A 118,747-nucleotide genomic window follows, 5' to 3' on the forward strand; every position below is an offset into this window, starting at 1 on the left:
CCCAGGAAGGCAAAGCAAAATGCTCACCATGGATGCACAAGAGGATGACTGGATTATAGAAGAAAAGGACAATGAGATTGCTGATTCACTGCTTTTATAGAAAGCAGAAACAAGATGCTCTTGTCTGGAGAAAGATGTAGACTCATCCCTTGAAGTCACCCCTTGCAAACACATGGACCATGTAAAGCATAGTCAAGTATTCTTGGCATACCCAGCAAGAGCTTATATGTGTAGGTGTGGGGGAGGTGGGCACTGCCATGGATCGTCTTTCCTAACAATATAAAAACTAGGCAAGAAGCATGAAGACTGAATAGAAGAATGAAACAAAAATACAAATACTTTTGTTCATGTGGTAAAATTTTCTTAACCCTTTGTCTTTGTCTCTGTTTTCTGTTGCTATAACAAAATAGTGATGGCTGGGTACTTTATAAAGATAAGAGACTTATTTAACTCACAGTTTTGGAGGCTAAAGGTCCAAGATCAGATGGCCCTATCTGTTTGGCCTCCAGTGAAGGCCTCAGTGAAGGCAGGACTGTAACACAATGATAAGAGCACAGGTGGAAGAGATCACATGGAAAGACAGAAAGCTAGAGAGATTTAGGTGCCAGGCTTATTCTTTTTTATAATAATCCACTTTTGAGGGAACTGGGATCCCAAGAGAACTACATTAATTACTTCCAAGGGCAGCACCTCCCATTACCTAGTTTCCTTGCCCCAGGTCCCACTTCTTAAAAGTTCTACCACACCCATACGGCCACACCAAAGAAGCTTCCAGCACATGAACTTCTGGGGGACACACTCAAACCATATCCAAACCATAACAGTCTTGTTCTTTGCTCTTGTCAGCTACACAGGTAAATATGTATGTATGTGTATACATACTCAAGCACTGGGCAGAGAACACTGTCCAATATCAATTTTCAGAAAACTAAGCAAGGAAATTCTCTCTTCCTAGTATTGCCATGTCAGCTTCTTAATATTGCCTAACATATTTCTAATATAGCTAATATATTCTTTTTTTTAAAGAGAGAGTGAGAGAGAGAGAGAAAGAATTTCTTTAATATTTATTTTTTAGTTCTCGGCGGACACAACATCTTTGTTTGTATGCGGTGCTGAGGATTGAACCCGGGCCACACGCTTGCCAGGCGAGCACGCTATCCCCAGCCCCGCTAATATATTCTTAATGTATTCCTAATATAACTTCTTCTTTTGGGGGGAGGAGGTGGTTACCAGAGATTGAACTTAGGGGCCCTTGCCCACTGAGCCACATCTCCAGTCCTATTTTGTATTTTGTTTAGAAACAGGGTCTCACTGAGTTGCTTAGTACCTTGTTTTTCTGTGGCTGGTTCTGAACTCGCAATCCTCCTGTCTCAGCCTCCTGAGCCACTAGGATTACAGGCATGTGTCACTGTGCCTGGCCTCTAATATAGCTTCTTAATATTGCCTAATATATTCCTTAACATTGCCTAATATATTCCCAATATTACCTAATATTGCCATGTCAGCTTAATATTTGCTAATATATCCTAATATAGCTAACATATTCCTAATATAGTTTCTTAGTTTTCTTTTTGATTTTATTTTTTATTTGCTCTAATTAGTTATACATGACAGCAGAATGCATTTCAATTCATTGTACACAAATGGAGCACAACTTTCATTTCTCTGGTTGTAAATGATGTAGAGTCACACTATTCATGCAATCATACATATACCTAGGGTAATGATGTCCATCTCATTCCACCATCTTTCCTACTCCCATGCTCCTAACCCTCCCCTTTGCCCTATCCCAATTTCCTCCATTCTTTCCTTGGTCCCCCCACAATTATGGATCAGCATCCACTTATCAGAGAAAATATTTGGCCTTTGGTTTTGGGGGATTGTCTTACTTTGCTTAGCATGATATTCTCCAACTCCATCCATTCAGTGCAAATGCCATAATTATATTCTCTTTTAATGCTGAATAATATTCCATTGTGTATATACACCACAGTTTCTTTAATCATTGATCTATTGAAGGGCATCTAGGTTGGTTCCACAATTTATTGTGAATTGAGCTGTTATAAACATTGATGTAGTTGCATCACTATAGTATTTTGATTTTAAGTCCTTTGGCCATAAACCAAGGAGTGGGACAGCTGGGTCAAATTGTGGTTCTATCCCAAGTTTTCTAAGGAATCTCTATACTGCTTTCCAGAGTGTTTGCACTCATTTGCAGCCCCACCAGCAATGGAGTGTACCTTTTCTTCCACATCCTTGCCAACACTTATTATTCTTATATTTTGATAACTGCCATTTCTGACTGGAGTGAGATGAAATATTACTTTTGATTTGTATTTTTCTAAATACTGGAGATGTTGAAAATTTTTTTCATATATTTGTTGGTTGATTGTATATCTTATTCTGAGAAGTGTTCAGTATCTAAGCCCATTTATTGATTGGGTTATTTTATTTTTAGTGTTAAGTTTTTTGAGTTCTTTATAGATCCTGGAAATTAGTACTCTATCTGATGTGTGTGTGGTAAAGATTTTCTCCCTCTGTAGGCTCTCTCTTCACATTATTGATTATTTCCTTTACTGAGAAAAAGCTTTTTAGAGGTATTACAGTTTCTACCCTATAATCTTGTAGTATCCCTGCAAGTCACCAATACCTCACCTTTTTAAGGGGGACATCAATTTTACTGCACCCAATGCAAACAATATGCAGCCTTAAACCAAATAGCTCCTATTTAGGTGATTACAGTTTTGTCACAATAAATAGAATGATGTGTTCAATTATTATCTACAATATAAACAGTAGGTTTGCATAAGGGCCTACAGTTTCTAATGGTGTACAAATTGATGTTTATGAGGTAGGATGTGAGAATATAGAGGCACTGGTTCACAAGAGGAATAAAAAAGGAATCAAAAGAAGTTGGTGTTAGCAGAAGAAAAAAAGAGAAAGAGGTGACCCCAAGCAAGGCTCTCCTCTGCCTCTGCAACCAGATGGTGTCTATTAGCACAACTAGTAGGGACACCTCTGGAGCAATCAGGCCTGCAGGAACTTTGGTGGTAGTGTTTTACATCCTGGCTGTTGTCCCTAGATAGAAGCACCCACGTCCCTAGTTGGTGGCAGCAGTAGTGTCAAACCTGTAGTACCTTGATGTTGGGCTTCCAGGCCCCAGCCAATGTCCCAAGACGGAAACTGCCCCAATGATGGCAGTGGCAGTATCACATGTATCCCAAGATGGTGGCGGAGGTGTCCCATGATGGAGGTGACCACTTTCAGAGATGGGGCTGGAAGGGTGGGCTGTACAATGGCATTGGGCAGCCCTTCAGGGATGCAGTGCTGTGACCAGCAGTGCTGCAGTGGGCAGCTGCCTCCAGGCCCTGTCCATTGCTCTAAGGTGAAGGCTACCATGTGGGGAAGGCTATAGCAGTGGCTCCAGTGTTCCAAGATGGAGGTGTCACAGGAAAACAGGGAGCTGAAACTCCAAACCTCAGTTCTTGTGTTCCAACGAAAGAAGATTTAAAGTCAGACACCAAAAGTCATGCAGAAGAACTTTATTAGAAGCAAAAGTGAGGTGAAAATAAAGGAAAGTGAGGCTTAAGCCAAAAGCACTCTCAAGAGAGAGAGTGGACCGTCTCCAAGCAGAAAACAACAAAGAAGACAATACTGTCCCCAATTTCATTATTGTTTTATGGTTAATTTGAAAACCGGGGTCCTCCTCCAGCAACTTTCACCAATCTGGTGTTTAACTCCTCCTTCACGTGGGATGATGGAGTTTTTGACCTTAGTTGGTCCTCTCCGAAACTGTCATGGTGGCCATTCTGTTTAGGGGGGGGCTTCATCTACAAGTCAATCCCATGTTAATGTGGGCATTGGGGTCAATCACTGATCAGAAGTTACTTTAGTGTGCCTGTGCTACTAAAGGAGTCTTCCTCCCCAGATAAGTGGAGATACTTTTATTCCTAGCATCATGTCAACATCAATGGACCCTATTAAGAGTTAGTCCCATTAACCCTTTTTTCTTGACATCTCCTTTTGCTTCTGTTTCTTTTTCTACAAATTGCCACATTTTGCTTTCTTGTTTACTTTGGCAGAAGTAATTTAAAGAACACCTGTGACCTTGCCTGCATTTTAATGCTCATTGCTAGCTACTACCTAACAGAGGTGGTCTGGGGGGAGCCATGCTTTGGTAGATGGGGAGCCAGTATGGGCACAGTTGTCCTCTCTGTACCTCTCTGCGCTGACCAGGCCTAGGCTCCCTTACCCTCCATACACCATGTCTCCTTCTCCTCATATAGCTTCTTAATAATGCCTAATATATTCCTTAATATTGCCTAATATATTCTTAATATAGCTACTATATTCCTAACATATACCTCATATAGCATCTTAATATTGTCTAGTATATTCTTAATATTGCCATGTCAACTTCTTAACATTGCCTACTGTATTCCTAATATAGCTGATATATTCCTAATATAGCTTCTTAATATTGCCTAATATATTCCTAATATTGCCATGTCAGCTTCTTTCCTTTGTCAGAAAAGCCTCTCAGAAACTCCATCTTTCTTACAGATCACAAGGAGCCGATTTCAGCTCAGAATGTTTCATGGGGCAGCTGCAGATATGTATCTCTCCATTAAGATCCCAAGACTTCCTAACCCTGGGAGATATGATATATCTGCTAGGCATTATTTATTCATGAATGATATTTTCATTTCTTCTTTTCATACTCTTGTATTGGTTTTGTGCCATTTTATTTTTAGAAGACCCTCCTGTACAATGGAGATGGGCACACACATCTTATTACCTCATCTTCTTAAGGCATTTACAGATCTACCATTAGTGTGATGGATAGTTACTGAACTTTATCAAATATTTTAAAGCATGTATCTAGATAGTCATGTTTTTAACTCTAATATGGAGTTATACTAAATTTTATCAACTGCTTTACTAATTTAAACAACCTTGTGTTCTTGGGAAACTTACTTTGGTTATTTCACTTTATCTTTTTTATATCCTGATGAATTTTGCTTATTAACAATTGGGTTTAAAGTTTTATATTGATGTTGATGAGTTATTTTAGTCTGCAATTTTCTTCACCTGTTCTTGTCAAATTTTAGTACAAAGCTTAATCTCAAAAACTGAGGTGAAGGTGCAGCTTCTTTCTCTATACTCTGGACTGAGTAGAGAATTAAATCATTTGGTCTACAGCCGGCCACTGAACACGCCCCATCTCCTCTGATCTCTGAAGCTAAGCAGGGTCCAGCCTGGTTAGTACTTGGATGGGAGAATTGGATCATTTGCATTCCTTGAATGCAAATTGAGCATTCCTTAAATGTTTGCAAAGCACTCACCAGTAAAAGTAAGTAGCTAAAAAGTTTTACAGGTCTGCCTACCTTGCGGGCGCCTGCGGTGGCTCTGCTCTGCTCCTACTCCAATTGGGGTGACGTGTCCACCACGCCGGCGGGCCGCTGCGGTGGCTCTGCTAAGACCTAAAAAGAGCATACTACAGGGACACTGCTACATCGATGTTCATAGCAGCACAATTCACAATAGCAAGACTGTGGAACCAACCTAGATGCCCTTCAATAGATGAATGGATAAAAAAAAAAATGTGGCATTTATACACAATGGAGTATTACTCTGCATTAAAAAATGACAAAATCATAGAATTTGCAGGGAAATGGATGGCATTAGAGCAAATTATGCTAAGTGAAACTAGCCAATCCCTAAAAAACAAATGCCAAATGTCTTCTTTGATATAAGGAGAGTAACTAAGAACAGAGTAGGGACGAAGAGCATGAGATGAAGATTAACATTAAACAGGGATGAGAGGTGGGAGGGAAAGGGAGAGAGAAGGGAAATTACATGGAAATGGAAGGAGACCCTCAGGGTTTTACAAAATTACATACAAGAGGAAGTGAGGGGAAAGGGAAAAAAAAAACAAGGGGGAGAAATGAATTACAGTAGATGGGGTAGAGAGAGAAGAGGGGAGTGGAGGGGAGGGGAGGGGGGATAGTAGAGTATAGGAAAGGCAGCAGAATACAACAGACACTAGTATGGCAATAGGTAAATCAATGGATGTGTAACCTATGTGATTCTGCAATCTTTATACAGGGTAAAAATGGGAGTTCATAACCCACCTGAATCAAAGTGTGAAATATGATATATCAAGAACTATGTAATGTTTTGAACAACCAACAATAAAAATTTAAAAAAAGTTTTACAGTAAAAAAAAAAGTTCTAATTCTGATTGTAGTTTGGTTGGTAAATGAGTCATAGAGTTCTCTCTCATTGAAAGCAACTATAAAATCTGGACTGAACGCTTAACAACGCTACTTAGAGAATCTAAAAATAAACATTAGCAAGAAGACCAGAATTCAAGGTACAACCAACCTGGCCATAAGTTTTTATTATTTTTCCCTCTAGTATCCCTCATCCTGAACAAAAATAGCAAAATTCTTCATAGAATTTAAATAAAACCTAGCATTTCATAACACAATACCCAAAAATACCCATAATATAATCCAGAATTACTTGGCATTCAAACTACCAGTAAAATCACAACTTGCACGGGAAAAAAGAGTATCAAGGATGTTAACACAAATGTTAATTAGGCATTATTCATCTCAAAATAGTGATAGTTTTGTTTCTTCTTTTCCAACTCTGTATATAAGAGCTGATAGATGACATACATTTTGGAATGATCTGACAAAAACTTTACAGTAGCTTCACAGTTGCTATTACAAAAGTGTTCCAACAGAATCTTCTTGTCCTTAGGAGATAGAAGCTGAAGTAGGCAATAGTTTAGCAATAAACTATTGCTATAGTTTACTGTAAGAGAAAGAAAACACAAACATGGCAAAATGTCCATACTTGTGAGTCTAAGAGGGTATTCATTGTACTATGCTTATGTCTTTTTTCTTTTTTTAAGTTTGAAAATCTTCAAACCTACTGATTCCCCTGATACATACAACATGGAGGAATGTCAGAAGCATTATGCTGTCAAAGAAGCCAGATACAAAGGATGGAAAAATAAAATTATAGTAACAGAAAGACAATCAGATACTCGGGGTGGGAAGAGATTGACTGCAAAGGTCATGGGGAACTTTTTGGGATGCTGAAGGTATTTTGTGTCCTGAGTGAGGCAGTAGTTATCCTACTGCATGTGTGTGTCAAAACTAATCAAACAAAATACTTAAAATTAATAAATTCTGTTACAAATAAATTATTCTTGTGGTGGACTGAATTTATCCATCAAAAAAGGATACATCTAAGTTCTAACCCCCCAGTGTCTGAGGATGTAAACTTCTTTGGAAATAGGGTGTTTGCAGGTATAAGTAAATCAAAGATTTTGATGAGATCATCCTGGATTTAGGGTAGTCTCATTATAAGAGGACACAGAGGGAGATTTAAGACATAAAGAAGATCTATTAGAAAAGGCCATGTGAGGACAGAGGCAAAGAATGGAGGGATATAGCTGCAAGCCAAGGAAGACCAAGGATTATCTACAATCACCATAAGCTGGGAGACAGGCATGAAACAGATATGCCCTCAGAGCCTCCAAAAGGAACCCACCTGCTGACACCTGAATTTCAGACTCTTGGTCACAAGGACTATGAGACAATATGCTTCTGTTGTTCCAAGTTTGGGGGAAAAAAAGAAAAAACAGGGCTGAGATTGTGGCTCAGTGGTAGAGTGCTTGTCTTGAATATGTGAGGCACTGGGTACGATTCTCAGCACCAATAAAATAAAGGTCCATCAACAACTAAAAAAATATTAAAAATACAGAACCCCAAAACAACAAAAACTGCTCCAATGATGAATCACAAATACACTGAAAACCAATGATAAATCACAAATACACTAGAAACTACAGCTTCTGCAATAGCCATCACTGAACTGCTTGCAGAACTTGCCTGGACTATGAATCACTTGTATGCATTGTGAACTATCTGTTGGTGCAGTGACTTATGGTAGTGTTGGGGTATTTTCACTGATGGTGTCATCGGTGGTACAATTTTTCCAAAAGGAGCTGTCAATTGGCTTGGTGTATCCTCCTCCCTTCTGTTTGTGATGGTCATTCAGCTAAAATTTGGGGGCCAACAGAGGTAAGGCAAAGAACCTTCACCCCCCCATGGTACAAAGGCCTATTCACAGGTGTGGCTGTATGCTGGACCAGTAGTCAATGACGGGTGAGATCCAATTGCAATGGTACCAACCTAAGACAGGAGGCTGACGCCTTGAGGTCAGCTCATCTGATGATGGGTAAGAACCATATGTAGTATTGGACAACCTAAGGCAGGTTTAGCCCCTAAGCCACATGCTTGTTGTTTAAACAGAAAGGGGGAAATGTTGAGAGCCACAGCCGAAGGGGCCCCAGCAAACTTCCAGCTGCCAGCTGATTGGCTCCTCTTCGGTGATGCTCATTGGGCTGTTTTCCCGCCCTTTCAGACCACGGAGCTGCTCATTGGGGGACTCTTTTGGCTCTGCCCACGTGACCCAGCCAATTGGCCTCAAGAGCAGGAAGGAGGGGGGGTGTTGAGAGGCTTGTGGGAAGCCGGTGGTGGCAGCTGGGCTCTGAGGGAGTTCCTGAAGAGCTCTGTGTGGTGCGGTGTGTGTGTTCTAAAAATAAAGTTTGTTTCTGCTTGATAAGTGGCTTGTGAATTATGCCCAGCTAGACTGTGGCAAGAAAGTCTTGGTAAAGTAATGGAAGATATAAAAAAGAAACAAATGAGTATTTTAGAACTGAAAAACACAATGACCAAAATACAACCTCAAATTCCAAACAGCATAAACTGAGAAATCCACACTCACATGTATCGTAACAAAGTTATTAAAAACTAAGACAAGGAAAAATGCTTGAGAGCAAGCCCCCCACCCAATATATATTCCCAAAGGGGAACAGCAATACAGTAACTGCAGGTTTCTCATTAAAAACCATTCATTCTGGTAACAGGCAGAACTAGAGACAGAAAATCAGCAAGCAGATGAAATAACTGAAAAACATCATCAACCAACTGTATCTAATGAATTTCCACTGAACACTCCAGAAAATCAAAGAATACACATGATTTTCAAGTATACATGGAACACTCATTGGGAGAGACTATTTATCCTAAAGCAAGAAACATTAAAAGAATTAGAATTATACAATGTATGTTCTAGTTAATATAGAATTAAATTAGAAATCACAGATTTATAAATTATCAGTGAGTAAAAGAAGTCTTAAGAGAAATTTAAAACCATGTTTAACTGAGTGAATATAAAAATACAATATAGGAAAACTTTTATGATGCAGTCAAATCAATGCTTAGTGGGAAACTGATGGCATTACAATGCTTAAAACAGAACCTCAAAACAACAAAACCACTCCAACGATGATCACGAATACACTAGAAACCACTGTAAAAGTAGAAAGTCTTAGTAAATAAATGGAAGACATAAAAAAGAAATAAATGAGTATTTTAGAGCTGAAAAACACAATGACCAAAACATAATACAAAATACAAATATTAGAAAAGAAGGTCTTGAATTAAAAACTAAGCTTCTATGCTAAGAAATAAGAAAAAGAATAAAACATACCCAACAAAAGCAGAAGGAAGGAAATAATAGACAGTGGAAATCAATGAAACTGAAAACAGAAAACTGCAGAAAAAAATCCAAGAAATCCCAATGTGGTTCTTTGAAAAGATCAATGAACTTGATAAATCTTTAGAAAGACTAAAAAAAGCAAAAAAAGGAGAAAATGCAAATTATCAATGCAGTAATCCCTCCTCATCCATGGAGAATACATTCCGAGACTCCCAGTAGATGCTGAAACCAGGGATAGTGTGTGTATGGATGTAGACACACACACACTGTTTTCCTATATAGTACATAAATACCTATGATAATGTTTAACTTATATTTTATAAATTAGGCAAAATAAGAGATTAATAATGATTAATAAAATACAACAATTATAACAACATGCTGTAATCAAAGTTACACCATCAACTTCCCTACTTCTGAGGCCTCTAGACTGAGACAGAATCATGCTACTAGCATCTTAGGGTTTCCAGCTTGTAGCCTGTGCAGGACTTCTGAGCCTGCATTGCCGCGGTCTGGCTGGGCACAAAATCACGAGCCACTCAAGCAGGAACAAACTTTATTTTTTTGAAACTGCCGCCAATGCCCGGGAAGATTTCTGATCGACCCACGCCGCGTCCCCCGAATTCCCTCCTGCGGCACTTCCTCCCGAATTCCTCCGGAATTCCTCCTGAATTCCTCCCGAATTCGGGAGGAGGTTCTTCCTCCCGAATTCCCTCCTGTGGCACTTCCCCAACAAATAGGAACTCTCTAGGAGTCCCTAGCAGGCAGAGGTGGACAGCAGGAGTCCAATATCCATATGAATGCAAATCTTAACATAATCATATCATCTCAATGGCTTGCTGGTGTCACCTTTCAACCAAAAATGCCATGCATCATATTACTTGGCTGTGGCTCTTAGCACTGCATAATCACATGAATTAATTCCTGTAATAAGTCTTTCTATCCTCTATTCCCTCCTCTCCTTCCTCAACATTCCTCTCTCTCTCTCTCTCTCTCTCTCTCTCTCTGTATATATAGATACCCCTTCCTGGTCTGATTCATGTGAAAGATTGGCTTCTTTCACAGAAATATGCATTTGATTTCTCCATGTTTTTTTTTTCCATCTCTTTTTAGTGCTGAATAATATTCCATTGAATGAATGTACCACGGCTTTTCCAATCACTCACTATTGAAGGACATCTTGGTTGCTTTCATTTTTTTGTCAATTATGAATTAAACTGCAAAAATTCAAATACCAAGTGTGCAATTGATGAATCATGCAGTGAAGACTATTGAGTTTTGTAAGAAACTGCCAAACTATTTTCTGGAGTAGTTGTAACATTTTGCACACTTGCAGGGGATGAATTGTTGCTTGGGTTTTAGCCATTCCAAGAAGTGTTCTGGGCCCAGTGGTAGAGCACTTGCTTAGCACATGTGAGGCCCCGGACTCAATTCTTAGCACCACATGTAAATAAACAAAATAAAGGTCTATTGACATACATACATATATGCACACACATTTTTTTTAAGTGTTCTGTCTCCATCCCCCTGCTGGAGCCAGAGTGAATGGCTCATTTTTTAGCTTGCATTTCCCTAATGACTTATGATGTTGAACATCTTTTTATGTGCTTATCTGCATGGCCAGGCATCTGTTCAGATCTTTTGCTTATTTTAAATCAGATTGTGCATTTTATTGTTGCTTCTGACAGGTTTTTTTTTTTTTTTTTTTTTGCTGGGGATAGGAGATAAGAGACCTTTATCAGGTATGTCTTTTGTTAATATTTTCTTCATGTCGGGAGCTTATTTTCTCATTCTCTTGACATAAATCTTTTTTACAATATGTAAACATTGTCTATATACTTGTGTAACTTTTTTTAAACTATTTTTTTTTTAGTTGTCAATGGACCTTTATCTATTTAGTTTTATGTGGTGCTGAGGATTGAATCCAGTGCCTCACACATGCTAGGCAGGCCCTCTGCCACTGAGCCATAACACCAGCTCAATTCTGTAACTTTTTAAAAAATGTACCTTTAGGTGTTGGGTTATCAAACCCAAGGCCTCCCACATGCTAAGCAAGTGCTCTACCACTGAGCGCCCTAAAACTTCCTATAATTAATAGCAAGCATTCCTATTTTGCTTGAGTCTTCACAATTACCATTTTCAAGAGCTGAAAGTAATCATCCCAGTTCTTCCTCGACAGCCCCACTTTACAGATGAATGGTAATTTGCCTATGGTTTTAGCATACCTAACCCACAAGCTGGGAACCCCCCTGGTTTGGTTCCTCCACTGGAACCCACCTAGGGCTTTCCTCTAGGCCAAGCTCTCTCCTCTGCAGCCGAGATTTCCTCTTTTCTCTTCGAAACTAGCTTGAAAACAAGGCTGAGGCGCGATCCTTTAAAATGGAGTTTGGAGTGTCTCACTATTTTTTGTGACTCTGTATTCAGGAATTTGTATTCAAGAAATATCAGCCACCTGGCGGAAAAAACGGAGAATGAGCTTTTCACTCGGGCTGCACAAGAAGGGTGGAGACAGAACCGTTTCCGCCCTCGAGTACGTCACGGCTCCACAACTCCCGGGTTCAACTCCGGGTTTATATAAGGCGTGGTCGGCGCGGCCACTCGCCTAGCGTCCGTTGCGCGGCTCTCCAGCCGGCCCGCATCTCCGGGATCGGTGCTGGACCGGAGCACTAAGTGAAGCTGGACTCTGCTGGACGACGGAGGCGCGGGCCAGGACGCGGTGAGGTGGAAGGCGCGGGCTGTCACTCAGCTGGGCTGTCGCTGCGACCGGCCGAGCTCGGTCCCCTGTGGTACTCGCGTCGGGGCTCGAGTGCGCTCCCCAGCCCTCTCCGGCGAGGCTGCTGCGGTGTGGGAGTGACTCCCGACTTTCCTACCGCGGCTCAGTCCCTCACCTGGGCCTCGGGAAGTTTGCAGCGGAAACGAAAGTAAGTAGCTTTAGAGGAGCTTTTGCACCCAGGCTGGGCGGTCACTGCGCTTCTCCGCGGCGGGCTTCCCGGAAGGGGCGTGGCCGCGCAGTCGCGGGGGGGTGGGCGGGGTTTCTGGAGCCCGAGGGTTTCGGGAAGTCGTGCCTCGCGGCTAGCGGGCTCCTGCAGGCAAAGCGGCCTGGGCGCGCCTTTCTTGTAGGGGTTTAAGTTCAAGTCGTGACAAGGCCAGGTGTCTGACCCACGTTGTGGTGACACAATGGAGCCGACGCTTTATGGTTATCGTTTTGGTGGGGGTGATGAGGTATTATTGCAGTTATCTTTAAGAGAAAGGGCCATGCTCTTGCTATACTATAAATGTCCCTAGTTGCGACTTCTTACCAACCCTTTGAAAGGGCCTTTAACTAATTGCACTTGGGCTTACAGAAGGTTGCAAACACAACCTAAAGCATGTGGGTATAATCTTAGCTGTGAGATGGCAAATGCGGAAGGAGCGGTCCACAGCCACAGCGACAAAAAAGGGATGAATTGTCCCAACTGTGGGTGACTTCTTTGGTGGCATTTGCTTTTATGAAGTGCTGCAGATCCTCTTCAGGGTTTGGAAAAGAAGAAACGGCATCATGTTCACACAAGCTTTGATCAGCCTCGCCAAGAATGAGTGGGTGGAGGTACGGGTTCATTCTGGTTGCCTTTGTTTATTTGACTCCTCCTTGCTTAGGACTCCTGGGCAAAGCATGAAGCTGTTTGAATCAAGGAACTTTGCATAAATCCTTTAGTTTTGAGACCACTTATTAATTCTTACCTGATTTACACTTGAAGAAACCAAGACAGGGAATGAACTGGGAAATGTAGAGTGACTTTTTACTCATCTATATTTTGTGAAGAATAAGGAGGCAGTGGTGACCACTTAGAAAAGTGGAATACTGTAGCTCTTCTATACACAAAAAGAGACTAGCCTATTTTAAAGTGGAATTTAGAGAAAATAGCAGTAATAAATTTAATTATAGTTTCCTATCTGCACTATATTGAGTCCTAGAGATATGTTATACTTCCAGGATTGTGATTATTAATGAGCGTTAAGAAGTGTCAACTTCCAAACTGGGCAAGGTACTGTTTGTACATAATGTGTTAATACCACCTATATGATCTGGAACTTGAAAATATAGCTTCCTGTGCTTTGGTTGGATATTATATTCTGGCAGAAATAGCTGATTATATTAATGTATAGAATATCAATTTTGGACCATATTTTTCATGTTTTTAAAAATTAGTCTGTACACTCCCCATATTTCAAAATGCATATTAATATAGACAGGAAAGACTGTAAGATTGGATCTTTGTATCTGGACTTTTCCAAAGACAAATTATTGGTCATGAGAAGTAGCATGTCATAGGAGAACTGATTTGGAATTTTGAGAGAAGGGACAAGGTTTGAGTCTAGGATCTGCCACTTCGTGTGAATTATTTAACCCTGAATCTTAAGTTCCTTCACTTGTAAATTGAAAAGGTGATGATGATGATGATAATAAAATTGACTTCACAGGGTCATAATGTGCCAATAATATGATCATGTTTACTTAAATACTTTTTTGATTTTGTCTTTTGCTGGTGGACATTTGGCTCTTCCTTGCTCAACTCTTTCTAGGCAAAGCATTAGGCTGTTATAATCAGAGAACCTTGGAGAAGCCCTCTGGTCTTGTTGGATACCTGAGTAAAATCAGAGTTCCATTAGCAGAGAAGTGAGACACTGGCAGACAATCAACATTTTCTGTCACACTTCCTTATGTATGGAAAATGGGGGGAAATTAATTAGATTAACCATTTAAAGGTAAATATGCATATTTTGATAATTAAACTTATCCTGACTTAGAGGGTAAATGAGAAATTTCTTGGGAATTTTCATTAATTTTAGTGGAAAAAAATGCTTCCCTGCATCCTTCGATTAATATGAGTTTATCTCAAAATAATAACAAATCCCATTAAAAGGATGCAATTAGTTGAAATTAGTTATGGCACTAATAATGGCTAGTTTGCCTTCATTAATACTCTGTAACATGCCATTATGATATGGCTTTCTAACCTAAATTCATTGTGGGTTTTTTTGGCCCTTGGGTATTCCTCACTCCTCACAAGACGTGGCTAAATAAATTTGAATTGGAGTTGGAGGCAGTGCATACCACATTGGAATTGAAGGCACTTTCCTAGTGTATGTGAAATCATGAGTTCAATCCCAATCATCAGTAATATAAGGCTGAATCATTTGTGGGGAAATAAAGGAGGAAAAACACTAAGAAGAAATCATTGAAATCAGCCAAATACAAATAAGATTAAGATCAGACTAAAGTAGCAAACCGCAAGACCATATGGAGAACTGATTGGGTCAAGAGCCAAGCTCATGAAGTCTAGTGAACCTGCCCAGAGGCCTTCTTCCCCAAGATGCATCATGCATCCGGGAAGCTTGGAGGGCCTAGTATTGGCAAGTTTGAGGAAATGTGGTCTGAGGTGAAGGAGAGATTCCAAATAAAAATCATAAAAGTTGAAATTGTATACCCAAATGGGCGTATTTCAGGACCTGATTGGTAATTTCTTGACTGTTTAAGTATTTTTCATGTTATTTAACATTCTTATACAGTCTTATTTTTAAAAACTGATACACTTAACACTAGGGATGGGGCATAACTTATTCTTTACTCTGTACCTATATACATTGTTTTACATGCTTTTTCTGTTCTATGTAGTGTAACTGGGAACATCACTATATATCAACATCTCAGATTTAATTCCTCAGAGTCAAGAACTACTGAATCAAGGAATTATCCCTTCTTTAAAACACAATTTTATTATAAACATAATTTGTGTTTATTGTATACAGTAAAAGTGTAAAGTAAAAAACTATTTATTTCCCTATAGTTCAGGTAATAATCCTGGCTAATATTTGGATGTCTTTCTCTATGTCTTTTTTCCTATATATGTGCATACACACACACACACACACACACACACACACACACACACACACATCTGTTTACACACAAAAAATGTTTACAGATTTATTCTTTGAAAACAATTGATATGTAATATTCTATCTTATGATTATGCTATAACCCATTTAATTATTTTCTTTGTTCTTGGACAGTTAAATAATTCTTTTTTTAATAATAGCTATCCATTTAATGATCAGTTGGCACATATTAAGATTCTGTTAGACAGTGGAAACAGTGCCACAACAGGTTTTTGATTTTTTGTTTGTTTGTTTGCCTTCTGTGAGCTTCATTAGAAATAATTCTCAAATAACAGTTGTCTTAACTTTCAGGGGAGAGGTACAGGGTGCTGTGAAAATCTCTAAACAGAAAGATGTAGCATGACTCTTTTCAGGAAATGCAGTTTCACTGAGACCTGACAGATGAGCAATCTCTAGTCAGGCAAGAGGTTGGCAGGAAAAGGTTGGGACAAATTACCATCATGAGATAGGAAAGACCACATGCCCCAGTGAATCTATGGTAAATGAAAAAGGAAGGCCTAGAATGAATGTTATATCTTTTATGCTTTCTATCTCTCCCTCACCCCCAATTTTATTCTCACATGGATTGCCCAGTGGGGATCTGCTGGCATTCTCAAAGCCAGAAAAAAGGAATCAATTTAGATAAATAAATGTGGCCACGTAACCACACGATGAGGCTAATCATAGCCACAACCAATAAATGTGTTTTCCCATATTTTTCCTCATGTTATCCTTACCAGTCCTCTGATGAAGTCATCATTATTTACTTTTGCAAATGAGGAAGTTGAAACCTAAGTAAGTTCCCCAAGATCATAGAGCTAATGAATTACAGAGCCAAAGTTCATGTAAGAAGAAGGCCCATGCCCTTTGCACTGCCATGATGGCTCCTTGCTATGTCATCTCCAGCACTGGCCTCACCCTTTCTCTTCCTCAGCCTTCATCCCTTTTTCTTGTCAGCCTCCCCATCCTCCCCTCCCTGTGCCTGTCCCATTGATCCATTTTTTTCTCTTGTGCTTCCTTTCTCTTGGCAATGCCTTGCATAACAGGGAAGATGCCCGTAGGGTTAGTCTAAGGTGTTGAGGTGAGGGCATCATCTGCTTAACCTTTCTATAAGATGTAGAAGGTTGCTTATCTGAGCTGTCTGCACCAGGCCATTGGACAAGACGGTAAGTAGCCCAGGCATTTTTAGAATGTCTGCTCCCCAAGGTACTTTTTAAACTTCCTGCCTTCTAACACTTGATTAGGAAAACATCAAATAAGGTGCAAAGTTAAAAAGATTTTACAGTGTTTGCTCATATATCTGCTATCAGTACAGTTTTACTCTGCTTTATCACATCGCTATCTCCTCTATTAATCTGTGAGTCTAATTTTGGGGGGGGGCAGAAATGGTCATTCTTTGTTTCCCAGGCTGGCCTTGAACTCATGATTCTCTTCTGCCTCAGCCGATTACAGATGTGGGTCACTGCACCCAGCTATGTGATTTTTTTTGCATGCATTTTAAATTAAATTGTAGATATCAGTACCCATCCCTCCAAATACTGCAGCATGCATGCTGCAACTAAAATTCAGTATATTTATAGTTTGTTCTTTTGGTGTAATATTTATCTGCAGTTTTAAAAGTGCAGTTATTCCTTGGTATCGTTAGGAGACTGGTTTCAGGACCCGCTTTATACCAAAATCCACAATGCTCAAGTCCCCTATATGAAATGGCATAGTATTTACATAGAATCTACACACATCTTCCCATGTACTTTATTTTTAATTTTTTTTTGTAGTTATAGATGGACAGCATGCCTTTATTTTGTTTGTTTATTTTTATGCTGTGCTAAGGCTTGAATCCACTGCCTCACATGTGCTAAGTAAGCACTCTGCCACTGAGCTACAGCTCCAGTCCCCCTTTTAAATCATTCCTAGCTTACTTATAATACCTAATACAATGTAAATGCTACTAAATAGTTATTATATTGTATTGCTCAGGGAATAATGACAAAGAAAAATGTCTGTACATGTTCAGAACAGATGCAGTGTTTTTTAAGAGTGTTTTTTGTTAGCAGTTGGTTAAATCCACCAATGCAGAACCCATGGATATGGGGGACCTACTGTACATATTCTGAGTGTTGGCAAAGGCATATGTGTGTGCATACCTAACCCTCATTGATATAATAGATTACCGTCACCCCAGAAAGCTCCCACAGGCTCCATCCCACTCATTCCTCCCCTCTCTCGGGCAACCAGAATACTTTTTCTACAATAGATTAGTTTTGTCTATTCTAGAACTTTATTAAAAAGAATTATAAAGTACATATACTTTTATAATCATCCTTCATTCGGCATTGTTTTTTTTTTCCATTTCTATGCTGTTTTTTGTATCAGTAGTTCAACTCCTTTTTATTGGTGAGTAATCATATTTTGTGTGAATATAGCATGGCTTGTTTACCATAGTCCTCTTGGAAAGCGTTTTCCACTTTGAGGCTATCATGAATAATGCTACTCTGAACGTTGCCTTTTGGACAAATATTTTATTTTCTCTTGTGCATGGAATTGCTGGGTCATATATACATGTATGTTTAATTTTATAAGAAGCTATCAGACCTTTTTCTAAAGTGTACCAATTTATACTCCTATCAGTTTATGAAAATTCCAATTGTGTTATATCTTTATCAGTATTTGTCACTGTTGGTATTTTTAATTTTGGATGTTCTGGTAGTCATATATTGGTGTTTATGGTGACTCACTGTGGGATTTTATTCTTCATTTCACTTTGGAGAAAATCAGTGAATATGAAGGGGTAGAAGAAAAAGGAAGAAGATTGAAGCAAATAGTTCCACTTTGAGATCTGATGCAGACAGCCACATTCTCTAAATCCTTTCTTTTTCACATCTTCCTATCCCAAGTGCATTATTCTTTGTATAGTCTTCTAATTCCTACTTCAGCTCATAATTGCTTTAAACCTGTTTGTTTTTTAATTCTCTTCAATAGTTTAGTTGTCTGAAATTCTTAAGCTTATTTGGTGCCTGGTACTGCTATTTATTTGTTGGACCTGGCTCATAGTGAACTTTTTCTTTTGTGGTTTATAATTTTGGATTGGGAGCTCCTATTAAATTAAGTGCCTTTTTTTTTTGTTTTGTGAGGGTTCTATCTGGCCTGATTATGAGGGTGTTTGTTGGCTTCAGCTATCTGGCCACTTTCTACATAAAAGTTCTTAGTTTGGGAGATACCAGCCTGAAGAAGATGGTCAGGATCCTCTAAATTTGAAGCCCAAATTTGGAGACAGGCTCAAGTTATGAATTTTTTTAATACCCCATGCCTAGTCCTGGACTCTGTATTCGTTGGCTAATGGGCTGCCTTTTTTCTAGCCTGTCATTCCATTGAGGAGTAGCACACTTTGGAGAATCATATTAAGGTGGGGTCTTCATTCCAGTCCTCTTTTCTTGCATGCCCCCATCTCACCTCCTGTCCCTAGTGGGGTTTAAACCCAACATCTAGTTGACAAGGTTGGCAGTGCCCTTCAGGGTCTCCATGTGGGCAGTGCCCCTCATCCTATGCCCAGTTTGTTTTCTGTTCCTGAAATTCTTTTTCCTTTCCACTGAGCTCAGCTATCACTGGAGTAGATATTTGACACCTGTTATCCAATATATCAAGGTCCTTTGTAGCAGGAACGTTTAAAATTTTTTTTCTAGTGCTCCATATTGCTGGAAAATGACAAGTCTGAGGGAATAAAAGTTACAGTCTTCTTTGATTCTTTGAAAAACAACTCATTTTAAAGATTATGTCTATCCTCAAAAAAAAAAAAAAAAAAATCAAAGGTCCACCAAGCATGTGACTTTTTGAATCATGATCTTTTTGCCCTGAGATATTCTTTCTCTTTTATTTATAGGGTCCAGCACTGAGAAATAAACAAAGTAGTTTTTTGGGGCACATTCTGAGTATTCAGAAGGCAACCAGACATGTCCTTGGATGACATTAAGATGAACTCCAGTGACCTCCTGAAGAAAGAAGATCTAGACAGCGGAGGCTTTGGGAAGGTGTCCTTGTGCTTTCACAGAACCCATGGATTAGTGATCCTGAAAAAGGTGTACACGGGGCCCAAGTGCACTGAGTGAGTTGGGAGCAGAGGTGGGTGGGCCACACTCCCTGCTGACCACAGAAAGTGGCTATCAAGGACAGTACAGGTTTCAGGATGAGTCAGAACCTGATGTGAGTCTTGATACACCAGCTCTATGTCAGGGGTAATGGTTACTCTTACTATTATCATTATCTCTAGTGATGTTTCTGAGGCTAGTTAGTGAAAACTAGGACATAATAGAAGAGAAGTGCAGGGGAAAAAATTAAAAAGAGAGAAGGAGATGAGGGAGGCAATGGATATGTGAGGTGTTTAGTCAGCTTGGCTAACCCCAACTTAAAAAGAAAAGGAAACTTAAAGGAGGAAAAGGAGGAGTTTCCTCCCAACTTAAAGGAGGAAAGATTTATTTTGGTTTTAGAGGGCTCAGTCCAAGGTCAGCTGACCATGGCAGTGGGAGCATGTGGTGGAGGATGCTACTGGCCTCATGGCAGCTGAGGAAGCAGGGTGGGTGGGAAGGGCCCCAGGGATACAGTACACCTTTCAGAGGCAAGCCCCCAATAAATTACCTTTTCTAACTAGGCTACTTTCAATAGCACCACCAGCTGGGCAAGGTTTCAATACAGGAGCCTTTGAGGCTCATTCTAGATCCAGAGGAATCAGTGAAAGTAGGCTTACTTGTTTGCTTCATGTTTGGGGTAAGGACCAGCCCTAAATATTTAAAAAAAAAAAAAAAAAAAAAAAGACCATATATAAAAAGGGCCAAGAAGCCTGTTTTTAAAGCAATCAGTGGAGTGTTTTTTTTTTTTTTAACCTGTCTCTTCTTTTTAAAGTAATTATATAAGAGAGGCCTTCTTTTATTGGTCTGTCCAGAATAGTCTTCATCTGGCCATGTTGCTGCTATTGGTGCACTTTTTGTTCATTGATTTACGTGTCTTGAATATCCACTGCCAGTTACTGGGAAGGAAGGGTGCAAAGACGAAAGAGAAGCCTCTCTGCTTTGTAAGGCTCATGGTCTGTATCTGAAAGAGATCAGTATGGTTCCCAGTGTGACTGAAGCATGTGAGATGTGACATATTACAGGTGCAGAAATGCATACATTCCCAGGTGCTGAGGGAGAAGGGGCCAGATGTGCCCCGCTCAGCATAGCATCTTTCCCGCCCACAGGTACAATGAGTCGCTCCTTGAGGAGGGGAAGATAATGCACAGACTGAAGCACAGTCGGGTGGTGAAGCTCCTGGGCATCATCATAGAAGAAGGGGACTATTCCCTGGTGATGGAGTACATGGAGAAGGGAAACCTGATGCAGGTGCTCAAGGCCCAGGTAGAGGACATTTTGTAGTGCACTGGGTGCTGGCTCTATGGCTAGAAGTGGGGAGTTCATTTATGGCTCTCCGGTCTAAAATAGTATCTTGGTGAATTGCCTCGTAGTTTGGATTATCTTAAGTTAGTCCCTCAGTAGCACCTCCTTGCCATTCCCCACACAGAAGGTTGTCTTTCCTTTTCTCAAGCCACCTATAGACCTCTGTGTCACCACTTGAAAGGTCCCCTATGTGTCTTGCTGCTGCAGTTGACTTTTTACCAGACCTGCCAGCCTTTCCATGGCTCACACTGCAGAGAGAGGCCTGTCTTCAGAAGCACATGGTCTGATATGGGGCATTTGTGTGAGAGATAACAAGTATGGGTTGATCAATGAAAGCATATACACTCTTGTGACATATAAGATGGAATATTAGCAATTGCACTTCGATACTATTTAAGAAGCCTTTATTATAGGTTAAATACAGAACATAAGCCACAACAACATTGGATAAGATTTAAAACAGGAAAATAAAACTTGTTTATTACTAAACCCAAATAATTCTAAAATGTTTTTGAAAGTTTATGTAACTACTAAGATCAAGCTCTTGGGCTAGCTCCTGAGTAATGCAGAGCAAATATGATTCCAGCAAGTAAAAGAAGGCAGGTAAATAAGTGGTAGTGTTTTAATAAACACCGATAGTCTGTTGTAAAGCAGAGGAGAAGCCCCTACCCCAACTGGGATAGATAAGAGAGGCTTCCATTCTGAAGGACAAATAGAAGGTTTGAAGCAGACAATTAGGGAATAAGTGTTCCAGGCAGAGAGAAGGCAGGTGCAAAGGAAAAGGGTGCCTGATCTGCAGAACTGCAACATCCGGTGTGGCCAGTATACATCACATGTGAGGAATAGTAGGATGTGGCTGCCTTTATAGCAGATATTCCCCCTTTTCTACCTTCTACCTCCACTCTATAACTGCTACTCAATAGGCTTCTCTCAAAAATACAAAGAGGATAAAAGATGTCACTTATACACATTGTATTGTCCTTTGACCAGATTGCTGTCCTTCTCCAAACGAGGTAAGGTGGACTGCTTGAAAGAAGTAGGCACTTTGATTGGGAGATAAGTCATTTGTCACAGGAGGCATTCTTTAGGATCATGCAATGATAAAGTGCACCAGTCAGAGCTCAGGAAGAAAGTTAGGAGGATCCAAGAGAGGAGCAGGAGAGGGGTGGGTAGGAAAGCAACTTTACTTGCTTGACTTTTTTTTTTTTCTAAACCCAAAATTGTACCAAAGAAGAAGGGAATGGATCTCATCTGCTTTTATGTGATGGTGACCCAACTAATGATGCTGTAGTTCAGCTACATTATGTGATAAATATGGTGTGAGGGGTAGACATGGAAATCTAATTCTGTCATTTAAATGTTTTTCCTGTTAACCAACAACCAGTGTACCTAGATTTTCAATGTTTAGCAAAATTAAAATTCAGCTACTAAAATGAAGCTAGAATTGTTTATACAAACATGATGTTGATATAACTAGAATATAACTTTAAGTAAGAGTGACCTGAGATTCTACAAACACCTAAAGGGTCTGATACCAATTCAATAAATAGATATTAATTCACTTCAGCATAGTTTTAGAAACAATACATATTGCACAGATTTTTACATGGTTGTAATCAGTGTGAACATATTTCCTTATATTCTTTTCTTTTTGTCTTTAACATTATTTTACATGACCGTTTCCTTGACATTTTTCATGTAGTCAGTACAGATAACAGTATCACATTATAGGTGTATGCCATAGAAAATGTTTGTACATATGTTATTCATTCAAATGGTCTAGGTGCCATTCTATGTACTGAAAATACAATCATAAATAATAACAATAATGTGACTTTGTTCACAAGGAATATAATCTTATAATATTTTTGTATGCTACAAGATTGACATTGAATTTTTGCTTTTACACTGATAAAATATGACATCAATACCTTTTCTCCCTTGGAATGGAATCTTTCTTGAAGGGAAACTTGTGTCACCATAACAGTAGTACTGCAGAGCATCTGGAGAGAGGAAACCTGGTGACTCAGTTCTCAGATTTAGTGCCACCACTCTTCAGTGGAATAGTGGCTCTGGTCAGTTTGATTACCTTGCCATTTCATAGACTTACTATCGCTTGTTTTAGATCAGTATCCCACTCTCTGTCAAAGGAAGGATAATTGTGGAGACCATTGAAGGAATGTGTTACTTACATGGAGAAGGTGTCATACACAAGGACCTGAAGCCCGAAAATATCCTTGTTGATGATAATTTTCACATTAAGGTAAACTATAAGCTATAGTGTTCTAGAAGGTTGGGTAATTTTGGTTGAGTAATTTCAGTTATAATTTTCCACTGAAAATCCATTTTTACAGATGGAAAAAGAAAATTGATTTTACAAAAATTAAGGTGAGGGGCTGGGGATATAGCTCAGTTGGTAAAGTGCTTGTCTTGCATGCACAAGGTCCTGCGTTCAATCAGTTCAAGCACTGCCAAAAAAAGAAAAGAAAAGAAAGAAAAAAAAATTAAGGTGAAAGTAAAAAATAAAATAAAATAAGCTAAATTTCAAAGCAGAAAATTTTGATGCCCAAATGGCCATTTTGCTGCTGATAAAGGAAGACCTGGCTCAACATATAATTGGCGATGGTGCTGTCATATGGCTTTACCAGGGATTGAAAGGACAGATGCAGATTTGATGGGGTTGGGAGATAAGTGTAAGGATGTGACTAATGTCATTTTGGGAGTAGTGCAATTGATTGGAGTAGGCTAGAAAAACACTTTCCTAGGTTTTGGTTTTTTTCCTCTGTTAGGTTTTGAGATACAACATTCAAGAGTTGCCCCCTTCACTCTAGAATGGGCCATCTGCCTCATCATTTTTCCAGGGAATCTATGTTGAGATTCCTTTCTGGAAATGCAGGGGAATCCAGAGGGGTGCGTGTGGAAAATCCTTAGAACTTTGATATGACTAAGAGTCAGATCTGCAGCAAATCAACCATTTGGGCAGCAAAAACTTCTCTTTTGAAAAATAGCTGATTTAAAAAGTATCTATTTCCTTTTGAAAATATTCTTTTCATTGTAGTAAAGGGAACAGAGAAAGGGAACCTTCTTTTATTCACTCACGAGCAAGATTTAACTACAGGAGCAACAGATCGAATTGGTTTTGGCAGCTGGAATCCAGGTACAAGTACCTGGAAGAAGGGCTGAGGTTGTAGCTCAATGGTAGAGAGTTTCCTAGCATGTGCAAGGCCCTGGGTTTAATTCCCAGAACCACAACAAAACAAAACAAAGAACCTGAAAGGGGAAGCAGCGTTAGGGGAAGAACTCAGGACTTGCCTACAAGAATCTGTTCTAATCCTTTGTTCAAGTCTTGGACAGATTTTTATTCTCATATCTTTAAATTCTTTCTTTAAATTAATAGCCTTTCTCTTATATTCTGGGTTAAAATCTGCCACTTTTAGATAATCACTTGTTGTCATTCATCCCCAAATGCTTGCTTGAATTCCTAGAGAAAAAAATGGAACTGTCACTTTTGCTAGTTTATTCTGACGTTTTAGCTTGCCACTTCCTTCTTTGCTCTGTGTCTGACCTTGGTATTTTTCTCTGCTTTTCTTCTTGTTTTTTTTTTTTCCTCCTCCTCCTTCCCATATCATTTTTTCTTAGGTTCAGATACCCAACAAGATCACAGTCTTTATGCTCAGTGTGTCTTGATCCATGGAAACATGCATCCAATGGGCCTCTGGACACCATTTGGGGAAATAGAAGGTGTAGTACCCATTCTCCCGTCAGCTACGTAAATCTGCTGAGAAGAAAGTAATGTTTTTCCACCCAGCCCTAGAAATAACTGAAAAAAACATGCAGAATGAACCCAATTTGTTACTGTCATGTCAGGAATGCTTCTGCTTTCCCCTGCCCTTTTATTGCATAAGAATCAAGATACAGAATTTCATGTGAACATTTCTTGGGGAAGATTTTGCATGTCAGTGAGGAAACACATTTCTTTGAATGTGTTCAGAAGCTATTTTAAACCTGCCCAATGTAACCATTTCTGTTCCTCACATCTGTTAGATAAATCCCAAATTGAAAGCCAAATCTGAGTTGCTTATAGACTTCACACAGTGATTGTGTTGGTTTGATCTTTTGCAGATAGCTGACCTCGGTGTTGCTTCCTTTAAGACGTGGAGCAAACTGACTAAAGAGAAACACAATGAGCAAAGGAAAGTGAACAGCAACTCTGTGAAAAATGGCGGCACCCTCTACTACATGGCCCCGGAGCACTTGAATGACATCAATACCAAACCCACAGAGAAGTCAGATGTATACAGCTTTGGCATAGTTCTTTGGGCAATATTTGCAAATAAGGAGCCATATGAGAGTAAGACATTTGTAGAGGAGTGGGATTTTCTTATTAATCTAAATAATTATGTGAAATAATAGCCTTCAAGGAAATCAGTTAAGATTTATAATTTTTTGTTCATTTAATGGCAATTTGTCCTACCGGACTTTGAGTTCCATGAGGGTTAGTGCCACATCTGATTTAGTCACTGTCATTTCCTCAGCGTCAACACACATACTGCCTAGAACACAGTAGGTACTTAGAAAATTTGTGTTCAGTGAATGAGTAATTCCATTTTAGGAATCCAAGATCTCAGATGAATAGGCACCTTGATAATGTATCTAACCTTTGGAAGTGCTATAAAATTTCTGGACTCTTCCTGGACAGAAAATTTGCTTATTTCTCCTTGTGAGGATTTAGCATACTATTGGCATACATTTCATACTGACACTCATTCACTTTGCCCTTCATTCAGAATTAATTTTTTTTTCCAGTACTTACTGTGGGTACTTTATTGAAAAAAATAAAGATGATTAAGTTGTGGTTCATGCAAAAGAACAGATACGTAAGTGGTCATTCTTCCAGTTGAAGTATATAAACTAATGGACATTTTCCTATATATTCTTTCTGGATGATTATCAGCTTCTGTGGTTTAATATTGTTTCTTTGCTGATGCCTCTGAAATGTCTGTCTCTGGCCCTTGCCTGGATATCCACCTGCCTGTTAGATCCATTACACACACCAGAGGGATCTCCAAAGCACATTCTCATAAATAGATCCACAGTTTGTAAGTTCTTATAGGTCACTCTAGCTTCAGAAAATATCTTCACTATTACCTTAGAGTCATCTCAGACTCAACCTTGCCCCTTATCTCCCACATCCAGGAAGATCTCAAAAGCTATAAATTTAAGGTGTATGTGTATGGTTTATACACACACACACACACACACACACACACACACACACACAAGTCAAGATACATCTTTAATCCATTCTTTCTGTCACCACTAGCTTCTGTCTAGTTCAGACCCTTTGTATTTCTGCCAAAGGCTCCTGTGCTGTCCACCATTCACATGGCAGCCAAAATAGTCATCTTAAAAGGCAAACACAACCATTTTATTCCCCTATTTAAAATCCTTCCAAAATTTTTCATGGCCTTTAGGATTAAGCTCAGATTCCTCAGTATGGAATATGAGGCCCTTTATAATCTGACCTTTGCCTCTCCCTCCTTTGTCAGTATGCCCAGTTTTACCAAACTAGTAATTTCTGGGCTGCATCATGATTTTTGTTAACTACCTCCCCTACCTCCAGTCTCTTCATTCTCCTTCTCTGGCCTGGAATCATCCTCCATAAATGGGCCCTCCTTCCCCATTTACCTGGATAACTCCTGCTTATTTTTCTGGACTTAGCAAAACACCAGACCTTCTGTTCTAGTCATGATTGTGTTACCAGAGCCCCTTGTACTTAAACTGTCATTAAATGAGCTTCCTAAAGGTGAGGGCTGTCCTGTGTTTGCGTTTGTATTAAAATCTGGGAACTGCCATTGTCTTTACACATAAAATCCATTTTTTTTAACAGAAAGCAGCCATTGTTTTGAATTTTGTCCTTTAATCTTCAGAAACTAAATTGTTGTTTGATCATCTCTATGATGGAATATGTCAGCTTGTCACAAGGTCATTCTACCTCTACAGAACAAGGCTGCTATGCTAAAAGTTTACTAGATAGAGACAAATTTGTGTTATTATTCAAGTTCTGTCATCTTCTTGCCTGAAAGCAGGACCCAAAAGTCTTAACCAAAGATCCTCTTTGTCTTAAAGATGCTATCTGTGCAGAGCAACTTTTAATATGCATAAAATCTGGGAACAGGCCAAATGTGGAAGACATCATTGAGCACTGCCCAAAGGAGATCATCAGCCTCATGGAGCTCTGCTGGGAGACGAACCCAGAAGTTCGACCAACATTTCCTAGTAAGAGCATCTTTTGTGACTATGCAGGATACATTCCCCACATTGATTTTCCTAAGATAATATAAGGAATATGGTTTGAGTCCTCAGAAAACCAAGTAACACTTGTAGTTTTAAGCTGACTTCCTAGAATGTATATTCTTGAAAAGTTTGGTAGAATTCTCCCATAAAACTTTCTGGACCTGGAGATTTTTGTTTGTGTTTGGAGTGGGGGCTTAGTTTTTAAACTATGAAGTCAGTTTTCTTTAAGGACTACTCAAAAGATCTGTCTCATATTAGGGCAGTTGTGGTAGTTTATATTTTTTGAGCAAGTGGTTCACTTCATCTAAGTTATCAAGTTTATGTATAAAGTTGATTGTAGTATCTTTTATATTTTTGATGCTTGCAGAATCTAGTGATAACTCCTATTTCATTCCAGATATTAGTAATTCATGTCTTCTTTTTTTCGTTTCTGCTAGATTTTTATCAGTTCTACTAATCTTTATAAAGAATTAGTTTTGGCTTCATTAATTTATTGTTTTTCTGTTTTCTAATTCATTGGTTTCTATTCTTTATTATTTCCTTCCTTATGCTCAGTTTGTATTTATTTTGCAAGTTCTTGAGATTATTGATTTGAGACCATTTTCTTTTTTCTAATGTGTATATTATTGCTATAAATTTCCCTCTCAGCCCGGTTTTAGTTGTGCCCCCGAATTTTTGACATGTATTTTCATTTTCATTCAACTTCGTATATCTCTTTTTTTCATTGATCTTGAGACTTTCTCTTTGACCCATGTGTTATTTAGATGTGAGTTGTTTAGTCTCTTGAGTTTGGAGATTTTCTTGTCATCTCCCTGTTACTGATTTCTGGCTTGACTCCATTGTGGTCAGAGAACACATTCTGTGTGTTTTAGTACTCTCAAATTTGTTCAGATTTCTTCTATGAGTCAGGCTGTGGTCTGTCTTAGTACATGTTCTCTGAGCACTTGAGGAGACTACTTGAGTAGAATGGTCTTTAAATTAAATTAAATTCTGTTGGTCAATGGTGTTGTGTTCTTGGTCTTTGATGATTTTCTCTCTACTTGTTCTTTGAATATTAATAGGGGTATTTAAATTTCCAACTATAATTGTGAACTTGTCTATTTCTATGTTTAGTTCTGTCCTTCTTTGCTTTCCATATTTTGCATTACAATTGCTGTCTTCTTAGAGGGTTGATATTTTTATCATTTTATAAATGTCCCTCTTTATGTCTTTGTTAATTTTGTTTGCTCTGAAGTCTACTTTATTAGAGATTAATAGAGCCATTCTGCTTTCCCTTTGATAAATATATCTTTTCCATCCTTTCACTTTAAGATGCCTTTGTCATTATATGTCAAGTGAGTTTCTTCTGAAAAATTATAGTTGGGTCATGTTTTTTAAGTGTCTTCTTTTAATTGATGTACTTAGACCATTCACATTTGATGTAATGAGTGGTATGTTAGGGCTTATTCTGACATTTCATTTTGTCATCCATTTGTTCTTAATGTTTTTCATTCCCGTTTTTCATGTTAGTCAACTTTCCATTACCATAACAAAATATCTGAGACAATCATAAAAGGGAAAGGTTTATCTTGGCTCACAGTTTTACAGGTTTCAGTTTGCAGTTGGTTGTCCCCTTTGTTTTTGGGCCTGTGACAAGGCAGCACAGTCTTGGCAGGTAACACAGGTAACAAAACTATTCACCTCATAGCTGGGATTCGTAAGAGAGTGGAGAAGGAAGAGCCAGGTTCTGACATTCCCTTGAAGGATATGCCCTCAGTGACCTAACTTGCTTTCAGTAGACTTCACTTTCTGAAGGCTTCACATCTCCCCCAATAGCACCACAGGTAAAGGACTGTGCCTATAAAAAATGGACCTTTCAGGGACATGAAGATCTAAACTACAACATTTTTCCTGCCTTCTTGGGGGTGTTTGAACACATGTTAAAATTCCACTTTGATTCATCTACAGTGTTTTTGTTGTATTTCTATGTGTGGTTTTTTAAATGGATATGCCAGTTATTACATTACCTATATATATCAGGCTACTAATGGTGTCACTTCACCAGTTTGAATGTAGTGTAGGAACCTTAATGTCCCTTACTTCCCTTTACTTTCTCCTGTATATAATCTTGAATATTTCCCTTACATAGGTTTAGAACCCAATAGTAGATGGTGCTATCATTTTGCTTTAGTTGTCATAATTTAGAAAATTCAAGAGGAGAAGGAAAGTTCATTGTATTTACCCATTGTTTTGATTATTGTGTTGTGGTGTTCTTATTTTGATACCAAATGTGTCACCAACTGAGTGTCCTAAAATTGACTACGCATAGCTGTCATCAGACTCCACAGGTTTAAAGGCTTAGTTCCATATGACTCGTCACTTCAAATAGGGTACCCAGGCTATCCACACTTTTGCTCAGATAACTACAAATTCAGGTGTTCCCATGACTTCTACCTAGGTATGATAATTCATTAGAAAGTCTTACAGAACCTATGAAAATTCTTATTTTTATTATGTATTAAACTCAAAAACACCCAAATGGAAGAGGTATATAAACCAAGATATGGCAGAGAGTGTGTGTGCGTGCGCGCACACACACACACATGGGGCTTCATTACTGTCCTCAGGCACATACACCCTTCCAGCTCTTCTATATGTTTATCAATCCAGAAACTCTTTGGACCCCATCATTTATGGTTCTCACAGAACTTCTATTATGTAGGCATGATAGATTAAATCATTGGTCTTTAGGAATTGAACTTAATCTCATCCCTCTCCTCTTCTTGCAGTTCAAAAGGTGGTGCCAAAAGTTTCACCTCTAATCATGGCTTAATCTTTCTGCTTACCAGGCCCTGTTTTGAGGTTATCTACCCAACTCCATTGCTCACCCATCCTCCTTATTACTTTAGGAGATTCCAAGTATTTTAGGAACTACCTGTCAGGAACCAAATCAGAGACAAAAGCCAAATCTTTATTTTTTAGTATACTATGTGTGTATTTCCTGGTTTTTCAAGGTGTCATCTTTTATCAGTCGCTGTCTGTTTGGAGAACTTCCTCAAGCTATTCTCATAGGGTAATAAATTCTCTTCCTCTTCCTCTGAGAAGGTCTGAATCTTCCTATGATTTCTGATGGATATTTTTGCTGGGTGTAGGATTCTGGGTTGACAGTTCTTTTCTTTTCACACTTGAAAAATATTGTAGCCTCCATGGTTTCAATTGAAAATCATGTCATTCTAATTGTGTGAAGTGTTTTTCCTTATAGGTATTATTTTCCGTTGTACTTCTCTCTGACTGCTTTCAAGATTTTGTCTTTGTCTTTTTTTTCCACATTTTTTTTCTACATTTTTCTTGGTGTGGATTAACTTGGGTTTTTTCAGCTTCAGTTTTGCTTCGCTTCTTGAAATTATGTTTATGCCTAGACATAAGTGGGAATCTTTCAGCCATTATTTCTTTGAGTGCTTTTTTCAACTGTATTTTCAAGAAACTGTGTTTCTTGAACTCTGATAACATAGAAACTAAATCTTTTGTTATGGCGCTGCAGGTCCCTGAGGCTCTACATTTTTTTTCCTCTCAATTAATTTCTTCTCCCTTGTTCAGATTGGGAAGTTCTGTCATTTCATCTTCCAGTTAACTGCTTTTCTCTGTCATCTCCATTTTGCTTTTAAGTCCATCTAGGAGCTTTTTATTTTGCTGTGTGTATGTGTGTACGCGCATGCGCTTTCGCACGGGAATACATGTTGGGAACTGAACCCAGTCTTCAGTACACTAAGTATGTGTGTACCCTCAACCCCATTCTGTATTTCTTTGCTGAGACTTTGTATTCCATTTGTTTCAAGCAGGTTCTAAATTCCTATTGAAGAACTATTTTTATCATGGCTGTTTTAAAAGTCTTTGCCAGTTGTACCAACATCTCTGTGTTGGAATCTGTTGCCTTTTCTTACTCTAGTTTGGAATTTTTCTGGTTCGTAGTATAATGTATGATTTCTCTGAAACGTATATATCTTACTATATTATAAGAGTCTGCATATTCTTTAAGCCTTCTGTTTTAGCTGATTTTTTCCTGACTCTGCTTTGGCAGGGGAACCACTAGTGGTTGCCACTTTACTAATACCAGGCAGAGGTAGAAGTCCAAGTTCTCTGCTCAGACCCCACTGACACCCAAAGCAGGGTCTTCTTTACACTGTTGGTCATTGCCTCACGTTGTGGCAGAGTCTACATGGTCTCCACAACCACTGCAATCAAAGTGCATCATCACCACTGGACAACAGTGGAAGTCCCAAGTCATTGACAGGCTTTCTCTGATACTTACCCAACAAGGTGGAGAAGAGGCATTCTGTTAGGCTCTGTGTGGTACAAGTCCAGGTTACCCTTGTGGTGTCAGGCATCTGTTAGGCTCTGTGTGGTACAAGTCCAGGTTACCCTTGTGGTGTCTGGACACCAAGAGAATGGAAGGGCTCATTGTCAGCTAACAGGCAGCACAGTCCTATCTTCCTATTTGAGTTTCTCTAACCTCACCCTGGTGGGAATACTGGGGTGCCTTGTCACTAACCCACAAGGTTGCAAGTCTAGGCTTTCTACTTGGCCTTTGCTTATGTGGGTGGCGGTGGAATTATAGTTTTTTTTTTGGGGGGGTCGTTAGCTTCAACAAAGTGATTATTGATCAAATTGATCAAACATTTTCTACTGGTCGGCTACCCCTTGCTTAATGCTATGTTGAGAAAGATTAGGCTGTTGTTGCTGCTGCTGCTGCTGTTATTGTCTGTGTGCTTGTTGATGTTTCTTGGTTGCTAGTCTTTCAGATCCAACTGTTGTTTATGAGCAAAGAGAAAATCCAGTGAACTCATTACCATGTATGTGTTTTCTTAGCCATGATGCCCTAGTCAAACTGCCTTCCTTTCTCCTCCTTCCAAAGGATCCATACATTTATTTGATACATAATATCTTCCAAATGATTCATATATTTATTTGATACATAATATCTAATATCTAATCCTTTATTCCCAATCCTTATTCTGAGTATCTCATCCTATCATAAATCTGATGCTAGAGGGATGGAAACAGAGTTCACTCATCCTTGACCACTTGGTGATTAACTCACACCATTAGGGCTTTTGCTGCAGCCAGAGCAAGTGTACTCTGTGAGACAGAAGCTCTTGGTTTCCGGTGTTTTCTAACCCTTCTCCTGTCTGCTGGTATGTTGTCTTGTTAGTCTCTTCATCAGAGTCAGTGATTTGGAGTTTAAATTTTTATCTTACTGCTTTGTCCACAGATTGAGGTAAGAAATCAAAGACAATAGATTGCTAATATTTTAATTTTATTTTAGAAAATTAAGAAATTTAAAGGACTATTTTTTTCATATAGGCATTGAAGAAAAATTTAGGCCTTTTTATGTAAGTCACTTTGAAGAAAATGTAGAAGAGGATGTGGAGAGTTTAAAGGTAGGTAATATAGCAGATGCTCAAAATATTCACATGTCAATGTCTATATTCTCAGTCATGAAAACCAAAGCAGTGTAATTTGGTACTGAGATTTGAGGTAAACTAGCTTGGTGAATACAAAACAAATTAGCACTTGTAATGTAAATGTCATTATGTTGGCAAAGTGGACTCATTCCTCCATTATACTCATTAAACAAGAAAAAATACTTACAGCAATATGAAAACAAAAACACAGTGTCACTGGAAAATACATGGATCAGCCATTTTGAGGAATTCTTATAAAACAAAGACAGCAGGATTTTATATGCTAAGATTTGGAAGAGGGGAAGAATAATAACCTAAAACAATGCTGAGGAAGAAGTACTAGAGGTGCAAAAATGTTCACTGATAAGGAGTCATTTGGGGACCACATTTACGCTATCTAGAAGAGTTGGCTCCTCCCTGTGCTTCCTTGTACTTAGTAACAGAGGACAGTGGCATCTAAGGTTGAAGCCATCGTTATGGTGTCCAGGGTCAGAGAGGTACACCAAAGCCCAGTTATCAGCTAACCAACTAAGAGGAATAGAGACCTTCTTCACTTTTACATTCAGAAATCAAACTACTGCCATACACCCAAAGTCATGAAAAGGAGACTTCAAAAAGTAAACCAGGCAAGGAAATAGAGATTTCAGAATTAAAAAAAAAATCAGACAATAATTGCCCACCTTTTGAGGGATTCCCTACAGTGTAAAACAGATGTATCCAGTGCAAAGCAAGAAGCATCAAAGGGACATCAGTAAAGATAAACATTAAGGCAAAAAAACATTACCTCAACCATCAGGAAGATTTCAGAATGCTCCCAAGAAGAGGCTCCAGAGAGGGGACTCCAAGTAGAGACTGGAGAGAGAAGCCCTGGAGAAGAAAGAAGATGAGGACAGTGAAGATATTGTGAACCCCTCACTTATGGAAAGTGAGACTCCCCGGTCCTGCCACCCCTAACCTGTCAGTTCTGATACTGAGGATGTAACCAAGAGGAAGAACCATAATTTCTTGGAGTGCAAAAGACAGAATGACCTCTGCTCATGGTTCTTGACCCTGAGGGCCCAGGTACCCACCTTGGCCAGTTGCTCTGAGGCCCCCAGAGTAGTGATTCTGAGCAAAGCCTTGGAATACTTGCAAGCCCTGGTGGGGAGTGGGCAGTAAAAAGAGGATGGATACAGAAAAAATGCAGCTCCAGTGCTGCCAGCAGCAATTGCAGAAAAGAATCACGTTCCTCAGTGGGCTACTAACTGACCAAAAAGCCTGACTCTTCTGTCTTAGAAAGACAGTTTATTTTTTTCCTCACTTTCCCCTTTAGTAATTTGCCCATTTTGGTTATAGTGGTGCTGTCTGAACAGTAGATCCCAAAATGCATTGCAGCCAGTGCACACACAGATAAGGGCTTACATTCTTGGAAACTTTGAAACCCACCTCTCCCTCTTTCCTGACTCTTGGGAGTGCTGTGTCCTCTCTGGCGCCTTTGGCATCTTAGCAGACAGCTGACTGAGGAGGCTTGGGGTCTGCTTAGCTCACTAGCTCTGAAGAAAAGGCTGACAGGTCCTATGTAACAGGTGGTGGACGAGGGTGTTGGGGCTCCAGCCTGCATGAAATCTCACACTCTGCAGGAAATTTAGGCTAAGAAAGGATGCTCCCACTGGTGTCTCTGGGGGTGATGTAAAGATAGCTGGGCCTGGATGCTCTCCCTCAAGCTCCTTTTTCTGGGAGTCACCCAAGATATCTTAGGTGACGGCAAGCTCACAGACTTGAACACAGACCATTACCTCACTGTCAGACCCGTGACCTGAGGAGTGCAAACCTTTAGAGTACATTATGATGTTAGGTGACACCCCACCCCACTGTGAATGCCCAGATCTTGAGAGCACTTAAAGAGCTTGGCCTGTTAGATTATTTGTCTTAGAGTCCTTTTGGCCCTCTCCTCCAAGGGAGGAACAGTTATGTCCCTACAAGTTCCTTTTTTTTTTTTTTTTTTTGGCTCATTCTGCCTTTGTTATGCAGTGGGCTCTACAGTGCTCTTTCCCAAGATCAGAAATATTTCCCCAAGAAACAGAAAAATGGATCCTGGTTTGGGGCTTAGGGAAAGCTTGGAGTCTTGGCTCATGAACTTGTTCTGTGTCCAGGTGTTTTCCAAGGGGCATTTGAGGCCTGTCTTTGGATTTTTTCTCAAGGCAAGGTATAAGACACCTCAGAAGGAAGCACTGTGTAACTCTTCCTCTTCCTATCTGCCTCTCATCTCAATCTTTGACTCTGTTTGAAGTTCTATTGGAACCCTGCAAACCTGTCCTCCTCATGTAACCTCCAAGGAACTTGCTGGCTCTATAACCACTAGCCTCATTCTCTGCCAGTCTAACATGAGTCAAGACCCCTTTCCCAGATCTTGGCCTTACTGAGGTTCTGGGGAGAGCCACTGAGACTCATCCAGTGCTCCAGGGTCTTAAAAGCACCACAGAAGCTCTGTTTAGCCACCCATGATGGATTTTGCCCCAGTTGAATTCTGAATGTAGCTCCTAGTAGAATCCAGGTGCAGCCTCCAATCTGGGAAAGTCACCCAAACCAGCAGGTGTTATGTGGGCAAGCACAGGAACCCCTAATCCCATCCTGGAAGAAGGGTCGGCTCCTCTGTTGCCTTCTGGCTCCGGGTTTGGAAGTGGGAGAGCAGGGAAGGAAAGCACCATCTGTAGCTCTGTAAAACCAGCTGTTACTTCCAAATCTGTTGCCCACAGTAGTTTCTTTTTAAATGTGCTTCCAGGCCTCACAACCCCAGGGGAAGTTTTGGAATTAGCACTCTACTTTCTGGAGCCAGATTTTCCATAGCCAAAAGACTTCTGGAATTGTCTTGGGAGGACAGATGCGGAATAGGTTATTGATGTCTCAGAGGAATAGCTTGTGTTTTATAAGCTACAGCTGGGTATTATTCTGGGGTGATTTTTTATACATATTTTTGTGTGCATTTTATAAAGTAGTATTAACTGTTTCTTTACAAGGAAAACCTCCTGGGCAATTCAGTGGCAAAGATCTGATTTTATTTTGAAAGGCAAGTTGACCTGAAATTTTATTTTTAGTTGTGATTGCCTGATTTTAAACTGTTGACTTTGGGACATATTTTAATAAAAGACTTCTCAAATAAAAAAATATATGTGTACACATATTTCTCTCTACGTGTGTGTGTGTGTGTGTGTGTGTGTGTGTGTGTATATATCTATATATATATTGTGAGGAAGTTTTTGCTAATTGTCTTAAAATTTAGGTAAAATATACAAATTTCTAGGGGAAAATATTTTAAAACTGACTTAGATAATTCATATGGAGATAAAAACCTAAATTATTCCTATAACCATTAAAGGATATTGAATCAGTAATGAAAAATTTTTCTATAGAGAATATCCCACAAATTGCTTTGTCAGTGTGTTCTATCAAATATATCAGTCATATACAGGTTTTTCCAGATAATAGAGATGAAAATACTCTTCCAAGAGAGTTATATGCTAGCATAACTTATTTTGTTTTATTATAACTTTGATTCCCAAACCTGGAAAAGAAGGTATAAGAAAGGAAAATTATGGGGCTGAGATTGTGGCTCAGTGGTATAGTGCTTGCCTCCCATGTGTGAGGCACTGGGTATAATTCTCAGCACCCCATATAAATAAATGAATAAAGGTCCATCAACAACTAAAAAAAAAAATAAAAAGAAAGGAAAATTAAGGCCAATTTAATTTAACAGTATAAATGCAGAAATCCTGCTGGGCATAGTGGCACACGCTTATAATTCCAGTGGCTTGGGAAGCTGAGGCAGGAGAATCTCAAGTTCAAAGCCAGCCTCAGTAATTTAGTGAGGTGGTAAGCAACTCAGTGAGACTCTGTCTCTAAATAAAATACCAAAAGGGTTGGGGATGTTTAAGAGCCCCCTGGGTTCAGTCCCTGATATAAAAAAAAAAAAGTAAAAATCCAAAATAAAATACCAACAACCTGAATCTATCAATAGACAAAAAACAAATTGGATTTATTCCAAGATATAAAGTTAGTTTTAGGGAAGTCTGTCATAAGTCATTACATTATCATTTTCAGGGAGAAAAAAAAATAACTTTTCAATAGATGCAGAAAAAAATCAGTTGATAAAATATAATATTTATTCATGATTAAAAATACAAGCAACCTAGAAAAGAAGTCCTTATTCCTACATTTTTTATATTTTCTATGAGTATTATTTCAAAAGAAAAATATTTTTATTAGGGTAAAATATACAACATAAAATACACTGTTTTAGCCTTTTTTTAAGTGTACAATTTAGTGACATTAGGTACATTCACAATGTTGTGCAACCATCATCACTGTCCATTTCTAGAACTATCAATCATCCCAAACACAAACTCTGTTTACTAAATAATAGCTTCCCTTTCTTTGTCTGTCTCCTAGCCCCTGGTAATCTCTATTTTCTGCCTCTGAATTTGCCTATTCTAGGTAGATGTAGAAATAAAGTTATACAATATTTTCCATTTGAGTCTGGCTTATTTCACATAGTATAGAACATTTTTAAGGTACATTCATTTTGTAGCATGTATCAGAATTTTATTCCTTTTTTGGCTGAATAGTATTCCATCATATGGAAACATAACACATATTATTTATCCCTACATCTGTTGTTGGATGTTTGGGTTATGTCCAGCTTTTAACTATTATAAATAATGCTGCTGTGAACATTGGTGTACGGTGTCTGAGTTCCAATCTCCATTCTTTGCCATATATCCCTAAGCATGGCATTGATAGACAATATGGAAATTTTGTGTTTAACTCTGTAAGAACCTTCAATTTTCCACAGTAGCTGCACCATATTAGATTTCATACCAGCAATGCACAAGGGTTCCACACTTGTTACTTTTCGTTTCATTTCAGCAATTCTAATAAATATAAAGTGGTATCTCATTGTGGTTTTGATTTACATTTCTCTAAGGATTACTAATGTTGAGCATTATTCATATACTTATTAGTCATATGTATATCTTCTCTGGGGAAATATTTCTTCCAATCTTTTGTCAAATTGTGTGTTTGTTGTTGAGCTGTAAAAATTGTTTATATATTCTCGCTATTCATCTCTTATGAAATATATGATTTGCAAATATTTTTCCCATTCTATGAGTTGTTCTTTCACTGTCTGGATAAAATGATGCACAGGTTTTAATTCTGACATAGTCAGATTTATCTGTATTTATTTTTGTTGCTTGTACTTTTAGTGTCATGTTCAAGAAATTATTGTCAAGGTTTGGAGTTGTAGCTCAGTGGTAGGGCGCTCACCTAGCACATGGGAGGCCCTGGGTTTGATCCTCAGCACCACATAAAAATAAATAAATAAAGGTATTGTGTCCAACTACAACAAATAAATAAATAAAAAGAAATGATTGTCAAGAACAATGTCATGAAGCTTTCTAGAAAGGTAGTGGTTGTTGTTTTTTTTTTTTGTTGTTTGTTTGTCTTTTCTTTTTTGGAGCTAGGAATTGAACCCAAGGCTTCATACATGTGAGGCAAGCACTTTACCACTGAGTACATCCCAGCCTGTTCTTGTTGTTATTTTTCATACTTGAGATTGAATACAGGGCACTCTACCACTGCTACATCCCCAGCATTTTTTATATTTTTATTTTGAGACAAGCTATCACTAAGTTGCTAAGGTTGGCTTCAAACTTGCAGTCCTCCTGCCTCAGCCTTCTGAGTCCCTGAGATTACAGGCTTTTGCCACCATACCCAGCAATGTCATGAAATTATCTGTTTTTTTTCTAAGAGTTTAGCACTTAAGTTTAGTCTCTAATCCATTTTAAAAACACTTATCAAAAATCAGTTGTGCATATATGGGAGGGTTTATTTCTAGACTCTCTATTCTCTTCCATTAGTCTATGGGTTTATGCCATTGTCACACTGTTTTTTGATTATTATAGCTTTGTAATAAAATTTGAAATCAGGAAATGGAAGACCTCCATCTTTGTTCTTTTGTAGGATCATTTTGGGTATTTGGAAAAAAAATATTTTCTTTTTAAACATTTACTACTTTAAGATTTGTATGACATTTCTATGAATTTATATGAATATCTTCTTCTCATAGTATTTTTCTGGTACTTAGTCTCGTCTGCTGTTTACTTATTTATCCTCTTAATTATAGAAAGAATATCCAATGAAAAATGCAGTTTTGCAGAGATTGCAGTCTCTCCAACTTGATTGTGTGGCAGAACCCCCAAGCAGGTCAAATTCAGGTAACTTACCCTCTGGTGGGAATCTATTTATTCAATTATTTGTTTCCTTATTTGTTCCTTCTTCTCTCTAAAATATTACTTAGAACACCATGGGACACAGAAAAAGCTATAAACTTGGACACCTGCCTTGAAGGCATTTATAATATATTTGGGAGTTCCAGTTACAGATCTTTGAAATATTAAGTAACAGTATGCTCACCAAAATGTGGGACTCCTAGAAGAGGTTGATCGGGAGCACAGGTGGATGCTTTTTCATTATGCCCAAAGGGATGCCACTTCCATCTGCTCTGGGACAAATGACTTAGTTATAAACCTCATCCGTAAAAGTCATAATAATTGTTCCTGATTCCATAGGGCTTTTAAATGAAAGAATTCATGGGAAGATTGTAGGACAAGGCTGTAGCTATTCTTATTTCCACCCTGAATTGCTCCAAGGTGACCACCACCTTCTCTGCTCCAGCCAAAGTTTCTTAGAAAGACAGTCATCCTTCATTCCAAGGAAGACAGTCATCTCTGTAACACTCACTTTTCTGTTGTTTGTTTTAATTTCCTAATTTCCCTCATGTTCTCTGGGCTGCTAGTGAGAAGCTCCTACTGATTATCTGTAAACTTGTAGAAAAAAGACCATCTACTAAATGCTTTTAACTTTTCCTTGTTTTCATTATGTTACTCTGAGGGACAGATTCATGATGGTACTCAGGTTTTATTTCACTTTTTGGTGTTTCATGAAACCCACATTGATCATTTCTTCTCCTCTATAGAACAGCCTGGTTCGCTGCACAGTTCCCAGGGACTCCAGATTGGCCCTGTGGAGGAGTCCTGGTTTTCTGCCTCCCTGGAGAACCCACAAGAAGAGAGTGAGCCCATCTTGCAGCTTAAACTCCAGGAGGAAGCAAGCTATCATGCTTTTGGCAACCGCATGGACAAGCCGACAAAACAGCAGCCCAGACAGAATGTGGCTTACAACAGAGAGGAGGAGAGGAAACGAAGGGTCTCTCATGACCCCTTTGCACATCAGAACCCTTATGAGAATGTTCAGAACACCAGTGGAAAAGGTCTTGCTTATCCCAATGCAGCCAGTCATAGCAGTGCAGTAAACCAACCGACAGGGCTAACCAGCCAACCTCAGGGACCATATTGGAACACTGACTTATACAATGTACCTGGGTTTGGGATAAGACCACTGGATCCAGTGACAGCAAGTACAGGATTTTGGTATGGGTTGAATTCCAGCCACATGCCTAATCTGTATAAAACTCCAGTGCCTGAAACCAACCTACCAGCAAACACACCCACCATTCCACTCTACTCCTTTCCATCAACAGGTAAACTGACCTTTAAGAATCATAATCTTATCTTTTTTTCTAAAATGTTTTTGAAAATGAAGCAGCCATTACCTGTGCCATAGATTCTAAGTTATTGATGGGGACAGAGAGAAGTTGTACTTGCCACTGTGGAATGGTCTCCATCAGACTCCTTGTTCTGGGAATATTTCAGTTTTGTTCTAGGATTCATCCCAGCTGCCCACAGATATTGGTTACAGGTCCTTGTAATTGGTAGGCATCTTCTGCTCTAACTTGAATCACCTAGTAGTCTCCAGTGTTCCATGCGGTGGGAATATTCTTGCTTGCTGTTTTTTGAAGGTAAGAAATAAGTCTTAGAAATTTTTATTTCTTTTCTTACACCTTTTGTGATGAGAAATTTTCTTTGAATTTCCATATCTCAGGTAAAGTCAAAGCTAGTTGATAATAGTTACAGATTCTCTAGAGAAGTGGTTTAATTTAATATCCAGTATCATTACCAAACAATACTTATTTCTACCACCTTTGCTACTTGAATTTCATCTATTGATGCTACCTATACTGTGCTCTAGGAATCCTGAAATAAGCTTCGGTAGTGGAAGCTTTAAAAACCACAGAACTTTCTGCCCTGGGCATGCAGTTCAGTGGTAGAGTACTTGTCTAGCACACTTGAGTCCTAGATTGCATTATCTTTCAAAAGGGTAAATTCTCTAGAAACCTCCTATGGAAACATTCTGGTTTTTTTTTCCTATGGGTTTTATTATACTATCTATGGAACGTAAAATGTTGTATTAGACATGAACTGGGATCTGTGTCATACCTAATTTACGTGAGTGAAATGTCCTTTTGTTTCCCTTTGTGACTGAAACTGAAACATCTCCATATCATCTGATCACTTAAGATTTCATCCCATAATAATTTCCAAAGCACTCCCCGGTTTGTGCCAGGCATTTTCTAGGGAATGAAGAGATGTAACAGTGAAAAAATAAACAAGTCTGAGTCACTTCCCACATGGAGCTTAAATTCTTGTGGTTAAAAGGCAGCGCGTAAACCATTATAATGTGTCAGTGTTATTCATTGTACATGAATAACCAAAGCTCACTAGTTTAGTACCCCAAACTTTTTTCCATTCTCACTCTTCCTCTGTTACTGGTTCTGCCAACCATGAATATACAGCACTCTTACCCCTTCATGATTCTGAGATGCTCTCTGTTGGGAAAGCAAAACTTCACTAGAAGCATTAGTGGAATTTTCTGTTTCTGACCCTAAGGATGATCCTGTAAAGTACTAAGTTTGTAAATGAACAAGGCGAGTTTTTCATTGCAAATTTAACCAATTCTTCTACTTGCTTTTGCTATCATCAAATAGACTTGACTCTGCACCAAATGTGAGTTTTCTAATTCACCCTGCTATACAAGGAGGGTGTGTCTATACCTGTAAATACAGAAGGGAAATAGTTCTTCATGTTGATGAAATCTCCCAGGATCCTTCCTTTTGTTTTATGCACTGCCTTAAGTGATGTTAGAAAGGGACAGCTCACGTGACTCAGTTAGGAGTCCTGAGATCTAGTCCCTTGGTGGCATTCATTATCTCTGCATGACTGGGCAAATCATTTGCCTCTCCAGTATTCGTTATCCTCATTTACAAATGAAAATGTGACATTAGAAGATTTACACGTTACAAGTTCTCACAGATCCCAGTTCATGATTAGACATGAACTGGGATCTGTGTCATACCTAATTTACGTGAGTGAATTTGTGTTTCTAATATTGCATTAGTTTCTCCATTTCGCAACTTTTCTGGGATTTCCAGTGGCCAGATGTGGGCTAGAAGCCTGCAGAAAGCACGGATTCAAAAACAGGCATCTGAGTAGAGAGGTGCAGCATAAAATCCTGGCACTGGGTCAGGTATTGTCTAACTTAACGTCTGTTTAACAGCCTGTGGTTCACTGTTAGTTAACAGAGTGTCACCATAAACTAGAACAGTAGGCTATCAGAATTAAATGAGATAAGGCAATTTACTGCTATGCCTGATAGTGTCCTGAGTGGCCAGTAAATGCTAGCTGCTGTTATCGTCACTATTATTCTCCTTAATAAATGTCACTTACAAAAGGCAGGGTCTTTAAAGTTGGAAGGCACTTTAGAGACTGGATTAGACTGTAGTCAAGGATTCTTTACGAGGATTCCAGTTTCAGCAGTTTCACTGACCACCCAAAATTACAGATATCACATATTTCTTACATCTGTCATTAGAGATGGTGCCTAGTTCCTTTGCCTTCATCAGAGAAATTTAACCAAGTGAGTATGGTGTCCACTCCATCTGGGCTGCCTCGTTGAGGACCAGATGTGCTGTCTGAGGTTCCTAGAGCTAAATTTAATATACCTTCTTCTTAGAACTGTCTTCTTTCCTCCTCCTCTCTCCTGCAAAGATCTGCTAAATGTTCTGAATTACAGTACTAGTATTTGATAGGTCCAACCCAGCATGAATTGGCGTTTGGGTTTGTTGTATATGGGATAAGGACCCTTAATAGATATTTGGGTAGTGGGATCCTGCTGGGAAATGTGGTTGATCCTTGTGTCCTCCTTCATCCACCCCATTTTCTGTCTTGGTAGCACCCACACTGGTAGAACACTTATAATATAAAATTGACAATCTTAATTATTTTTAGGTGTACAGTTCAAAGGTATTGAGAACATTCACACTGTTGTACAGCCGTTGCCACCACCCATCTCCAGAATGTCTTCATCCTTCCAAACTGAAACGTCCCATTAAATACTAACTCTCCATTCCCTCTCCCTCTCTTTCCTGGCAACCACCTACTACTTTCTGTCTATGACTTTGTTTACTCTGGGTACCTCTTATAAGTGGAGTCATATAGATTTGTCCCTTTGTAACTGGTTTACTTAATTTAGCAAATGTCCTCAAAGATCATGCATGTTACAGCATATATCAGAATTTTCTTATTATGCCAGTTTCAGTGATATGTTGCCTGTAATCCCAGCATTCAGGAATTTGAGACTAGCCTGGGCAAGAAAGAGATGCCCATCTCAAAAAAATTGCTTCTGATTAAGGCTGAATATGATTCATTGGATATATATACTACATTTTGTTTATAGGCACTGGGTTTGCTTTACCTTTTAGCTATTGTGAATAATGTTGCTATGAACATGGGGATAAAAATATTTCTGCATTCAGTTCTTTTAGGCTATAGGAATTACTGCATCATATGGTATTTCTATTTTATATTTTTTTGAGGGAACTCCATACTGGTTTTCACCATGACTGTACCATTTTATATTCCTACCAACAATGTACAAGAGTTCCATTTTCTCCACATTTATACCAACACTGTTTGTTTGTGTGGTGGTTTTAGAGTTCCTAATGGGTGTGAGGTGGAGTAACCACATTTTAAAGACAAAAGATGTTAAGAATGGTATAAGATAATTACACATTTGGAGTAAACCCCAGTTCCTTTACCATGCCATATTTTTTTCTCTTGCTTGATGGATTTACTTGTATGTTTCCGTCTCTTCAGATGAGTCCCCAAAATGTTGCATATACAATAGTACTGGCATACAGATTGGAGCCTATAATTATATGGAGGTTGGTACAGTGAATTCACAACTACCAGAAAACACATGTGCAAATGTGAAAGAAGAGCCACTTTCCAAGTTCCGAGATATCTTCGGTAAGATGCTCTTTAAAGACTTAGTGCTGGGCTGGGGATATAGCTCAGTTGGTAGAGTGCTTGCCTAGCATGCACAAGACCCTGGGTTCAATCCCCAGCACCACAAAAAAAAAAAAAAAAAAAAAAAAGACTTAGTGCTGGGCTGGGGATGTAGCTCAGTGATAGAGGACTTGCCTAGCATATGCAAAGCCCTGGGTTTTGATACCTAGCACCACAAAACAAAAAAACCAACAAATAATGTCTAGTAACCTTGATTTTTCTTACTTGTTGAGAGGGATATAATGGAATCTTAAAATTTCTCTGATGATTCTTCCTGAAAGTTATTCAATATCTCCTCCTGATAAGTTATAAAGAAATCATATGTAATCTCCATATAAGTTCTTTGTTTTTCATGCAGGGATAATCACAGTATCTAATTCATAACTCTATTATGAAAATTAAGGGAGTCAATATGTGTAAAGAGCTTGGATACTGCCTGGTACATAGGAAGATCTATAAAGCATTAAACTTTGATCATCATCAGTATTACTGTTTAGACCTGAGAGAAATTGCTCTATTAGGTCCCCATCAAAGGGGATTCTGTAAAAAGTGGAACACTGTACCCTCACCAGCACCTCTGTAATGAAAATAAGAGGGCTGTCTCTCAGAGGGTTTCACTCTGCAGGCCTATAACATTAATCTTAAGACACAGGCTAGGAAAAGGGGTCAAGAGGTCAAATTTAAAAAATTGATTTAAAAAAAAGAGGTCAAATGATGTGATTAAGAATCCAGCTTTCTTGGGGTTGTCGAAGTTTTTCTATAAATGACTAGATAGTAAATACATTAGTCTATGTTGGACCTGAGGTCTCTCTTGGAACTACCCAAATACTACTAGTTCATGGTAGTATAAAAGCAACCTCAGAAGATATGTACATGGATGATCATGGCTGGATTCCAATAAAACTTTATTTACAAATCAAGTAGGGGGCCAGAACTTCTACCTATAGATGTTCTTAACTTTTGAGGAACCGAAGGTATCTTTAAGAATCTGATGAAATTCAGGGCTCCTCTCCTAAAGATTCTGACAAAATTTGGCAGATATTTTGGGAGGTTCTTGGACTGCTAATATCCAGTAATAGCAACAGAAACTACGTTGTCATGGGCTGAGGAAAGAATGGGAGATGAGTAGGAAAAATCAGATGTCTTTTTCTTTGTATTCAGCATACTGAGATAGGGTAAGGATCGAGTAATATGGTTTGTTTGTGATGGTGGTTTTATATTTTTTTTCCTTTATTAATTATTTTTCTGAAGAGCTGAAGGGATAGAATCAGTAGAAGGAGAGATGGCATGGCTATAGGAAAAAAGGGGACAGCAGTTTGGGGAAGAGGAGAAAATAAAGGTAGGAAGGGGTCTAAAAATGAACCTTGAAGAATATTGATGCCTCCTACCTCATCCCTTGAGAAATAGGGAGGGCATAGTAACTGAACGATGGTCTTAGTGTCTCTGGTTAACTAAGAGGAAAGTGAATTGCATAAGCAGGGTCAGGAGTGGGGGTAGTGTAACTATGGCCAGATGTAAGTGGAAAATCTTCAAAAGGAACAAAAATGTGGTTTTTCCTGTCACATCCAGGAAGGTCTGACATAAACAGGGCCACTGAGTATGGTTGATTGGAATCCCCACACTAATAGCCAGGGAGGGGTTTTATTCACAACACTATGGGCTGTGGTCCAGGTGTATTTGCCAGGAGGAAGGGTCACACACAGACTCAAGGCAATTGCGCATGCTGAGTTCATCCAGTGAGTCAGTAACTAGATTAAGAAGCCATCTTTTTCTGCCTACGCTGGTATTCTTCATTTTGCTGGGGCTCTTCAGCAATCCAGGAAGCTAGATTGTTCAAATGGATTACAGCCTGACACCTTCTTTCTTTTCCATTTGGTAGATAATACCTCTAGTCTGACTGCCAAACATTTGAACCCTGTCAGGGAAAACCTGGGAAAGCACTGGAAAAACTGTGCCCGTAAGCTGGGCTTCACTGAGTCTCAGATTGATGAAATCGACCATGATTATGAGCGCGATGGACTGAAAGAAAAAGTTTACCAGATGCTCCAGAAGTGGCTGATGAGGGAAGGCAATAAGGGGGCCACCGTGGGAAAGCTGGCCCAGGCGCTCCACCAGTGTTCCAGAATAGACCTCCTGAACGCCTTGATCCATGTCAGCCACAACTAAACCTGGAGGGGCTTGGGCAACATGAAGCAAACTCCTCACTTAGTGAATAAGCCACTGGTGGATGTGCTGCCCAAAAACATTCAAGATTCTATCCTCACGGATATGTCATTGCCTGCATTTCAGAGCTGAAGAATGGCAAGAGAATCTTCAGCCAGCATGCCACTCTCAGGAAAGTATGCATACAGGAGGCTTCTTAATACCCATGGACCAATTAACAACAAAAAAAGAGAAAGAGAAAGCCTAGTTGGGTGTAAAAGGAAAAGAAGAGGTGTTTGAAGAATATCATTTTCTTTCAGCCCATGTCATAACCTTAAATTATGCTAGTCATTTAATTTCCTGGGGTTTTGGTGAAAAAACAAATTCAGCTTTCTTATTTTGGGCTTTCTTCTGCACATAGGCTCCTCTTATAACCAAAGTGCAATAAATTTCTAATTTCTGTGCAAATAGATTTTTTTGTATGACAACCAACAGTTTGTCCCAAAATTATAGGACCTAATAACTTCAGTATCAAATACTGTCACCACAGACTCTTAAGAAATTATGTGCAATCCCCCTTCATTGTTCTAAAGTATAAATTCACTGAAGGGAAAGAGTACTAAAGAGGAGAAAAAAAAATACAGGGGTGGGGGGAAATCATTGGATTTTCCTGGCAGTTATTTCAAGAAAATGTTATGAATTGTGACTACCACAGAAATTCTTATTTTATATGTGCTTTCCTAACACTCCAGTACTTTATGCAGTTTCCCATCCTGTGTACCCCAGACAGGGAAAGGTATGTGGGAAATATTGATCTCTTCACCCCTGGGTGTGATCAGAGCCTCAGGACTGATCACTGTTGAGCTCTTACTTCAGTTTACCCCAGCATACTAAAGAGATGTGTTTATTTTTTTCTTTGTGCTGTGAAGCTAAAAAAAAAAAAAAAAAAAAAAAACTTGAGAGCCTGGTCATTATGCATCTAGCACTCAGCCTTTCAAAGCCCTTATGAAACCCAGGAGCAAATGAAAGAACTTCTAGAACAGAACTTGAAGCCACCCAGGTCATTGGGCATTGTTGCTGGCACTTTGCTAAACAGAGATATGCCATTGTGCTCAGCTCTCCCAACACAGAGGGAGAGAAGGGTGCAGTGATGGTCGCTCTGTCTGGAGAGATTCTGATGTCTTGGGTCGATAACAGTATTGTTGGTTCTGATTCTGAATCCCCTCCAGCCTCTGCAGACACACACCCCTGAAATGAGGATGCAGAACAGGGTTTCTCCACTTAGCTCTATTGGCATTGAGCCACGTAGGTTTTTTTTTTTTTTTTGGTTGGGGGGGAGGCTATCCTGTGCCTTCCCTCATCTTGCCCCCAGTGACAATGTCTCTAGGAATTTCCAAGTATTCCCTGGAAGGTAAAAATTGCCCTGCTTGAGAAGAGTATTGCTGTAAGCCTCAGTATGTCCACACATGTCAGGTCTCACTACTTAACTGCCACCAGCATTAAGTCATGCTGACCCCAAATAAAATTGGAGTGGGGAAGGGCCCAGGCTTTGCTGAAGGAGCATGTGTGATTTCTAAATAGGTTCCTTGGCCCTCCATTCCAATGGTGTTCTGGTTCTCTTAAATTGAAAAGAGGTTAGATGGTCAGTGTTAAGAGACAAAAATGGAAGGTATTTTAATGGACTTTTTAAAATAAAACGTTATACATGAAATACAGGCCATTGAAATGATGTGTGTTTGTATAAATGAAACTATTTGGGATTGTCTGCTGTACCTCTGCTGCTCAGGTTGGCATTTCCTGTGTGTTGTCCCCCTTTACCCTCCTGCTGCTGGCAGAGAGAGCGAGCTGATGGTAGAAAGAGGAGCTCCCAGGAAGCAGGCCTGGCCATCCTCTGGGTGACAGGCCTACAGCACTGCTGTCCTTTCTCTGGGATTCAGAAGCCTTTCCTCCACCTCCCTCTCCACTCTCTAAACACCACCCTGAAGGAAGTCAAGTTTGCCCCTGAAGAGTTTCTATACAAAGCCCAAGCCTCACTGTTATTCTTGGGCAGAAACTAAATAAGCAGAATGACCCCCAGACCAAAAAAAAAAAAAAAAAAAAAAAGAGGAAGAAAGCTGTCCATACTTGTTTCCTGAGCACAGATTTTTTCCATTAGTTGCCCTGGTGGTAATCTTTGCCTTTAGTCTATCATGTGAAGTTAGGGTTTCAGGAATAAGAAGTGGAGTTCTTGCTCATAAAATGTTTTAAACAATATTTTGGTACACACGTTAAGGTATTATTTATTTTTTCTAATTATAATACTAGTGTAAATAAAAGTAGTTGAAAGGTTAAAGGTTTTTTAGAAGCATTAGATTACAAAGAAATTGAAGGACTAACACTATGATAGTAGGACATAGTAATTCCATCTATAAATGGGGGTGGGGCAATAATACATAGGCTGGTTGAAGATTAAAATAAAGTGGTGCCTCATAAGGGGCCTGGCACCAAAATGGCTGTTATTTAATAGTACACATAAAGTACCAGTTCTCAAGAATGTACTTTAAAAATTCTGACATTAGTAAACTAAGAACTTCACACTACCTTTCTGGCTTAGCAGTCGAGTCACTATTGTTGAAATTCTATAGACATTTTTAATCCTCATCATCTCTGACAAGAAATCCCAATGAATGTTTCAGGAAAAAAAAATAGGAAATTACCCCACCAAAGATTCCTGAATGTCAAGTGATATTAAAGTCAACTCAAACATACATTTCTCTTTCCTTCTATGCAGGAGTTGACAGATGTATGTTCAAAGTAGAATGTAAGCATGTTTGCATATTCTTTATTTAAGTCAAACCTGTTCTTACTACTACAGAAACTGCAACGGGACAGTGAGGAACCATGCGGGTTAACTGACCTCTCCTGTAACTTAAAATCACTGTGTATGCAGTTACACAAGAAGGATCTCTTGGAGGAAAAATAACACAATATGTAAGGAAGCTATTATCTCAGATTGTTCTTGCCAAGACTAAAACAGTAGCCACAAATTTTGCCAAGTGTTCCCAGTTAAGGGAGACTACAGTGGTAGCCAGACTTAAAAGTATAACTGTTTTTTTCTCTTCTGAGATTTCAGTTGTAGATGTTTGGAACCTTTATAAAGCTATATGCCTTAAAAAATAATGACAAAATACACAGAACTTTTACCATCTTAACTATTTTAAGTGCTCAGTTCAGGAGCATTAAATACATTCACATTGCTGTGTACTCACCACCACCATCCAGCTACAGAACTCTTTATTTTGCAGCACTGAAACTGTGTATTAGAAACTAACTCCACATTCCCCTCACCCTGGCAGCTCTTGGAAATTCCTATTCTAGTCTGAACTGAACAACTCTAGGAACTTCATGTACAAGGTCCTCATGGTTCACCCATATTTAGCATGTGTCAAGATTTCCTTTTAAGGGCTGGGGATGTGGCTCAAGTGGTAGCGCGCTCGCCTGGCGTGCGTGAAGCCCGGGTTCGATTCTCAGCACCACGTACAAACAAAGATGTTGTGTCCGCCGATAACTAAAAAATAAATATTAAAAAATTCTCTTTCTCTCTCTCTCTCTCTCTCTCTCCTCTCTCACTCTCTCTTTAAAAAAAAAAAAAAAAAAAAAAAAGATTTCCTTTTAAGACCTAGGTATTAGACCAGAGACCCTACACACACACTCCAACATACAGGCTCAGGAACTGACTTCCTTAATAAGACCCCTAAAGTGCAAGAAATAAAATCAATAATCAATAAATGGGATGGCATCAAACTAAAAAGCTTCTTCACAACAAAGGAAACTATCAAGTGCATGAAGAGGGAGCTTATAGAATGGGAGAAAATTTTTGCCACCTGCACTTCAGAGAATTAACTTCCAGGATTTATAAAGAACACAAAAAACTTAACACTTAAAAAAACAAACAAACAAACAAAAAACAATAAATGGGGAAAGGAACTGAACAGGCACTTCACAGAAGAGATGTGAGCAGTCAACAAATATATGAAAAAATGTTCAACATCTCTAGCAATTAGAGAAATGCAAATTAAAATCATACTGAGATTCCATCTCACTCCAGTCAGAATGGCAATTATCAAGAATACAAGTAACTGCTGCCTTTCCTATCCTTTACTATCCAGACACTAGTATGGCAATATATAAATCAATGGAAGTGTAAAAAAAAAAAAAAGGAATAGCATTGAGGCCAGCAGAGGTGGAGTAATGAGGGGGAGATTATAGGAAATAAGGTGTTTATGTATGTGTGCACACATGCACTTGTGTGTAGGTATGCTAGGGTGATCAGCTAGGACACGGTGGGCCATAAATTAGGACTCTCAATTGGCTTTTACTCTGAGAAACACAGGGGCCCTTAAAGACTTGGTGCAAAGGAATGACACAATGAGAACCATGTTTTTAACCATATTCCTCGAACTGCCTTACTGGAAACTCTTTGGCCTCAGGCATATGGAACAAGAGCAGGGGCAGAGAAAACAGCTGGGAGATTATTGCTATAGTGCAGTTGAAAGATGATGGTGTTTGGACCTAGGAGGGAGCAGTGCAAGTGAGAAGAACTGGACAGATTCTGGACTTATTCTGAGAATAGCATCAACAGAATAGAATCCTTGATGCAGGATAAGACAGCAAAAGAAAAGTCTAGAGTTACACTAATGTTTCTGGTCTGACCAACTAGAAAAATGGTACTTCCATTAACTGAAATGGTAATGTAATTTACTGTATGAAGAATGTGTCACTGTGCTAAAACATGTTCATGTTAATAAGTTAATAAACACAGAATACTTAATGTCAAAAAAAAAAAAAAGAATACAAGTAACAATGTTGGCAAGGATGTAGAGAAAAAGTTACACTTATACATTGTGGGATTGCAGATTGGTGCAACCACTCTGGAAAGCAGTATGGCAATACCTGAAAATACTTGGAATGGAGCCACCATTTAACCCAATTATCCCACTCCTCCTTTTATCCAAAGGAGTTAAAATCAATGTACTACAGTTTATAACAGCTAGTTTCACAATAGCTAAGCTATGGAACCAACCGAGGTGCCCTTCAACAAATGAATAAAGAAAATGTGGTACATATACACTGGAATATTACTTAACCATAAAAAAGAATGGCTTTATGACATTTACCAGCAAATGAAGGATCTGGAGACTATCATGCTAAGTGAAGTAAGCCAGTCCCCAGAAACCAATGCAGAAACTAAAGGTCGAATGTTTTCTCTGATAGGTGGAAGCTAACCCACAATAAGAGGCAGAGGTGGGAGGGGGGATAGAAGTTAAGTGGATTCGACAATGGGGAATAGAAGGATGGAGGGGGCATAAGCAAATACGGTGGAATGAATCTGACAATTTTTCATGTACCATGCAAACAACACAGTGAATCCCACCACCATGTACATCCATAAGAATGGGACTCTTAACCAAAAATAAAATATATTCCATGCTTGTATAATTATATCAAAATGGATTCTGCTGTCATGTATAAAAAGAACCAGTTTAAAAAACAATAACAACAACAAAAATTTCCTTGTTAAAGCTGAGTAATATTCCATGGCATGGATGCACCACATTTTATCCATTAGTCAGTTGATGAGCACTTGGGTTGCTTCTACTTTTTGGCTCTTGTGAATAATACTGTTATGAACACTGGTGCACAAATATCTGAAGCCCTCGTTGTTTTGATGTATACTCAAAAACAGAATTGCTGGATTATAGGGCCATTCTCTATTTAACCTTTTTTAAGGAACCAAGATCTTCTTGACCTCAGCAGTTGAGCCATTTTGCATTCCCACCAGCAGTGCACAGGAATGTTAATTTCTCAACATCTTGAGCAACACTAACTTCTTCTTTTTTTTAATAGTAACTATCTTAATGGATATAAATGGCTTACAGAAAACAAAACAAAACAAAAAAACATTAGATTCCACCATCCCTCAATGAGAACGTACTCCATCTCACCTTTAGCACCAGCTATGCAGCAGGGATTAACTAATTAATTAATTAACAATTAATCTGTCGGAAGCTCGGCCTGGGTGCCCACCAGGTGAAGGCAGGATGGCCAGTGACCTCACTTCCCCAGGGGCTTTGGTCATCACTATAGCAAACAGGTAGGAGGAGGTGGCATAGACTGGGACATCGTGCCTGTGAGCCAGAGAGAGCCCTTAAGAAAAGATCCAATCTCGCCCACTTCGGACGGGTCTAGGCAAGGACTGTGTGCGGGGTATGGCGGGTTGGCGCAGGACGCGACCGCAAGCTGGGCGAGGCTGGCGTAGAGGGGTGTGGCCCGGCACGCTGGGCTCCTCGGGGGCGTGGCGGACGGGGCGGGGCTAGCAGGGCGGGCATAAGGTCCTGCGCATGCGCGTTGCCAGAGGCGGCGCAATTTAGGAACATGGTGGTGAGGCTGTGCTGCCGAGGCGGGCTGCTACCGCGGCTGGTCTTCTCGCCTCAGAAGCCCAAGATTTACGACCCCACGGCTGGGCGCAAGGCCGCGTACGGGTAATGGCGCCCTCCTGCCGTCGGGGAACCCCCGCGTTGCGCGCCCTGGGGGGCAGCGGGAGGGGCGCGCTGACCCAGGTGCACCCGGCTACAAAGACGGGGGTCGTGGGCGAGGTCTGGCCTCCTTGTGGCCCTTCATTTCCCGAGATCCCGCATCCGGGAGCACTCCGTGAGCGCCTGAACCGTGCCTAGGCCTCACATCTGTGACTCTGGAACTTAGGGGACGAGACTGTCATCTGTGTGCAGACGCAGGGGGCCCAGAGAGGTAAATTTGCTATTAGTCACAACTAACTGGTGAGGAAGCAGATTGTAAGCCCATGCCCCTTATTCTTAGCCGGTTCCTCTTTCTAGACTTTACATCGTGAGGTTGAGAACAGTAATCTCTTGTGCTGCTAGGGTTTTTTTGTTTGTTTTATTTTTTGTCACACTGAGGTATAGCCCCAGCTTTTCATTTTGAGACCGTCTTGCTAAATTGCTTAGGGTCTTGATAGTGGCTGACCTCGAACTTGCGATCCTCCTGCCTCTGCCTCCAAAATCCTTGGGATTACAGGAGTGCCTTCTCCTACTTCTTATATCAGAAATCTGCCTGAATATGTCTGGGGCCTATTAGCTGGCATAAAACTGATCAGGCTTAAGTCATGAGTCCCAAGTCTCCTGAGTCTTTAATTTGCATATCTCAAACTGTAATGTGCAAGAGAATCATCTTGGGAACCTATGAATATTCATAGGTTCCTCACTCTTAAGAGATTCTGAAATACATGTGTGGAGAGGTCCAAAAATCTGCATGTTTCTCTTAGTCCTCTTGTCCCCTTTACAGATAAAACAGTAACAACAAAAACCTGGATTAACCTCTGACCTGGTGCCTGGTTCCAAGAGATTCTGCGCAGAAAAATATGGATGGAGTGACCTGAAATTTTCTTTACTGTATTCTTTACATAATATGTCTACACATATACATTTCACACTCATATAGACACACAATGCATGTATGCAGTTAAATGTTGAGGGGTCAATTTCATTAATGACTTGTGGGGAAAAATGAAATGTTTGATTGGTACCTGGCATTTAGAATTTTACTTGATATCATGTGGAAACTATTAATTTCAAAGAAGAAAATAGGAGGGTAAATCTGACCACCTTTTTAAAATTTTCATTGTGTAATTAACTGGTACTTAAGTTTCATATTTAGCTTAGTTTTATTAATTCAGGACTATTTTGATACAGATGGAAAAACGTGAAAGTAGATGTAGCTGTATAAATCAACAGTGAAAATGTACATTGTATCCAGATTCCTGTTTTCAAAAAAGGATTGAGATAATGTTACTGTGATTGTACCAGTATCATAGTCCTGATAGGTTATTTAATGGTTACATAGAGGCCCTGCCAACCTAGTAGCACTTCCTAAATTAACTCTGAAAAACAGGTTTCTCCAGATTTTGTCCTGCAGGTGCATAAATGCAGTTGCAAACTGATGATATGTAATCTGAGAAAATGAGCAGTGGTATTGGTTAACCCTGAAACAAGGCCACAGCCCCATGAAACTGGTAAAAGCACTCCTATTTAAAAAAAAAAAAAAAAAAAAAAAAAACTGCTTCTAACAGCCAGTGTCCAATGTGCAACTCAGTTGTATGCCAAAAACTTGTTTGTAAGTCTATTTGGAACTTTGACTCTTATTTAATAAATTAAGGAAATTTGTTTCTGGATTAAGTTAAAAAAATTTAAAAAGTCTTTTCTCCCTGAAATTGTATGTTATGTACAGTTACAATATTAACAATTTACAGCATCTAACAATCTGCCTGAAGAAAAATATTTTCTGAGTTCAATCTTGGAATAATGCCCTGGTTCCAGATTCCCTCCTTCCCCTGAAGCCTGCCACCACCCTCTCCCTGCATGGCAGTCAGACTGTGTTCTACCCCTGTGCCTGAGCCATGCGGGGGACTCTGTTCAGCCATGAGGTTAGAGAGAAAGCTTGGCCTCTGGAGTTCAGATAGCTCTCTTACGACCACTTCCTGTCTGTGTTAATGTAGCCAAGTTACTTAACCTCTCTGAGCCTCCTGCCTTGCACAGTTTGTGAGGATTTGAAACAATGGATGTAAAAGGTCTAGGACATAATAGATATAGGTATTTAGTAGGTACAATTAGTAATGATACAGATAATATAAAAGAAGTAAAAATAAGTAATCGAAATTCACTTGAATTCAAGCCCTGGGGGAGTGTATTACTTCATTGTAGTTAATGGTTACTTTATATAAAATAGCTGAATATAAATGATTAGGACTTTTGAAATGAGGTTGTTATCTTACTAAGTGGCCTCCATTTTTATTTCTAAAGCAAAGTGCTGAGGCTCTGGGTCAGACTTTCTGCTGCTCATCTTGGTTTGGCAGAGCACCACAGTGTAGGCAAATTACTTTGTTCTCTAATCCTCAGATTCCTCCATGGTAAGATTAGGTTCAACATAATATTATCCCTCCAATAACTCATTACATTGTTCTCAATCTTAGTTGCCTATTGGAATCTCCTAAAGAAATTTTAAAATGCCTAGCTTCCACCCCAAAGATTTGAATTGTAGCCTAGTCTATGCATCAGATTTAGAAGTTTGCGAGATGGTTCAAATTGAAGTTTGAGGCCAGGTAGAGTGGCAGATGCCTATAATCCCAGCGGCTCAGGAAGCTGAGGCAGGAGGATCGTGAGTTCAAAGCCAGCCTCAGCAATGGTGAGGCGCTAAGCAACTCATCGAGACCCTTCTCTAAATAAAATACAAAATAGGACTGGGGATGGGACTCAATGGCAGAGTGCCCCTGGGTTCAATCCCTAGTTCCACTGAAGTAGTAGGAGACAGGAAATGCTCTTGTAAAAAGGGGATGATTGGAGCTGAGGTTGTGGCTCAGTCGTAGAGCACTTGCCTACCACGTGTGAGGCACTGGGTTCGATTTTCAGCACACATATAAATAAATAAAATAAAGGTCCATTGACAACTAAAAAATATTTTTTAAAGGAGGTGGGGACAAGTGGGCAGCTATGGAGGTGTTGGTGCAGGGGGTTGAACTTGGTGACTCTCACCTACATCCTAGGGTCTCCTCCCCCAGCTTCTCTTTCATAAGACTCCACACACTGCATGGTAAATGCTGGTGGCCAGCTGTTTACCCATCTGCTAGCCTCCAAACTACATGATAGCATAACTTTAGTGCCCAGCACCAGGTTGGTGTTCAGAAAGTGCATGAATGAATGAATGGTATGGTGGAGTTTAATGTTTCTGAAAGCAGATAACCAGGGCACTGCCACAGAGTTATTGAATGTCTTTCAGGATTGTTATAGGCATGCTTTTAAATCTCCACTGGTGATTCTAAACAACACAACCGTTTCAGAATACCTGGGTTAGAGATGCAATTTAATAAGAGGGAAGAAGAGGTGGAAAAACCAAACTGACAGCCAAAGAGGAAGGGGTTAGTATTTTTTTCTTTATTGTTTATTCAAAGGCCCTAGGCAGGAGGATTGTGAGTTCAAGACCCCTAGGGCCTTGTGCATAAGAGTAGGCAAATGGTCTACCACTAAGCTATACCCCACAGCCTACAATTTTTGTCTCTAAATTTTCTGAAGTTTTCTATTTTTTTCCTCCCTGAGAGTTTTGGGAAATTTGGTATCTTGAATGTGGTTCAAGTAATAAACACACAGCAGGGCCATTGAAGGCCTGGTCTTTATGGCCTGATTTCTTACAACATATACATAACTGTTAATCCAAGGCCTGACTGCAACTCTAAGATAAGCTGGAAGAAAAGTGCTATACTCATTTCAGTTGTATTTCTGTGAAAGTAAACAATAATTGTTGTTGTCTTTTTTTTTTTTTTTTTTAACGGTATTGGGGTGGAACTCAGGAGTGTGCTTTACTACTGAGTACATTCCCAGTCCTTTTGTTTGTTTGTTCATATGTTTTAATTTTGAGACAGGTTTTGCTATATTGCTGAGGATTTCACTAAGTGACTGAGGCTGACCTCAAATGTGTGATCCTCCTGCTTCATCCTCCTCAGTCACTGGAGATTATAGGTATATGCCACCATGCCCAGCAGTAACTGTTATCTTTAAAAGTAAACCTTTTTCTTATGTTTGATATTGATTTGCTTTTGTTCACAAATAGTCCTCATTCCTTTTCCTCCAGCTTAGAGATTCATGAAAGGTTTTTGTCAAACTCCATTAACCCCATGGGATGGGCTGATGTGACAGTACAGGTCCCTCTGGTGCAACAACATATAGGGTGGTTGAAGACAAAGCAGTGTGGCAGTGTCTTTCCCCCAGCCTAGCTGCAGGCCCCCACCATAGAGCTGCCTTCATATTCTTGCTAGCTGAACATGAGCTTGTCCCCACAGATGTCCCTTGCTCCTGGGCCATTGATCAGACTATTTTTGTCTTCCAGAAATGCCCTTCCCACCACATTTTCTTTTCAGAATTTGACCCATCTTTGGAAGTTCATCTCCAAAGCTCCTTTTAGATCCCTCTGCCCAGCCCTGATTATGATCTCTGTCTCCCTTTAAACATTCTTCCCTGACATTGAGTTGCTATTATGCTAAAATCAAGACGGCCTGGTTTTATCTCCCTATTCCTTTTAGGTAACCAAGATACATGGGATGGTAATAATTAGAGAAGTTTGGAATGGGGAATCAAAACATAGATACTACCAAGCGCAGAGGGAAGTTAGTTTTGTTTGTATTTTGCAGCAGAGACTTGGGAGTGATCATGAAAGCTGAGGAAAAGCCTGTGAGTCTGTGCCCTGCAGAGATGCAGAGAGCTTAAGGCAGCAACACCCAGTCCTGAAAACTGATGAGCTTTGCACATGGAGGAGGGTGAGGAAGGGCACTTTCATCGTGTATAATATCCTCACAGTGCAATGTAACTTTCATGAGCATGTTCTTGTCGCTGCAGGAAAGGGAGCTCCTAAAGATTCTAGGGCACAGGAGTAATAAAGGGAATAATGGTATGGTGCACATTATTGCTAATGTGAGCTGCGCGGATGGTAGTCATTTCTGTTCAGGGAGTGGCTTCATTTAATTTAGGCAACACAGGAAATAGCAATAAGGACTTTTATCCCATCCAGGTGCCTCAAAGCTCCTTTTTCCTCAGTCATAACTGCCTCCCTGAGGGTTTGCAGAGTAAATCCTTTGTCTTTATCATCTCTCCTTCTAGACTATGAGCAAATAAATGACCAATAAATGACCATTTACTAAAATGAGTCTTTACTAGTAAAGTACATTTATTTGTTTTTATCCTGAGCCTAAGATACCTAAAGCCATCCTACCAATAAAAATTAATTCCTCAGAGGAATAAGAAGTTAATAATAAGTAAGTTGGCAGAGTACATATTATACTAAAACCACTTCATGGCATGATTGTTGCTCCTCTAATGATATTTCTGAAATGAGCTTATATCAGGACTTCTTATTTCCCATTTCTGTCATAATTTTACAGACAAGTGTGTGTTACAATTAGATACAGCAAAATTCAAATTTTTTTCCTGCATTTTGTTTTTACTTGAAGTTGGCAAATCAGGTGAAACCGAAAGAAGAAACAGGACCTTGTTTTTTTCAAAAGCATATATTTGAGCAGTCATCTTGACCAAGGGCAGTGGTCAGGTGAGGAGTATGTAATAGAAAAAGGAAGATTAGTTGATTCTACTTTATTGACAGTCCACTAGAAGAGGAGTGGCTCCTCCTAGCACCTCTCCTAGTATGCCATCAGGTCCTAAGTCATCTGTCTGGCAAATCGGTGCAGGGGTCTTGTAGGTGCTGTGCTGGTGTATATCCTTGGACAGTTTATTCTGGAGCTTCCAGAAGAGCCTCTGAGAACACCTGTACAGCCTATACATCCTCAGGCAGGACAGATGCTGGTGGTGGCCTTGTCCTGTGCCAATTAGTGTCTATTTAGTTGCTGGATCATGAATGGGACCTATGGAAATGGCTTCTTATTAGTCAACACAGGAATATTTCAGCACCTTAAAAACCAGCAAGTCCATGTCAGTGCAGTTGGGTGTTTCTGATTAGAGCCCTCCTGCTTCTGATCAGATGACACCAGATGCCCTGAGATCACCAGGGCCTTTCCTTGGAACTCCTGGGATCAGTCTTGTCCTCAGGAATGCCACCAATACTGCTGAACATCCTGGTAGCTGCTGTAAAGCTGCTGAGGAGGAGAAAATGGTTCCAAGTTCTGTGTCTCTGGTGCCCCACATCAGCCTGCACACGGGCACCACTGACTTCTAGCTCCTGGACATGTGCCCTAGGCCTGTACATATAGCCACTGAATCCAGCAAACCTTTCAGTGCTCGTGTAGGGTGGGCCCCAGGCTGGGTGCTGCAGTATATTGAAAAATGAATAAGGTTGATTTTGTAGTCTGTTAAAGAAGATACAAACTCATGTCACTGTTTAGGAATGGAAAGTTAAGGCACAAATCAAAATAATCCAAGAAGCTTGAGGGGGGTACTGGAACTGATTCATGCCTGTAAAAGGGCAGTCTTATCATATTAAATTGATAAACATATTGTGTTAATTAATTTTCCTTTGGGGATTTCTCTTTCTTCCAGAACAGTAACCTCTGCCAAAGTGTCTGTGAATGGCGTTCACCTGCATTATCAGCAGACTGGAGAGGGCGAACATGCAGTCCTGCTACTTCCTGGGATGTTGGGTCTGACAATTTTTAATGAAATCCTTTGGCATGCTGTATAATCTCTCTGATAGGGTCATGAAACTAGTTGCCAAATATTGATTAATTTTAGTGCTTTACCAGACTGTTTTAAGGGATATTTGCTAAAATCAAATGCATGATTTAGAAAAGCAGATAACTTTCTATCATGTTTTTTGTATTCCTTTATATACCCAGTTTTTTCCTATATGGTTATACTGTGAAACCAAAGGTGAGAGGTCAAGGAAAGGGTGTGGGAAGGAATAGATGAAGAAATAAGGTGAGTGGGTGATTAGCCATCCCAGTTTCCTGGCATCAAGAAGTTTTCAAGGTTGTAGGACTTATAGTGCTGAAACCAGGACAGATGCTCTCTATTCTGGTTGATAAGTTCAGTTAAAATAAGAAATAAGAGCTGGGGGCTGGGGTTGTGGCTCAAGCCTGGCATGCGTGCGGCCCGGGTTCCATCCTCAGCACCACATACCAACAAAGATGTTGTGTCCGCCAAGAACTAAAAAATAAATATTAAAAAAATTCTTTATTTCTCTGTCTCTCTCTCTAAAAAAAAAAAGAAAAAGAAAAAAGAAAGAAAGAAAGAAAAAGAAATAAGAACTGGGTGTGGTGACGTACACCTATCATCCCGGCAACTTTGGGAGCCTGAGACAGAAGGATCACAATGCCAACCTCAGCAACTTAGCAGGACCCCATCTCAAATTAAAATGGGTAGGGGTATAGCTCAGTGATAAAGTGCTCCTGGGTTAAATCCCCAGTTTCACTCCCCCACACACCAAAAAAAAAGTAAGAAAAAATAAGCTTAAGGTCCTTTTAAATTAGGGGCTGGGGTTGTGGCTCAGCAGTAGCGCTCTCATCTAGCACATGTGAGGCCCTGGGTTCGATCCTCAGCACCACATAAAAATAAATAAATAAAATTTAAAAAATCAAAATTAGATTATCGTATTACCCTCTCTCAATGTGAGGCACAGTAAGCCCTCTGGATCTTAATCTCACTTTACAGAACAGTAGTCTAGATGTAGAAAGTGAGAGAAGATACACAGGGATCCCAGGACATCTAGAATTTAGTTTTATAGGATTTAGTATTGTTGTTTATTCTTGGTTTAGTTAAATAATCCTATGTATACTTCCTTGTGATTTGCTTCTTTCTCCTAAAAATAAATTACTAAAACTTGTCAATTAATTGATGTTTCTATTTGATCAAGCCTCCGCTAATGTGGTACCATGGTAACTAGTGAGGTATCTCTGTCTAGTTAGTATTTAGTATCTTTTTTTTTCTTAAGCTATTGTAATGAAGGAGGACATTTATTCTAATAACCAATGTCAAGCTAAAGTCATCTGTCACAATAACAACTTACCAGGTTAGAATTTCCATTATTTTAGTATTAATAATCATTAACCAGGTACAAAAACATACCAATTTTTGTTTATGTAAAACCATTAACATGCTTCCAAAATTTAAAAATAAAACAGGGAGTTTCCTATCTGTCCCCCTGATCCTGATCCCTTCCCCATGGGCTACTCAGGTATCATGTATTAGTTAAAAATAATAATAATAATAATAATATGTGTGTGTGTGTGTGTGTGTGTGTGGCCGGCCTTGGTTTTCAAATATATACATATTTGCCAGAAAACAAATGTCTCATTATTCCTGAAATTGATCTTTTAGCCTGCTCCCTTTCCCATCTCCCTACCTTCTGCTCCTCCTTCAAAATAGTTTGCACTAGAAGTCCCTCCAGCCAAGGGACATAAGGGAAGCCGAGTGTCAAAGTAGTAGACTTAGGCTGGAAATCACCAATTTGGTTTTGGCCTGGGTTTCCTGAATGATTTCCCTGATCTCGAAGAAGCAGTGCTTTGCCAAGAATGATGGATTTTGATGATTTTAAGTGATCCTGCTCCGTCTAGAAACACTCCATGATGAAGCTAGTTCATCAGGCAAAGTGTTTAATATTTATTGTGGCCTGAAGACTGAGTCCTCAGAAATCAAACTGACTTTACCAGTAAATTGGTGATCTGCCCCTGTACTGAGCTTTTTGTAGCGACCTTCCACTCTGTAGTGGGTATGAGCACACAACACCATGAATGGCTGCATCGAGCTGGGGACTGCCAGTTGAAGCTACCATGGGTTTGAGAACATAGTTCTGGGCTAGGTGTGTAGCTCACTGGTAGAATGATTGCCTGGCATGTGCAAGGCCACGGGTTCAATCCCCAGGACCACCAAAAAAAAAACATAGTTCTACTTGTTAGTATAAACTCTTTTGTATTATTTTGATGCCACTTGATTTATTCCACCACCACCACCACCATTTCAGTGTTTCACTTTAGCATTAATTGTAACTACAAAATAAAATCTTCAGGGCTATTCATAATCAATCATCTTAGTTTTAAAAAAAATCCAGAATTTTAGAATTCTACTTTGACTCAAATCTCAAATTTGTTTACAGAATTTATTGGGATCTTTCTCATTTTTCAAGTCATTTATTTTAAAAAGAAAAAATCTAGAAGTATAACATAGCTATAAGTTTATTTCTGTATAGTTCCATTAATTCTTTAGGAAAAAAGGGGCAGGGGTTGCTGAATACTGGACTAAATGAAGGCCAGCCCCTGTCCTTTTCAGAATGTCCACTAGGGGACGATCGAAGGCAGGTTTGAACTTTACTAAGAAAGGAAGTCTATCTACCTCTGGGTAAATGGATTCAATCCTTGTAAGACTACTTTCTTGATTATGTTCCTGTGGCTTACTTTGAATAGACACTAATTACTTTGTTTTAAAATTGCTATCGCTTCTGTTTTCTCTCTGATGTGTTTCATATAATGAAAGAATTCACCAGGGCATAACCAAGTGGCTATTTTCAGGAAGTGGAGAGACTGATTTTGCACCCCAACTTAAAAGCCTAAATAAGAACCTCTTCACTGTGGTGGCCTGGGATCCTCGAGGATATGGACATTCCAGACCCCCAGATAGAGACTTCCCAGTGGACTTTTTTGAAAGGGATGCAAAAGATGCTGTTGATTTGATGAAGGTAGGTCCGGGAAATGCTCAGGGAAGGGTTGGTGGCTGGGCCTGTCTTCATTTTTTTTGCTCAGTTTTTGTTGTTATTTCTTTCTACAAATGCTGTACCCCATGTGATTGCTACAGAAAGTCCAAATTATTCAAATAGATGTAAAGATGAATGTAGAAATACTCCACAATCAAGCTATTTAGAGACATCACTATTAATACTTTAAGACTTTGTCTTTCTGACCAGTCTTATGATGAATATAAACACACAGTTTTGTATTGATGGCATCATGCTATTCCTGATGTTCTTCTAACATACTATTTTCATTGAACAATTTCCAAAGAAGATACTTCCATGTCAATAAACATGCTTTTGCATCTGTTTTATAATAGGTGCCTGCTGCACTTGTCTCCTCTTACCCATGGTTTCACTTCTATGGTTTCAGTTACTCATGGTCAACTTGGTCAAAAATATTAAGTGGAAAATTCCAGAAATAAGTCATAAGTTGCTTTTTATTCTTTTAAAATTTCAATTTAATTTTTTTTAACTGGTACATAAAAATATAGAAACTGTACATATTGGTTGGGGATATAACTCAGTGGTAAAGTGCTTGCCTAGCATTCTCAAGGCCTTAGATCTGATCCTCAGCACTGGGGGAAAAAATACACACACACACACACATGTGTGTGTACACACATATATGAATATTAATGATGACATGATTTTTATACACTGCATATTTTTTAAATCATGTTTAACATATCTCTTGTCAAACAGTCATCATTTCTTTATGGCGAAAACTTTCAAAATTCTTTCTTCTATTCTTGTTAATGTGTAGTTACCTTACTGTCCTAAGTTTAACTTCAACACCATTCTGAGTAGTATGATGAAATCCTGCACTGTTCTGCTCCATCCCCTCCATCCTGCCTGGGACATGAATCATCCCTTTGTCCAGTATATCCATCCTGTATCCTGTGAGTGTATAGGATAAAATGTAGCATGCTTGGCACTGTTTTCAGGCATCTACCAGTAGTCTGGAAGTGTATGGGAGTGTTCCCCACAGTTAAGAGGGAAAGTAACTGTATTTCACTGTATAGATGCACCGTGTCTTACTTCACCTGTTATATAATGGTAGATAACAATAGGACTTAATTTTTAAGTTGCATTTTTTTAATTATAAACATTAGTACACTGAGCATTCTGTTGTCATGACATTTTGGTTCTTACTTTTTTACTATTTAAAACAAGGTTGTTGCAGACTTAATGGACCCATCTCCTGGCACATGTGTACAAGAATTTCATGCAAATTTAGGAGAAATGTGCTGGGTTGTAGAAGATATAAATATTTATGTTTATGAGTTAGTACCAAATTATTACCTCTAGTAGTTATGCTAATATATAATCCCATCAGCAAATATTTTGGACTAATATTTGTTTTTTTTAACTTTAATATTTTTAGTCATTCTACTTTTAATTCTAGGCAACATCTCTCAAACATAATCTTTGTCAGTTTTCTCTGCCAAACACAGATTCATGCCCTGGTTAATTCACCCAAGGACCTGCAACCTTCTTCTCTCTCAACCCATCTCTCGTGGTCTGTTCCCACAGTTGCAGTCTGTGGCTTCACCAGATGTCCTACTTCATTTCATCCAAGAAACCTCAGGTCCCCTCTATAATCCATATAATTGCTCTCAAATCCTTGTTTAAGGAGTGCACATGCGCACGCATGCACATACGCAATTTGTCATATCCAAATACAGCTGATCTCCATTGATTCTATTCCCTTGACATTTTATCCAACCAGAAGATGTAATTCCCTCATAATTTAAAACAGCTGTACTCAAATCCTATGACAATTATATTTTCACCCAAACTAATTGAAAGAAAACACTGTTACCAAGTAGTAGATTCTAGGATTTCTTTTTTTTTTTTTCCTTTTGGTACTGGGGATTGAACCCAAGGATGCTCTTCCACTGACCTACAACCCCAGCCCTTTTTAGTTTTACTTTTAATACAGGGTCTCACTAAGTTGCTTGCGGTCCTCCTGCCTCAGCATTCTTAGTTGCTGGGATTACAGGCATTTATCCTCGCACCCAGCTAGGATTCATCCTTGATACTCCAGAGCCCCTGTATTGATTCTGATCATTTTTTAATCTCAGGTTCTTTTAGCAGGAAGGAGCAATAACCTCTGCTGTGGTTTTCATTGTATTTCTCACAGACGCTGAAGTTTAAGAAGGTCTCTCTGCTGGGATGGAGTGACGGTGGCATAACTGCACTCTTTGCTGCTGCGAAATATCCATCTTACATCAATAAGATGGTGATTTGGGGAGCTAATGCCTATGTCACTGAAGAGGATGAAAGAATTTATCAGGGTAGGTTCTGTCGACCCCAGGCGATGACTGATCTTTATTTCTGTCCTCATCTCTTATTTTGATGTGTTGATAAGTCATATCATCCACTTCTAGTTCTTGGCTCTAAGGCTGGAAGAATAGTAAGTGCTCAGAAAAGTAGTGTCATTTAACCCATCTGAAAATAGAAAACTTTCTATTTCCAGAAGTGAAACTTCTATGACTCAGGAAAAGTCTAAGGAAAAGCAGTATTTACATTTACTACCACTGGTAGTGAACTTGAAAAAAGGAGGAGGTGTGTGAAGTGTTATTCATAACCTCATTTAAAATAATGTGGGCATAAAAGGGAACATCGAATTCAAATATGAAACTTTCATTTTTATTGTAACAGTTTCTGTGCTATTTGCATTTTTAAGGTAGTCCTTCAAGCTTCTTTTATCGATTTTTAGGGGCACTAGAGCGGGGACATGTGGGTCAAATCTGGCCTGCCGCATGCTTTTTCAAGGCCCAGGCTTCAACTAAGGAGGCTAATGCTGTGTGAGTCATGGAGACCAAGCCGGAGATCCACTCCACCCCTTCCCCATTTCTTTTCCACTCCCAGCATTGCTTCCCAGGGCCTGTCCTGGTGGCCATGGCACAGAGGGGATTGTTGGTAAATACCACACACTCAGACATGAAATAGCTCCACTTCCAGCAAGCTGCCCAAATTGAGATGACCAGGCTCTCAGGAGTAGAGAATGATTCTTCTGGGTCTGAAGGTTATTGGGGAAAAAAGTGAAACTGACTTGGGCTACCTCCACCTGTTAGCCTGACCACCAGGACCCTTCCTTGTAGACTTGTAGCTTTTTGTCCCGAGTATATTTCTTTTGGACCTCAAACGGTTCACCCTATGCAGTTAGGTCTAGATGGATCAGGCATTTTCTATCCTCACATATTGAAGTATCCTCATAATGTCTTTGATTTTACCTCTTGGCCTGCAGAGACTGATATATTTATTCTCTGGCTCTGTACAGAAAAAGTTTACAGACCCCTGCATTAGGCTATCACAGGCCTAGCCTTTTCTGATCTTCTGCAATTCATATGCCTTAGTTAGCTACTCAGTGATAGTGTCCCATTGTACGATCTTAGTTCTTTACAGTCTCTCTTGTTTTATTTCATTTTAGTTGTAGATGGACACAATACCTTTATTTTATTTATTCATTTTATGTGGTGCTGAGGATCAAACCCAGTGCCTCACATATGTAAGGCAAGTACTCTACAACTGAGCCACAACCCCAGCCGCATCCTACAGATTTTAATATGCCATATTTTTATTCGGTTCAGAGTATTTTCTAGTGTCTCTTCACCATAGCTTTTTAGAAGAGTATTTTCTTTTTCTTTTTTTTTTTAACCATACCAGAAGAGTATTTTCTAATTTACAAATATTTGGGGTTTCCCAGATTACCTTTCTGCTATTGGTGTCTAGTTAATTTCATTAGGTTCAAAAAATATACTTTGTATGATTTTTGTTCTTTTATGTTTGCTAAGTTTTACACTCCAGAATATGGTATGCTTTGGTCTAAAGTTGAACTCATTATTTCTTGATCTTTCTTGTGCTCCACCCTTGCTCACTTGTTCTTTCCCATAATCACTGTCAGCTGATGATCTGCCTAAATGTTTAAGCCCAGTCCTAGAGTCATCCCTTGAAAGCTCTGCACCTCTGCCCTCTACATTTTACTGTGACTTCATTCCATTGATACCATGCTCAAAACACTGCTCATGTTATCCCCTCCTCTCTTCCTGACCCTCCATGTTCCTGGATCTGTTCCTTAGTAATTTGCCCTCCACAGGAGGGTGTCCTTTCCAAGGCATTAATCTGACCATTTAATCATCCCACTTAAAATCCTTCAGTAAAGGCCACACTACTTGGCTCACCACCAGTCAGGCCCCACCCAGCTTTGTTGCCTCATTGCCTCCTGTTCCCTGGCCCTTCTTGTGCATTCCTTGCATTGCACAAATTGCCATTCCTAAAACAAGCTCTCTGCTTCTTATCTCTGTGCCCTTGTACCTGTGATGTACCAGCTGCATTGACCCCTTCCCACCACATCCTCCTCGGCAGACATGTCCTCACCCCATGGCCTTGCTTCTGGGGCACCACCTCTGTGAAGGCCTCCCAGAGTCCTTTAGCCTGGTGGTGATTTCCCCCGTGACTCTGTAACACTTTGCACATATTTGTGCAATAGCCCTTCATCCTGGGCGCTGGCACCCTTTTACCCCTTTGCCTCAGTCACTGTAGTGTGTGTTCACCATTGCAGTGGCTCTGACTTCTAGGAGCACAAAATACAACTCCCAACCTCACACCACTTTTACCCTCTAATGTATCTCTGCTTCTCTCCCTGGCCATCTTCTTGGCCACTTCTTCATCCCACCAGTCTCTCGTTGTGACAAGGTGACTTCTGACCCACCAGTTCAACAGACAGAGGGCCTTCCATGAAACCAACCCACTAGACACTGGCTGCCTTTTTCCCTTGATCATTCTGCAGCATTTGAAGATGGGCTCATGATGTATCAATACTGATCACACCCCCCTTCTTGAAGCTGCTTCTTCTTCTTCTTTTTTTTTTTTTTTTTTTGACTTGCAGGGGTTGCCCATGTTGGTCTCAAATTTATAGGTTCAAATGATCTTCCTGCCTCGGCCTCACAGGTAACTGGGATTACATGTAGAAGCCATCACACACAGCCCTCTTCTCACTCTTAGGCTTCCTTGTCTTAACCTAACTCCTAAATCCTAGATAATTCAACTTTTCATTTATTTTCTTACCTGGCTGCCCCACACACATACAACAAAATTGAGCTTATAACCTTTCTTTAGACCTGTTCTTCTTCCTAAGTTTCTTATCTTGCTAAATGATACACACTATAATACAGTAGTCCCCATTATCTGCAGATTTATTTTCTGTGGTTTCAGGTACTCTCGTCAACTATGGTCTAGAAATATTAAATGGAAAATTTCAGAAATAAATACCATAAGTTTTAAATTGCATGCCATTCTGAATAGAATGATGAAATCCCATTCTGTCCTGCTCTGCCCCACTGTCTGGAACATGAATCTTTCCTTTTCCAGTGTATACACACTGTATGCACTACCTGCCCATCAAGTCATTTAGTAACCATCTTGGTTATCACATGTCAAGGATGCAGTGTTTGTGTTCAATAAGGATTTACTTTACTTAATGTGGCTTCGGAGTATGGATAGCAATGCTGGCAATTTTATTACAGTACAGAGTTATTTTTGTTATTTTTTTTATAAGTTGCCATTGTTCTCTTACTATGCCTAATTTATAAATTAAACTTTTTTATGGTAGGGATGTACAAGAAAAGTCATAGTATACAGAGGATTCTGGACTATCTCTGGTTTCAGGCACAGGGGTCTTGCACATATCTCCTGAGGATAAGGGGGAATTATAGCAGCTGTGTCTAAGCTCTCTGCTCTTGAAGGCAGAGACCATATCTCATTCAAGTTTATATTGGCAGTAACCAACACATGCAGACCTGAGATAATGTTTGCAATATTGATTTACCAATTAAGAAGAGTAAACAGTTTCTTTGTTACAGTTCCAGTGCTTTGCACAGATTATATGCTCAAAAAAAGGAAATATATCAGTTTCTTTGGAGAGCCAAATTTGTTCTGTTCTGTTTTGGATCAACAAACAGTTTGATTCAAATGGTTATTTTGGGAACTTAACTATAAAACATAATTACTGTTGAATTTTTGGTGGTAATTATGCTTTGGGACAGAACTGGCTTCCTCCTGAATAAATGTAAAAATACAAAGAATATTTTTGAGTGCATGTTATATGCCAGGCACTGTTGTTGTCACATTTCATGTAGTAACATATTTATTCTTTATTTCACAGTGTTATTACATGGGGGCTGGGGATATGGCTCAAGCAGTAATGTGCTCACCTGGCATACAATTCTTATTTTTCTGATGAGGAAACCTGTAGCACAGAGAAGTTAAGCAACTTGCTTAGTGTCACAGAGCTAGGAAGGACTAACAGCCAGGCAGTCTGTCTTCCAAGCTGTGTCTTAACCACAGTGCTTGATGTGAACATCTGGCTTACTCCAGTTACAGCTGAATTTCCCTGCCTCCTGAGAGTTAGTTACTATTTCCTTTGGGAATCTGAAACTTTGCCCCAGATTTGACATTCCCATAGAGACCTCTCCCTCCAAATGCCTGCTTCTACTAAAGGTAACTCATTAAAAGGATCTCTTGCTATTTTATGATGTTTTAGCAGGAAAAACATCTTTATCTTGAACATTTGCCAGTTTTTTTCTAAAAAGTCTGGCCTTTACATCACAAGGAACTGTTTTTTCTAAATGATTTTTTTTTATTATGTGATATTTGATAGGTATATTCTACCCATGTTACATGTATGAATTATGATACCCAGGAACCTACTGTGGAGCCCAGGATATACCCTTTATCCATGTGCTTCCTCCCAGTTCACCTCCTTCCTCCACCTGAACCCTACAAATCTGCCAATGCCTTTGTGAAAACAGTTTGTCACATGTTTTTTATTAAACAATGCAGTTTGTCTTTGAAGTTTACAAAACTGATTTCATACTGTATATTGTCTTCTATAACTTATTTATTTCATTGCCCTTTGCATTTCTAGGTTTCATGCATTTATAAGTTGCTTACAGCTGGTAGCTACAGTGTGTTACTTGTCACTGTTGTGTTGCATTCAGAGACGCTGTGGGAGGATGTGGCAGGTGTATGAGCTCGTTTTTTTTTTTCCAACATACAGCTGTTGAAGTGAACATTCCCAAACTAACTCCTGAACCTAGGAGTGACAGTATCTCTAGGGCATAAGCCCACAAACAAAATTGCTGAGTGTCTTGTGTAAAGACACCACATTGTAAGTAATGACTTACTACTCTTTTTTTTAAAATTTATCTTTTTGGTTGTAGTTGGACACAATACCTTTATTTTATTTTTATTTTTATGTGGTGCTGAGGATCAAACCCAGGGCCTTGCACATGGTAGGCAAGCGCTCTACCACTGAGCCACAACCCCAGCCTTATGATGACATATTACTCTTAATCTGAAAACACACAAAACAGCATGTGTGAACTGAGAAGCTCTGCATTTGGTCCTCCTTCCCAATGGCTTCGTTTCCACCTTGACAGCTCTGCCTTCAGAGTCACCTCTGCCCTCTTTTCAGGGATTTCTTTTTCTCATGTGGGCAAACTCACATACATTCTTTAAATACATAATTTCCACGAATTACTACAACTCCATCAAGGCATCAGAATTACATTTTATGAAAGATCTAGGCTGGGCATTGTGGAATGCACCTCTAATCACAGCAATTGAGGAGGCTGAAGCAGGAGGATTACAAGGTCAAGGTCAGGCTCTGCAACTTAGCGAGGCCCTCAGCAACTTGGCAAGACTCTGCCTCAAAAATAAAAAGGACTGGGGATGTGATTCAGTGGTTAAGCATCCCTGAGTTCAATCCCAGGTACCAAAAAAAAAAAAAAAAAAACTAGTTGTTCTACTATTAAAGGGCCTCTCATAGGGTATATCCTCAAGATAGCACAAAGTAGAAGTATGTACAGGGAACTTTTAGTATTTTGAGCAGAGACACTGGGGATCAAACCCAGGGTCTCGAGCATGCTTATAATCTATCACTGAGCCACCCACCCCCAGCCCCTCTACAGGGAATCATTTTACTCCTTCTTCACATCATCTTGCTAGCCTCTCTCTTTTTTTCCCCCACTCTCCCAACTCCCCTTCTTCTTAAATCTTCTCTCCACTCTGGATTTTCAGGCTGGTTCTCTACCCCCCTCTGAAGTCTTTTCACTATGGTGCAAAGCAGTTTGGCCTTTCCTGGCCTCTGTACTTAATGCCTTCTGAATTGACTTCCCTCTGAATATTTAAACCAATCAGCAGAAGCAAAGACAGGCACCCTCCAATAATAGAATCTCAGAAGACAGTTGTAGTTGTAAGTAGCAGTTTTTCCTCTATTTGGTTATTCCCATTCACTATGTAAACTTTGAGAGCCTACCAAATGTCAGGCACCAAATGTGAGTTTGTATCACTGGGTTTGATCCCCAGAGTCCCTGCTCAGTGTCATCTTGTCTTTTGGGTTCATCCTTGAGCAGGAACACTATATTGAAAGCTCTCAATAAGCAATATTTCATATGCTCTAGAGCACTAGAATCTTTATCACAGCATTTAAAGAAATATGGGAAAGGTTGAGCTAAGTAATTACATGTGTTGATTTACTTTAAAGGTTTTTAGCTATTATAATAATAGAATACATATAATAATTACAACTAATGAATCACCTGTAATATAGTTTTGGGTTAGAGTTTGCTTTTATACCCTATTTCTTCACTAATAGAATTTAATAATTTGTGTGTTTCTTGAGGTACCAATTCTCAAAAAGAACTGGCCCTCCATGTCTGTATCCATGGGTTCTCAATCTGTAGATTTGAGCAACCACTGTGAAAATATGTGGGGGGGAAAATCTATCTGTACTGGACATGGACAGGCCCTTTTCCTCGTCGTTATTCCCTAAATAATACAATAGAACTATTTATATATCATTTAAATTGTATTTGATATCATAAATGGTCTGGAGATGGTTTAAGTGTACAGGAGGATGTGGATGGAGTCTGTGTAATACCATGCCATTTTATATCAGGGACTTGAGCATCCACAGACTTTGAAGTCCACAGGGGATCCTGAAATGAATCCTCCCACATACAGGAGGGATAACTGGAGTGTCACTCTTACCCAGGCAACCCTAGTAAGAGGAGTATTTTCTTTTACTTTTAAGAGAAAGCACTTGGTACAGGTCTAGTTTCATTCACTTGGTAAATATTTATTGTGGGCCTTTTTTTGTGGGAGGCACAGGCTGAGGCCCCAGGTGTACAGCAGGGCACAAAGCAAAAGCCCTTACATTGGAGTGCATATCCTGATGGGGAGATAGACATTCAGCCATAAATGCAGAAAAGGGTGCAAAGCTGTGACAGTTGCTAATGGGGAGGGGGCGCTGGCTGACATCTGAATGGAGACCTGGAAGATTTGTTATAGTTAAAGCTTCGTCCTGGGGTTTCATAAACTGACTTCCAGACCACTCACGTATAATTGAATCAAGCCTTTATTGAAGCACACCTGTGGCGACTAACCAGAACATAAAGCTGTTCCCCTGATCAGCCCTGAACAATTGTAAGAGCACTCCTTATAAGCCTGAAAACCGCAAAAGGAACATTTGGGGGTCCAGCCAATGCAAGCAAGCCAGGTTACAGAAGCGGGAGAGTGCAGTCAGACGCTTAACCAATCACAATTAGCCCAATCACCCCAGTTACAGAAACAGTGCCCCACTAGGTAGTTCCACGTTCTTAAAGGTTTCTGTAGCAAAAGGAAAAGAACACCTTGCCCTGATCATGACCCTTCTACTTAGCATGGTTGTTTTACAAAATGGAGTCACAAAACAAAATGGAGTCCCTTTGGCTTGACTATCACAGATTGAGCTATGCAGCTACCAGGGAAGGCCTTCTCGAGCAGATGGAACAGTGAGCAGGAGGCTCAAGGTGGCCTGTGCTGGTGATATTTAAAGATAATACCTTAGGCCAGGTGTGATGGCACACACTTGTAATCCCAGTAACTCAAGAGGCTAAGGCAGGAGGATTGCAAGTTCAAAGCCAGCCTCAGCAACTTAGTAAGGTGCTAAGCAACTTAGCAAGACCCCCATCTCAAATAAAAAGAACTGGGGATGCAGCTCAGGGTTAAGCACCCCTGGTTTCAATCTCTGGTACCAAAAAAAAAAAAAAAGAATACCTTAGTGTGAGTCTGACTCCATTCTTCTCCACACTTCTGTTTTTCAGGTATCCGAGATGTCTCTAAATGGAGCGAAAAAGCAAGGAAGCCTTTAGAAGCCCTGTATGGATATGACTACCTTGCCAAAACCTGTGAAAAGTGGGTGGATGGCATAGGACAGTTTAAACATCTACCAGATGGTAGGTTGCATGAACTGCTTAATGGCCGTCCTTATGAGAAGATGCTTGAGTTCTTCCTGGATGTTCTGCATTCCTCAGCCATTAATGAATTTACCCACTATCCTTATACATAAATATGTGAACAGAGAACACTAGATATTATACACAGTACAAGCTCTTGCATACTAAATCTGCTTTAAACGTGAGACAGTACTGCTTGCGTAAAGATTCATAATGTTGAGCCTCTAATAGCAGACTGTTCTTTTTTCCTTTGTGTATATAATGACAAATGAATTCTCCAGAATCCTTGGTTTTATTTTCTAATTCCAGCCTAGGCAATTAGAAAACAAGTTGCGGTGTAGACAATATTTTCCCCCTTTTATCCATTTAGATGTGTCACCTCACTATACATCTCCTCTTCCTGCAACAAAAAAGGAGGAAATTTCTATCCAGCTTCAATCCCAGCAGTATTAGTATGGGAAGAAAATATTCAGTTTGGTTTGGTTTGGTACTGGGGACTTAGCAAAGGGGCACTTTACCACTGAGCTATGTCCCCATACCTTTTTAATTTTTTTTTTTTTTTTAATTTTGAGACAGGGTCTTGCTAAGTTGCTTAGGGACTTACTAAATTGCCAAGTCTGGCCTCGAACTTGCAATCCTCCTTCCTCAGCCTCTCAAGTTACTGGGGTTACAGGTATGTACCACCATGCCCAGCTGAGAGTATGTGGTTCTTTACTCATCTTCAGAACTAAGTTATATGACCTTAGCCATGAACAAAATGTCTCCCCCTTTTTTTGTTCCGAAAAATTAACAAAATTTCCATCAACAGTAAAAATTGGCTCTTTAACCGAAATTCAGAGTTATTCTATTTTTATACCAATATGTGTTAGTCATCTTTCTGTAACTTAAATAAATACTGAGATAATCAACTTAATAAAAGAAAAAGGTTATTTTGACTCAAAGGTTTAGAGGTTTTGGTCCATGGTCACTGGCCCTTTTGCTTTTTGGCCTGTGGTGAAGCAGCGCATCATAGTGGGAGCAGGTAGAATAGCTAAGTCATCCCAGGGCTGCAAAATGGAGAAAAAAAGAAAAGAGGAATAGATGGTGTCCTACAATCCCCTTTGAGGGGAGGCCCCAGTGACCTAAAGACCTCCCCCTAGACCCCACCTTTTAAAGGTTCCACAACCTACCAATAGTGCCACTTTGGGAAACAGGACTTCAATGCATGGGCTTCTGGGGGACATTTAAGATCCAAGCTATAGCAAGCTATTTATGTTTGGAATGCCTGTTCTCTTTGTTGTTGTTGTTGTTGTTAATTGCTAAAAGAATAGAATGCTAAGATTTAATCTTTGAATACATTCAAATGCTTGTGATGGAAGGACAAATTTAATATATTAGACAGTCATTTACAGCATGAATCATCTGTTATATCAAAATTTTCACAATGAAAACGACTTTTGGAAATGTTACATTTCTGGTTTAAGTTTGAAACAGCAAATACATGCCCTATAATGATCCTATCAAACACAGCATCCAACCATAGAAGCAGGCCCTTGAAAGATACTTCCCTCCACTGTTAAAACAAACAAAATTGCCATGAAACAATGGTCAGTTCTCCACTGAAGGGTTTACATTGTGAAATGTACAGTTTTATGCTTTATTGAAGAGGGCAATGAAAAGTTAGGAAGATCCAAATGCAGAGTTAAATGAGCAATTGAAAATAATAATAACTCCCTCATAAGATTGAAGCAGTGTAGAAGTCATCCACAACAATACTGTGCATAACTTATTTCCCTTCTATACTAATTAATTTGACTGGAGCTCTTGCTTATCACTGTACACTCAGGTTTATGGGTACTAGGGATTAATTGTGCAGCTTTGGAGTCAGAAAGGCCAAGGTTTGAATTCTGGCTTTTCCACTCGACTTGCTGTTAAGTTGGATTTGGGCTGATGACTTCACTTGTCTGAGCTTCAGTTTCCTGTCTGTGAATTGTGCATATGATTAGCTATCTCATAAAGTTGTTGTGGGGATTAGCTGATATAATTCATTTCACCTATGGTATAGTACCACAAGTGGAGTATTTCATGAAAGACTGTTATTTTTGTTATTTTAAAAGCACTTAATTTACAAATAATTGTACAAAGTGAGTCAAAACATGTAACTCCTCTAAAGCCTGAACAAATATGCAGTGGTTTAAGTAGCTTTGAAACACAGTGAACACTCAATGACACTGGCATTCGTCATTGTCTTTTGATTACACAGTTGGCAGGTTCATGTTGTCCCAGGGACGGGAGCAGGAGGCTTCAGAGACCAAGAGAAGTCTTTCCCCAGGCAGCAGGTCACTTTCTCAGTTGGTGGACAGCTACCTCCAACTGAAGAGGAGGGCAGTGGGTGGTGCCTGTGTGAGCAGAGAAGAAAGGAAGGAAAAGGGATGGATGCCCAGAACCTTCAATATGGCTCTCTTTTTGCCTCACAACAACCCAGGAAACTGTGATTATTCCTATTTCAGGCTGAAGCTCAAAGTGACTAAAGAGCTATCAAGATTTCAGAGGCAGGCAGGGGCTGGGATTGTGGCTTAGTGATTGAGCGCTCTCCTCGCACGTGCAAGGCCCTAGGTTCGATCCTCAGCACCACGTAAAAATCAATAGATAGAGGTATTGTGTTCAACTACAACTAAAAAATAATAATAATTTAAAAAAAAAGATTTCAGAGTCAAGAGAAAGACAGGAACTGCAGCCCAGATTATCCAAATTGCCTCAGAAATGTTATGAATAGGAGCTAGATCCTCATGTTCTCTCAAGGTATGGTGACCAGGGGTGTCACCAAGGCACAAGCATGAAGAGATGCTTATTTCCTGCGTACAGACCATAACTTCATTGTGAGGCCCACACACCTGGAGACGTGACTTCGAGGGGCAAGCACCTGCACATGGCCGATAGGCCACTCCCTATGTAATATAAAGAGTTGTAGGATTTCCTTTTGTTTGATTTTCTTCTGATTCACATGAATTATGAATTTAATCAAGCAAAGCTTTTTGTTTGCTAGTAGAGCTTAAAACCAAACAATAACCAAAAAAATAGAAAAGGAAACCCTAAGAATATTAGACCTGTAGAGAACCCCAAATCTAAACCATTGTTTTCGCAGAAAAACTGAAATCCAAAGAGGGGTATGTGTATTAGTCAGTTTTCTATTGCTATAACTAAATACCTCAGATAATTTACTTATAAGAGAAAGGGTTTGTTTGGGCTTACAGTTCTGAAGCTTCCAGTCCATGATCGAGGGGCCCAGTTACTTTGGGTCTCTGATGAGGCAGCACATCATGGTGGGAGTCTGTGGCAGAGCAAAACTGCTTACCTCAGAAGTCAGGGAGCAAAAGGTTCCCACAATACCCTTCAAAGGCTTGATCGCAGTGACCTAAAGTCTTCCCACAAGGCCCCACATCCTGAAGGTTCCACACTCCCTAGTGGCACTTCTCTGGTGACAAGCCATTAATACGTGGGCCCATTCAAGATTCAAACTGTAGCAGGAAGCCTCTGCATTCTTTCTTTCTCACCTTGCAGAATGGTTATGCTTCAGTTCTTCCTCTTTACACTTCGGCAGATTCCTCATGCTCTTTGTCTTTCAGGTAACATCTGTCGGCACTTGCTGCCCCTGGTTCAGTGCCCGACCCTAATTGTGCATGGAGAGAAGGATCCTCTGGTCCCACGTTTTCATGCTGACTTCATACATGAGCATGTGAAAGGGTCACGGTGAGTTCAGGCACCGCGTCATCACCCATGCCTGCAAAGTCTCAGTGAATGAGAGAAGCCACAGGAAGGAAAAGAAGCAGGGAAGGTGGAGTTTTAGGTGTTCACTAGGACATAGAGGAAGTGAAGAATAAAAGTAGAAGTTCAATTAAGATTATATTTGGGGGAGCTGGGGTTGTGGCTCAGTGATAGAGCACATGTGAGGCACCGGGTTCAGTCCTCAGCACCACATAAAAAATAAATAAAATGAAGGTATTGTGTCCATCTGTAACTAAAATGTGTATGTGTGTGTGAGAGAGAGAGTGTGTGTGTGTGTGTGTGTGTGTGTGTGTGTGTGAGTGTGTATATATATATATAAAAGATTATGTTTTTGGTGAATGTAAAGATTTAATAGAAAAGTTTATAAATTGATTTAATGGGCAATAAGGCATTTTCAAACCAGACTTTTATAATATTATAATACTTTGTCATGGTTGTGGTACAAAATTCAAACAGAAAATATTTTCTTATTAATCCTGAAAGTTCTCTATATAATCTATCTTTGTTTTATTTTAACATTATATACAATATATAATGTGATGCTTACATATAGGCTTTATTTTAAATTTAAAAATTGAATTTTACAAATCTAATTATATGCCATGACAATCATGGAAAAAATATCCATTTTACAGATGTGAAATCAAGGCTGAGCAATGTTAAGCCATCTTTCAAGGTGGCAAAGATCCTAGAGTTTCTCCTCCTAATATAGTGCTTTTCCAGCATAGCACAGCTGATTTTCACAAATGTACTCTTTCTATGATGGTAAAATGCTGGGAATTATATACTGAGTGACCTAGTTAATTGTTTTCTGACTTCAGCTTCAGAAATGACAGGTATTTTTCACACTGACACCTACAGTAAATGCAATGTGTCCCCTTAAAAAGCCAGGTTCGATAAAGTAAAAGCAAAATAGTTTAGTTTAGTACTTCTGTTCCAGACCCATCTCCTAGCAACAGAATATATCAATATGGGAGAGAATACACCCTTACCATGCATTTATTAGCTGCTTCAGTAGACTTGTGGAAGATCATTTTCTCATAGCACTATTCTTTGGAATCATTAGGTTAAAGGTAAATGTTATTAGCAATTATTATCTAAAACTGGCCTGTATTTTTCACTTTCTCCACTAAAAAGAGCACTTTATATTGGTCATGAACCTACCTAGACTACAACTGGTTATTTTGGAGCCCAAAATAGAAGATGCATTTCTTGAGTACCAAAATCCTACTGTGAGTCTGTGCTCCAGAATCTGACAGTAGGGAAGCAGCGTAGCATTGCAAGCTTCTGGTGAACCTGATTTTTCCCTGCCTTGCCAGGTGCATGTTTAGTTACACTTGACAGCATAGCCTATGCCTTCACAGATTTTTACCAAGGAATACATATTGTATGTGAAGTAAACACCAAGCTGCCTTCCCTTCTCAGGAGAGGCCTGCTTCCAGTTTATGTTTATTTGTCTCCTCCTCTTTTGCTTTTCTCTTTTTGTGAGAGAGGAATCATAAAGTCGTGTGGAAGTAAAGAGGCCTTACAGATCATTCAAATTTATGGTTTTAAATGTTTGTTTTTGGGCAGCTGAATCCCTCCCCCTAACAAACTCTTATGCAAAGGCCAATATGCAAAACACAGTGAGAGCTGCTCTGATCACAGCAGCAGTGGGAACCAACCCTGCCCTTCATGTCCTGTACGGGGCCCAGCCCCTGGATACCCCCTGTATGTCCAGAGCTCCCTCCTAGATAGAAAAATGCCGACACTGTTTCCCATGTGTCTGGTCCTCACGCCTCTATGTGACAACCTCCTGTTACCAAGCATGGCATTACCTGTGAGGCCACCCTCGGCTCACTTTCAGAGATTCTTGTTGAGCAGAGGTTGACACCCATCAAACTCTAGGGTCAGGGTGGATAGCCCCTGGGAGGCAGCAGGGCTGGGCCTACTCAGAAGAGGATGTGACTACACAGCTAGGTCAAACCAAGTGTGTGCTCAGGATGTATATCAGCTAGGGCTGCCATAAAAAAGTGACAGAGATTTATAGATGGTCCCTGGCTTACCCATGGTTCAGCTTAGGTTTTCAACTTTACAATACATTCTGTTTTCACTTACATTCATTTACATGAGATGTTCAACACTTTATTATAAAACAGACTTGGTGTTAGATGATTTTGACCAACTGTAGGCTAATGTAAGTGTACTAAACACATTTAAGGTAGGCTAGCCTAAGCTATGATGTAGGGTAGGATAGATAGGAGAAATGTATTAAATGGATTTTTTTTTAAAGAGAGAGGAGAGAGAGAGAGGATTTTTTAATATTTATTTTTCAGTTTTCGGTGGACACAACATCTTTTTTTAATTTTTTGTGGTGCTGAGAATTGAACCCAGCGCCCCGTGCATGCCAGGCGAGCGCATTACCGCTTGAGCCGAATCCCCAGCTCCTTAAATGGATTTTTTGATTTATAATATTTTCTTTGATGTATTTTTTAATCCATGGATGGCACCTCTCATTTACATCCAGCTGCCATGGAAAGAAAGCTTTCACTACAGTCAGAAGGCCCCAGCCAGATTCCTGGAGTCCCAGCAAATTTGGAAAGACTTTGTCCTCCATAAGCCACGTAAAAACATCAATCCAGCTGACCTAGTAGCAGTGGTCCACTTCAAGCTGCAGCATTGCCCAAAAAGCAGCCTCTGAAGCAGTTCCCTTTCTTCCTAATACTTGAGACATGATTGCATTTGAGCAAAGGAACTTCTTAGTGAGATATGCACCCATCATTCCCAAATGCCTGGTTGAATAAAGCTGGCCTTGCCCGATCCCAGGTTTACCAGCTGAAAGGAGCTTGCAGCCACCTGACATTACCTTTTTTTAGGGCATTCTAGAAGGAGCTGAATAAAAATAGAAAGGTTTTGTTTTTGAGTTTAAAGGACCTGTTATGGGCAACCAGGTTTGCATGACCTTGGAAGGAGTACGTGTAGTGACAAGGCCTCCCTACAGCCATATAGCTGTCTACTTTCATAATGAAAGAGATCCTCATTCAAAGAATCAGCAATTCCTTTGTTTTCTAATGAAAGTAGAAGTGTTCACATTATTCCTGGCAATTTTATAGGTTTGTAAACAACTAAAAGTTCTATCACACTTCATCCAAAGCAAAGACACCCAGCAGGACATTTCTTATAGCCTTGTCACTAACTATAGCTCTCAGAGTTCAATATGGAAACCAAAAGATCTGAGAGTGGGAAGGAAAGCTAACATGGTAAGGTTAGTATCACATCCATGCCAACGTCACCCAGGACTATATTAAGCAGATATAAGGTGACCTCTGGACTCACCCTGTCAGGTTAGACAGCTTCTAATTCCCCAAAAGATCTAGAATTATGTGTCTCTTTTTAAAGGTTCCAAATATGATGTATAACCTGCCCCAGTGAATAGGAATTTATGCCCACCCACTGAAGTCCCTTCATTTCCAACTCAGCCATGTGTTTAGTGGTGGAGTATTTCATACCAGTTTCCTGGAGAACGTGATTATTTGAAAATCACTGTCCAGGGGACATGTAATTAGATCCTTTTGTTATCTGGGTAAGAGTAAGGTTAGGGGTACAATTGTTCCATGCCCTTGACAGCCAATATTTACACCGTTGTGTTGTAGTCCTCTTCCCAAAGAGGAACAGAAGACAGGTTTCCTGTAGAGCAAATTTTGTGTCCTTTGTAAAGGAGGAAGGTATACTAAGAACCTCAAAATAGTTCCCAAAAGGTATTAAGGGTAAAAATAATTTTTTTATGTTTTCATTTTTTTGTTCATCCATCCATCCATGTATCCATTCACTCACCTATCCACTCACCCATCCATCTATCCATCTATCCATCCACCTGCCCACCCATCTGGTATCCAGAGCAGGTCTCCCATGTTTATTAGTGAAGACGACCCAGTTTTTATTTCCCCAAGAACTAGAGCATTAGTAGAAAGACTGCACAGCTGGTATCTCTTTCCTTCCTTATAGGAATGAACAAATTGTAAAAACAGGGTAGCCATGTGACTGTTGGACAGTTACTGAAGAGGGCTTCAAGTTTGGCCATTTGGCCTCAGAATACACATCAGGGGATGTATTTTGGCCTAAACTACCTTTTTATTGCCTTTCAATATCCTTGGCAACTGGTTCTTTCCTTCTCCTAGAAACAGAGGCTTTGAGCATCCCCTGAAGGTTGCATTTCTTGTGTAGGGCAACTGGATCCTCTCTTTGGGGTTGTTGTGGGGGCTGATTCTTTTCTGAACAGCATTAAAATTGAATTTAGAGTGTTCTAGTGATTAATAGCATTATTAGCCTTCCAAGAACTTTCAAAAGATGTCAACATTCTACCTTTCTAGTTGGTTGTCTTAGGCTCCCTTGGCTGAGTTGCAAGAGAGCCAACATCTTTTTTTTTTTTTTTAATATTTTTTTTTTAGTTTTCGGCAGATACAACATCTTTGTTTTTGTATGTGGTGCTGAGAATCGAATCCGGGCCGCACGCATGCCAGGCGAGCGCTACCACTTGAGCCACATCCCCAGCCCGAGAGCCAATGTCTTCCAGGGACAATTCCCTTCCCCACCCATCCTCCCTAGTGCCCACTGAGAGTTCTTAGCCCCCTGGTGCTGAACGATTGGAGCTCTAAATAGTGTAGTAACTGGAGTTTTGCTCCCTGTGTATTCCTTTTAAAATCCAGTTGTCGTTGTAGACAAAATGTCTTGAACTGGTACTTACATCCTAGAAGCTTTATTTATATTTATGATTAGCTACTTTGGTAGCTAGTGTACTCAGAAAATTGTCTTTTTTCAAGAAATTGCAAATCAGTCTCCTTTCAACAAAATCCTGTTGAAAGGAAGAAGCATTACAAGGACAGTGGGTGGCTACCAAGATGGGGTGTGACAGCTGCTCAAGTGGCTCTGAATGCAGGGCTGCGGACTTGGCCCTGCTGTCCTGGCGGTCCTAAGGAATTTTGCCATTTGTCTGGTAACTGTATTCAGGTTTATTTGCTCAGTACTCCAAAACTGACAGGATGACTTGGAACCTTGAAAGGCAACTGTGAATTCTGATTTGTTTTTCCATCTACATGGATACCCTAAGAAACACCCACCCAGACCCCATGGTTTCTGGACATCTCCTTTTTTAAAAAAAACTTTAAAAAATATCTTTACAACCTTCTCTCTTAAAATCAACTTTATTAAAGTGGAATTTTATTGATGGATTGATTGATTAGTGCTGGGGATCAAACCCAGGGTTTCATGCATGGTAGGCAAGTATTCTACCACTGAGCTACATCCCAGCCCAGCTGGATTTTTTAAGTAACCACTGTGTCACCTTCACCATCGTGTTTTTCAGTCATACTATTTGTTTCCTGATGTCTTTCCAAATACCATGGGTTTCTGTCACTATTAAGTAATTACAGTTAACCTTCATAGTGGTCAGAACCTCCAGGGGGAGGATGGGGGGGGTGGTTCACCCTATGTCCCTATTCATGGAAAGTGTCTACTCTTACTTTACACTTCCCCAGTAGCAGTCAGAGAAAAATATACAGCAGTAGTGAAATATGTTTTCCTGAAATGTTGGGATGAAGGGACTTTTAAATAGTGTACCATTAATCAGAAGCTTTTTTTTTTTTTTTTAAGGTTACATCTTATGCCAGAAGGCAAACACAACCTGCATTTACGTTTTGCTAATGAATTCAACAAGTTAGCAGAAGACTTCTTACAATGAAAATGCCCCTCAGAACTTTTGTGTCTTGGTGGTTCCTTAGCATGGGGCTTGAACATGTCACTGCCTGTTAACATAATGTCCTGAAGCTTGGAAACTCCCTGCTTTACATCACAGCTCAGCTCACCTGCCTTCCCAGGCTCTCTACCCGCCCAACAATGTGATTGTAAGCAAACAGGAATAATGACTATGGACAGCAGCTTCTAGCTTTAATAATTATAAAGATGAAATCTTATTTTTAAACATTAACGTGAGTTTCTATCATTATCTTAAAAGTAAATTCCTGACATAATTTATTTTCAAATAAACTTTAAGGGGAAGTTTTGTAGTGTTCATATCTGCTATTTTACGATATCTTGAATTTATGGCTTACAATTTAAGAAATAAAGCTGTATTTGTCTTTGATTTATCACATTGTCCAAAAAGAACAAAAACAAGAAAATCCTTACCTAAGACCTCGATTCTAGAGATTCACTAGGAATTGGAACCGTACCAAAAAAGGGAAGGTTTGCCTCATCCCCACATTGCACTCCTCGATCACTTTTGCAAGCTTCATTTATTTTGACATTCTGGGCGAGTGAAGATGAAAAAACACTTTCATCTCTACCAAAATATAAGAAATGCTATTAATTAAGAGCAGTGAATCAAATCTTACCTTACTGATAAGAGTAAACTCTCAAACTTTGTATCTCAGAAAATTTAGGGGAAAAATAAATTATCTAAAGGGAAAATAAATGTCACAGGTTTTATACACATGCTTTTTTATTAGTATAGATATCTTAACAGACAATACTGTCATTTTTAGAGGAGATCCACATTATCACATCAACAGTGAATTTCTGACAGAGGCAAAACTGAGCACCATAGTATACAAATAGAAAGACCATGCTGGAGGACAACAGTAGTTCACTAAGGATGCACAATTTATTTAAGAAGTTCTTAAGCCTCGTCCTCGCCCTCCTCCTCCTCGAACTCCCCCTGTTCGTCAGCCGTGGCGTCCTGGTACTGCTGGTACTCGGACACCAGGTCGTTCATGTTGCTCTCGGCCTCGGTGAACTCCATCTCGTCCATGCCCTCGCCCGTGTACCAGTGCAGGAAGGCCTTGCGCCGGAACATGGCCGTGAACTGCTCCGAGATGCGCTTGAACAGCTCCTGGATGGCCGTGCTGTTGCCGATGAAGGTGGCGGACATCTTGAGGCCCCGCGGTGGGATGTCGCACACGGCCGTCTTCACGTTGTTGGGGATCCACTCCACGAAGTAGCTGCTGTTCTTGTTCTGCACGTTGAGCATCTGCTCGTCCACCTCCTTCATGGACATACGGCCTCGGAAGATGGCAGCCACGGTCAGGTAGCGGCCGTGGCGCGGGTCACAGGCGGCCATCATGTTCTTGGAGTCGAACATCTGCTGGGTGAGCTCGGGCACCGTCAGGGCGCGGTACTGCTGGCTGCCCCTGCTGGTCAGGGGCGCGAAACCCGGCATGAAGAAGTGCAGGCGGGGGAAGGGCACCATGTTCACTGCCAGCTTGCGCAGGTCTGCATTCAGCTGGCCAGGGAAGCGCAGGCACGTGGTGACCCCGCTCATGGTGGCTGACACCAGGTGGTTGAGGTCTCCATATGTGGGCGTGGTCAGCTTCAGGGTGCGGAAGCAGATGTCATACAGGGCCTCGTTGTCGATGGAATAGGTTTCATCTGTGTTCTCCACCAGCTGGTGGACAGAGAGGGTGGCGTTGTAGGGCTCCACCACCGTGTCTGACACTTTGGGCGAAGGCATGACGCTGAAGGTGTTCATGATGCGGTCTGGGTACTCCTCGCGGATCTTGCTGATGAGCAGGGTGCCCATGCCTGAGCCGGTGCCTCCCCCCAGAGAGTGGGTCAGCTGGAAGCCCTGGAGACAGTCACAGCTTTCTGACTCCTTCCTGACCACGTCCAGGACCGAGTCCACCAGCTCAGCTCCCTCTGTGTAGTGGCCCTTTGCCCAGTTATTTCCTGCACCGCTTTGGCCTGCCAGAGGAAAAGAAAATATTAGCCACAGACACATAAGGAATTCTGGATTCCTTATGTGGTAGAAAAGGTAGAACTAGTCTTAGATAACTTTTAGACAGTCTTTTAGATTTGCTTTTGTTACCTTATTTTTTAAAATTATTTTTTTCAGTTGTTGATGGACCTTTATTTTATTCATTTATTTATATGTGGCACTGAGAATTTAACTCATGTGAGGCAAGCACTCTACCACGGAGTCATGACCTCAGCCCTGTTACCTTACTTTTTGTTAAGGAAAAAAGTTTGGTTATCAGTGACCTTCAAAAACCCTAGCATCCATACTAAGGTAAAAAAGCAAGTTGAAGACATATTCAACAAAACCCAAGGGCTTGTAAATCTTCTGTAAACACTCTAATTAGGTGCAATTAAGCAGGCAAGGGGAAGGAAGGATGGGATCAGAGAAGAGGGGCTCTAAGCAGCTGTCTACACCTTGGTCATAAGCTGTGCTATTGGCCTTTGGCTCCTTGAAGTGGTTACTTGTGGTCACCTTTGAAATTACCTGTAGCCTATAAGCCCTGTTTGAAGCTCTTCTTGCTCTTTGTTCTTTCCCTTTGGAGGCTGCTCTGTAATGGAGGCCACTGCAGTCTCTGCAGGCTGACATTCATCTCTGAGCCCTCCACAGAGGGACCAGAGACACCACCTCCCCTAGACTGAATCAGGTTAGGCCAGGAGTGGGGCTATCTGTGGACACAGTCTCCCCTCAGCACTGAACTCTGAGAACAGTAAAGTGTGTGGCTATTAGGAAGAAGGTGAGTCACTTGGCCAGCTCCCATGGACCATGAGGACATACCAAACACGAAGTTGTCTGGCCTGAAGATCTGGCCGAATGGTCCCGACCTCACTGAGTCCATGGTGCCAGGTTCCAGGTCCACCAGGATGGCCCGAGGTACATACTTGTTGCCTGTGGGAACAAGAGCTTAGACCTGGGCTTGACAACCAAGTCGTGGGCAAGACTGTGCTGTATGCAGCTCTCACAGCACAATTCATTACAGAAAATTCCAGCATTTGACACAAAGGGAGGAAAAAGAAAAAGGAGATGCTGAACATGCTTAGTCATGCCAAACATGCAGGAGTCTTAAGGAACCAGTAAGCTCGTTCTTTTTTTTTTTCTTTTTTTGCAATTTGTATTTTTCAATGAATATGCAAGAAGCATTTGTCATTCATATGCTCCTAGGACATTTCCTCTACCCACATGTGGAAAGCAAGGTTCACATTCAAATACTCACCAGCAGCTTCATTGTAGTACACGTTGATTCTCTCCAGCTGCAGGTCACTGTCTCCATGGTAACTGCCAGTGGGGTCGATGCCATGCTCATCACTGATGACCTCCCAAAACTAAAATGAGAAAAAAAAAATCACATTTTGACATAGAATTCTGTCACCAAGGCTGACTTGGAACAGCAGCACTCAGAGTCCTACAGCCCCTATTTCCTGCAGCAGCTGCTGCAGAGGGGCTTGGAAATCCGCAGAGTATCAGCCATAATATGGCCGCAGACTGAAAAGCTGGTAGAGAAACTGCAGGCGAGTGCACAGTAAATCTCCTTCTATGAAGAAGTGGACTCAGGGGGACTCTGTCATTTCAGGTAGGGTTGAATGTCACTGCATCCTGAATGATGGATGAATCTTTAGATAAGTGCTTGTAGGACAGTGAAACAGGTGGCCCCGCCCCCACCCCCTGCTCCACAGCTGCCTCCAGGGATCCTTGACTCCTGGCACAAACCCCGCGCAGCTTACAACAGGGTAGTTTTATGCCACTGACCTACATATTGGCCTCTGTGCTCTGACCCTGGCAGGGAATAAGCAGGCAACGGTAGGCAAGATCCTGTCAAGGTGCCAGGCAGCAGTGGAAGACACCTGCCATCATGAGGACTTACAGTCCATTGTGAATTTGTAGCAGAAAAGGGGGCGGGGAGGTTGGGGTGGGCAATATGGCGGTTTTGAAAGAGACCACGTCCTTGTAAGGGCGCCCGCCCACAACTATGCACCATGCCCGCTGCTGCCTCCCCACTGTGGTTGGGAATTACAGCCCCCACCCATGTAGTCACCTGCCACCCAGCAGACGAGAAAAACCATCACGTTATATGTCATCACGTCTAGACAGTACCCGTGTTGAGACTTTATCTAACACCCTTCTACATGACAGCCAAAGAAAAGCTTCTCTAACATCTGTCAGTTCAATGACATTGCATTTTTTCATTCAAACGACAAAAACATACAAATCATATTTCACACGAGCCTAAGGATGGGTACATATTACTGTAGCCCCGATTCAAATTTCAGAAATTAATACACCCAGAGGAATGCCAACTGTACCCTGCAAAAGGATTGTATCCCAAGGAAATTTAAAGGGTCCTGATGAAGGGCACACGCAGCTGCGTAGCATCGCGGCAAGTTTGGGTCTTCCACAGGCCCCACCCAGAGGCCTCGGGGTGGAATGCAGCCCGGGGCTTCCTCACGCTCACCCAGCCCCCGTTCCAGCCCCGGACCCGCACCCTAGGGGTCTCTGGCCCTGGTCCGCGACTCCTCCCGGCCCCCTCCCCGGCAGCACGCCCACCTTGGCGCCGATTTGGTTGCCGCATTGGCCAGCCTGGATGTGCACGATCTCACGCATGATGCCGGCGGCGGAGCGGGTGGTGGCGCTGGCCCTCGGAGCTGTGCGCTCGGGGTAAACCGGAGGGCTACGGACAGCGCTGAGACCGCCGCCAGCCCGCAGCTCCGGCTTTTATATCCCAAGACCCGCCCGGCCCACAGTGACGTAATTAGGGGCGGGGATTTGGGGGGCGGTGCGGTAGGGACTGCGGCACCGCGAGAGGGAGCTGGGGCGCGGTGCGAGGTGCGGGGGCGCTCGGGCGCGGCACTGCGGCCGCAGGGTCCAGGGAGGGCTCCCAGCCTTGGCAACTCGAGGCCACGGGCGGTGCCCAGACCTCCGGCCGGGTCTGCCGGCGCCGCCTCCCCATCCAGGGGCGTAGCTGCACCCTGGGTGGGTCCTTAGTCTCGTCCCGTCCCCCTCCCACCCTGCCCACCCTGAGCCCCGAGGAGGGCTGGAGATCTGGGTCCCGAAACCAGAGAAGGAGCTGCTTCCAAACACCATCCTCGCCTCTCAGGGGCGAAGAACATTTGGGGTTCCCTTTTGGAATAGGGATCCCAGAGTTGAAGACGCTTTTTCAATGGGGTCTCCAGCTCTTCGTCAAGGGCTTCTGCATCCTGGGCAGGGTCCTAGACGCCAAGCTGTGTTCTCTTTCTCTTCTGGGTGGAAATTCTTGGCTGATATAAACGCCCCCGAGGGGCGCAGGGCGGGGAGGAGGGTGGGGGTGTGATGGGACTAGGGCTGAGAGGGTGACGGGCAGCTGTCTTCAAGGACAGCAAGGTGGGTAGGTTTTCACCTCTATAAGGAAGGCGGTGGGGAGGGGCTAGGAAAAGTGCTTACTGCTGGATTTATCACATGTCTGCTTTGGGCTCTTGGGTCCCTGTAAAGGCCTCTTAAATATGGAAAATTCCGGAGTGTGTGTGTGTGTGTCAGAGAGAGGAGAAAGGAGGAATATAATGGCTGCGTTGTAATATAATGTCCTCACATACTTTATTTTTTTTAAAAAAAAATTTTTAATATTTATTTTTCAGTTTTCGGTAGACCCAACATCTTAAATTATTTTTTATGTGGTGCTGAGGATCGAACCCAGTGCCCCGCGCACACCAGGCGAGCACGTTACTGCTTGAGCCACACACCCAGCCCCATCCTCACATACTTTAAATCTTTCAATCCTGAGGGAACCTTATAACCTGTGAGTTCATTAGCCATTAGAGACATGTGGCTGTTGAGTGCTTGAAAGTAAGGCCTCTGAATTGAGATGTGCTGTAAATTTAAAATACATACCGGCTTTCATGGGATTAGTAGTTAAAACAGTGTAACATACTTCATTCTTGACTTTTAAATACACTAAATATTGATTAGAAATCAAAACGATAATTTGGGGGTATACTGTGTGACATAAAATATTTTAAATTAATTTCACTCATTTCTTTTAACTTGTGAAAACTAGAAAAAGTTTATGGCTCATATTCACGGGTATTTCTATTAACCAGCACTATTCTAGAATAAGCATTATTACTTTCCCAACTTCACAGATCAGAAGGCAAGGCTGAAAGACCTGACCGGCCACAAAGCCAGTAAGTGAATGAGTCTACATTCTTTCCACTCACTTGGCAACAGCCCAGGTGAGTTTCAAACCTTTGGGCAGGATGAGGTCAGCACCAACCCTAATTAGTCTCTAAGATGATGGTTAACAGGGGCAGGTGAACAGGAGCCTCCACCTTTTCCTCTCTAGAGCCAGTTTCTCCAAATACAAAATAATGATAATTACAGGTGCCCTGGAGCCAGCATTGTGAGCAGGAAATGAGAAGCTATATATGAAAGGGGGTCGAGTTTATGGGGCAAAAAATGCCTCCATAAAGCCCAAGGTGAGGCTGTCATTATAAATATGAATCCTACTTGCTATATCCATAGTTGCTCCTTGTTAGAGGTGGAAGTGAAAAGCCAGTCATCCATGAGTAGACTCTTGGCCTTAAGCTGTCTTCATTAGCCCTGCTTTAGGAAGCCAGACTTCTGCGGTCCCCCCAGATACGAGCAGGTGCCTGGTGCCTTCTCTCAGGTGGGCATGGATGTCCTAGACTCCTCCTCTCTCCCCTCCACAAGCTGCTGGACCCCTCCTTGACAGCTGTCTCATTGATGCTATTCTCAGTGTTCTAGGACTTGGCCTCTACCTTCTTCCACCCCTGCCTCCAATTCCACACCATAGCCCTTCACCATCAGCTAGGGGCTTCCAGAACCTCCCCAGAATGGCCCTGCTCCTGGTGACTATCGCAGATTACACAGTTGCACAAAGATTTTTCTGGAGATAATTGCTTGTTGGACTTTGTTGATTGATTCAAGCTGGAACTTAAGGCCAACAGAAGCAGAGAATGAGACAGGGAGTGATGTTACGGGGGTCATGGGCTCTGCTAACAGGTGGGCATTTGATCACCTACCATGGAGTACATGATCACCCCATGGAGTGAACACATTCTGATGCCATTCCTGGCTGAGCCATTCAACAGGTCACTTCACCTCTCTGAGCCTGTATTGCCATATCTGGAAAATGGAAATCTGTGATTGCTACATTGTGTGGCTATGAGGCACTCTGTGGGCTCTGAGCATTGAGTGACAGACAGACAGTAAACAGACAATGATGACATGGATTAGGGCAGGCCCAGCACCTGAGGACTGTCTGCTTTGTGTATGGCTGGCCGTGATCGTTCTTCCCAAATCTGCCTGCTCCTGCCTACGCCTCTTCATGCTGGCTCTTTGTCCTCCTCCTTCCCAGCACCGCCCCTGATGTGTATTAGTATATAATCAGAGAAACACACATGCAGATGTTCAAATAATGCCTGCCCTGCCCAAGGTGACTCATTTGAGGCCTGAGTTCCTGCTTTCCTCTCCAGTGTAAATACCCCAACCCACCACACTGCCACAAAGCAACACTTTTTGTACAGCACTGAGCAGATAATAACAGGAGGAAATGGAGCCAACTAGTTCTCTTCTTCCCTATAATAGACATCTGAAGAGCGTTGGGGGAAAATAATTGGTTTTCTCTCACTCTCTCCTTTTATCTATTTGTCTTGGTGTCTAAAAAGGAGCAGCTCTGAATTCACAGTAGCGAAACTATGGAACCAACCTAGATGCTCACCAATAGATGAATGGATAAAGAAACTGTGGTGTATATACACAATGGAATATTACTCAGCATTAAAAGAAAAGAAAATCATGGCATTTGTGGGTTTAATGGATGGAGCTGGAGAATATTAGGCTAAGCAAAGTAAGCCAATCCCCAAAAACTAAAGGTCGAATGTTTTCTCTGATTAGTGGATGCTGATCTATGATGTGGGGGGCATGGGAAGAATAGAGGAACTTTGGATTGAGCAAAAGGGAGGGTAGGGAGGGGTTGAGGGTAGGAAAGATGGTGGAATGAGATGGACATCATTACCCTAGGTATATGTATGATTGTACGAATGGTGCATCTCTATACCGTGTATAGCCAAAGAATTGAAATGTTGTGCTTCATTTGTGTATGATGAACTTAAATGGATTCTGCTGTCATGTACAACTAAGTAGGACAAATAAAAATAATAATAAAAAAAATCCAGAGATCACTTAAAAAAAAAAAAAGAAAGAAAGAAAATGAGCAGCTCTGCTGGCAATTGGGCAGGTGATGGAAAGGGACACTGATATCCTCCAGCCACAGGTCATTTCCTGCTTTAGACCTGAGGTCACCAGCAGTGTTTCAGCTCCATCACTCTTACACCGAAGGCACTGTGATGACAAAATTCAGACTAGAGAATGCATTCTCAGTGGAAGACGTACCCACACGTGTCTTTTATGGAAGGACTTGGGATCTTACCCTTCTCGCTGTCTGCCCTTCATCTCCACCACCTGCCCTCAAAGGGCTCCAACAGGAAGTGTTCTGGTGAGAATGCTCTAGTGAAAAGCGCCCTGTGAATACATCCGCATGTTTAGGGTGCAGATTACTGTTGATTGATGCCCTATTTATAGGTGACACACATAATGTAGCTGAAATATATCTAGTCAGTCTAATGAGCAGGGCCTTGAAATTTTGAAAACTTTAGTTTCCTCTACAGAATAATGAAAACCCAAGAACCATAATGGCAATAAGATTATTTCCATCTTTATGAAACAAACTTACATCCTATCTGTTGGAGCCCTTAGAGAAGGCCCAGAGAACTGGTCATCCCCAATTTCTCTTGCCTCTAAACCCATCCATTGAAGCCCCACCTACTACTGCTTAATAAAAAGCAGCTGTGAAAATGGAGGAATGTTTTTAAAAGCATTTAAAAAGCTTCCTTTTAAAAATATAGTATAAACCTGAACCTCAATTTACATTACTTTTAGAATGTCAACTTCACCTAAGTTTGCAAATTTTTGCATCAGATGACAATAATAATTTAGAGTGAATAGATAGTAACGTTTTTAAGCCACCTTTTTTTATGCCAGGGAGGGAACCCAGGGCTTTGGGCATGCTAGGCAAATGATCTACCACCAAGCTATACCTCCAGCACCCTGAACATCCATTTTTAATACAGATACCAGTCTGGGCCTTTCAAAATTGAAGATGCGACTCCTGGTTGGATATCAAATTCTCTTTAAGCTTTACCCTTCAAAAATGTAATTGTGGGGGCTGGGGTTATAGCTCAGTGGTAGAGCATTCACCTAGCACATGCAAGGCCCTGAGTTCGATCCTCAGCACCACATAAAAAATAAATAAATAAATAAACAAAAATAAAGAAATTTAAAAGAAAAGAAGAAGAAGTAAGGCCTAGTGGGAAGAAGTTAGGTCATTGGCGCCTGTCCTGGATGTAGATAGTGAAATCCTAGCCTCTCTTCTTTCACTTCCTGGAGAACTTTGAGGTGCTTCTTTCACCCTATTATGTACCATGCCATTACAGGTCCCAAAACAAAAAGCCAAACAACCATGGACTGAAACCTCCAAAACTGTGAGCCAAAACAAGCCTTTCCTCCTTATAAGTTGTTTATCCCAGGCATTTTGTTACAGCAATAGAAAGCTAACACAATCACTTTCTCTGTGATGCTCTCATTAGGTAAAAATGCTCCCTCCTCCCTGTACTATCGCACACTCCCTCCCTATTATCCTCAGCCCTGGTGCATGAGGCTGTTCACAAGGAGGTATTACAGTAGAAATGAACAAGCAGCAGCACTCCTAAGTGGGGAGTCTAGGCTCCGTTTGAATCTTCTCCACGCCCCAAACCCTAAACCTCTGCAGGTCAAAGGGTACCTTCCTGCCATGGATTTGGCCTGTTTTTGAAGTTCCAGGACCCTCTGTGGAGCTCCTTCCTGTACTTTCCAACTGTCTGGCTCCCTCCTTGCCTGCTCTCTGAATACAGGCTTTTTCCACATTTCCCCAAGATCTGGGTTGCCAAGGAATCTGGGTGGGGCCAGCCCTGCTGCCCTCCATCAAGCCAAGCCAGTGCCAAGAGTGCTGGTCATTTCTCCAGAAGCTCCAGAGCCCAAGATCCGCTCTGTTTCACTTTCAAGGCAAATGGCATTTATGGAAAAGTTGACGTCAACATTTTCCTCCCTGTGGCAAGGAAGCAAGTTAGACTGTGTAGAGCCTAATAATCCTACCTTCTGCTGAAAGTGCGCAGGGGCAAGGTTTGCAGCAATAGGTGCAGGCAGGAAGGGGCGGTGGTGGGGGATGGGCTGTAGACCCCCAGGGGGCCCTGGCCCAGTGACTGCTGCCTTGGCTGCTCTTCCTTGAGGGTCTTCTCAACTAATCTGGGCCTGACCAGCACCCCACCCCCATGCTGGCATTTAAACAATGCCCCACCCTGCTCACCACTGTCTCAAGAACAGTCTTTGCAGAGGGAGCAAGTAAACTCATGAAAGACCTAGGGAAAGAAGCACTTACAATTTGGAAGGCTAAATTTTTTCCAGTTATAAAAGAACATTGATTTTCATTTCTTTTAAAGGGTTTATTAGACCTTGAGCATTTAAGTTACGAAAAGATCCAGACTCCAGGGGCGGCCTCCCTTGTGTGGTGGGGACTTTCAAAGGAACTTCAAATTGTCCCTGGTTCTGTGGTTCCTTCCTTTGTTTCCCGTAGTACTTGATTTGACTGTGTAGAAATGATGTTTCTTGTCTGTCATCAGTTATTTATGCCTAATTGTTATGTAGGCATGATAATAGGCATCATTTTAAGATTAAATTTGTTTTTTTAAAAGTTGGTTCCTCGTATTTGTGGGTTCCCCATCTGTGGGTTCAACTAATTGTAAATCAAATGTATTTTTTTTTAAATTGTGTACTGGATATATACAGACTACTTCCTTGTCACTATCCCCTAAACAATAGCATAACCACTATTTACACAGTATTTGCACTGTATCAGGTATTATAGGTAATCTGGAGATTATTTACATTATACAGCAAGAAGTGCCGGTTATATGCAAATATTATACCATTTTATATAAGTCACTTGAGCATTTGCAGATTTTGGTATCCACTGGGAGGGTTCTGTTTGTTTGTTTGTTTGTTTTTTAAGAGAGAGAGAGAGAGAGAATTTTTTAGTTTTCAACGGACACAACATCTTTATATGTGGTGCTGAGGATCGAACCCGGGCCGCACGCATGCCAGGCAAGCGTGCTACGGCTTGAGCCACATTCCCAGCCCAAACTGGGAGGGTTCTGGAACCATTCCCCCTTGGATACCAAGGGATGACTATATTTGATGCCACAAATTCTGTTGCTAATAATGTGATACCACGAAGAGTTTGCTGCAAGTCACTGCTGTGGGCAGCAAGGTCTCAACCCAAGGGATCCGTAAGAGACAAGGTAGAACAATTCAGAGGTGGCCCACCAGAGAGGCAGGGATGCTGGGCTACTTAGCCTCCAATCTGTCCTTAAATAGGTCCTCCTTCCAAAGATGTTGACCAGGCTGGGCAAATGAGTCCTGGGGCAAGTTACAATTGTTTGCAGTGGGAAGTCATCAGCATGTCCCTGAAGAGTGAGGAACAAAGACATATGGAGGTGGGGGTGGGGTTGTTCAACAATGGCTGCTACAAAGGCATTTGCTAAAAAGTTTCTTTACATCTCCAAAGATGTGGCTTTTAGTCACTGTGCCTGGTGCTGGCTCTCCACATATCATACCAGTCTTGTTATCTTTCAGGGACCTGCTGGTCCCATGCTGGCCCATTGCTCTCTTCAAAACCTGAACATTTCCAGTTCCTCCCTGACCCCTGATGAAATAGGATTTGGGAATCTTTCTAATCTAGGCAGTCACTGGACACAGAATTGAAGGAAAAGGCCGGCAGAAGCTGCTCTCAATTGTTTCATTGTCCTTGCTTGAAGCCTGTAACATGCAGGTCTCACCATGAAGGCCTCATCATAATGGTGACTCAGAGGAAGCCTTGCTAGTTCTTTGAAGAGCTGCTAAGAAATATCTCACCCTCCCCGCCCTTCTGCTGTTAGCTTTGGGATGCTAGAGAAGGACATGACCTCTGCTGGGTGAGCTTGGGCACCGCAGGGCGCGGTACTGCTGGCTGCCCCTGCTGGTCATGTTATGCTTGAATTTGGGACCCCCAAAAGACCACCAGAGACCCAAGATCGATGTAAGCAGCAAAGAGGTGTTTATTGCGAGCTAGCTCAGTCCTCCGCGCACACACAGCAACTGGTGACGCTGAGAGGCCCTGAGCCCAGGGTTTGCAGCAATTTTATACATTCTTTGGAGAAGGCAGGGGCCCCCACATACATCATAGCATCTCTTAGCAAATCATCACACACCGCAGGAAAATCAAATAACAACTCTAAAACATGATTAGCACATTCACTGGCAGGAACAAGTTGGGTAGGGGTGATTGGCTAGTACAAGAGGGGGATTCGTTTGAACTGATTGGTTTAAGTCAAAAGGTGTACGTGCTGAACTACATGGTTTCCCAACACGTTATCAACCACCATAAACTACTGGGAGGGTCATCTGGCATCCCAGGTATTTCCCCTGTCTCGTGCTGATTGGTGGCTGCTAGGGGGTTGCTATGGGTCCTCACCTAGCCTGAGTCAGGGACACCATCTCTCCTGTTTGTAGATAAACAACTCAGCAGGGTGGGTCTGTGCTCTGAGGGTCTTTCCAAGGACAAGGGTCACGCCCCCTTCCTTGGACAGGCTTTGCTCTGAGGTAGAGGCTGGTTTTTCAGTCACAGCTCTCTGACTCCTTCCTGAGCAGGACCGAGTCCACCAGCTCAGCTCCCTCTGTGTAGTGGCCCTTTGCCTGGTTATTTCCTGCACGGCTCTGGCCTGCCAGAGGAAAAGAAAATATTAGCCACAGACACATAAGGAATTCTGGATTCTGTCATTTGGATTGTGATGGAAAAGACAGGTCTAGTATCAGATGGCAGATTCTTCTTCTTCAAATATGATTTTGTTACTTAAAGAAAAAATTTTAGTGTACTAGTGACCTTCAAACTCACTGGGATGGGAGGGATGGGGAACTATGATCAATGGATCCTAAGTTACAGTTAGATGAAAGCCGGTGTCTCCGGTATGCTATTGATCATAGGGTGTGTATAGGTAATAATATTTGGTACTTTTCAAACAGCTGCAAGAAAGAATTTTGAAAGTTGTCACCATTGGGGGGAAAAAAAAGATACAAGGTAGAGGAGGTGAAGATGTTTAACCTTCTTTAAACATTACACAATCTAACATGTATTAAACATTAGATGGTAATCCATTAATATGTACAAGTTTTATATTTGTATGTATTAGTTTTAAAAATAAAATTAAAATAACTTTTTAAAGTTTTTAAAGGTTCAGGGAGGAAAAAACCTGGGATAAAGTTTTAAAAAATTGAGGAATAAATAGGATGCCTTTAACAAAACCCAAATGCTTGTAATACTAAGAACAGAACCTTCTGTAAACACTCTGATTCGGTGCAATTAAGCAGGCAAGGGGAAGGAAGGATGGGATCAGAGAAGAGGGGCTCTAAGCAGCTGTCTACACCTTGGTCATAAGCTGTGCTATTGGCCTTTGGCTCCTTGAAGTGGTTACTTGTGGTCACCTTTGAAATTACCTGTAGCCTATAAGCCCTGTTTGAAGCTCTTCTTGCTTTTTGTTCTTTCCCTTTGGAGGCTGCTCTGTAATGGAGGCCACTGCAGTCTCTGCAGGCTGACATTCATCCCTGAGCTGTCCACAGAGGGACCAGAGACACCACCTCCCCTAGACTGAATCGGGTTAGGCCAGGAGTGGGGCTATCTGTGGACACAGTCTCCCCTCAGCACTGAACTCTGAGAACAGTAAAGTGTGTGGCTATTAGGAAGAAGGTGAGTCACTTGGCCAGCTCCCATGGACCATGAGGACATACCAAACACGAAGTTGTCTGGCCTGAAGATCTGGCCGAATGGTCCCGACCTCACTGAGTCCATGGTGCCAGGTTCCAGGTCCACCAGGATGGCCCGAGGTACATACTTGTTGCCTGTGGGAACAAGAGCTTAGACCTGGGCTTGACAACCAAGTCGTGGGCAAGACTGTGCTGTATGCGGCTCTCACAGCACAATTCATTACAGAAAATTCCAGCATTTGACACAAAGGGAGGAAAAAGAAAAAGGAGATGCTGAACATGCTTAGTCATGCCAAACATGCAGGAGTCTTAAGGAATCAGTAAGCTCGTTCTTTTTCTTTTTTTTGCAATTTGTATTTTCCATGAATATGCAAGAAGCATTTGTCATTCATATGCTCCTAGGACATTTCCTCTACCCACATGTGGAAAGCAAGGTTCACATTCAAATACTCACCAGCAGCTTCATTGCAGTACACGTTGATTCTCTCCAGCTGCAGGTCACTGTCTCCATGGTAACTGCCAGTGGGGTCGATGCCATGCTCATCACTGATGACCTCCCAAAACTAAAATGAAAAAGAATCGCATCAGAGCCTGGAATCTTGTCACTGAGGATGACCTTGGAATAGGGGCTACTATAGTCAGTTGAGTCCTAGACAGTGACCAGAGAGCTGCTGGCCCCCATTTCCTGCAGCAGCTGCTGCAAAGGGGCTTAGAAATCTGCAGAGCATCAGCCATATTGTGGCCACAGACTGAAAGGCTGGGAGGGGCAGTGAAGGAGAGAGCACAGCGGATCCCCTTCTGAGTGGAAGTGGATGCAGGGGAGGTGTCACTCCAGCAGGGCTGAATGTTGCTGCATCCAGGGATGGATGCCTTGGCACAGCTCTCAACTGCACAGTTTTATAACACTGACATATACTTTGGCCTCTGGGCACTAACCATAGAAAAATGAATGGGTTAGGTTGGAAAGGAGTCTGAGATTACAACTGGGCAACAGTGGAAGGAGCTGCCAGCAAAGCTGCAAACTCCATTGTGAACTTGCAGCAAGAAAGGACGGAGGAGACATCCTTGTACAGGTGCCCCGCCCACAACCATGCACCATGCCTGCTGCTATCTCCCCACTGCAGCCTGAAATTATAGCACTGCACCATGCTGTCAGTTTCCATCTCACAGATGGAAGAAGATCACTGTGTACATGTCATCACATCTAGACTGTGCTCATGTTAAGAGAATCTATCTAAATCCCTTGTCAATATGACTTTATGATTAAATAAAAAGAGATACAGTTTTAGATAAGAAGAAAATGATTAAAAGGACCACTTTGATTGGCCGAATGCTCTGGTCTCAGTAATGTGAAAGTATTCAAAGACAGATAAAGGTGTTTTTTAATAAGGATTGATAAGCAGGTCTCACACAAATTTTGTGGAGACTGGGGGAGCCAAATGAGTGAGCAGAAGCAAGGTGGTAAGATCAAGTCTCTTCCACAGGAAATATTATTCTGTATAGTCAGTCGATTCTGAGACCAAGATGTTAAGGGGACAGTGCTTAGGAGCAAGTAAAACTTTAGGGGCCTTCAGCAAGGATAAATTCTGACTATGGTTTGGTGAAGCCAAAGTAGTGGGTAAGAAATGGGCAATTGTGGGCACTTAGTCATCCTCCATTAATTCAGATCCACAAAAACCTACCATCATATGCCACCACAGGTGGAATAACCTTCATTGCAAAGCTGAGGTTGGTTCAGTTGGCTCTTGGGTGGGTCAACCTCCACGTTCCTGCTGTTCCTGCAGAGCCAGCTACTATCTGTTGCATGAGTTGCTATACTGTCAGATTTTAGAGGGTCTTAGTGATCAGGCATTTACAGAGAGGTATACACAGAATATAATAATAATAATAATAAGTACTGGGTTGGGGATGTGGCTCAAGCGGTAGCGCACTCGCCTGGCATGCATGCAGCCCGGGTTCGATCCTCAGCACCACATACAAACAAAAACGTTGTGTCCGCCGAAATCTAAAAAAATAAATATTAAAATTCTCTCTCTCTCTCTTCCTCAAAAAAAATTTGAAAAAAAAAATAATAATAAGTACTAAAAGTTATATTAAGAATAAAAGGAAGGGGATGGGATGTGGCTCAAGCGGTAGCGCGCTTGCCTGGCATGCGTGCGGCCCGGGTTCGATCCTCAGAACCACATACAAACAAAGATGTTGTGTCCGCCGAAAACTAAAAACTAAATATTAAAAAATTCTTTAAAAAAAAAAAGAATAAAAGGAACATTTGAGGTGTAAAAGGAGCTAGGTGTGAAGATCCTACAATGTTGGGCCTGGAGCATCGTTAAATGTACAAATGAGGGTGACAGTGATGATTTGATGAATTTCCTGATTTGCAATCTGAGTATTTTGGGTGGTGGCGGAGACATCAGAGAGGTCTGTGGGGACACATGTACAACATTACTTCTGACTACACAGTCACAATATCCTTTGGGAAGCCAGGATCATGGCCAATGCCAGTCAGTTGCTGGGGACTGACCACAGGAGTCCCTCAGGTCTCTAGTGATGTTGGTGTCTTTGGTAAGATTGTCCATACTTCTGGCAGATCATGGACAACATGGGAGTCCTGGTGAACTTGAGAAGTGATTCACAGTCAGCAGCTCCAGGGACAAAGCATATCCATCCATGGTCTCCAGCAACATCATGTTTTCTCCATTTCCTCCCAAACCTTACCTTCTTGTTCCATGGTTTCTTAAGAATCAAGTGGAGAAGGAAGATCACAACCTCTTTTCTGGGGCTGAGATTCTGTGCTTCAGCTTGTAGATATAACATGTTTTTGTAGACTTTTTGGATTTTCCAGTGCCTGGCAAACTTAAATCAGAGGTAACAGTATAGTTAAGGTGAGAAAAGAAGGTTGTCTGGTTAAAGATTTGATAAGGGCTAGTAAGACTAAGCTTTAATCATATCTCGTCTAACTATCAGGCACGCTTCTTCCTTTTCTGTCCAGTCCCTTCCCCATGAGATTCAAGAGATAATATATACCCAAGTCTTTCCCCTCTCTTATGGACAATGTCCCAAATCCAAGGGTGTCAGAGTTTCCTTATTTAAACTACCTTAAATTCACTTCTAAGGCCTGTATGAGCCTCCCCACACCCAGGTCTGTTTTCATGAGAATAAACAATGCCTACAGCATGTATCCCTAGAATCAAGGTGCTTCAGGGGTATCCTGATGATGGAATTTGGATGCACAAACTGGGATATCCACAAATGTGCACCTAAGACACTCTAAAAACTCTGAATACCAAGGATCAGAGGAGCTTCCCTGGTTATTAATATTCTGTGCATATCATCACACATTGACATGCCTTGATTCCACAAGATACCATGAACTCCACCTTTGTTATTCCTCTGAATTCTGCCTAAGGCACTCTTTTTACTTGAATCTTTCTCCTATAAAAAAAAATTATAACTGTTGACTGAGGACATAGCTCAGTGGCAGAGTACTTGCCTAGCATGTACCTAATAAACACACATGCATACACACACACACACACACACACACACACACCATAACTATGAACATACTATTTCCAGTAAGTTCTGTGAATCTTTCTAGCAAATTATCAAGCCCGTGGGTGGTCTTGGGAACCCTTGAATTTGCAATCTGTGTTAGAAGTAAGGATGTTCTTGAGGACTCTTCCCTCTAACTTCACAGTTGGTGGAAATGTTTCACAGTTGGTGTCAAAATGGGACTCAACAGACCCACCCCAACTCACTGAAACATGTGGTCAGAGGAGAGGAAAAAAGAAAGAGTGGAGGTGATGAACCTTTGGTTCCTAAATGGCCACAGAGTCACCGATGGTATAGAATTGGAGCTGTGCTGTAATGAGTAATTGGAGGCTGAACTTAGAAAGGAATTTAGAATTGATGGATATAAATCCTGAACAGTGGGTTCAGTGGATTCAGAAGGAAATGAAAAGTAACAAGAAACAAGATAATGCCAGTTCCTTGGTTATTATTATTTGTAATAGCTAAAGTGAAAGTAAGAGAGTATTGGGATAGATCCTGAGACTGAGCCAGGCTTGGATTCTGGTTGGGCCAAACTAGAATCACTAACCTCAGTGCTACTACCAAATAGAATAGAGAAGCTGAAGCAACAGGTAAATAGATTTGCAAAAGACGTCTGGCTTTTGCCCTTGCCTCTTTGGAGGTAATCTCTAAGCCCCTGGAATGTCCTTACTAGTAGGAGTATCTTTCTTTGCTTGAGGGCTTTGGCCATTGGACAATTTAATTAATGATGGGGGCTTTGAGCCACTTGGTTTTATTTCTACTCTCCCAGGAACTGGGATTAAAGGTATTAGCCCAACCTCTAGAAAGGGCTGGACACTGAGTGTCAGACATGTAGACAGGACTTGGTGAGGCCCCAGTAAAAACTCTGGACACCAAAGGCTCAGGTGAGCATCTTTGGTCGGTAATACTCTGTGCATATGGGTGCTGTGGATGGGGAGGAGTCGTTAACATTGCCCAGGACTCCACACGGAGAAGAGAGCTAGACCCTCTACATTTGGACCCCTCTTGGACTCTACCTCATTTGGCTCCTCCTTGGCTGATTTTTTATCTGCACTTTTCCTATCATAAACTGTAACTGTGAGTACAATTTTTAGTGAGTCCAATGTGTCCTTCTAGCAAATTATTGAACCTGAGTGTGGCTTTGAGGATTCCCTCAAACTTGCACTTGGTGTCAGAAGTGAGGGCAGCCTTCTCTGTGGACAGTACATACCATCTAAAACTTTATAGTTGGACCTGACTTAGAAAAGGGAAGAGGAGAATATTTACAGACTGAATGCTGAAACTTTCAGCCTTCTATTCACTCTCAGAATGCCAGCAGTGGGCATAAGATGCAGGACATTGGCGTAGTAAGATCCGATGATGGTGACTATATCAGTTAGCTTTTGCTGTGTGAAAAAAACACCCGCAAATGTAGTGATCACAGCTTTTCAGTTTGGCTGAGTGGCTGTTCTGTTCTGGGCCAGTTAATTTGGGGCTTGATGTTCTGGGATAACCTCGCTGTCGGGCTAGCAGTTGGCATGACATGTGCTAGGACAACAGCCACGTGTCCTTCATCATCCACCAGGTTAATCTGAGCTTTTGTGGTTCTGTAGCTGCAGGAGAAGGCAAGCCCTAATTCACAAATTCTTCTCGTATCTTTTCTTGGCCATTTGTTAACATCCCATCTGCTAAAGCAAATTATGTGGCCAAACCCAAAATCAAGAGATGGAGCAGTAGACCACAATTCTTGATTGTTACAGCAGCAGAGAAAGATTGCAAAAGAGTATCTATTAGTCAGGTTTTTCTAGAAAAAAATCAGTGAAGCCTGAAATCTGAAGGGCAGGTCAGCAGGCTAGAAACTTGGACCATATTTCTATATTACAATCTTGATGGAATTCTTTTTCAGGAAACCTTTAATTTTACTTATAAGGTCTGACTGGATGAGGTTCACCTATATTACGGAGAATAATTTGTTCTATTTAACACAAACAATATAAATGTCCAATGGTCTATAAAATACCTTCACAGGAGCATGTAAACTGGGCACCATAGTCTAGTGAAGACAACACAAAAAATTCAACCATGACAGAGTGGATATTCAGGGATGGGAGGATTTAGTAACTGATTCAATTCATACACTAACATTCCCAAGGGAATGATTAGATAGAACACCCCAAATTCACCCAATGACCCCCATAAGTCAAAAAACCCCACCCATGGGCTCAGAAATTCAATTAGTTCCTTAGTGTCTATATCTTAGAAATAAACAGGCAACAAAAAATTATTATATGCCTGAAGAAAACTTCTATCATAAAAGAGATCCAAACAAACAAAATAAAGAGGATAAGAAACAGGGTGGATATTACGTAGGGAGAAGGGAATGTCTTTGAATATTTCACAGATCTCCTCAGAGAAGACAGATTCACAAGTGAATCCATGAAATAAAAGTAGAATAATATAAAAATAAATTTAGAGAATAAAAATATTTCTTAGGAACTGCAGAATATAAGAGCACAAATAAAGGCTTCATGCATACTGGAAAACAAGCAAATCATCTAGAAAGAACAGTAAGAAAAGAAGGGAATGAGAAATAGGAGAGAACTGGTAAGAATAACCTAAGAAGTCCAACATCAGATGGATAGAAACTCTGCAGAGAGCTGAAATGGGGTGGGGGGGGGCATGGGAAGGAATATGATCTTATAAGTAGATCAAGAAAAATGAGTGAAGAGTTTCAGTTTTCAGATGCAATTCTCATTGTTGGAGTCTATCACCTTATAATCTGGATGCATGCTGTAGTTATTTTGAAATTGTCTTGGCTCAATTTCTCAGGGACTGAGTCAGAAATTTACACGTGAAGCATGTCAGAGGTTGAAGGAAGAATTGCAGAAACCAGGAGCTGAATTGTACAGTCCCAATGATGGTCTCGATCAATCCCAAGGGATGCTCTGGAGCTCAGATAAGCCTTCAGAGAGAGGTCACAAATTAAGGCAAGGGATGCATCTTTGTGCTTCCCCCCCAATGACCAGCCTCTATGTGCAAGCTGTCCCTGAGGAGAAGGCTGTGACTTTGGGTGAGGCTGCTCTTTTTAGCTGAAGGCAGCTCCAGGAGAGGATTGTCCTGAAAGCTGTCAGTGTCTGTAACTCCTGGCACAAGGAAGATGACAGCCTCAGAGCCCTAAGGGGGTGTCTCAGGTCCACATAGCATCCACTTTGTTAACTAAACTGGAAATTCTAGTTTCAACTCTCCGAAATTTTTTTTTTTTTTTTTTTTTTTTTTTTTGGTGTGGGCTACTGGGGGATTGAACTCAGGGGCAATCAACCACTGAGTCACATTTCCAGTCCTATATTTTTATTTTATTTAGAGACAGGGTCTCATTGAATTGCTTAGCACCTCTCCGTTGCTGAGGCTGGCTTTGAACTCATAATCTTCCTGTCTTAGCCTCCCAAGCTGCTGTCTGTGAAGTTTTTTGTGTACATCTGGCTAACAACTTCTACTACGTGACTTTAATGGTAGTCTGCTTGTAGGAAGGGTATGCTCTGAACCATCCATGACATGCCACAAGTTATATGGAGGACTCAGCCCTGACCAGGGGGACAGGGCCAGGAGTGACCACAGTAGCCTAGAACTCCCTGTGATTGGAGTGTGGAGTCTTTCCAATTTGGAAGAGTGACATTAAAAGATCCATCATTTCTGCCCAGGCCATTAATATGGATTTTATCAGTAATCATGCCGCCATATTGCTCTTGCTATCTCTGATTCCTACATCCATCTCTCATTTGGGTCTGAACTTGAACAGAGAAAGATCAAGCTCTTAAAAAAAAAGAACTTCAACTCATACTGTGCAACCGTACTTATTCAAAGAGAATCAAACTGTAAAATTTAAAATTTACCAAAGTGATGAATTCAAAGTGTTTGCATCTTCAGTAATCTCTCAGTTTACAAAAGATTGATCATCTAATACCTCATGGCGAACTTAAGTTTCAAACCTCATTCCAGTTAAAAAATTGAATTAACTTCTTATTCATTACCCAAACTGTTTCTATATCATGTCTATATCCTATTTATCCAATGACACTCACTAAGGGCAGTGTGCTGGTGAGGTGGGTAGGAGAGAAGGGAGGGAATCCACACTGAGTGCCTCCTGTGTTTCTAAACCAGCCTCTCTCCCTCCCTCCCTGTCTCTCTCTAACACACACACACACAATTATTTCCTCCTCATATGTGAGAAAACCGACTCAAAGGGGTTAAGAAAATGGCCCCCAGCATCACACAATACCAGCAATGGCATCTCCTGCCAGAGACAGCACATTTTCTGGAGTTTCACATCTAAGCTGTTTCCTAGGCAACCAGCTCCCAGCCTCCAGGATTGTCTGCAGAAACCAAGAGGAAGGAGGAATTCAGCCAATGTCTATTCGCCCCCTCATTTCCTGCATTGACAATGCTGTGGCCCTTTGTCAGGGTGTTAATGTGGCGAAAACAGAGAGCCCAAAAGCTTGTCCGTGGGATTCTGTTTCAAATGAGATGTTTCCACTCACTGAAGGACCAGATTCATTGAGAATCTTGCTCATCAAAGCCTTGAGCCTGTTTCTATTTTTAGTTACTCCCCCTGCCTTTTCCTTTTCTCTCAGGCTTTTTACCCTTGTAGCATGGAGTGAGTCTTTATTCACATGAGCTGGGCCCCTTGAGAAATGCCAACTTCTCATTCCCACCCCCTGCTCACAAGCAAAGGGCTCTGCAGAGCCCCTGACAGTCCTTGGACCTGTGCATGTGCAGACGGGGACCAGGGCTGAAATGTCGGTATTCTAGGACCTGTTCGTCCTGGCATAGGATCTTTGCTTATTGTGCTCCATCCTGTGATGGTCCCTGCAGATGGCTGTGGGGACTTAAAGAATTTGTTCTTTGAGCTCTGCTGCAAGAGGCAGGTTTAGGTTGAGAGACCAGGCAAGGAAGGGAGGATTAAGAGTTGCCGCAGTCCACTCCCTCACTGCCTTGGGCAATTTGATCTTCTCCATCCAGAGCATTTTCTTTACTCTTTACCAAGAAATTGAAATGCACTTTGCTTTTATGAGCAGCTCTCTTCTGACATAAATATTAATGAAATTCCAGCACATAGGTGTTGCTAAAAGCCATTTTTCTTGGAAACATCACATACAAAGAACAAGTTGGAAATGTATGTGTCCCGCCCTATTACATCTTCCCTTGCCATTTCAAGTACCAATGATGGGCTGCAGCATGGCCATGGGTCATGGTCAAGAATTATCAGCCTCACTCTGGTGCTGGCCCACAGGGATAGGGAACAGTGCATTCAATTATAGAGGCGTGGGAAGGCGTTAGCTGCCAGGAGTCAGAGACGATGGGTGAAAGTGCCTGGCACAATCTCCAGACTTGACGGTGCACCGAGTCAGGCTTTACCTTCTGGAAAGGGCAGGGACAGGGTAGGGACAGGGTAGGGACAGGGCTCAGCACCCAGGCAGCAGGGCGGTGCCAACACATAGTCCCAGGACACCAGAGCTGGTAGCTGCCTGTTAGGCAATTCTATTGACTACCCGTGATACATGTCTTGGGTGTGGTAATGACATTGTGGTTATATAAGATAATGTCTTTGTCCTTACGAGGTGTGTGCTGGAATATTTAGGGGTCAAGCACTGCAATTTCTGTCATTTACTTTCTTTTTTAAAAATTTTTTTTTAGTTGTAGATGGACACAATATCTATTTATTTATTTATTTGGTGGTGAGGATTGAACCCAGTACCTCACGCTTACGAGGCAAGTGCTCTACCACTCAGCTACAACCCCAGCCCCTGTCATCTACTTTCAAATGTGGCATAATACTAACAGTGTCAATAACTGCAGAAATTAGAGGAAAGGTAGCAAGGGCTGACTGTACTCTTCTTTCAACTCGCAGATATTAATTTTTTTAATTAAAATTTTTAAAAAGAATTTTTCAAGAAAAGGTCCATGGTGGTTTCTAGATCTGAAACATAAAACCGATTTCCTCATAACTGGCCTAGAGTTTAAAACAAGAGTAAGCAGCATGCTTAGCTGCCATTCTGATGACTTCCTCGTTATAAATATCATGTAGTTCAGAAAGAGTGGAATATGGTAAAAATGTTAGCTTTAAATCTATCAGTGAAGCCAAGTGCAGTGGTGCATGTTTGTAATCATAGTGGCTTGGGAGACTGAGGCAGGAGGATCACAAGTTCAAAGTCAGCCTCAGCAATTTACCAAGGCCCTAAGCAACTTGGCAAGAACTTGTCTCTAAATAAAATACAAAAAAAAAAAAAAAAAAAAAGGCTGGGGATGTGGCTCAGTGTTTAAGCATTGCTGGATTCAATCCCCAGTAACAACAACAACAACAACAAAAATCTACCAGATAAAAATACATTTCATAAAGCAGGCTGGTAAGTTCTATTTTAATCTTGTGTTTCCTTGTTCTCACATTTTCCAGGCTTAATTGTTTTTCTCAATTAAAGGAATGTTTTTATCTGATGACCTGTCCTGTGGTCAAAAATGGAAACATGTGTTGCCTAGAGATTATACCATGGGCCTTCTAGATCTTTACAAGGTTCTTCTTTTAAAGCCTTGAGGACATAACTCAGTCAACCAAAACACAGGCATCTGGCCACCTGTGCAGAGTCAACATTAAAAAATGGGCATTTTATATTTTAACACGTGTGGAATTACAACATAAATATCCAGCTCAAATGTGTAAGTACATGAAAATTACATGGTGATGTTGCTCTCTGCTCCTAGATTGTAAGATCCTTAAGGGCAGGGAGAATGTTCTTATTTATATTTGCGCTCCTAATGCCTATCACTTTAAATATTTGTTAAATGAATATGTGAATAAATAAATAAATGATAAAAGTAGAACGTAGGAATGTGATGATATTTCGATTCTACAGTAGTCAAGTCATTGTTTTTATGACTTATGATGTTTGTAGACTAAACATAGCAGATAAATGTACAATGTTGGGGATAATGCTTAGTACATACACAGAGTTGTAAGTATGTAAAATATCTATGTAGTTAAGCAAGGATTAGATACACAAAAATTAACAGTTGCTTTACAGCAGTGGGATTTGGAGTAGCATTCTTTATGCCATTTGCCATTTTGTTTTTTAGTGAAATTAATTTTTAAAATGAGTATTACCTCTGCAGGCAAAAAGACTGAGGTGTTTTTATATATTAAAAAAAATAGCTGAACATGGAGAATTACTTGCCTTTGTTCATGTGAAGTCCAGATTAAAGAAGGATGTGTTGATTATATTGGATTGTTGGGAGAAGAGAGATGTTGATAGAAACAAGATCCAGAAACACCGAGCCTGGTGCTTGGGCCTTATTTCCAGCCACCAGTCGAGAGCATGGGCAAGAGGCTGTGCAAACAGGAATACTGTGAGTGTAAGTTAGAGTATAAACAGCATATGAATACAAGGAGAGTAGATGAACTAGAGGAGTGTATCTCTTAACGGCCTAGTTTGGGGTTGGCAAAATATAAATCTACTCACTTTAAAGCTAAAAACAGCAGCACCCATTTATGTGCATGAGTTATCTGCAGATTTGAGAGTGTTTAACTGTAAATATTAATTGCACTGGATTTAATTCCATTCATTGCACTGAAGTGGATTCAAAATTCATAGTCCTCTCAATGACATATGTATGATGCTTGTCCTCACAGATAATTAAGAGATACAAATAAAATAAGGCATATTTTTCATCAAATTGGAAATGCTTTAAAATTTGAGCCAGGTGCTGTGGTGCACACCTGTAATCTCGGCAATTCAGGAGGCTGAGACAGGAGGATCCCAAGTTCAAGGCCAAAATAACAACTTAGCAAGACCCATGGCAACTTAGTGAGATTCTGTCTCAAAATTAAAAATAAAAAGGAATAAACAAACATACAAAGGAACTGGTGATGTATTTCAATGGTTAAATGTCCCGGAGATCTATCCCCAGAATGAATGAATGAACGAACAGATGAATTTGATGATGATCATTGCTGGAGAATATGGATTTTTAGTACATTAACACAAATATGTAAATTTTTTTAAGTTTCCTACTATTGACCTTAATTTCTGTCTTAAAAGTTCCTTTTTTTTTTTTTTGGTAAAAATAGCAACTTCAATGTAGTCAATGTAATTAATGTTGGTCAGTTCAGGAGACCTGCAGTTAGCTTCTCCTTGAGGTTGACTCCAAGTTAGAGGAGGTGTGCATGACGCCAGGGCAGCTGTAGAGAGGGGTGGCTTGCATTCCCCCTTCTCCATCTTCTGTCCATGCTGGCACCTAATGAGAGGCCCATGTTCTCCTAGGATTTCCTGTTGTGAAGTTCATGCTGACATGCCCTGCCTTGTCCCATTGTCTAAAGAGTAGGGCTTCCTTGGTTCTCCTGGCTCTCTCTCAGGTACCTCCGGGCCCTTCCAAGAGAAAACATGGAAGTCTTTCCAACGTTCTCCATAATGTTCTGGGACCCACTGAGGCTCCATGAAGCGTCAGGACCTCTCAGCCTGGACACGTGATGGTTAATTTGGGGTAGCAACCGAACTGGATGGAGTGATACCTAGAGTTCTGATAAGGCATTACTTCTGAATGTGTCTCAGAAGTTGTCTCCAGAAGATTGGCCTGCAGGGAGGTGGACTGAGTGGGCAAGACCCGCCCTGCATGTGGTGGGCACTATAGTGGCAAGAGGCCAATTAGATCACAAACGCTGACAAAGAGGGAAACCCTCTCTCTGGGATTCTTCCTCCCTAAGCAGAGTGCTTTTTCTCTTGTTGCTGCTATCCTTGAACATCAGATTCCAGGTTCTTTGGCCTTTGAATGCAGGGATTTGCACCAGAGACCTCTGGAGCCTCTCAGGCCCTTGGAGCCTCTGAGGCTCTTGGCCTGGAGCCTGTGCTGATAGTCTTCCTGGTTCAGAGGCTTCTGACTGCTGAGACTGAGTCACTGCTTCCACTCCACAGGCTCTTCAGTTTAGACACAGCCTGTTGTGGAAATTTTTGACCTTCGGGATGGTGTGAGCCAATTTCCTAATAAATTCGTATACTACAAGTACAATAGCTCTGTTGGCTCTGTGTCTCTGGCAAACTCTGACTAACATGATGTGCATCTGGTTATTTCTACTCTATGACTGGCTCATCAAGCTGCTGGGGGTAAATGTGGTTGGGATTGCCACATCCCAGGATCCAAGATGGAGATCAGTATGCAGATTTCTGACTTATGAAACTACCCAGGAGTTTATCAGCAAAGACGCTTTTGACTTCAAGTAGCAAAATACCCAACTGGCATTAATAATAAGAGATTTATTATCTCATATAACAAAAAACATGAGAATGACAGTTGTCAAAGTGGAACATGGCGACTCCAAGGGAAACTTCAAACTCTTTCAAGAGATCTGCTTGGTCAAATTCATCCATTCCAAGTGCAAGATACACCTATAGACTGTAAGGTAATAGAGAAGAGATCAACATTCATCTACAAAAATGTTAATTACAAAAAAAGTTATGTAAATACAGTATTATTGGCACTCCAACCAGAGCATTATTTGCTTACACATTGTCTAAGACTGCTTTTGTGTTATACCAGCAAAGGGAGGTCATTGTGGTAAGACAGTGCAGAGCCCACAAAGTGTCTCTTCACAGAAAAAAAAAAAAAAATTATTGATTCCTGCTAAAGAGCACAAAATATTTTTAGAGGTAGTTTTTAATTCCTTGTTGCAAAGAAGCTTTAAGGAACTACCACTTGTTTCAGTTTTAGTGAGTATCAAAGAAGATAATCTATAATTATCTAAAAAGGAATTCCATGGATCTAGTGAGGCCAGAATTTTTTCTTTCATATACTTCAATGAAAACAATGTATTGCATCAGGTTGAATGCTACAGCAGATCTGAAAATCCAGCTGGGTCATACTAGTCCAGAGATTCTGGAGATTTGCAAAACTGGAAAACAATTTTAGTCATATCACCAGGCTATTTTTTGTTCTAGAGGATATGAATATATTTTTTTTCATGAAAACATATTCATGTTAATGAGGTGGATTTCTTTTTGGTGGATTAATATATATGTATATTTATATTTATATGTACATATATGTGTACATATATTATATAACATATTATATGTACACATATATGTACATATAATATATAAATATATAAATATACATATATATTAGTTTATCTGAATTTTAACTAATATTAAGGTAGATGTTGATAGATATAAACCAAACTTGTTGGGGTTGTCAATTATTTTTAAAATGTAAAGGGACCCTGAGACCAAACAGCTTAAGAACAGTACATTTAGAGCTGAGCAGGAACTGGTGGTGATGCTGAATGCTTGCCTGGTGTGTACAAGGTCCTGGGTTTAATACCCAGCATGGCAATCAATCAGTCTAGAACTGGGCAGTTTCAGGTTTGGTTGCTGGATCATCTCACTGGTGCTATCGCAGACGCAGTTGTTTTGTAGCTCTCTCTCTTTCTCAACACATTGGCACACTTTCTTAGAGAGCTGCCCTCACAGGGCCATGTGACTGCTGCTGCATTAGTTCCTGGTTATCACATGTCTTCAGAGACACAACAGACACAATCTGTTTTTGCCTGTTTTAAAATATTTAGGGTTCATGCATAATAATTATACAGATTTATGGGGTACACTGTGATGTTTTGATACATGTTCGTGTAATCATCAAATTGGGACAATGGATTATCTATCACCTATCATTTCTTTGTGGTAAGAATGTTGAAAGTCCGCTCTTTTAGATATTTTGAAGTACATGATACATTATGGTTAAATGTGGTCACTATGATCCCTCTACTGTACAACAGACACTTCAGATTGAACCATAACGATTGGCCAATCTTTCCCCATCCCTCCTTCTCCTACCCTTCCCAGCCTCTAGGAACTACCATTCTACTCTCAACTGATATGAAACTGACTCTTCTTAGATTCCACATGAGTGAGATCATTCAATATGTGTCCTTCTGTGCCTGGCTCATCTCACAATGTCTTCCAGGTTTGTCCAGTTTGTTGCAAATGATAGAATTTCAAATCTTTTCTAGAACCAGTGGGCTGTTTATTTTTTACCATATAATAACCTGTAAGAAGAGTCTATAAGAAGTAATTGTTACCAGAAAAACTCTTTTGCCACAAATAGAGAGCTGGATAGAATATATGAAACAACTCTTTCGTTTGAGTCCTTGGAGAATGGATATCCAAGGACTGTAATCTCTGAAGGCAGGAAAATAAAAAGAGGAGTCCAGCAATCCCATTTCTTGCCTGGGGCCTTTCTACACCAAGATGCAGGCAGCAAGAATCAAAGCAGAGTAGAGCAGTCTGACTAAGCCAAGAAGACAGAAAGGTGTTTGGAAGGCTGGGTGGTGGTGAATTTTCAAAAATGAGCAAATAAATAGCTTCATAAATATGTTTAATACCCTCAAAGATTGGGGCTGAATGCTAGACTGTGTTATGCAGATGAGATTCTATAAAGCTGTGCAAAGAGTAAGTATCAGGGGAAAGAGCGACTAACTCCCAGGCAATTAAAGCTTGCACAATCCTGGAGACTCTTGATTTCTGAGCAGATGTGGAGCTATCTCAAAGATAACATTCAGTAGAAACCTCAGGAAAATCATATCTTAAGAATATAGTAGTTCTCCCTTACCTACAAAGGAAATATTGAGAACAAAGATAGTACCAAACTCCATGCATGCTGTTTTTCCTATACATACCTAAAACTAGCTTGTAAATTAGGTACAATAAGATGTTGTGTTAATCAGCTTGGTGGCATCCCTGTGGCAAAATAACTGAGAAAATAAATCTAAAAGACAAGATTTATTTTTTTCAGAGATTTCAATCCATGGTCAACTTGATGCATTGTTATGGGCCTGCGGTAAGGCAGAACATTGGAATGGAGAGAGAGCACGTTGAAGGATATAGAGATGGGAGAGGGGGCCAGGGACAATATATAGTCCCCAAGGGCACCCAAGCATCCACTTCTTCAATTTAGTCCCACCTCTTACAGTTTCTACCACCTCCCAATAATGCCATCAAATTATTCAATCCAGGGGGCTGGGTTTGTAGCTCAGTGGTAGAGTGCTCACCTAGCACGTGAGAGGCCCTGGGTTTGATCCTCAGCACTATATAAAAATAAAGAAATAAAATAAAGGTATTGCGTCCAACTATAGCTAAAAAATAAAATATTAAAAAATTTATTAATCCAGGCCTGGTGCGGTGGCACACGCCTATAACCCTAGCAGCTCAGGAGGTGAAAGCAGGAGGATAGAGAGTTCAAAGCCAGCCTCAGCAATTTAGCAAGGAGCTAAGCAACTCAACGAGACCCTGTCTCTAATAAAATACAAAATAGGGCTGGAGATGTGGATCAGTGGAGTGCCCCTGAGTCAATCTCCAGTATCCCCCCCCCCAAAAAAATTATTAATCTACTGATCTCAGTACTCATTAAAGACATCAGAATCCCAACATTCAGCAATGTAACATTCAAAGTGTCCAGCACACAACCAAGATACTGACATGCAAATAAATAGAAAAATATGGCCCATAATCAGAACAATCAAGTCAATCAAAGGACACCCAGAAATAAGAGAAGAAAAATGTTATTAAGAGATAAGAATTTTAAAACAGCTTAGGTAAATATATTAAAGGATAGAAGTAAAACATGAACACAATGAGGAGAAAAATTGTAGATACAGAAATAATGGATATGATATGTGAACTATTTCCTCAATTAAAAATTAAATAGAGGGGCTGGGGATGTAGCTCAGTGGTAAAGCACTTGCCTAGCATGTATGAGGCCCTAAGTTCAATCTCTAGTACCACCGAAAAAAGAAAAAAAAAAGTTAAATAGAGATGTAAACAATATTTGAAATTAAAATTTTACTGGGTAGTATTAACAAATAATTGGACATTGGAGGGAAAAACCCAATGAATTTGAAAGTGTGCCAATAAAACTATCAAACTGAGGCACAAAAAAGAAAAGACATCAGTAAATGAATATACCCTCAGTACTCTGTGAGGACAATAAACAAACATATAATTAGAATCCCAAGAAGAAAGAAGAGGAAGAACAGAAAATTTTTACAAAAATAATAAGCCTATTTTTTTTCCAGTTTGATGAAGAATACCAATTCATACATCCCCAAGAAACAACAAAACAAAACTCAACCCAGCAGGATGAACAGAAAGAAGGCTACAGTGAGACACAACATAATCATATTGATGAATGCCAGTCATAAAAGAAGCCATAGAAAAAGATGTTTTGCCTACATGGGAAAGATATGACACATGCTCACTTCTTACCCTAGATGGTATGAATCAGAGTCAATGGAAAGACATCTCAAAATGAAATGCCGAAATAAAGCCAACCTGGGATTTCTAAATCTAGTCAAAATAGTCTTCAAAACTGAAGGTAAAAATAAAAACATTTCTAGGGCAGCAAAACTGAATGGATCACCAGTAGACCTGCACTGCCAGAAATGTTGGAATTCTTCAGATTAAAGGAAAATGAAACCAGAATGAAATGCAGATCTGCCCAAGAGAATGCAGAACACTAGCAATGATAAATATGTGGGCAAGTTTAAAGGTGAGCATGAGGAAAGGAGAGCAAAACATATATCTTCATGTACACAAAACCCCCAAATAAGGTCTAGGCCAAGTTTTAATAGTCCAGCTGATACCTGAGCAACTCCAGAGCTGCCAAAGTGGCTGGCAAGATCAACAACTTCCAAGGAAGATGAAGAGTGGCAAGCCGTCAGGGACCTCACCACTGGTATAGGACATGGAGACTCCTGCTGAATTCCGGATCACATGCAGCACTGTCCTCTCCACTGCGTGAACTTGACCTCTGGCTCTTATTCTAATCAGATTTGGGGTCTACCTATCCACACTTTCCCTGTCCTAAAAGTTAGACACTAGCCCAGAGGCATTTGCTTGGTCATATAGGGAGGAAGAAAAAAGGACCAGCCAGTTTTCCCACACTGTCAGCATTTGGGCCTCATGGGGATTGTGACATTGAATCCAATTCTTTCTCTGGTCACGTTCCCTCCATTTTGCATAATCTCTGCTGTGTACACTGAGGGCTGCCAATTTGGGGGTTTTACCTTTTCCCTTAACTTGACCATCCTGAGAGCATTTTATGTGAATAAAGGAAGCATAAGCTGGAATTTGGTAGCCCTGTGCTGTCACTCAAGATGATTCACATATGACCTGGATTGACTAAACCAGTTAGTCTCTTTGATTCTGGTTTCTAAACCCTGTTGTCTGTCCTTCTCATCATCACCAATAATCCTCAGTAAGATATCATTGACATAATGAACTGAATGCTGTGCCCCTGAAAAATTCATATGTTGAAATTCTAACCCCCCAGTTGATGGTCTTAGGAGATGTAGACTTTGGCAGGAGATTTAAGACACAAGGGTAGAGCCTCATTAGTGGGACTTGTGCCCTTATAAAAGGGACCCCAGAGAACTCCCTCATCCTCTGTCATGTGAAAATATAACCAAAAAGGAGAGCAGTTTGCAACCTGAAGACAGTGTTCACCAAAACTAGTCATGCTGATCTCAGACTCCCAGGCTCCAGAACTATTAGATAAACTTACTTGTTGTTTATAAGTCACCCAGTCTATAGTATTTTGCTGTAGCATCTCCCATAGACTAAGATGCTCTAATACAGGAGGAGTATCCACTATCCTAAGTGCTTTTGGATTTCAGATTTGGGAATATTTGCACATAAGTTAATAAGCTATCTTAGCAATGGGACACAAATCTAAACATGAAATTTATTTATGTTTTATACATACCTGAAAGGTAATTTTATAGAACTTTCTTGGGGATTCAACCCAGGAGCACCACTGATCTATACCCCCAATTCTTTCTCTTTTTTTTTTTTTTTTTCCTGAGATGGGGTCTTCCTAAGTTGCTGAGGCTCTCCCTAAACTGATGAGTGACTTTAAACCTATATCTTCCTGCCTCAGCCTTCTGAGTCACTGGGATTACTGGTGTGTACCACTAAACCCAGCTTGAATATTTTAAAATAATTTTATGGATGGAACAAATTTTATTGTGTACAGTTTTCTACATGTGGCATCTGTGGACACTTAAAAAGTTTCAGATGTTGGAGCATTTCAGGTTTTGAATTTTCAGATTTCTGACCATGTTATCATCTTGTTCAAAATCAAAATTGCCTTCTAACTTAATGTTGCTCTCACCCACAGTGACAGTCACAGTGTTTGCAATGAGGGCCAAGGGTTGGGGAAGAAGAGAGAGAGAAAAAGGTCAAAACAGATGGTGGACCAGTGAGTGACACAAGTGGCAGGTTGATTCAGAGAGGATGAGGGACTGCCATCTTTCTACTGTAGCCAGTGAAATAGAGGATAATTCTGTATTTCAGGCATTTGAATTACAAAGGCAAGGCCATGTCAGAATATCAAAAGTGGATTTAAGGTTCCCATTGCTCCTTCCACCCCAACACCACTACATACATCTCTTCTAAACTATGACCCTGGAAAGATGATTTCTTGGAAATTTATGAGTTTTTACCGCAAAGATGATGACTTCAAACATTCAAGTTATATTTTTATAGTTATATTTTATGACATAAAAAATGTTTTGTGGTGTTGTTGTTGGTGGTGATGATATTGGTGGTAGTGGTGTATGTGTGTTTTTGAGTGAGGGAGTGTGATTTAAGAGAACAGAAAATCAAATATTTTCCAAAACCCTTCTCTTGTAAAAGGCAAGACTGGGTTTTTAGAAATTCAGTGACATAAAACTGAAATGGCTATAACAGCTGCTAAATTAGAAATGTTAGCCATTATGAACCTTATGGAAAGCAAGATCGAGCTACTTTTAGAAGCTGCAAAGAACTTGCACTTCCTTTTTAACTCACTATACCCAAAGGTGAGAGATTTCCAGAGTGGGAGCAGATCTGAATTTTCCAGCACTCTGGGTTTCGAAGGGTGGTGATCCTCTGTCTTCTACTCGGCTCCTTGGTATTCTTCTCACTCCATCCTGGTAGGGTTTTTATTGATTCTGTCCTGACAGCTGGGCTGTAAAATGTTACATACCACAGATGACGCACATTCGCCCTGGAACATTTTTCATTCCTCAGCAGTCTGAAGCCCAGCCCTTCGCCAGCTGCTGTGAAGCCAAAGCTAATGATCTGGAAGCAAGTCAAGTCCACGGGCATCTCAGATGGGAAAACCTGCAGGCAAGTGTTCCTACCAGGTCCAGGTAGTATGGCACTCAGACCAGAATGCAGCTCAGCAAAAATTAGATAATTGGGGAGATGACTGTGACTGTATAATTGGAAAACTTTGAGTGTAGTGGAGCAAGAACCTGGAAGAATTTCCATGCAAAATTGTCAGAACCCAGGGGTTCCGGAAATCCACCTGGGTTCCAAGAAGATTCCCTGAAAGGAGTGTTGGGGAATTTTGTCTTGAAGAGCACAAGTGATCAATGAGGTGACAGTGGGCTGCTCCTTCTTGGGGGGTTGTAAAGCTGATGGGAAAAGCAGGAACCAGTCAACTGGCAGCTTAGGGAGCTGAGAGCAAGAAAATACATCTTGTGCCAAGCAAAGCCTGAGGTAGGGTGAACTGTCAGTGAGGGCTAAGCCTACATTCAGAGGCTAGTAAATGCCATATTAGGGGTTGGGGGTGTAACTCAGAGGTGGAACACTCACCTAGCATGTTCCATCCACAGACCCAAATTAAAAAAAAAAAAAAAAAAGTAGCAGCATCAGTTTTCACCTCTCATAATCATTCTGGCTATGCACAAAGCCTAGATTAGAATTTTTCTTCATGCAGTGTCTGGTATATGGTAGATGTTTAGTAAATATTGGTTGAATGAATGGTCAATGAAGAAAGGAAATGTTTAAAATCCTTATTATTTTTTAATAGGCTTAATGGACTGGCAGGAAGAATTGTAGCTTAAGATATTCTAGACAAGGTGGGGTGGGGGATTTTGATGTTACCACCTCCACCCAAGTCACACAGCTTGTAAGTGGAATGCACTTGCTTATCATTCAGGCTCTGCGTGCCAGAGAACATTTAGCAAAAGAGCTTTTTTCTCTTTTTTGCTTCATTTTGTTTTTAAGATGCTAATGTTGCCAGGGACCGGATTAGCTCTGGGCTCTCTGGACTTGAAATGAGTTAGAGCTGTTCTGACAGCATCCGGAGCCCTGTTCCTCACAGGATGGTCGGGGAAGGCATCTGTTAGGAGTGTGGGCTGTCAGCCCCACCCAAACCCACTGAGTCAGAATCTGCAGTTTAACAAGATCCCCAGGTGATGAGTAGCAGTTGAAAGTCTGATGATCCAGAAGCTTTGCCTGTCTCACATGTCACCAGGAGAATGGGGTCTACTGACAATAGCAGGACAGGGAACCTAAGAAAGCTATATTCTTCCAGTCTCCTCTGCTTGAGACTAAAAGTAGGGTCACATGAATAGAAACCTATACTTTTTCTCTAAAACCCCCAGCAATTTCATGAGTCAAACCTAATACTTCGGGGATTCCCCAGAATGTGACTCATGCCCCCTCCTCCTTCAGTCACCACGTGGCATCGACTCTTTCTGGCTCTCTGACCTGCATGCCGACCAGGCTCTTGAAGACAGACGGGCAGGAGGCTTGACTTCCAGGGTATTCTGCATAGGATGGGAGAATTCTTCTACTTCTTCAGTGTCATCAACAACAATGCCAATGACAATCTATAATAACATCAAGCGCTGCTATGTTCCAGGAGTCTGCTTGTGTTTACCTTTATGAAGTAAGAATAATGAGCATTCCCATTTTAAAGATGAAGAAAGTGAAGCCCAGAGAGGTTAAGTAATTCACCCAAGTCACACAGCTTGTAAGTGGAATGCACCTGCTTCTCAGACTCTGAGTATCAGAGAACATTTAGCAAAAACAGCTCTTTTCTCTTTTTGTTTATTGTTGGGAATATGAACTAAAAACTAAAGAAACTACTCAGAGGAACTCGAGACTTTGCGGTTTAAAATGAGTTAATAAAAGTAAGAGTCAAAGGTTATGTGGTTATGGTCACATAACTGTGGGTAGATGTGTGCTCAAGAACCCACTGAATCCCTGTAACCTCTGACGTGGTCAGGTCCAAACTCATGGCCATGCCACGGAGGCAGATGGAAGGACCTCACTGGAGGATGGAACTATCAAGGGTAAGCAGCTTTGCTTGAGGAAGCCTGATGGGATTTGGAGAAGGAAAGAAAAGCCTGGTGAGGAGCAATAGGCCACAGCCACAGAGACCTCCAGGGCAGATTGCTATAGTTTGAATGTAGTATATCCTCCAAAAAGGCCCTTGTATTGCAGGTTTGATACCCAGCCTGGTGCTGTCAGGAGGTGGTGGACCTTTAGGGGGTGGGGCCAAGTGGGAGGAAGTTAGGTCATTGGGGTATATCCTCAGTGTGGATATTGGGAACCCAACTCCTCCTCTTCCTGTCTCTTTACTTCCTGTCTCTTTACTTCTTGACCACCAGAGGCAAACCTACATTCCCACCATGATGTACTGTGCTGTCACAGGCCCAAAGCAACAAGTCCAACTAACCACAGCCTGAAACCTCTGAAATTGTGAACCATAACCAACCAACTTTTAAGTTGATTACCTCAGGTATTTTGTCATAGTGACAGAAAGCTGACTAACACACAATTGAAGGATCTGTTCAGGATGATGTAACACCTCAAACATAAATGCTGAATGATCAAATGAGGAAGTGTCTTCATCTTAGACCAGGGAAAGCCTGAGGGGGAAAAACAGAACTTGGGCAAGCCAAGGCAAAAGGTCCAACCCGGGCCTATGTCCAAGGGCAAGAGAAAGGAGGAGGCCTGCATACAGAGCACAGAGGACTGCATCCCAGGCCTGCAGTGGTCTGAGGGGCTGAGCCTCTTGCTTGGCACCCCACTCCAACAGGCTTAGGGGAAGGAAGAAGAAGTAGGAGAGGAGCTGTGGGGCTGAGTCAGCCGTGCCATTCTGTGGGATAGTTGAGTTTGGATGAGAATCTCCTGACTTATGAGTCCTTTGCTTCCAGTTCTAGGATGCCTCATTTCTTGGAGGTTGTTTCTAACCTCATCTGGGACTATCTTGCAAAGGGGCTTTCCTCACCTGAGTGAGGACCTGGAGGTATGAATGTTCCTGAGGCCAGGAGCAGTAGTGAACTCACAGGGGCTTG

The 118,747-nt window shown here is 40.8% G+C and overlaps 4 protein-coding genes and 1 long non-coding RNA gene across 8 annotated transcripts; 2 read left to right on the forward strand and 3 right to left on the reverse strand.

Moving 5' to 3' along the window:
• Nucleotides 1–12,417: 12,417 nt before the first annotated feature.
• On the forward strand, nt 12,418–47,797 carry Ripk1 (receptor interacting serine/threonine kinase 1). 3 transcript variants are annotated; one of them, XM_076859130.1, is made up of 11 exons: nt 12,418–12,506; nt 19,382–19,603; nt 20,732–20,888; nt 23,053–23,190; nt 25,050–25,278; nt 27,057–27,206; nt 32,565–32,641; nt 38,826–38,916; nt 39,678–40,241; nt 43,753–43,905; nt 45,824–47,797. In XM_076859130.1, exons 2-11 carry the CDS (start codon nt 19,452–19,454, stop codon nt 46,108–46,110), a joined length of 1,998 nt encoding a protein of 665 aa, XP_076715245.1. In that variant the 5' UTR covers nt 12,418–12,506; nt 19,382–19,451; the 3' UTR covers nt 46,111–47,797. The 3 variants fall into 3 exon arrangements, with proteins under 3 accessions (XP_076715245.1, XP_076715246.1, XP_076715247.1); XM_076859131.1 differs by lacking the exon at nt 12,418–12,506 and adding an exon at nt 13,108–13,171; XM_076859132.1 differs by lacking the exons at nt 12,418–12,506; nt 20,732–20,888 and having other exon boundaries at nt 19,541–19,603.
• A 4,689-nt stretch (nt 47,798–52,486) lies between these two features.
• On the forward strand, nt 52,487–82,525 carry Bphl (biphenyl hydrolase like). Of its 2 annotated transcripts, none has more exons than XM_076859134.1 (7): nt 52,487–52,607; nt 59,172–59,272; nt 62,135–62,301; nt 64,499–64,652; nt 72,507–72,638; nt 76,244–76,367; nt 82,032–82,525. In XM_076859134.1, the coding sequence occupies exons 1-7, from the start codon at nt 52,501–52,503 to the stop codon at nt 82,117–82,119; spliced, it is 873 nt and encodes a 290-aa protein (XP_076715249.1). In that variant the 5' UTR covers nt 52,487–52,500; the 3' UTR covers nt 82,120–82,525. The 2 variants fall into 2 exon arrangements, with proteins under 2 accessions (XP_076715249.1, XP_076715250.1); XM_076859135.1 differs by lacking the exon at nt 52,487–52,607 and adding an exon at nt 57,326–57,442.
• Nucleotides 82,526–82,860: 335 nt separating this feature from the next.
• LOC143401550 (tubulin beta-2A chain) lies at nt 82,861–86,840 on the reverse strand. Its single transcript, XM_076859133.1, has 4 exons — nt 86,710–86,840; nt 85,382–85,490; nt 84,946–85,056; nt 82,861–84,116 (listed from the first exon to the last, which is right to left on the reverse strand). The coding sequence occupies exons 1-4, from the start codon at nt 86,764–86,766 to the stop codon at nt 83,056–83,058; spliced, it is 1,338 nt and encodes a 445-aa protein (XP_076715248.1). The 5' UTR covers nt 86,767–86,840; the 3' UTR covers nt 82,861–83,055.
• Nucleotides 86,841–94,902: 8,062 nt separating this feature from the next.
• Nucleotides 94,903–98,859, reverse strand: LOC143402201 (tubulin beta-4B chain-like). The gene is made up of 4 exons (XM_076859605.1): nt 98,761–98,859; nt 96,500–96,608; nt 96,070–96,180; nt 94,903–95,006 (listed from the first exon to the last, which is right to left on the reverse strand). The coding sequence occupies exons 1-4, from the start codon at nt 98,857–98,859 to the stop codon at nt 94,903–94,905; spliced, it is 423 nt and encodes a 140-aa protein (XP_076715720.1).
• Nucleotides 98,860–108,852: 9,993 nt separating this feature from the next.
• On the reverse strand, nt 108,853–113,544 carry LOC143400907 (uncharacterized). The gene is made up of 2 exons (XR_013091545.1): nt 113,255–113,544; nt 108,853–109,011 (listed from the first exon to the last, which is right to left on the reverse strand). It is a non-coding gene; the product is annotated as an uncharacterized LOC143400907 (long non-coding RNA).
• Between the last annotated feature and the right edge of the window lie 5,203 nt (nt 113,545–118,747).

This window comes from Callospermophilus lateralis, chromosome 6 (assembly GCF_048772815.1).
Source record: "Callospermophilus lateralis isolate mCalLat2 chromosome 6, mCalLat2.hap1, whole genome shotgun sequence".
Lineage (NCBI taxonomy): Eukaryota > Metazoa > Chordata > Mammalia > Rodentia > Sciuridae > Callospermophilus > Callospermophilus lateralis.

Bases quoted from the DNA above. Each gene is read 5' to 3' on its own strand.
- Ripk1 (XM_076859130.1), top strand. From the start codon at position 19,452: ATGTCCTTGGATGACATTAAGATGAACTCCAGTGACCTCCTGAAGAAA. The intron at 19,604-20,731 runs GTGAGTTGGGAG...TCCCGCCCACAG, and splicing joins ACGGGGCCCAAGTGCACTGA to GTACAATGAGTCGCTCCTTG. The intron at 43,906-45,823 runs GTAAGATGCTCT...TCCATTTGGTAG, and splicing joins CAAGTTCCGAGATATCTTCG to ATAATACCTCTAGTCTGACT.
- Bphl (XM_076859134.1), top strand. From the start codon at position 52,501: ATGGTGGTGAGGCTGTGCTGCCGAGGCGGGCTGCTACCGCGGCTGGTC. The intron at 59,273-62,134 runs GTCTGACAATTT...GGCTATTTTCAG, and splicing joins GCTACTTCCTGGGATGTTGG to GAAGTGGAGAGACTGATTTT. The intron at 72,639-76,243 runs GTAGGTTGCATG...TTTGTCTTTCAG, and splicing joins GTTTAAACATCTACCAGATG to GTAACATCTGTCGGCACTTG.
- LOC143401550 (XM_076859133.1), bottom strand. From the start codon at position 86,766: ATGCGTGAGATCGTGCACATCCAGGCTGGCCAATGCGGCAACCAAATC. The intron at 85,491-86,709 runs GTGGGCGTGCTG...TTCTCATTTTAG, and splicing joins GCAACCAAATCGGCGCCAAG to TTTTGGGAGGTCATCAGTGA. The intron at 84,117-84,945 runs GTATGTCCTCAT...TTCCTCTGGCAG, and splicing joins GCCAGACAACTTCGTGTTTG to GCCAAAGCGGTGCAGGAAAT.
- LOC143402201 (XM_076859605.1), bottom strand. From the start codon at position 98,859: ATGTTATATCTACAAGCTGAAGCACAGAATCTCAGCCCCAGAAAAGAG. The intron at 96,609-98,760 runs GTAAGGTTTGGG...TTTTCATTTTAG, and splicing joins AGAAACCATGGAACAAGAAG to TTTTGGGAGGTCATCAGTGA. The intron at 96,181-96,499 runs GTGAGTATTTGA...TTGTTCCCACAG, and splicing joins GTACTGCAATGAAGCTGCTG to GCAACAAGTATGTACCTCGG.